General features: G+C 44.4%; 2 protein-coding genes and 1 long non-coding RNA gene across 4 annotated transcripts in view; 2 read left to right on the top strand and 1 right to left on the bottom strand.

Moving 5' to 3' along the window:
- Positions 1-40,970: 40,970 nt before the first annotated feature.
- On the bottom strand, positions 40,971-45,629 carry LOC130111798 (uncharacterized). The gene is made up of 4 exons (XR_008810172.1): positions 45,554-45,629; positions 42,066-42,180; positions 41,556-41,838; positions 40,971-41,398 (listed from the first exon to the last, which is right to left on the bottom strand). It is a non-coding gene; the product is annotated as an uncharacterized LOC130111798 (long non-coding RNA).
- On the top strand, positions 44,611-93,088 carry LOC130111786 (AP-2 complex subunit alpha-2). 2 transcript variants are annotated; one of them, XM_056279068.1, is made up of 22 exons: positions 44,611-44,958; positions 51,457-51,525; positions 54,830-54,972; positions 55,051-55,244; positions 56,104-56,233; positions 61,868-61,969; positions 62,104-62,212; positions 62,533-62,683; positions 62,972-63,140; positions 63,402-63,539; positions 63,747-63,929; positions 64,778-64,875; positions 65,280-65,511; positions 65,741-65,923; positions 70,465-70,598; positions 77,709-77,791; positions 84,095-84,185; positions 88,593-88,715; positions 88,823-88,939; positions 92,146-92,215; positions 92,703-92,837; positions 92,951-93,088. In XM_056279068.1, the coding sequence occupies exons 1-22, from the start codon at positions 44,892-44,894 to the stop codon at positions 93,026-93,028; spliced, it is 2,799 nt and encodes a 932-aa protein (XP_056135043.1). In that variant the 5' UTR covers positions 44,611-44,891; the 3' UTR covers positions 93,029-93,088. The 2 variants fall into 2 exon arrangements, 1 of the variants encoding a protein (XP_056135043.1); XR_008810171.1 differs by lacking the exons at positions 88,823-88,939; positions 92,146-92,215; positions 92,703-92,837; positions 92,951-93,088 and adding an exon at positions 80,459-80,623 and having other exon boundaries at positions 88,593-88,613.
- Positions 93,089-114,587: 21,499 nt separating this feature from the next.
- Positions 114,588-121,820, top strand: part of muc5f (mucin 5f) — a 97,830-nt gene continuing 90,597 nt past the window's right edge. The window contains exons 1-2 of the mRNA XM_056278749.1: positions 114,588-114,731; positions 115,058-116,120. Coding sequence (XP_056134724.1) covers positions 114,588-114,731; positions 115,058-116,120 — 1,207 coding nt within the window. The remainder of the gene's footprint in view (positions 114,732-115,057; positions 116,121-121,820) is intronic.

Genomic DNA, 121,820 nt, shown 5'->3' with positions numbered 1-121,820 from the left:
TCATTATCACTTCTACTGTCATTATCACTTCCACTGTCATCATCACCTCTACTGTCATTATCACCTCTACTGTCATCACTTCTACTGTCATTATCACTTCTACTGTCGTTATCACCTCCACTGTCATCACTTCTACTGTCATCATCACCTCTACTGTCATCATCACCTCTACTGTCATCATCAACTCTACTGTCATCACCTCTACTCTCATCATCAGCTCTACTGTCATCATCACTTCTACTGTCATCACTTCTACTGTCATCATCAACTCTACTGTCATCATCACCTCTACTGTCATCATCACCTCTACTGTCATCACTTCTGCTGTCATTATCACTTCTACTGTCATTATCACTTCCACTGTCATCATCACCTCCACTGTCCTCACTTCTACTGTCATCATCACCTCTACTGTCATCATCACCTCTACTGTCACTATCACTTTTACTGTCATTATCACTTCTACTGTCATTATCAATTCCACTGTCATCATCACCTCTACTGTCATCACGTCTGCTGTCATTATCACCTCTACTGTCATCACTTCTACTGTCATTATCACTTCTACTGTCATTATCACTTCCACTGTCATCATCACCTCTACTGTCATCATCACTTCTACTGTCATCATCACCTCTACTGTCATCACTTCTACTGTCATCACTTCTACTGTCACTATCACTTCTACTGTCATCACTTCTACTGTCATCATCACCTCTACTGTCATCACTTCTACTGTCATCATCACCTCTACTGTCATCATCACCTCTACTGTCATCATCACCTCCACTGTCATCAGTTCTACTGTCACAATCACTTCTACTGTCATTATCACTTCTACTGTCATTATTACTTCCACTGTCATCATCACCTCCACTGTCATCACTTCTACTGTCATCATCACCTCTACTGTCATTATCACTTCCACTGTCATCATCACCTCTACTGTCATCACTTCTACTGTCATTATCACTTCTACTGTCATTATCACTTCCACTGTCATCATCACCTCCACTGTCATCACTTCTACTGTCATCATCACCTCTACTGTCATCATCACCGCTACTGTCATCACTTCTACTGTCATTATCACTTCTACTGTCATTATCTCTTCCACTGTCATCATCACCTCTACTATCATCACTTCTGCTGTCATTATCACTTCCACTGTCATTATCACTTCTACTGTCGTCATTTCCACTGTCATTATCACTTCCGCTGTCATTATCACTTCTACTGTCATCATTTCTACTGTCACCCTCACTTCTACTGTCATTATCACTTCTACTGTCATTATCACTTCCACTGTCATCATCACCTCTACTGTCATTATCACCTCTACTGTCATCACTTCTACTGTCATTATCACTTCTACTGTCATTATCACTTCCACTGTCATCATCACCTCTACTGTCATCACCTCTGCTGTCATTATCACCTATACTGTCATCACTTCTACTGTCATTATCACTTCTACTGTCATTATCACTTCCATTGTCATCATCACCTCTACTGTCATCACTTCTGCTGTCATTATCACTTCCACTGTCATTATCACTTCTACTGTCATCACTTCTACTGTCATAATCACTTCTACTGTCATCACTTCTACTGTCGTCACCTCTACTGTCATCATCACCTCTACTGTCATCACTTCTACTGTCACTATCACTTCTACTGTCATCACTTCTACTGTCATCATCACCTCTACTGTCACGATCACTTCTACTGTCATCATCACCTCATCTGTCATCACTTCTACTGTCATCATCACTTCTACTGTCACGATCACTTCTACTGTCATCATCACCACCTCTACTGTCATCACCTCCACCGTCATCAACACCTCTACTGTCATCGCTTCTACTGTCATTATCACGTCTACTATCACTATCACGTCTAATGTAATCACTTCTACTGTCATCATCACCTCTACTGTCACCACTTCTGCTGTCATTATCACTTCCACTGTCATTATCACTTCTACTGTCATCACTTCTACTGTCATAATCACTTCTACTGTCATCACTTCTACTGTCATCACCTCTACTGTCATCATCACCTCTACTGTCATCACTTCTACTGTCACTATCACTTCTACTGTCATCACTTCTACTGTCATCATCACTTCTACTGTCACGATCACTTCTACTGTCATCATCACCTCATCTGTCATCACTTCTACTGTCATCATCACTTCTACTGTCACGATCACTTCTACTGTCATCATCACCACCTCTACTGTCATCACCTCCACCGTCATCAACACCTCTACTGTCATCACTTCTACTGTCATTATCACGTCTACTATCACTATCACGTCTAATGTAATCACTTCTACTGTCATCATCACCTCTACTGTCATCACTTCTACTATCATCATCACCTCTATTGTCATCACTTCTACTGTCGCGATCACTTCTATCATCACGATCACTTCTACTGTCATCACTTCTACTGTAACGATCACTTCTACTGTCAAAACTTCTACTGTCATCATCACCTCTACTGTCATCACTTCTACTGTCACTATCACTTCTACTGTCACGATCACTTCTACTGTCACGATCACTTCCACTGTCATCATCACCTCTACTGTCATCATCACCTCTACTGTCATCACTTCTACTGTCATTATCACTTCTACTGTCATCACTTCTACTGTCATCACTTCTACTGTCACGATCACTTCTACTGTCATCACTTCTACTGTCATTATCACCTCTACTGTCATCATCACCTCTACTGTCATCACTTCTACTGTCATCGTCACCTCTACTGTCATCACTTCTACTCTCATCATCCCTTCTACTGTCACCATCACCTCTACTGTCACTATCACGTCTACTGTCATTATCACTTCTGTTGTCATCATCACTTCTACTTTCACTATCATGCCTACTGTCACTATCACTTTTACTGTCATCACTTCTACTGTCATCACGTCTACTAACATTATCACTTCTACTGTTATCACCTCTACTGTCCTTATAACATTACTGTCATCATCACTTCTACTGTCATCACTTCTACTGTCATCATCACTTCTACTGTCCCTTTCCTTTCTACTGTCATCACGTCCACTGTCACTATCACTTCTACCGTCATTATCACTTCTCCTTCATCATCACCTCCACTACCACTATCACGTCTACTGTCACTATCGCTTTTACTGTCATCACTTCTACTGTCATTATCACTTTTACTGTCACTATCAATTCTACTGTCATCACTCCTACTGGCATTATCACTTCTACTGTCATCACTTCTGCTGTCACATCACTTCTACTGTCACATCACTTCTACTGTCACTATCACTTCTACTGTCATCACTTCTACTGTCACTATCACTTCTACTGTCCCTTTCCTTTCTACTGTCATCACGTCTACTGTCACTATCACTTCTACCGTCATTATCACTTCTACTGTCCCTTTCCTTTCTACTGTCATCACGTCTACTGTCACTATCACTTCTACCGTCATTATCACTTCTCCTTCATCATCACCTCCACTACCACTATCACGTCTACTGTCACTATCATTTTTACTGTCATCACTTCTACTGTCATTATCACTTTTACTGTCACTATCAGTTCTACTGTCATCACTCCTACTGGCATTATCACTTCTACTGCCATCACTTCTGCTGTCACATCACTTCTACTGTCATCATCACTTCTGCTGTCACATCACTTCTACTGTCATCATCACTTCTACTGTCACATCACTTCTACTGTCATCACTTGTATGTCACATCACCTCTACTGTCATCATCGCTTCTACTTTCACTATCACTTCTACCGTCATCATCACCTCTACTGTCATCATCACCTCTACTGTCATCATCACTTCTACTGTCATTATCACTTCTACTGTCATCACTTCTACTGTCATCACTTCTACTGTCATTATCACCTCTACTGTCATCATCACCTCTACTGTCATCACTTCTACTGTCATCATCACCTCTACTGTCATCACTTCTACTCTCATCATCCCTTCTACTGTCATCATCACCTCTACTGTCAGTATCACGTCTACTGTCACTATCACTACTAATGTAGTCTTCACTTCTACTGTCACTATCATGTCTATTGTCATCACCTCTACTGTCATCATCACTTCTACTGTCATTATCACTTCTGTTGTCATCATTACTTCTACTTTCACTATCATGCCTACTGTCACTATCGCTTTTACTGTCATCACTTCTACTGTAATCACGTCTACTAACATTATCACTTCTACTGTTATCACCTCTACTGTCCTTATAACATTACTGTCATCATCACTTCTACTGTCATCACTTCTACTGTCATTATCACTTCTACTGTCCGTTTCCTTTCTACTGTCATCACGTCCACTGTCACTATCACTTCTACCGTCATTATCACTTCTCCTTCATCATCACCTCCACTACCACTATCACGTCTACTGTCACTATCACTTTTACTGTCATCACTTCTACTGTTATTATCACTTTTACTGTCACTATCAATTCTACTGTCATCACTCCTACTGGCATTATCACTTCTACTGTCATCACTTCTGCTGTCACACCACTTCTACTGTCATCATCACTTCTACTGTCACATCACTTCTACTGTCACTATCACTTCTACTGTCATCACGTCTACTGTCACTATCACTTCTACTGTCCCTTTCCTTTCTACTGTCATCACGTCTACTGTCACTATCACTTCTACCGTCATCACTTCTGCTGTCACATCACTTCTACTGTCATCATCACTTCTGCTGTCACATCACTTCTACTGTCATCATCACTTCTACTGTCACATCACTTCTACTGTCATCACTTGTATGTCACATCACTTCTACTGTCATCGTCGCTTCTACTTTCACTATCACTTCTACCGTCATTATCACTTTTACTGTCACTATCAATTCTACTGTCATCACTCCTACTGGCATTATCACTTCTACTGTCATCACTTTTGCTGTCACATCAATTTTACTGTCATCATCACTTCTGCTGTCACATCACTTCTACTGTCATTATCACTTTTACTGTCATCATCATTCTACTGTCACTATCAATTCTACTGTCTCATCACTTCTACTGTCATCACTTTTACTGTCACGTCACTTCTACTGTCACTATCACTTCTACTGTCACGATCACTTCTACTGTCATCACTTCTACTGTCATTATCACCTCTACTGTCATCATCACCTCTACTGTCATCACTTCTACTGTCATCATCAATTCAACTGTTCATCACTTCTACTGTCACGATCACTTCTATCGTCACGATCACTTCTACTGTCATCACTTCTACTGTCACGATCACTTCTACTGTCATCACTTCTACTGTCATTATCACCTCTACTGTCATCATCACCTCTACTGTCATCACTTCTACTGTCACGATCACTTCTACTGCCATCATCACCTCTACTGTCATCACGTCTACTGTCATCATCACCTCTACTGTCATCACTTCTGCTCTCACTATCACTTCTACTGTCATTATCACCTCTACTGTCATCACTTCTACTGTCACTATCACTTCTACTGTCACGATCACTTCTACTGTCATCACCACCTCTACTGTCATCATCACCTCATCTGTCATCACATCTACTGTCATCATCACTTCTACTGTCACGATCACTTCTACTGTCATCATCACCACCTCTACTGTCATCACCTCCACCGTCATTATCACCTCTACTGTCATCACTGCTACTGTCATTATCACGTCTACTATCACTATCACGTCTAATGTAATCACTTCTACTGTCATCATCACCTCTACTGTCATCACTTCTACTGTCATCATCACCTCTACTGTCATCACTTCTACTGTCGCGATCACTTCTATCGTCACGATCACTTCTACTGTCATCACTTCTACTGTAACGATCACTTCTACTGTCAACACTTCTACTGTCATCATCACCTCTACTGTCATCACTTCTACTGTCACTATCACTTCTACTGTCATCACTTTTACTGTCACGATCACTTCTACTGTCACGATCACTTCCACTGTCATCATCACCTCTACTGTCATCACTTCTGCTGTCATAATCACTTCCACTGTCATTATCACTTCTACTGTCATCACTTCTACTGTCATCACTACTACTGTCACGATCACTTCTACTGTCATCACTTCTACTGTCATTATAACCTCTACTGTCATCATCACCTCTACTGTCATCACTTCTACTGTCATCGTCACCTCTACCGTCGTCACTTCTACGGTCGCGATTACTTCTATCGTCACGATCACTTCTACTGTCATCACTTCTACTGTAACGATCACTTCTACTGTCATCACTTCTACTGTCATTATCACCTCTACTGTCATCATCACCTCTACTGTCATCACTTCTACTGTCACTATCACTTCTACTGTCATCACTTCTACTGTCATCATCGCTTCTACTTTCACTATCACTTCTACCGTCATTATCACTTTTACTGTCACTATCACTTCTACTGTCATCACTTCTACTGTCATCACTTCTACTGTCATCACTTCTACTGTAACGATCACTTCTACTGTCATCACTTCTACTGTCATTATCACCTCTACTGTCATCATCACCTCTACTGTCATCACTTCTACTGTCACTATCACTTCTACTGTCATCACTTCTACTGTCACGATCACTTCTACTGTCACGATCACTTCCACTGTCATCATCACCTCTACTGTCATCACTTCTACTGTCATCATCACTTCTACTGTCATCATCACCTCTACTGTCATCACTTCTACTCTCATCATCCCTTCTACTGTCATCATCACCTCTACTGTCATCACTTCTACTGTCACTATCACTTCTACTGTCATCACTTTTACTGTCACGATCACTTCTACTGTCACGATCACTTCCACTGTCATCATCACCTCTACTGTCATCACTTCTGCTGTCATTATCACTTCCACTGTCATTATCACTTCTACTGTCATCACTTCTACTGTCATCACTACTACTGTCACGATCACTTCTACTGTCATCACTTCTATTGTCATTATAACCTCTACTGTCATCATCACCTCTACTGTCATCACTTCTACTGTCATCGTCACCTCTACCGTCGTCACTTCTACGGTCGCGATTACTTCTATCGTCACGATCACTTCTACTGTCATCACTTCTACTGTAACGATCACTTCTACTGTCATCACTTCTACTGTCATTATCACCTCTACTGTCATCATCACCTCTACTGTCATCACTTCTACTGTCACTATCACTTCTACTGTCATCACTTCTACTGTCATCATCGCTTCTACTTTCACTATCACTTCTACCGTCATTATCACTTTTACTGTCACTATCACTTCTACTGTCATCACTTCTACTGTCATCACTTCTACTGTCATCACTTCTACTGTAACGATCACTTCTACTGTCATCACTTCTACTGTCATTATCACCTCTACTGTCATCATCACCTCTACTGTCATCACTTCTACTGTCACTATCACTTCTACTGTCATCACTTCTACTGTCACGATCACTTCTACTGTCACGATCACTTCCACTGTCATCATCACCTCTACTGTCATCACTTCTACTGTCATTATCACTTCTATTGTCATTATCACCTCTATTGTCATCACTTCTACTGTCATCATCACTTCTACTGTCATCATCACCTCTACTGTCATCACTTCTACTCTCATCATCCCTTCTACTGTCATCATCACCTCTACTGTCACTATCACGTCTACTGTCACTATCACTACTACTGTCGTCATCACTTCTACTGTCACTATCATGTCTATTGTCATCACCTCTATTGTCATCATCACTTCTACTGTCATTATCACTTCTGTTGTCATCATCACTTCTACTTTCACTATCATGCCTACTGTCACTATCACTTTTACTGTCATCACTTCTACTGTCATCACGTCTACTAACATTATCACTTCTACTGTTATCACCTCTACTGTCCTTATAACATTACTGTCATCATCACTTCTACCGTCATCACTTCTACTGTCATTATCACTTCTACTGTCCCTTTCCTTTCTACTGTCATCACGTCTACTGTCATTATCACTTCTACCGTCATTATCACTTCTCCTTCATCATCACCTCCACTACCACTATCACGTCTACTGTCACTGTCACTTTTACTGTCATCACTTCTACTGTCATTATCACTTTTACTGTCACTATCAATTCTACTGTCATCACTCCTACTGGCATTATCACTTCTACTGTCATCACTTCTGCTGTCACATCACTTCTACTGTCATCATCACTTCTACTGTCACATCACTTCTACTGTCACTATCACTTCTACTGTCATCACTTCTACTGTCACTATCACTTCTACTGTCCCTTTCCTTTCTACTGTCATCACGTCTACTGTCACTGTCACTTCTACCGTCATTATCACTTCTACTGTCCCTTTCCTTTCTACTGTCATCACGTCTACTGTCACTGTCACTTCTACCGTCATTATCACTTCTCCTTCATCATCACCTCCACTACCACTATCACGTCTACTGTCACTATCACTTTTACTGTCATCACTTCTACTGTCATTATCACTTTTACTGTCACTATCAATTCTACTGTCATCACTCCTACTGGCATTATCACTTCTACTGTCATCACTTCTGCTGTCACATCACTTCTACTGTCATTATCACTTCTGCTGTCACATCACTTCTACTGTCATCATCACTTCTACTGTCATATCACTTCTACTGTCATCACTTGTATGTCACATCACTTCTACTGTCATCATCGCTTCTACTTTCACTATCACTTCTACCGTCATTATCACTTTTACTGTCACTATCAATTCTACTGTCATCACTCCTACTGGCATTATCACTTCTACTGTCCCTTTCCTTTCTACTGTCATCACGTCTACTGTCACTATCACTTCTACCGTCATTATCACTTCTCCTTCATCATCACCTCCACTACCACTATCACGTCTACTGTCACTGTCACTTTTACTGTCATCACTTCTACTGTCATTATCACTTTTACTGTCACTATCAATTCTACTGTCATCACTCCTACTGGCATTATCACTTCTACTGTCATCACTTCTGCTGTCACATCACTTCTACTGCCATCATCACTTCTACTGTCACATCGCTTCTACTGTCACTATCACTTCTACTGTCATCACTTCTACTGTCACTATCACTTCTACTGTCCCTTTCCTTTCTATTGTCATCACGTCTACTGTCACTATCACTTCTACCGTCATTATCACTTCTACTGTCCCTTTCCTTTCTACTGTCATCACGTCCACTGTCACTATCACTTCTACCGTCATTATCACTTCTCCTTCATCATCACCTCCACTACCACTATCACGTCTACTGTCACTATCGCTTTTACTGTCATCACTTCTACTGTCATTATCACTTTTACTGTCACTATCAATTCTACTGTCATCACTCCTACTGGCATTATCACTTCTACTGTCATCACTTCTGCTGTCACATCACTTCTACTGTCACATCACTTCTACTGTCACTATCACTTCTACTGTCATTACTTCTACTGTCACTATCACTTCTACTGTCCCTTTCCTTTCTACTGTCATCACGTCTACTGTCACTGTCACTTCTACCGTCATTATCACTTCTCCTTCATCATCACCTCCACTACCACTATCACGTCTACTGTCACTATCACTTTTACTGTCATCACTTCTACTGTCATTATCACTTTTACTGTCACTATCAATTCTACTGTCATCACTTCTACTGGCATTATCACTTCTACTGTCATCACTTCTGCTGTCACATCACTTCTACTGTCATCATCACTTCTGCTGTCACATCACTTCTACTGTCATCACTTCTACTGTCACATCACTTCTACTGTCATCACTTGTATGTCACATCACTTCTACTGTCATCATCGCTTCTACTTTCACTATCACTTCTACTGTCATTATCACTTTTACTGTCACTATCAATTCTACTGTCATCACTCCTACTGGCATTATCACTTCTACTGTCATCACTTCTGCTGTCACATCACTGCTACTGTCATCATCACTTCTGCTGTCACATCACTTCTACTGTCATTATCACTTTTACTGTCATCATCATTCTACTGTCACTATCAATTCTACTGTCTCATCACTTCTACTGTCATCACTTTTACTGTCACGTCACTTCTACTATCACTATCACTTCTACTGTCACGATCACTTCTACTGTCATCACTTCTACTGTCATTATCACCTCTACTGTCATCATCACCTCTACTGTCATCGCTTCTACTGTCATCATCACTTCTGCTGTCACATCACTTCTACTGTCATTATCACTTTTACTGTCATCATCATTCTACTGTCACTATCAATTCTACTGTCTCATCACTTCTACTGTCATCACTTTTACTGTCACGTCACTTCTACTGTCACTATCACTTCTACTGTCACATCACTTCTACCTTCATCATTTTTACTGTTATGTCATTACATTACATTACATTACATTCCAGTCATTTAGCCGATGCTTTTATCCTAAGCGACTTACAATAAGTGCATCATTTAACGTAGGAGATCAGGAGAAATACTAGTCATCAGGGGTCATAAGTGCATCTCAACAAGTATCTAAGAGCAAAACCAGTGCTAAAGTAAAATCGCAAGAAAGACGGTTTTTTTGAGTGAATACAATAAGTGCTAAGAACAAGTAACAGGGTAGTAGTTCCTGAAGAGGTGAATTTTCAACCTGCGCCGAAAGATGGGCCGCGACTCTGCTGTCCTGCCATCAGTAGGGAGTTCATTCCACCACGTCACTTCTACTGTAACTATCACTTCACCCCTGACACCAGTGGGGAGTTCATTCCACCACTTCAATTCTACTGTAACTATCACTTCTACTGTCATATCACTTCTACTGTCACATCACTTCTACTGTCACTATCAAGTCTACTGTCACATCACTTCTACTGTCACATCACTTCTACTGTCACATCACTTCTACTGTCACTATCATGTCTACTGTCACATCACTTCTACTGTCACATCACTTCTACTGTCATTATCACTTCTACAGTCATCATCACTTCTACTGTCACATCACATCTACTGTCATCATTACTTCTACTGTCACATCACTTCTACTGTCATTATCACTTCTTCTGTCATCACTTCTACTGTCACATCACTTCTGCTGTGATCACTTCTATGTCACATCACTTCTACTGTCATCATCACTTCTACATCATTATCACTTCTACTGTCATCACTTCTACATCATTATCACTTCTACTGTCATTATCACTTCTACATCATTATCCCTTCTACTGTCATTATCACTTCTATATTATTTTCACTTCTACTGTCATCAATTCTACTGTCATCATCACTTCTACATCATTATCACTTCTACTGTCATCACTTCTACTGTCATCACTTCTACTGTCATTATCACTTCTACTATCACTATCATGTCTACTGTCATTATCACTTCTACTGTCATCACTTCTACCGGTTTCATCACCTCTACTGTCACTATCACGTCTACTGTCATCACTTCTACCGTCATCACTTATACTGTCATTATCACTTCTACTGTCATTATCACTTCTACTGTCATCATCACTTCTGCTGTGATCACTTCTATGTCACATCACTTCTATTGTCACATCACTTCTACTGTCATTATCACTTCTTCTGTCATCATTTCTACTGTCATTATCACTTCTACTGTCATTATCACCTCTACTGTCATTATCACTTCTTCTGTAATCATTTCTACTGTCATTATCACTTCTACTGTCACTATCACTTCTACTGTCACATCATTTCTACTGTCATTATCACTTCTACTGTCACTATCACTTCTACTGTCATCATCACTTGATATAAGATCATGAGACTGTTCCTCACATCTAAACTGATCATTTAACTTTTGTTTCATTCATTTACACAACACAGATAGATAGATAGATAGATAGATAGATAGATAGACAGATAGATAGATAGATAGATAGATAGATAGATAGATAGATAGATAGATAGATAGATAGATAGATAGATAGATAGATAGATAGATAGATAGATAGATAGATAGATAGATAGATAGATAGATAGATAGATAGATAGATAGATAGATAGATAGATAGATAGATAGATAGATAGATAGATAGATAGATAGATAGATAGATAGATAGATAGATAGATAGATAGATAGATAGATAGATCGTGGTGCTGGGTGTCAGCTGTGAGCTTTCAGAAGTTATTGATGGACCTCTGTTTTCTCCCAAACAGCGCTACGCTTAATAAAATCATTTGATCAAAGGTGCAGATAATGATACATAATCCATGTTAACAGTATTTTTTGGTTATTTTACGTAGCTTACTGTAAAACACAAGCTACATGATGGGCGCTCGCTGGGCTTGAAGAGACGTAACTGCTTTTTCAAAGGGTTTAATGATGGCAAAAGATAGACTGAAAAAAACCATAAATGTACTAATGACCACAAGGTCCTATAATGATGTGGCAGTTATGAGCAAACATGTTTACAAGCTCTCACCACCAGTAATTACATTAATGATGGAAATAACGAGGTTTCCCCTCTTGGAAAAAAAGAGGAATCGGTGAATCAGATGTTCTCGTGGAGCCTTCAGAGGGTTTATGACTGTTTTGATATGGATAAATGGCAAATTCTAGAGAAATGCAGCACACTGACAAAGAAATGGGTCTTTACAGAGTACATAGAGCTGGTTTTATTCATGACGTCACTGTGATTTATTACAGAATAAGGAAAATAACAAGTAACAATAGCAGCACACTGACCGTGATGGACAGACACACGTGTGTTTAGACACCAGAACAAGACCAGGAAGCTCCAGCACTCATGAGACATGCTGGCTTTACATCACAACTCATTTCAGACCCTCGGGGAGACTCCATATGTATAATACAGTGACTATGCTGGTGGACACTTCCCAGTGGATGTCTGTAAGTAGACACTAATCCAACCACCCATTACCTGAACCTCTTATCCTGAAGTAGACACGAATGTAGTAGAAAGTACAGAACCACTCTCGTTGCTAGTTAGACATCATGAACTGTTCTTATGTTTTTGCCTACACCTGATTCTTCCGCAGATGTCAGCACTTCTTGTCTCTCTGCAGATGGGTGGGGTCGCTCGCAGATGGAATCGGTTAGGGAAGCTTAGACAAGACACACCCTTGTATCGCTACAAAACACTTTGTACTCCTCCTGTTCGAGTCTCTCTGTCAATTCAGTTCAATTCAATTCAGTTCAATTCAATATGTGCTTTATTGGCATGACATACGTTTGTGTACATATCGCCAAAGCATGTAAAACAACAACAACACAACACAACAAGGATGATAATAATAACAGCAAACAACAACAATGATTATGATATTAAAAAAAACAACAGTAGCAATAGATACCGTCACCCACTCTCTCTCAGGTTGTGGCAGGAAAAATATAACTCTTGCTGCAATGCTCGCCGCTGGCCCCCTCCCAGGACCCCCCGCAGCTTACCTGCGTCCTCCATTTCCTGCTACTCTGGAGTCCACATGTTCCAGCTCCTGCACCAAAGCCCGGCGCTGTTTTTCACATCTCTCTCTGTCTCTCTCTCCTCTCTCTCCTCTCTCTCTCTCTCTCTCTCTCTCTCTCTCTCTCTCTCTCTCCTCTCTCTCTCTCTCTCTCTCTCTCCTCTCCTCTCTCTCTCTCTCTCTCTCTCTCTCTCTCTCTCTCTGTCTCTCTCTCTCTCTCTCTCGCTCTCTCTCTCTCTCTCTCTCTCTCTCTCTCTCTCTGTCTGTCTCTCTCCTCTCCTCTCTCTCTCTCTCTCTCTCTCTCCTCTCTCTCTCTCTCTCTCTCTCTCTCTTCTCTCTCTCTCTCTCTCTCTCTCTCTCTCTCTCTCTCTCTCTCTCTCTCTGTCTGTCTGTCTCTCTCCTCTCTCTCTCTCTTCTTCTTCTTCTTCTTCTTCCCACCCTGTGTGGTGTGTGCCCATCTGCAAATGCTGAGTTAAACTTACTCAGAAAGACAAGACTAGAATAGAACAGAATAGAATCGAACTTTATTTGTCATTGCAAAAGTACAGCGAAATTTGACAGTGCAGTTCTTATCAGTGCAAAGATCAGTATATAAAGAATTAAAAACATAAAACACACACACATGTATTTCTACATTCTACTGGACACCAACATATTGCACAAAAAGTCAGGAATCAAGACTCGGCAGCATTTAGTGCAGTTATGGCTCGGGGACAGAAGCTGTTCTTTAGTCTGTTTGTCCGAGCTCTTATTGTCCTGTAACGTCCTGCCCAAGGGCAGCAGTTCAAACAGATGCTGTCCTGGGTGGGATGGGTCCTTGAGGATGCCATGGGCTTTTTTGAGGCTGTGGGAACTGTATACGTCTTCCAGGGAGGGGAGTGGGGCATCCCATGATCTTCTGGGCGGTGGTGATGACCCTGTGGAGCGCTTTCCTCTCTGCTATTGTGCAACTGGCAAACCAGACACAGATGCAGTAGATCAGTATGCTCTCTGTGGAGCAGCGGTAGAAGGACACAACCAGTGAGGTGGTAAGGTGGTTCTTCCTGAGAATCCCCAGGAAGTAGAGTCTCTGCTGGGCCCTTTTAACCAGTGCTGTGGTGTAACACTAAAGGTCAGGCCCTCATCTATGGAGCAGCGGTAGAAGGGACACAAGCAGTGAAGTGGTAAGGTGGTTCTTCCTGAGGATCCTCAGGTAGTAGAGTCTCTGCTGGGCCATCTTAACCAGCATTGTTGTGTAATGCTCCAGGTCAGGCCCTCTTCTATGGAGCAGCGGTAGAAGGACACAAGCAGTGATGTGGTGAGGTTTTTTCTTTCCTGAGGATCCTCAGGAGGTTGAGTCTCTGCTGAGCCATCTTAACCAGCGCTGTGGTGTAATGCTCCAAGTCAGCCCCTCCACTATGCAGCAGCGGTATAAGGACACAAGCAGTGATATGGTAAGGTTTTTCTTCCTGAGGATCCTCAGGAGGTTGAGTCCTCTGCTGGGCCATCTTAACCAGCATTGTTGTGTAATGCTCCAGGTCAGGCCCTCCTCTATGGAGCAGCGGTAGAAGGACACAAGCAGTGATGTGGTGAGGTGGTTCTTCCTGAGGATCCTCAGGAGGTTGAGTCTCTGCTGGGCCTTCTTAGCCAGCGCTGTGGTGTACCGCTCCAGGTCAGGCCCTCCTCTATGGAGCAGCGGTAGAAGGACACAAGCAGTGATGTGGTGAGGATGTTCTTCCTGAGGATCCTCAGGAAGTAGAGTCTCCGCATTACACCACAGCGCTGGTTAAGAAGGCCCAGCAGAGACTCTAATTTCCTGAGGATCCTCAGGAAGTAGAGTCTCTGCATTACACCACAGCACTGGTAAAGAAGGCCCAGCAGAAACTCTACCTCCTGAGGATCCTCAGGAAGTAGAGTCTCTGCATTACACCACAGCACTGGTTAAGAAGGCCCAGCAGAGACTCAGGAATTAGAGTCTCTGCATTACACCACAGCGCTGGTTAAGAAGGCCCAGCAGAGACTCTACTTCCTGAGGATCCTCAGGAATTAGAGTCTCCACATTACACCACAGCGCTGGTTAAGAAGGCCCAGCAGAGACTCTACTTCCTGAGGATCCTCAGGAATTAGAGTCTCTGCATTACACCACAGCGCTGGTTAAGAAGGCCCAGCAGAGACTCTACTTCCTGAGGATCCTCAGGAATTAGAGTCTCGGCATTACACCACAGCACTGGTTAAGAAGGCCCAGCAGAGACTCTAATTCCTGAGGATCCTCAGGAATTAGAGTCTCCGCATTACACCACAGCACTGGTTAAGAAGGCCCAGCAGAGACTCTACTTCCTGAGGATCCTCAGGAAGTAGAGTCTCTGCATTACACCACAGCGCTGGTTAAGAAGGCCCAGCAGAGACTCTAATTCCTGAGGATCCTCAGGAATTAGAGTCTCCGCATTACACCACAGCACTGGTTAAGAAGGCCCAGCAGAGACTCTACTTCCTGAGGATCCTCAGGAAGTAGAGTCTCTGCATTACACCACAGCGCTGGTTAAGAAGGCCCAGCAGAGACTCTACTTCCTGAGGATCCTCAAGAAGAACATCCTCACCACATCACTGCTTGTGTCCTTCTACCGCAACTCCATAGAAGAGGGCCTGACCTGGAGCATTAAACCAAAATGTTGGTTAAGATGGCCCCAGCAGACCTCTACTTCCTGAGGATCCTCAGGGAGCAGAGTCTCTGCTGGGCTTCACGAGGACATGTCCCTCGTGTAAGAGAAAAAGATGTCCTCGTGTAAATGAAAACGTCCTCATTTAAATGAGATGTCCTCGTGTGAATGAAGACATGTTCTTATGTAAAAGAGAAACATGTCCTCATGTAAATGAAAACGTCCTCATTTAAATGAAGCCATGCCCTCGTGCAAATGAAGACATGTCCTCATATAAAGGAAAAAGATATGCTCATGTAAATGAAAGCAGTTCCCATGTAAATGAAGACATGTCCTCGTGTGAGAAAAAAAACATGTCCTCGTGTAAATGAAGACATGTTCTCGTGTAAGAGAAAAAAGATGTCCCTCGTGTAAATGAAAACGTCCTCATTTAAAATGAAGACATGCCCTCGTGTAAATGGAAGACATGTCCTCATGTAAAAGAAAAACATATGCTCATGTAAATGAAAGCAGTTCCCATGTAAATGAAGACATGTCCTCGTGTAAGAGAAAAACATGTCCTCATGTAAATGAAAACGTCCTCATTTAAATGAAGACATGTCCTCGTGTAAATGAAGACATGTTCCCATGTAAATGAAGGACATGTCCCTCGTGTAAAAGAAAAAGATGTCCTCATGTAAATGAAAACATCCCCATGTAAATGAAGACATGTCCTCTTGTAAAAGAAAAAGATGTCCTCATGTAAATGAAAACGTCCCCATGTAAATGAAGACATGTCCTCTTGTAAAAGAAAAAGATGTCCTCATGTAAATGAAAACGTCCCCATGTAAATGAAGACATGTCCTCTTGTAAAAGAAAAAGATGTCCTCATGTAAATGAAAACGTCCCCATGTAAATGAAGACATGTCCTCTTGTAAAAGAAAAAGATGTCCTCATGTAAATGAAAACGTCCCCATGTAAATGAAGACATGTCCTCTTGTAAAAGAAAAAGATGTCCTCATGTAAATGAAAACGTCCCCATGTAAATGAAGACATATTCCTATGTAAATGAAGACATATCCTCATGTAAATGAAAACGTCCCCCATGTAAATGAAGACATGTCCTCTTGTAAAAGAAAAAGATGTCCTCATGTAAATGAAAACGTCCTCATTTAAATGAAGACATGTCCTCGTGTAAATGAAGAAATGTCCCCATGTAAATGAAGACCTGCCCTCGTGTAAAAGGATAAGATGTCCTCCTGCAAATGAAGACATATTCCTATGTAAATGAAGACATGTCCCCATGTAAATGAAGACATGTCCTCATGTAAATGAAAACACCCCATGTAAATGAAGACATGTCCTCTTGTAAAAGAAAAAGATGTCCTCATGTAAATGAAAACGTCCCCATGTAAATGAAGACATATTCCTATGTAAATGAACACATGTCCTCTTGTAAATGAAGACTTGTTCCCTTGTAAATGAAGACATGTCCTCGTGTAAATGAAGACTTGTTCCCTTGTAAATGAAGATATGTCCTCGTGTAAAAGAAAAACATGTCCTCATGTAAATGAAGACATGTTCTTATGTAAAAGAAAAGCATGTCCTCGTGTAAATGAAAACGTCCTCATATAAATGAAGACATGCCCTCATGTAAATGAAGACATGTCCTCATGTAAATGAAGACATGTTCCCATGTAAAAGAAAAGCATGTCCTCGTGTAAATGAAGACAAGTTCTCGTGTAAGTGAAGACATGCCCTCGTGTAAATGAAGACATGCCCTCGTGTAAATGAAGACAAGTCCTCATATAAATGAAGACATGTCCTCATGTAAATGAAGACATGTTCTTATGTAAAAGAAAAGCATGTCCTCGTGTAAATGAAGACAAGTCCTCATATAAATGAAGACATGCCCTCATGTAAATGAAGACAAGTCCTCATATAAATGAAGACAATGCCCTCATATAAATGAAGACATGTTCTTATGTAAAAGAAAAGCATGTCCTCGTGTAAATGAAAACGTCCTCATATAAATGAAGACATGCCCTCATGTAAATGAAGACATGTCCTCATGTAAATGAAGACATGTTCCCATGTAAAAGAAAAGCATGTCCTCGTGTAAATGAAGACATGCCCTCGTGTAAATGAAGACATGTCCTCGTGTAAATGAAGACATGTCCTCATGTAAAAGAAAAAATTATGCTCATGTAAATGAAGGCAGTTCCCATGTAAATGAAGACAAGTCCTCGTGTAAATGAAGACGTCCTCGTGTAAATGAAGACATGTCCTCATGTAAATGAAGACATGTCCTCATGTAAAAGAAGACAAGTCCTCATATAAAGGAAGACATGTCCTCATGTAAATGAAGACATGTTCTTATGTAAAAGAAAAGCATGTCCTCGTGTAAATGAAAACGTCCTCATATAAATGAAGACATGCCCTCGTGTAAATGAAGACATGTCCTCATGTAAATGAAGACATGTCCTCATGTAAAAGAAAAAATTATGCTCATGTAAATGAAGGCAGTTCCCATGTAAATGAAGACAAGTCCTCGTGTAAATGAAGACGTCCTCGTGTAAATGAAGACATGTCCTCATGTAAATGAAGACATGTCCTCATGTAAAAGAAAAAATTATGCTCATGTAAATGAAGGCAGTTCCCATGTAAAAGAGAAACATGTCCTCGTGTAAATGAAGACAAGTCCTCGTGTAAATGAAGACATGTCCTCATGTAAAAGAAAAAATTATGTTCATGTAAATGAAGGCAGTTCCCATGTAAATGAAGACAAGTCCTCGTGTAAATGAAGACAAGTCCTCGTGTAAATGAAGACGTCCTCGTGTAAATGAAGACATGTCCTCGTGTAAATGAAGACGTCCACGTGTAAATGAAGACAAGTCCTCGTGTAAATGAAGACGTCCTCGTGTAAATGAAGACATGTCCTCATGTAAAAGAAAAAATTATGCTCATGTAAATGAAGGCAGTTCCCATGTAAAAGAGAAACATGTCCTCGTGTAAATGAAGACATGTCCTCGTGTAAATGAAGACAAGTCCTCGTGTAAATGAAGACATGTCCTCATGTAAATGAAAAACTTGTCCTCATGTACATGAAGACATGTTCTTATGTAAAAGAGAAACATGTCCTCATGTAAATGAAAAACGTGGAGTCCTTAGTTATGGTACGTGGTGTCCTTAGTTGTGGTACATAGTGTCCTTTGTTATGGTATGTAGTGTCCTTAGTTGTGGTACGTGGTGTCCTTAGTTGTGGTACATAGTGTCCTTTGTTATGGTATGTAGTGTCCTTAGTTGTGGTACGTGGTGTCCTTAGTTGTGGTACATAGTGTCCTTTGTTATGGTATGTAGTGTCCTTAGTTATGGTATGTAGTGTCCTTGGTTGTGGTATGTAGTGTCCTTATTTATGGTACGTAGTGTTCTTAGTTGTGGTGTGTAGTGTCCTTAGTTATGGTACGTGGTGTCCTTAGTTATGGTATGTAGTGTCCTTGGTTGTGGTACATAGTGTTCTTAGTTGTGGTGTGTAGTGTCTTTAGTTATGGTACGTGGTGTCCTTAGTTATGGTATGTAGTGTCCTTGGTTGTGGTATGTAGTGTCCTTAGTTATGGTACGTAGTGTTCTTAGTTGTGGTGTGTAGTGTTCTTAGTTATGGTACGTGGTGTCCTTAGTTGTGGTACGTGTGTCCTTAGTTGTGGTACGTGGTGTCCTTAGTTATGGTATGTAGTGTCCTTAGTTACGGTATGTAGTGTCCTTAGTTGTGGTGTGTAGTGTCATTAGTTATGGTAAGACGTGTCCTTAGTTGTGGTACGTGGTGTCCTTAGTTACGGCAGGCATCGGTTTAAGTGGTTAGCTGTGAAGTAATGCTGTTGAGTTTAAGAAATAAGCCTAAAATCCACTACTACTACTTTCAGCTGCTCCCGTTAGGGGGCGCCACAGTGGATCATCCGTTTCCATCTCTTCCTGTCCTCTGCATCTTCCTCTGTCACACCAGCCACCTGCATGTCCTCCCTCACCACCTCCATAAACCTCCTCTTTGGCCTTCCTCTTCTCCTCTTCCCTGGCAGCTCCATATTCAGCATCCTTCTCCCAATATACCCAGCATCTCTCCTCCACACATGTCCACACCATCTCCATCTTGTCTCTCTTGCTTTGTCTCCAAACCGTCCAACCTGAGCTGTCCCTCTAATATACTCGTTCCTAATCCTGTCCTCCTTCATCACTCCCAATGAAAATCTTATCATCTTCATCCCTGCCACCTCCAGCTCCACCTCCTGTCTTTTCATCAGTACCACTGTCTCCAAACCATACAACATAGCTGGTCTCACTACCATCTTGTAAACCTTCCCTTTAACTCTTGCTGGTACCCTTCTGTCACACATCACTCCTGACACTCTTCTCCACCCACTCCACCCTGCCTGCATTCTCTTCTTCACCTCTCTTCTGCACTCCCCGTTACTTTGGAAAGTTGGCCCCAAGTATTTAAACTCATACACCTTCGTCACCTCCACTCCTTGCATCCTCACCTTTCCACTGTCCTCTCTCTCATTCACGCCTAAAATAATTTAGATATGTATTCCACCTTATTCCACTCATGTCAAAATAATGTTAGCCACCTGAAAAGGTCTGTCATCTTTAGCTAGCAGCAGCTGGGTGGACATCTGGTTATTTGTTGAAGAAACTGGCCGCAGGTGTGTCTCCTGCGCTTGTTTGTTGGCCTCATGCTAGCTTTGCATGACGACCTCTGGCTTCTTGTAGTGGTCTGTGTTTGTGGATAGTGCATTACTAGGAGCGCTACAGTAGAAGGTATTGTGCTGTTTCCACTGGCTGTTGCATATGTTGCATTTCATCTTTTGTTTGAATATGGATTGGTCCATGCTGCTGGTAATAGGTTTATGTAGAGCTGTGGAACCTGGAGAATCACTCTTGCATCCTGTCTTAAATAGCATCCTGTTTAAGGAGGCTGGAAATGAGAATTGGCGCAGTGAAACAGGGTTAACCCTCACCCTGCATCCATCAGCCCTCAGAGGAACACTGCTCTTCTAAGCGGTTCAGTATGACCTGAAAGGTGGAGCAGCCGTCCTGCTCGGAGATGCTGGAGAAGGTTAATTACACTTTGATCCATCTGTTCTCCTCTGATAGAATTACAAAGCCCAGTCCTTCACATCGCAGGCAGCAGTGAATGCCTTCTGTGTGTTTTAATGCTGATTCATCGCCTCTGTCCCGTCTGGTAGGCATGGCAGCCACACACACAAAGCTTTACTCTATGTTCTTACGCTGTGCTCTTCACAGCGCAGAGCAGGACATTATGAAACAATGCAGTCGGAGTGAACGACTGAAGAAATGATGAGGAGAGCTGACTCCTCCATGGCTCAGAGTCAAAACCATTGTGTTGGTGCTTTCAAATCCCAGGTTATTTTCATTTGTGTGTGCTGTTTGTAAGTCTCCCTTCCAATCTGCCTCATCACTCAGCCGCCCCTCTCTGGCCTGCTGCAGCTTACACCCGCCTGGCCTTGTGTGTAAGTGTTGCTGGGAGATTGGAAAGGTGGGATTAAGAGAGCATTTCACAGATTTACTTAATCTGTGCGTCTCCTCGTGGATAACCTGGTCTGATCCCGGCACACTTCCTCCTCTGCGACCTTCACACTCGGCCTCCACCTGCTGACTACCAACACCGTTTTCATCTCAGCCACATGGCTCCATGGTACTTTTATAAAGTGGAAAACCTCCTCATCAGACAGAAAAACAGCTTCTGACCACCAGTCCTTTACCACAGCCACAACTAATGTTAAAGGTCACATACATTAATGTCTGGCACGTTAATTAATGTATGTGACATTAATGTGCCGGTGGTCGCCCTCTGGTTGTATTCAAAACTTATTGAAAAGGTTTAACTGTTGATAGGGAATCTGAAAATGTTTACAGCCTTTCCATATGGGACACATAGCTGTGGGTGGGCCCATGAGGGCCGCGGCCCACCCACTTGACACTCGGGCCCACCCAATCAGAAGGCTTCCCTTTTTCCCGGATCATCCAGGTACTAGCAGTCAGGGAATACAATTCCAGTCATCTGACTACGTGGCCAATAAAAATAAAACCATTCTTGTTTCTTGATAGGTCAAATGTTTTGAGTGGCAGTGCACTTCGCAAATGCCAGATTGCAAGCACCCCCCCCCCAGTGTACAGCCCACCCACTGCAGAGCAACAGAGAACTACTGCTACTGCAGGTTAAAAACATGAAATGATATGACATGACATGATATTACAATCATTTAGCCGAGGCTTTTATCCAAAGCCACATACAATAGGTGCATCGTTTAATGTAGGAAATCAGGAGAACTACTTGTCATCAGAGGTCATAAGTGCATCTTCTCTCTAAACAAGCATTATGATAGTATGTAAGGGCACCTGTGGGTATCTGTCATTTCATATAACTAGACTGACAGGCAATTGTGGCAAGTAGCCCAAGGCCATATAACCAGGACAGAACATTAGTAGAAGATAAACTTGTTTATGACCAGAAGTAGGACAAGTGACATTCCATCATGTAAGGGCAACCATTATCATGCAGACAACAGTAGCAGCAGTAGTAGCAGCATGTCAAGACAACCATTAGACTGTCAAGGGGAAGGACTGAAGACATCCTAACGTCATCCTTGCGCTGATAGAGAGGCTCCTGCTCCGCCAACATGTCCTGATCAACAAGGTCCCTGATTAAAAGCAGGACATTGACTGACGCAAGTAGATTGTTCACCAGATTTGTAAATGGTATAAGGACAGGGAGGCTTTTGTCTGTTTCCGGTCAGTCTGCAGACCTGACTCAGACTTTGTTGATATGTCAATAAAAGTCTTATTTTGAAGGATCCTCGTCTCATTTACTTTTTTTGCAATTTCTCTGTATCACTGGCAACCACAGAGAAAAATTGGCGTCATGAACAGGATTGGATAAAGCAAGCTGCCTCGACGCAGGGCGGGCCCGGCTCTGGGCTCCTCACAGAAAAGTGGCCACTAAAAAGAAAGCAATATTTTGGTTTATTATAAATATTTCCGTGAGCAGATTGGTGCTGAGACATCCATTATCTGTGCCAGTAAGAGCTCCTTCTAAAAGCTTACCACATTTAATGAACAAATTAAAGAGACAAGGGTCCTTCTGCATGGGGGGTTAACACGGCTAGAGAGTGAAGCCTCTATCTTCTGCATGGGGGGTTAACACGGGTAGAGAGTGAAGCCTCTATCTTCTGCATGGGGGTTAACACGGGTAGAGAGTGAGGCCTCTATCTTCTGCATGGGGGTTAACACGGGTAGAGAGTGAAGCCTCTATCTTCTGCATGGGGGTTAACACGGGTAGAGAGTGAAGCCTCTATCTTCTGCATGGGGGTTAACATGGGTAGAGAGTGAAGCCTCTATCTTCTGCATGGGGGGTTAACATGGGTAGAGAGCGAAGCCTCTATCTTCTGCATGGGGGTTAACACGGGTAGAGAGTGAAGCCTCTATCTTCTGCATGGGGGGTTAACACGGGTAGAGAGCGAAGCCTCTATCTTCTGCATGGGGGTTAACACGGGTAGAGAGTGAAGCCTCTATCTTCTGCATGGGGGGTTAACACGGGTAGAGAGGGAAGCCTCTATCTTCTGCATGGGGGTTAACACGGGTAGAGAGTGAAGCCTCTATCTTCTGCATGGGGGGTTAACACGGGTAGAGAGGGAAGCCTCTATCTTCTGCATGGGGGGTTAACACGGGTAGAGAGGGAAGCCTCTATCTTCTGCATGGGGGTTAACACGGGTAGAGAGGGAAGCCTCTATCTTCTGCATGGGGGGTTAACACGGGTAGAGAGGGAAGCCTCTATCTTCTGCATGGGGGTTAACACGGGTAGAGAGTGAAGCCTCTATCTTCTGCATGGGGGTTAACACGGGTAGAGAGGGAAGCCTCTATCTTCTGCATGGGGGTTAACACGGGTAGAGAGTGAAGCCTCTATCTTCTGCATGGGGGGTTAACACGGGTAGAGAGTGAAGGCTCTATCTTCTGCATGGGGGGTTAACACGGGTAGAGAGTGAAGCCTCTATCTTCTGCATGGGGGTTAACACGGGTAGAGAGTGAAGCCTCTATCTTCTGCATGGGGGTTAACATGGGTAGAGAGTGAAGCCTCTATCTTCTGCATGGGGGTTAACACGGGTAGAGAGTGAAGCCTCTATCTTCTGCATGGGGGTTAACACGGGTAGAGAGGGAAGCCTCTATCTTCTGCATGGGGGTTAACACGGGTAGAGAGTGAAGCCTCTATCTTCTGCATGGGGGTTAACACGGGTAGAGAGTGAAGCCTCTATCTTCTGCATGGGGGTTAACATGGGTAGAGAGTGAAGCCTCTATCTTCTGCATGGGGGTTAACACGGGTAGAGAGTGAAGCCTCTATTTTCTGCATTGGGGTTAACACGGGTAGAGAGTGAAGCCTCTATCTTCTGCATGGGGGGTTAACACGGGTAGAGAGTGAAGCCTCTATCTTCTGCATGGGGGTTAACACGGATAGAGAGTGAAGCCTCTATCTTCTGCATGGGGGTTAACACGGGTAGAGAGGGAAGCCTCTATCTTCTGCATGGGGGTTAACACGGGTAGAGAGGGAAGCCTCTATCTTCTGCATGGGGGTTAACACGGCTAGAGAGTGAAGCCTCTATCTTCTGCATGGGGGGTTAACACGGGTAGAGAGGGAAGCCTCTATCTTCTGCATGGGGGTTAACACGGGTAGAGAGTGAAGCCTCTATCTTCTGCATGGGGGTTAACATGGGTAGAGAGTGAAGCCTCTATCTTCTGCATGGGGGTTAACACGGGTAGAGAGTGAAGCCTCTATCTTCTGCATGGGGGTTAACACGGGTAGAGAGGGAAGCCTCTATCTTCTGCATGGGGGTTAACACGGGTAGAGAGTGAAGCCTCTATCTTCTGCATGGGGGTTAACACGGGTAGAGAGTGAAGCCTCTATCTTCTGCATGGGGGTTAACATGGGTAGAGAGTGAAGCCTCTATCTTCTGCATGGGGGTTAACACGGGTAGAGAGTGAAGCCTCTATTTTCTGCATTGGGGTTAACACGGGTAGAGAGTGAAGCCTCTATCTTCTGCATGGGGGGTTAACACGGGTAGAGAGTGAAGCCTCTATCTTCTGCATGGGGGTTAACACGGATAGAGAGTGAAGCCTCTATCTTCTGCATGGGGGTTAACACGGGTAGAGAGGGAAGCCTCTATCTTCTGCATGGGGGTTAACACGGGTAGAGAGGGAAGCCTCTATCTTCTGCATGGGGGTTAACACGGCTAGAGAGTGAAGCCTCTATCTTCTGCATGGGGGGTTAACACGGGTAGAGAGGGAAGCCTCTATCTTCTGCATGGGGGTTAACACGGGTAGAGAGTGAAGCCTCTATCTTCTGCATGGGGGTTAACATGGGTAGAGAGTGAAGCCTCTATCTTCTGCATGGGGGTTAACACGGGTAGAGAGTGAAGCCTCTATTTTCTGCATTGGGGTTAACACGGGTAGAGAGTGAAGCCTCTATCTTCTGCATGGGGGGTTAACACGGGTAGAGAATGAAGCCTCTATCTTCTGCATGGGGGTTAACATGGGTAGAGAGTGAAGCCTCTATCTTCTGCATGGGGGGTTAACACGGGTAGAGAGTGAAGCCTCTATCTTCTGCATGGGGGGTTAACATGGGTAGAGAGGGAAGCCTCTATCTTCTGCATGGGGGGTTAACACGGCTAGAGAGTGAAGCCTCTATCTTCTGCATGGGGGTTAACACGGGTAGAGAGTGAAGCCTCTATCTTCTGCATGGGGGTTAACACGGGTAGAGAGTGAAGCCTCTATCTTCTGCATGGGGGTTAACACGGGTAGAGAGTGAAGCCTCTATCTTCTGCATGGGGGTTAACACGGGTAGAGAGTGAAGCCTCTATCTTCTGCATGGGGGTTAACACGGGTAGAGAGTGAAGCCTCTATCTTCTGCATGGGGGTTAACATGGGTAGAGAGTGAAGCCTCTATCTTCTGCATGGGGGTTAACACGGGTAGAGAGGGAAGCCTCTATCTTAGGGAACATAGGGACGAGGCATGGTACAGTATTGTGTTTAACAGTACATAGGGATATACGGTATCGTTTGCAAAATACAGTGTCTCAGGGCACGGTACAGTATCAACAAACGGTAAGAAACGTTTGATACCATGTCAACCAAGACCTAGCTCAGGTGAGTTAGGTGCATGTTTAGGGAAACAGGGACAGGTACTGTATAGTACCAGGGTGTAATAGTACATCCGGATGCAGTATCTGAATCCTCCAGCCTGAAGGAGAATAAGCTTGTAAATAAAAGCCTGGGCCTGGTTGAGCCCTAAACCGGTCAGGCGTCTTGTAAAACCAACGGAGGGGCCGGGTCGCACTCTAGGTAGACCCTTGCTGAGGGACATGTGACCCACAACACCTAATAGGGGAGAGCGTCTGTGGACGCCCCTTCTGAAGGCTGGAGAGAAACAGGGGAAAGGCGACAAGGTTATCCAAGCCAGCCCGATAAGCCTGTGTGATCCATAGAACCTCCGGGACGGAGCCGGCGCCTGACCTATAAAAGAAAAAAAAAAAGAAAAATTCCCTCCGCAAGACTGTAGGACCTATGACTCAGAGCCCTTATAGATAACACACTAGTATAAATGATAACACACTAGTGTACATGATAACACACTAGTATAAACAATAACAGGAGAGGAAGAAGCAAAAATAAACGAACAGACAAGATTAGGAGTAGAAACTCTTTGGAGTCTTTGTGATGTTGTTGTGTGTAATAATAGGGAGAAGAGTGCAAGTTAAGATGGAAGAGTAAAACAGACAAAAGGCATTACAGGAGAACAGATAGCCGAGGGATTAATTGAAGAAAATAATAGAAAAAAACTGTTGATAAAAACAAAAGGATTTAGAGACCATTTCTGGAAAGAGCAGTTTTATTCTGATGTGGGATCCTAAGTGATGAAAATAAGAGATCACTGTTACAGAATCTCAGTACATTAAGAGGAATAGCTCAGTTTGAACAAGAGTGGCCAAAATTCCTGTGGAGTGCATTATTAAATTATTTGTGGAAGCCCCATAAGGACAGGAGCTGTATTAGAGAAAATTATAACAACAGGGTGTGCATTGTTGACGGCAGATTTAACTGGAGAAGTCTTCTCCTTCCTAAAACAACCAGAAGTTGGCTATGAAGCACAAATAGGGGTGACTGGAGCATCATGGCTAAATCTAGTTGTGACAACTACAGTAGAAACACGAACAGTTAATTGACTAAGCTCTGAAGGCAGGATTTGCATATTAAGAAACAGTGCCTGCTGTAACAGTGAAATGAATAAGAGCTTTAGTCAAGATAGAAAACAGAGGAGACGATACAATGAGATGTGAGAGCCCCAAACAAGGGACGACGTCAACCTCTCCAACAGCAGAAAGCATGCTGATGACGCAACACGCGCTGCTGCAGGATGAGATTAAAGATGTAAACAAGAGATGGCATCAAATAGGCCGGGAGCCAGGACCGGCCCTCAGGATGTTTTCTGCTACCTTTTTTTCCACTATCATTTCTTGTTAGCCTATACCTTGGGCCATCACAAGTTGATAACGAGCACCCCCAACTCAGGAGTTGCCAACTTACTACAAGCGGAAACGGTCTGAACCAGCTAACTTGGAGTCATCCAATTCAAATAACACATCCACATACCACTCAAAATCATCAGATAGTGATATAATTTGGGTCATTGCTCGTAAAATCAACTGCGGCGATCAGCACATCCCTGGTCTGTCAGGTTGGGTGTCTGTTACTGGCCGTTCTCCAAAATGCCTCACCACAATTGGGTATTATCCCATGATCAATGCTCCCATAACCGACTTGACAACCATTCAAGAATGCCTTAGATGCAGCCAAGTCGCATCCTCTGAAGCTGGACAAGAGTACACCATCAGTACATTTGACCTAGGTGTTTGCATGAAAGCCTACCCTCTAATATGGAATGAACCTGAAAAATATAAAAAGCATATCATCCTCATTGGTACATTCCATTGCGGTGGAGCTTACTTGAAAGGTATAGGCCGAAGATACTGTCAAGGGAGTGGATGGGTCGAAGTGGCTTTGGAAGCAAAACTGATCACCACAGGCTCTGTGGCTGGGGTCACTGATGGAAAGAATTGGGACAGAGCTATGAACACACACAAGTCGATGCTAGAAGGTCTTGAAAGACTCCTCTATGACAAGTATCTGGAAACTCATGGAGCACTCTCAGCTGAAGGTACATTTTTTCTGGAAAAACATACCCCGAATGAATCTACTCTAACTGAAGTTCTATCATCGGCTGATATATCTCATCACATAACAGAATACAATTCATTTAGAGAAAGAGTGAGAAAGGGGGAGCTGGGAGAAACTGGCCGGTTTTGGATGGAATACATGGACTGCATCTGGCTTGTCCTGGCAATGAACAGCGCAATCAAAATGAATGACTATGATGGGTACAAAGCTGCCATAAACATCATGCCAGACCTCTTTTTCTGCTCAGATCAGAAGAATGATGCTAGATTCCTCACATACTTTGGATGCTTTCTTGAACACATTGAGGAAACACATCCAGGTTCAGGGAAACTTTTGCGCGCTGGAGCAATCAGTGTAGCCAGATCACATATCCCAGGCAACCGCTGCCACGTCGACAAAACAATAGAGGAGACAGCTATGAAATGGCTTAAGTCAAACTCGGGTTCTGGAACATACTCAGCTGGAATCTGTAGAATCACCAGCAATTATGAAGCCAGCCAACGTCACATCCTGACTGCCCATGCTAAAGGAGAGTTTGTAGAGGCCATGTGGAATATGATTAGCAGCTAAGGTGAGCATTCAGAGAAGCAGCAAAGAAATCTAAGACCACGTGAAATCAATCGGTCTGAGGAGCAAGTGCAGCAAACAATAGAAGCATTTCAGAGTTTCATCAACCCATTTCAGCTTGAGACTTCTCAACTCTTGACAAATTTGACTTCAGGCACTGCTATGCCAGAAGAGGTGCGCTCTGATGTGCTGAATGCTCTGAAAAATGGCCAAACTCAAAAGAAGAGTTCATACGTGATCGTCTTCTTACAAAGAAAGTCATTTTTTAAATCCTATCAAGAGAAACAAATTCAAGACAATGTCTTCCACAACACCTAAAAGGAAGCTTATGGCATCAAACCAGAGAGTAATCCAGTATAAGGCTACAAGTGGATTTATCTTTCAGATTTTCATCAAATCACAGCTACTAAGGTCACAAATCAGCATCTCTGACCTGATGTGCTATCCCCTGACTCTGACGCCATATCCCATGTCAACAATCGATGGCTTCTTTGCAAAAACCAACAAGGCACAAGGGATGAACTACATGATCAAAGATGCTGAGAATGCACAGCTCCCCTCTCCTAGCCAATGTGCTCTCATTCAAGATGGAAACTCCTCATTCTACATGAACGATGTGCCCCGGACAATGAAGACTATATCAGAGCGCACCTTCAAATATCTACCTGCTGCAGCTGAAACAGTATTCAGCACAGACACTTATGCAGACCGTCTTCATTCACCAAAATCAGCTGAGAGGGATCGTAGAGGTTGTGGGGAACGGTTCATAGTTAGTGGTCTGAATGTTCATCGACCTGCAGATTGGAAAGTTTTCCTCACAAATGATGAAAACAAGAAATCATTCATTCATTTACTTCTCGGGCACTGGAGCTCTGCAGATATGATGGAAGAGATCCTCAGAAGGCCTGTCATCTTCATAGAGGCTGATCAAGCTTTCAAAATAGAATGTCATGCTGGAGTAATATCAAAAGAACTTCTACCTGAGATTTGTTCAATCCATGAGGAAACTGATGTGAGGGTGATCCTCTACATAAATGATTTCCAAACCAAAATGCCTCACATCAAAACAGTCAGAGTCAGAGCAAAAGACTCTGACATTTTCTTCATTCTCCTCTACTACGCCAAATCATTCACAGTTGACATCATCTTTGGCATGGGAAATAAGCTGATCAATATCAACCAGCTGGCTGACAATTATTCACAAGAACATGTTTCAGCTCTGCTGGCCTTGCATGCCTTCACTGGTGCCGACTGCACTTCAGCATTCAAAGGCAAAGGAAAGGTGCGACCGATCAAGATTCTGAATCAGAATTCAAAGTTCATTCAGATCTTTGCTGCAGTGGGGAACTCTTGGGAGCTTGATGAGCTTGTCCTCAGTGGTGCCAAAGAGTTCACCTGTCGCCTCTATGGCTTTGGTCCTCGAGTTAAGCAGGTTGATGAGGCAAGAGAGGTCAAGGTCAAGAAAATATGTGGCTCAAGCCTCGAGCTGTGACAAGGTCTCTCTATTGACCTTTCCACCTTTCCACCGTGCAAGCGAGTCCTTTTGCAGCACATAAAGAGAGTGAACTACCAAGTAGGAATCTGGAAAAGGGCTCATGAAAACCACCCAGAAGTCCCATCCCCTTTGGACCATGGGTTTCATGTAAATGACGATGGCAAGCTAGAACCTCTGTGGTTTGAGGGTGACGTCATCCCCCAGGCCCTTGTTGATGTCTTGGAAGAAGAGGGGACAGATGAGGATGACCTTGAGGAAATACACACTAACATGGATGATGATGAAGAAGAGGAGGAATATGGGGACGATTAAGATATCAAATCCAATTTAGATTTTTTTTAGATTTTTTTCGGATTTCAGCTTTATTAGATAGTACAGTTGAAAGAGACATGAGTGGGGAAAGAGAGAAGGGAGGACTTGCAGCATATGGAAGTAGGCCGGATTCAAACCCATGCTGATGCGTTAGGGACTAGTGTTGTGGTACGCGCACTATCCCAGTGAACCACCAATTATGATTTATTTTATATTATTTGTATTTTTTAAGGTGAACCTTTGGCTTCCTCTGTTGTTGTTTCTCCCTTTGCCTATATTTTGTGTAGTTTTTTTGGGGACAGTGGGATGGGATGGGGTAAGAGGGTAGGAATTAATGTTTCATTGTTGTTAATAAAATGAAAGCCAGGTGTTTTCTAAAAAATATATTATAATAAAAATGTTCACTGTACTCTATTGGTGGTTGGCTTCTACTTGACTGCATTGCTTTGGACCTATAGGCCCATTGCTATAGGCCTATGAGACACCATTTAAAAGCATTTGTTTTCCTACAGGTTCTTTAGTATTCACTTTTCATGTTCACTTCAGATAGCAGTAGTAAGCAGTACATATGAACATATTGTTAAATGCAATAAGTTGCACTTACCCCCATTTGGAATGCTAGTGACTAAAAAATTAAATGTTCTCGGATTTGAGGTATAGAGAAGACTTTCGGCCACAGCAAGAGTAATATTTGAGATAGAAAGGTCATCTTGGGCTCAAATTGAAGCTTAAGAACTAGGGAAGTTGTCTATACACAAGCGAGGCATACATATTCACCATAAAGTGCTGAAGAATAATCATTTTAATGATAATTTGTCAGGCGGACAGTACTTTTTTTGTCTTTTTGGGGATGGTGTGGGTGATATCTTAAAATTGAGTTGCAACAAGCCCCAGAATCATATTTTCCTGCTTCCCCCTATGTATCAGGATACTCTCTGCCAAATTTCATTCTTGTATGACTATTTATGCCATTGTAGTACCTTAATATTTGCATGTACAAAATTTCGCCATGAACATGGCCCTAAAATTGGGTTTTTGGCCCCCTGTGGCCAAACGGGGCCGAGTTGGGGGTGCTCGTTATCAACTTGTGATGGCCCAAGGTATAGGCTAACAAGAAATGATAGTGGAAAAAAGGTAGCAGAAAACATCCTGAGGGCCGGTCCTGGCTCCCGGCCTATGGTAGTCTATGATCCCATACTGTGGTAGTCTAGTGCCCGTCTACATTTTATTATTCTCTACTGGGTACAGTTTGGTTGGGTGTACTGTTGGATTTTATGCTGATGTGTGTGTGTGTGTGTGTGTGTGTGTGTGTGTGTGTGTGTGTGCGTGTGCGTGTGCGTGTGCGTGTGTGTGTGTGTGCGTGTGTGTGTGTCCTCTGTGCTAGACTATGTGATGCTGTTGGTGTTGGTGTGTGTAACATGAGCTGTGGTGGTTTGTAAGTCTTGTGTGGTTAAACTGTGGGTTATTCAAGTGTAGTTGTAATGGTGTGTTTTGTGGGTCATTCAGGCAGGTGTAGTTGTAATGGTGTGTTTTGTGGGTCATTCAGGCAGGTGTAGTTGTAATGGTGTGTTTTGTGGGTCATTCAGGCAGGTGTAGTTGTAATGGTGTGTTTTGTGGGTCATTCAGGCAGGTGTAGTTGTAATGGTGTGTTTTGTGGGTCATTCAGGCAGGTGTAGTTGTAATGGTGTGTTTTGTGGGTCATTCAGGCAGGTGTAGTTGTAATGGTGTGTTTTGTGGGTCATTCAGGCAGGTGTAGTTGTAATGGTGTGTTTTGTGGGTCATTCAGGCAGGTGTAGTTGTAATGGTGTGTTTTGTGGGTCATTCAGGCAGGTGTAGTTGTAATGGTGTGTTTTGTGGGTCATTCAGGCAGGTGTAGTTAGGGTTTGTGGAAGACCCCAAGCGCACGACACCAGACAGAGATGGGGTTAGCCGAAAACTGGCGTACTTTATTCCTTATGCGTACCAATAGTCAAACATCGGAAGGCAATGAGCGACAAGGAAAAACGGAAAGTCCAAGGGGGGAAAACTCGCGGGTAATCCAAACGGGAACACGGCAGGATACTTCCACGGGGAAACCTTGCAAGGGAAAAACATGAACCAAGGGCTGGGGTGAGTTCGGAGAGAAAAGGACCGTGGGAGGAGAGTCGCCGCTACTGCAGGGAGGTTACAACACGAACTGACAACGGGCATGTGGGAGGCCACCAAACTTAAGCCCCGCCCTGATGACTAAGCCCGGCCCTGACGAGCCGATTGGCTGCCGGCGCGGGGTGGGCGGGCCACGGCGCGGGGTGGGCGAGCCGTAACAGGTGTGGTTGTAATGTTGTGTTTTGTGGGTCGTTCAGGCAAGTGTAGTTGTAACGGTGTGTTTTGGTGAACGTGTGTTTCAGAAGCTATGAAGTATGACTGGTGCTGGACGGGCTTGGCCCACCTGTGCCCACCTCTCTGTGAGATGCCTCCACCACACATCCATATCAAGTCTTTCTCTGTGAAATACACCTACATGTAAGCCATAAAGAATAAAACTGAGTTTGAGCTGTGGTGACAGAAGACAGGTTGTAGCATGCATCATACTTCATCACCTTAACCAATCAAAATCAGCTGCTGTTCTGGTTTGTTGTAAACTGCTTACATTCCTGAAGCCATTCTACACAGAAGGAACAGTATTACGGCCAAAATATATATATATATATTATGGCATTTTCGTCTTGGTCATGTGACCTAGTAAGATTGATTGTAATGTGACAGAGTGTTTGACATGTGACAGAGTGGCGCTGGGAGAAGGCTGATTGGACAGATAAGCCGCCATGAAAACTCCATTGATTTGACGGTCAAATGAGGGGACGAGGCAGGAAGTGGTATGACCGCAACGGCAAAGTCTAACTTGACATAGATACTATTACACCGTGGGCTGTTTTTACTCCGATCTCAGAAAAAAGCTTTAGTATGAAAACCAGAGAGGTGGAACCTGAAATAAACGTTGCTTTACAATCTTTACATGTTTCAGTGTACTAATAAATCTTCCCTTCATCTAGTTGATGTTAATTAGGGCAGCTGAGTGATGAATCCTACAGTGGACCTACAGTGAACATTAACCTACAGGGAATATGGACCTACAGGGAACATGGACCTACAGGGAATATGGACCTACAATGAATGTAGACCTACAGTGAATGTGGACCTGTCAGCTGCGTTCGACACAGTGAACCACCAGATCCTCCTCTCTACCCTCGAGGGGCTGGATGTCACAGGCTCTGCACTCTCAATGTTTGCAACCTACCTGACAGGTCGCTCCTACCAGGTGACTGACTGCAGGCGTTCCGCAGGGTTTGGTTCTGGCTCCTCTCCTTTTCTCCCTATACACGACATCCCTGGGTTCTGTTATTTACTCGCATGACTTCTCTTACCATTGTTATGCTGATGACACCCAGCTGATCCTGTCCTTTCCTCTCTCTGACACACAAGTAGAGACACGCATTGCTGCGTGCCTGACTGACATCTCGGAGTGGATGGCGACACACCACCTGGAGCTCAGTCTGGACAAGACAGAGCTGATGTTCTTTCCGAGGAAAGGTTGCCCACACCGAGACCTGGCCATCACCATTGACAACACCGTGGTGATGCCAACTCGGACTGTGAGGAATCTGGGTGTGATTCTGGATGACCAACTGTCGTTTGCTGCAAACGTTGCATCGGTTGCTCGCTCCTGCAGATTTCTCCTCTATAACATCAGGAGGATTCGCCCATTCCTCCCCGACGAGACGGCACAGGTGCTCATCCAGGCTCTGGTCATCTCCCGGCTGGACAACGGCAACTCCCTCCTTGCTGGCGCCCCGGCGTCGGCCATCAGACCTCTGGAGCTTGTTCAGAAAGCTGCAGCTCGTCTGGTGTTCAACCGCCCTAAGTTCTCCCACACACCTCCCCTGCTCATGTCCCTACACTGGCTCCCAGGAGCTGCTCACATCCAGCTTAAGACTCTGGTGCTGGCCTACAGGGCAGTGAAAGGAACAGCTCTTTCCTATCTCCAGGCCATGGTCAAGCCCTACACCCCCGCCCGACCACTTGGCTCTGCTGCCTCGGGACGCCTGGTTGCCCCATCGCTCAGAGTCTTTTGCTGCCGATCGACCCGGTCCCGGCTCTGTTCTGTCCTGGCCCCACAGTGGTGGAATGAACTCCCCACTGATGTCAGGACAGCGGAGTCGCTGCCCATCTTTCAACACAGGTTGAAAACTCACCTCTTCAAGAACTACTACCCTGTTACTTGTTCTTAGCACTTATTGTATTCACTCGTTTAAAAAAAATCTCTTTCTTGCACTTTTACTTTGGCACTGGTTTTGCTCTTAGATGCTTGTTTAGATGCACTTATGACCTCTGATGACTAGTAGTTCTCCTGATCTCCTACGTTAAATGATGCACTTATTGTAAGTCGCTTTGGTTAAAAGTGTCAGACTACATGACTGGAATGTGATGTCATGCAATGTAATGGACCTACCGTGAATATGGACCTACAGGGAATATGGACCTACAGTGAACATGAACCTACAGTTAACGTGGACCTACAGGGAATATGGACCTACAGTGAACATGAACCTACAGGGAATATGGACCTACGGTGAACATGGACCTACAGGGAATATGGACCCTCAGTGAATGTAGACCTACAGTGAATATGGACCTATGGTGAACACGGGCCTACAATTAAATGTGGTGCTGGGAACCCTGCCTGCTCTCTGCAAGACTGACTTTCCATCCTGAGAACATTTGAGACCACATGAAGGCTCTTCACTGAGACACCGGCTGACAAGATGAGTGGATAACAGCTCACCTGATTATTTCAGTGTCATATTACATATGATGTATTATTTCTTTCTAAGTGACTTTATTTCCATCCTTTAATAGTTTATTGTCTATCCCTGCACAGCCTGAGGAGCTGCTCTGTCATGTGTGCATCGTCAGTCAGACTACTAGCGCCGCTGTAATGCTCCTTTCTTCTAATGCTGTTTTGTTCCAGCCTGACTCTGTCTCATCCAGACCAGGACCTCCAAAACCTCATTTCTCTGGCCCCACAATATGTTAAGGTGCCATTTAAACAGCTCATTTCCGCTCGGTTGTGAGAGTAGCCACGTGAACAAAGCAGTAGTCCATAAACAGTAACACAAATGATAATACACTAAAATTGATTCTGATTCTAGACCCAGTGCCCCCCACTGAGATCCTGAAGGGTCTACGATTTAAAGATGAGTGACTAGTCACAATCTTTCTCAGGGTTTAAACGCAGCACATGTCAGACTTACCCTTCACAATATTGTTGCCATGTACAGACTGTTTTCCAGCAAACAGGCATAAAGCTAACTCTGCACTGCTCATGGCCAGCAGTCTGCCCCGGACCAGATGGATGTGGTCAGGTTTTGCACACACATTGTTAGAAGGGAAGTTGGCCGTGTGAGGATCTTCTCTGCCATGCTCATGTAAGACCATATCCATTCTAAGCACTGTACACAACACTCATTACTGTGTAGCTATAAATGACTGCAGTATTATTAATGCCCTTATTATGAATTTAGGGACCCCTCCTATGAAATCCATGGGACATTTGGGTAAACCGAATTAATCAGTTTCAGATCTGAAGTTGTAAATTCTCGATTACAGGAATTCCTGTCTTTGCTTTTTACAGAAACACACATACAGCGACTTCTAATAATAGCGACATTTATTAATGGCTAAATGTCTACCAACAATAGTGTGAATGAATAAATGAATAGATGGTAAATAAGAATCAAGTAGATGAAGGAAATTATCCCTTTCAACTGGCAAACTGGAGCTTATTACTTAGTTTGGCGATGGTGTGAAAGGGTAAGTCATTTTCAGATCTACCAATGAAGGCGAGATGCTATGAACTAATTCAAATCTTTCTTTGGCCTAACATTGAGATCTTAAATTACTATTTGCTTTCAACTCTGGTCAAAGACAGTAGATATGACTCAAGCCTACTTTAGGTGAAGCGTCGCTGTAGAGATGATTTAGTACGATAGAGGCCGCTGCAGTCGGAGATGCAGGCTTACTCCCGACGTCAGGGCAGAAATTAACCCACAAGTGAGTCGAAGTTGCCTGGCAACAATGTCGAGCATCGGCCGTTTCTTCATTGATGTTCCGCCACAGGTAGTGTGTTGTGTACCCTGGGCCACTGCCCGGGTCGCTTAGCAACAGTCAGATGCTGGTAGGCAAGTCTGGTAGAGTGTCCTTGGCAACAGTCTGCAGTTAGTAGGATTCAGACAACTTTATTTATCCCAGAAGGGCAATTCAGTTCGACAGACTACACAGACCATACACAATCTACCCACACCATACACAATCTACCCACACCATACACAATCTACCCACACCATACACAATCTACCCACACTATACACAAACTACCCAGACCATACACAATCTACCCAGACCATACACAATCTACCCAGACCATACACAATCTACCCACACTATACACAATCTACCCAGACCATACACAAACTACCCAGACCATACACAATCTACCCAGACCATACACAATCTACCCAGACCATACACAATCTACCCACACCATACACAATCTACCCAGACCATACACAATCTACCCACGCCATACACAATCTACCCACACCATACACAATCTACCCAGACCATACACAATCTACCCACACCATACACAATCTACCCACACCATACACAATCTACCCACACCATACACAATCTACCCACACCATACACAATCTACCCAGACCATACACAATCTACCCACACCATACACAATCTACCCACACCATACACAATCTACCCACACCATACACAATCTACCCACACCATACACAATCTACCCAGACCATACACAAACTACCCAGACCATACACAAACTACCCAGACCATACACAATCTACCCAGACCATACACAAACTACCCAGACCATACACAATCTACCCACACCATACACAATCTACCCACGCCATACACAATCTACCCACACCATACACAATCTACCCACACCATACACAATCTACCCACACCATACACAATCTACCCACACCATACACAATCTACCCACACCATACACAATCTACCCAGACCATACACAAACTACCCAGACCATACACAATCTACCCAGACCATACACAATCTACCCACGCCATACACAATCTACCCACACTATACACAAACTACCCACACCATACACAATCTACCCAGACCATACACAATCTACCCAGACCATACACAAACTACCCAGACCATACACAATCTACCCAGACCATACACAATATACCCACGCCATACACAATCTACCCACACTATACACAAACTACCCACACCATACACAATCTACCAAGGCCATACACAATGTACCCAGGCCATACAAAATGTACCCACACCATACACAATCTACCCAGACCATACACAATCTACCCACACCATACACAATCTACCCACACCATACACAAACTACCCACACCATACACAATCTACCAAGGCCATACACAATGTACCCAGGCCATACAAAATGTACCCACACCATACACAATCTACCCAGACCATACACAACCTACCCACACCATACACAATCTACCCACACCATACACAAACTACCCAGACCATACACAATCTACCCACACCATACACAATCTACCCAGGCCATACAAAATGTACCCACACCATACACAATCTACCCAGACCATACACAATCTACCCAGACCATACACAATCTACCCAGACCATACACAATCTACCAACACCATACACAATCTACCCACACCATACACAAACTACCCAGACCATACACAAACTACCCAGACCATACACAAACTACCCACACTATACACAAACTACCCAGACCATACACAATCTACCCAGACCATACACAACCTACCCACACCATACACAATCTACCCACACCATACACAAACTACCCAGACCATACACAATCTACCCACACCATACACAATCTACCCAGGCCATACACAATCTACCCAGACCATACACAATCTACCCAGACCATACACAATCTACCCAGACCATACACAATCTACCCAGACCATACACAATCTACCCACACCATACACAAACTACCCACACTATACACAAACTACCCAGACCATACACAATCTACCCAGACCATACACAAACTACCCACACTATACACAAACTACCCAGACCATACACAATCTACCCAGACCATACACAAACTACCCACACTATACACAAACTACCCACACTATACACAAACTACCCACACTATACACAAACTACCCACACTATACACAAACTACCCAGACCATACACAAACTACCCACACTATACACAAACTACCCAGACCATACACAAACTACCCACACTATACACAAACTACCCAGACCATACACAAACTACCCAGACCATACACAAACTACCCAGACCATACACAAACTACCCAGACCATACACAAACTACCCACACTATACACAAACTACCCAAACCATACACAAACTACACAGACCATACACAAACTACCCAGACCATACACAAACTACCCACACTATACACAAACTACCCACACTATACACAAACTACCCAGACCATACACAAACTACCCACACTATACACAAACTACCCAGACCATACACAAACTACCCACACTATACACAAACTACCCAGACCATACACAAACTACCCAGACCATACACAAACTACCCAGACCATACACAAACTACCCACACTATACACAAACTACACAGACCATACACAAACTACCCACACTATACACAAACTACCCAGACCATACACAAACTACCCAGACCATACACAAACTACCCAGACCATACACAAACTACCAACACTATACACAAACTACCCAGACCATACACAAACTACCCAGACCATACACAATCTACCCACACTTTACACAAACTACCCAGACCATACACAATCTACCCACACTTTACACAAACTACCCAGACCATACACAAACTACCCAGACCATACACAAACTACCAACACTATACACAAACTACCCGGACCATACACAAACTACCCAGACCATACACAATCTACCCACACTTTACACAAACTACCCAGACCATACACAAACTACCCAGACCATACAAAATGTACCCACACCATACACAAACTACCCAGACCATACAAAATGTACCCACACCATACACAATCTACCCACACCATACACAAACTACCCACACTATACACAAACTACCCAGACCATACACAATCTACCCAGACCATACACAAACTACCCACACTATACACAAACTACCCAGACCATACACAATCTACCCAGACCATACACAAACTACCCACACTATACACAAACTACCCACACTATACACAAACTACCCACACTATACACAAACTACCCACACTATACACAAACTACCCAGACCATACAAAATGTACCCACACCATACACAAACTACCCAGACCATACAAAATGTACCCACACCATACACAAACTACCCACACCGTACACACTCACAGACAAGTGGCAGTCATCAGCATGTCCGAGACAACAGACAGATCAGTACATGGGCAAGAGATGCACGCTGGAGCTCTCGTGTGGCCATGCATGCAGACTCACACGCAGACCAGGCGAAGGATAAAAGTTCACATAAATTAAAAGAATAGAATAAATAAATAAAGCATCCCAAGATGCATTGCACATTACATTCCACCGCTACATCCAGTGAACGTATGGCCCACAAGCCATTTGTAAAGCAGACAAAGGTATAAACCAACTATTGTGGTTTAAAACAATATAAAGCATTCATTTAAAATGACCACTCTCTGCATTTACAGTTTTTTTGGTTGCCAAGACACATTTCTTGAAATTATGCTCCATTTCCCAAAACTCTAAACACAAATGCGTAACTATAAACTGATCTTCACAAACTTCAGACTTCCATGTCAAAACCAAACTCTCCACTCAAAACCATGTAATCCCACATCTAGACCAAGTTTTGCCTTCAGACATCACACAAAAGCCATCAAATACACATACACTACAAAATAGCCATTAAACACTGGTGAGATCAATTCAAAACACCACCGTAAAAACTGGTTACTGCAATGAATAATGGCGCTTATGGTTTCTCCCCAGAACAACCGCTTTACATGATGAACACAATATCAAGACACAACACATGTATAAATCTTCAAAATGTGTAATTCTTCAATGTACAGTAGTAAAATAAACTGAAAAAGTAAATGTACAGTAAAAATATGCAACTGATAAAGAATGTAGACTACAGTAAAATAATGTCCATGTATTTACCAATATAACCCAATGGGGGAAAAAAAAACAGTTTGTACATAAAGAAGAAATGCCATGTATTCTGCCTCAGCATCCCGTCTCTGGTCTGGGTCAGGCCAAAGATTCTCAGACCATCGAGTAAAGCCAGCAGATGCGTGGTGTTGTGAGGACCAAGAGCGACATGGCGGTGGAGGACATTCGCCAGGGACATTCACAATGGCCCGGTGGCCAATTATGTTCCTCCCCCTTTATGTAAGATTACTAAATCCTGCTTCATCTACAAAGATGAGTTGATGAGAAGTGTCTCTGGCATCAATATCAAAGATTCTCTACAAAAGAGATGAAACACAGTACAGTAAATGACTACTCTGAAACATATTGCTATAGTACACAAAAGTAGGCCATCATATAGCCTGTACTACAGTATATACACTGCTCTAATACATAACTGTACTCAAATATTTGATACAGTATGAAAAACCATACTTGCACATATTCCGAGCGCTGGTCTTTGACTCTATTGGAGTTCCTTTGGAAAGGAACATGATAGGCCCGTTTCATCCTCAACCTGTCCCGTCAAAGAATGCGGCCAGTTGTTGAGATGGTGACTGCATCAATGCCTTGGAATATTCCCTGATCCTCAATAACTCTCTTTTGTATCTCATGGAAGCGAATGATATTGTCGGCGATGACCATATTGATGATTTCCATCTCTTGCTCTTCTGAAAATAGCTGTCTTCTGCCTCCATTAGGTGGTTGTCTCTCAGTTCTGCAAAAATAGATGTACTGATGGGATTACAGTAAACCATCCATTTTACCAAATAGGAGCCTACAGTAACTCCAATTTAACTGTGTGTGATATGGTACAGTAATACAATGCATTTCAGACGGCATACAGTACAACAGAGCAAACAGTTACAGTACATGTCTGTACTGTAACAGCGCTGAGTACAGCGCTCCAAAGTTACACTAGAAAGCAGTGTGTAAATGACCTACCTATTGTCCTCTCTGAAGGTCCAGATTATCGAGACTACTGTGAATTGGCTCAGATTTGGCTGCACTCTTTGCCCAGCTTCCCTCATTGACATCCCATGGACAAGGACATGGTCAACTAAAGTTGCACAAATCTCATCAGAAGCCATTTGTCTCCTTGCCCTTGCCCTTGCCCTTGCCCTTGCCCTTGCCCTTGCCCTTCCTCTTCCACCTCCTCTCCTGTGTCTTCTTCCTCTACCTTCAGCTCTTTGTGGATCCATTGTTCCAAAACAAGTGAACTGACCCATGGCCCTTTTATCTATCTATCCTGAGGTTCTGATTGGTGTGTGAACAATTTTGACTCTTTGTGTTTCCACCTGGGGAATTGTGTGTTAATTGGGTTCCAGCTGTGATGACCTCAGTTCATGATATTGAATGCCAGTGCTTTCTAAATGAGCCCATGGTGCAGCCAGCGATGTATGAAGGGATTTGTGTGTAGAGTTTTTCACAAAAATTTCAACAAATCTGAATCATGTGTGAAACAGGGGAGTAGTGCTTACAGTTTTGGGAAATGGGTCTGTCTTTTGAAAGGTGGCGTCATGGTTTGGGATGTTTAGTTAATAGGCCCAGTTATAGTGAGGAAGCGATCGAGAAAAACTGTAACAGCCTGACAGCGCCGGCCTGAGGGCATTACAGTGACGTCACTGGACAGGGCGTGACTAATAGGTGATGGGATTTTTGTTCCGTTGGCCCGTTTGAGCAGTAGTCAAATAGTAATCTACTACACTGACCTGGTCAGTAAAAAAATAATCAGGAAGTAGTTTTGTGGGCCGGACGATAAAGCTTACAAAATTATCACAAGTGAAACTTTCCTTGTGATTAAAAAGAAAAGATTATCGCACGTCGCTTACTCGGTTGAGGGGAGATACGGAACTGAGACCTGTTTCAAAAAGCTGTAAATAATAATTAAGTTCAGTTGAGCCTAAGTTTTTGAAATAAAGGAGAAAAAGCACAAAAATATTAAGTATAAAAAGAAGGGGAAAAATAGGAGAAAACCTGGAGGAAAAAAGACTTGCAAAAAAAAACTTAGAAAAAGAAGACTAAAAAGCGGACATGGCTAATTTATCCACCCTTGCTCTGGGCATTCCACAGGCGGGGTATATCCGTTTTTCAAGTCAAGTCAATTTTATTTGTATAGGCCATTATCACAAATTACAAATTTGCCTCAGTGGGCTTTACAGCTGATCCAACTTCCTGTGATTTCCTGACCTGGATAAGACCTGACCTGGAACCGCCGCAGCCGGGACGCGAACCCGTGTCTCCCGGACCACGGGAGACTACGTTAACCAGTCGACTAAAAGTTCAGATTTGTTAGCCAAGGGCTAGCGAGTCTATTTATCTTTGCACGTTACAATATTGTAGTGAATTCGGGGGGCAACCACAGGAACTGCCGCAGCCGGGACGCGAATCCGTATCTCCCGCGCCGCGGGAGACATCGCTAACCGCTCGACTCGACTGGTTAACGTTGTTGCTTGCGGTGTGGGAGACACGGGTTCGCGTCCCGGCTGTGGCGTTGGTCTCCCAGACTGCCCCCCCCCCTCGAATTCGCTACATTGTTGTCAGAAGTGGGATGGTGAGACCGTGAAGTCATCGGAAGCGCGTGCGCCCAGAGGCGTGAGGAAGCTGATATGCTGAAGCGCGAGGACGCGCTTCCCGAAGGAGGGGGTAGTGTAACGTGCGTGGATAAGTAGACACGTTGATCCTTAACTGCCGGGTCGGAGCCTTTAGTCGACTGGTTAACGTTGTCGCTTGCGAAGCAGTTGGCACGGGTTCGCGTCCCGGCTGCGGCGGTTCCCAGGTTGCCCACCTAATTCGCTACTATGTTCATCCTATACATTTTTTATTTACATTTTCTTCTTCTTCTATTCTTATATTGCTCATTCATGTGTTGTATTGCGGGCGGCACGGTGGCGCAGTGGTTAGCGCGGTCGCCTCACAGTAAGAAGGTCCGGGGTTCGAGCCCCAGGGTAGCTCCACCTTGGGGGTCGTCCTGTGTGGAGTTTGGGTTTCCTCCAAGCACTCGGTTTCCTCCCAAAGACATGTAGGTCAGGTGAACCAGCCGTACTAAAGTGTGTGTGTGTGTGTGTGTGTGTGTGTGTGTGTGTGTGTGTGTGTGTGTGTGTGTGTGTGTGTGTGTGTGTTGGCGTCGGCCCTGTGTGATAGTCTGCAATGACTGCTGGGACAGGCTCCAGCATCCCTGAGAGCAGGATAAGCGGTTTGGAAAATGGATGGCTGTATTGTATTTTCACGTATTGCTACTTCCGTGTGACGAGGACGTTCACATGCCTCTTATTGGCTAACGTTAACCCTAAACCCACCCGAACCTTAATCTTAACCAATCAGAGGCGGAGTTTCCGTCGGAGGTGTTGGAGGAAAAATATGTGGCGTTGTAGAAAAGACATCCTGCTCTGTTGCGCTTCCTGCAATTCCTCCCTTTTTCCGATAAGACTTGTCCTGTGGGGTCTTTCCTCGGGTGGATCTGAGCGGTAAGGATAGGGGGTGCCCGACATTGTGTGGAATTGTGATTTAGGGCGTTACAAATAAATCTGTTCTGATTTGACGAGGAGCGCCCGAACGGAGCATGAACGCCGTTCCCCAATAAGTGACGTCAGTAGGGATGACGTCAGTAGGGACCCCTGGTCACGGCGCCTCCCATCCTTCTGTCTGCCCAGCGCGTGCTAGCTTACGCTAGCGAAAGCCGTTCGTATTGTTGAACAAAGTCTAGTGCAAATATTTTTGCGTTTTTTAAAAATACAGCGATAAAAATATATTAGTTCGGGCCTGGACAAAATGCCTGCAGTCTCTAAAGGAGATGGGATGCGTGGCCTTGCCGTATTTATCTCCGATATCAGGAATTGTAAGTTTGTTTACTTGTTTTACAGACATGCTAACGGCGCAGTTAGCTTGTTAGCTGTGCGGCGGCCGGTTAGCTTGTTAGCTTGTTTAGCGAGCCGGGCGCGTAGCGCGTGCCGTGTAGCCAGCCGCCCCTCCTGGAAGACGGCGGGCAAACAGCAGCCTGCTACACTGTAGTGGGGAGGCTGTGCTCATTTACAGCCGCCTGGCCGGACCTTTCTTTCTTTCTTTCTTTCTTTCTTTCTTTCTTTCTTTCTTTCTTTCTTTCTTTCTTTAATCTCACATTTAAACGCCGGCTAATGCAGCTAGGGTTGATCAGCTGTGCGTCCTGGCTAGGTTACGAGCGTACTCGTTAGCCGCTAGAAGAAGCTAGCGCTCCGCCGCAGAGCTGGGGTCCCGTCTCGGCCCCCGGGTCCCGGGTCGGCCCCCGGGTCCCGTCTCGGCCCCCGGGTCGGCCCCCGGGGGCTACTGACCGCAGTCAGCGTGTGGAAATGTGTCCTCGTATGACAGGGTAATAATGTGTGTCACACCTGTTGTCCAGACATTATATCCACAAAGAGGGAAAGCGAGAGTTAAATATTTCTAAAAGTCAAACTTACTTTTGGCTAACTGGAAATCTGTGGTCATATCTTTATTTTCTTTCGCAGTGCTCTGCTCCACCCCGTTCACTCTGATAATCATCCTAACATGTGTAGTGTGACGTGCATGGATAAGTAGACGCGCTGGCCGCTGGCTGGCGGGTCTCAGCCTTTAGTCGAGCGGTTAGCGATGTCTCCTGCGGTGCGGGCAATACAGGTTCGCTTCCCGGCCGCGGCAGATCCCGTGGTTGCGTTGTCCCCCCAATTCGCTACAATACTTTGGTCTCAAACGTCCGACCTAAATTCATTTCATCTGAGTGTAAAGTTCCTAAAAATGTTTAAACCGAGAACACATGCTGAGCACCCTGCTACCTGTAGTCTTCTTCTGGATCACCACCTTGTCGTGGTGGAGAAGCTTGCATGTACTAATTATCTGAAACCTTTCTGTTGATTGCTGTTGTCGTCTACTTCAAGAAGGCTAAGTCTATTAGCCACCTATTGGCATGAATGAGTATGTCTACATGGGAACCAATACGCCAGGCAGTATGTTGATGGCAATGTTTATGGTTTGACATAACAGGACTTCTCTAAACTCAGATGTATATTATTAGTTGATCTTCTGCAGTCCACTTGCTAAGCTCCAAGCTCTCCTCCTCCACTGGGCTCTCAGGTACCCCTTCCCACCTCGCCATATCTGCTCTTACTACCTAGGTTTGAATGCTTCACTCACAATTTAGCTGTCTCTGCGAGATCATGCCATCACACTAGATATTAACCTGGTGGGTGACAAAACTTCTGTCATGTTTAGTTAAGCACTAGCTCTACTAGCTCAGCCCCACCCAGCTGTGCGGTAGTCAACCCAGCTGATGATAAGCAGTCAAACTATTTTCTGGGTTCCTGAAGTCGGCCAGTATAACCTGTCAGAGTATACTCTCTCACTTCCATCTTTGTGATGAATTCTCTCTCTCTCTCTCTCTCTCTTTCTCTCTCTCTCTCTCTCTCTCTCTCTCTCTCTCTCTCTCTCTCTGTATGAGTTAGAATGGTATGGAAAATTCAAATTTAAAAAAAGAAAGTAGTGATTTTGAAATTTACTTTGACTTGTAGTTCAATGCAGACAGTATGAACACAAGATATTTCATGTTTTGTTTGGTCAACATCATTTCATTTATAAATATACATCATTCCTGCCATTGAGGCCTGTAACACATTCCAAAAAAAGTTGGGAGGGAGGGGTAATTTAGGGCTAGTAATGAGGTCAAATAATTAGATAATGATGCGATTTGAAACAGGTGATATCAACAGCGGATTGTAATCATGCTTTGGGACATAAGCAGCATCCAGGAAAGGCCTAGTCCTTCAGGAGCAAAGATGGGGTGAGGTTCGCCGAGAAATGCATGAGGAAATTATTGAAATGTTTATAAACAATGTTTCTCAAAGAAGATAGGAAGGGATTTGGACATTTCACCCTCTACGGTGCACAACATAATTAAAAGATTCAAGAAATATGTAGGAATTGCAGTGTGTAAAGGGCAAGGGCACAAGCCTAAGCTGAATAACCATGCTCTTCAATCCTTCAGACGGCGCTGCGTCAAGAACCCTCATTCATCTGTAAGCCGTATAACCACATGGGCTCAGGATTACTTTGGCAAACCTTTGTAAGCACTGCAGTACGTAGTTACATCCACAAATGCCAGTTAAAACTTTTCCATGCCAAAAGAGGAAGCCTTACGTTAACCGTGTCCAGAAGCACCATTGACTTCTCCGGGCTCGGCGCCATCTGGGATGGACCATCACATAATGGAAATGTGTATTGCGGTCAGGTGAATGAGTATTTCAGGTCATTTTTGGAAGAAATGGATGCTGTGTGCTCCGGACCAAAGAAGAAAAGGACCCTCCCGACTGTTATCAGCAACAAGTCCCAAAGCCAGGGTCTGTCATGGTATGGGGTTGTGTCCGTGGCCTTGGCAAAGGTGATTTACACTTTTGTGATTGCACCATTAATGCTGAAAAGTACGGAGAGATTTTGGAGCAACAGGTGCTGTTTTCAAGATGACATGTTTTCCAGGGACGCCCATGCACATTTCAACAAGACAATGCAGAGCCCCATTCTGTACACATTACAAATGCCTGGCTGTGAAAGAAGAACGTGCGGGTGCTGGACTGGCCTGCCTGCAGTCACGTAAGCTGTGCTCAGAAGACTGATGTGGCAACATATCAAGACGTACTACTTGCTGATGCACGCATCAACGCAGACGCTACTGTGCAAATCCTTTGATGGCAGTTTTGAAAAAGTAACACCACCTATGGTGCAGTGCACAGTAAAGCCAATAGGTGACAGCAAAGGCCAATCCACATGATGCAAACAGTGTATGTCTCAATTCAAAACAAACATTTAAGCATGGATGGAAAACTTATCCGCTTCCAGAAAAAACTGAAGGCAAAGATATGGGAGCATTTTGGTTTTTTGCAAACACCAGGAAGTTGGGAGTTGGGCATGAGTCATGCAATATGCAAGCTACAAAAAAAAATTTCAAATACTACAGCAACACGACCAACCTCCTTACATGACAAGACACCATGCAGATCAGTCACTAGCAACAGGTACTACACAGGCCAACACGTGTTGTCTCAACCAACCCTAAGTGAGGCTTTCAACTCAGTTTCCCTCAACATCCCAATGGGCTCAGATCACAAAAGCACTTTTATGCTTTATATGTAAAGACTTGCTCCCATACAGCGTTGTTGATCATGAAGGCTTTGGACAACTGCTTAATGATTGTGAGCCACTCCCCACTCAATCCCCACTTGTCAGTTCCTTTACAGAAACTGCAGTTCCCCAGTTGTATGTAGATGTGAAGCAGAAAGTCAGCGAAGCAATCTCTTCTGCAAACAAGAGTTGCCATTACATGTGATGTTGAGAGCAGCCCTGTCGTATGTCATTGTCACATGCCACCATATGTTTGCAGAATGGGAAATGTTCTGCATGTCCTGCAGACCTGAGCTATATTTGATAGCCACACCGGGTCAAATATTGCAGATTTGTTACGGGACATGGTGGAGGAATGGGGGCCTGTTGACAAGGATCCTGCACTGAATGTGAAAGGCTTTGCACACAGTTTGAATTGGCTGCTCAATGTGCACTCAAGGCCCCCTCTGTTTCCCATCTACTGGGAAGAATTTGCAGCTTCATGGCTTTTTTTTAGGGAGAGCACAATTGCAAGCCATGCCCTGAATGAAAAGTAGGAGCTACTTAATCTTCCTGAGCCACAAGCTCATGACAGATGTCACTATGAGATGGAACAGCATCTGTGATATGTTGGAATGCTACGTAGAGGAGCAGCCCACAGTTTGTGCAGCATTACTCTCCACTGAGGTGCAGAAGAATGCCAAGGAGTTGTGGCCCTTAACTGAAGCGGACCTAGCCTGACCTGAAGATGTGGCTAAAGCTCTGAGGCCGCTAAAAGTTGCAACACATGTAATGTCAGAAGACCCCTATGCTGTCTGTTACAGCACCACTGCAGGCTCAGTTGTGCCATGGAGCTCATGTTCAGGCAACAGATGAGGTAAAATTAGCCTTACTGAGAAAGCTTATTTACATTTAGTTTACTATGAGTGTTTTCACCCATAACACAAAACTACCTTTTCTCTTGACCCCTGGTACAGCAGGTTTTGCAGTATAAAGTAATGATATAAAGATACAACTGTGACTCATCTTGTGTATTCATGAATGTTATGTGGGCTTGGCTATAAGTAGAGTTTTATGTTCTGATTTCAGAAGAACCAGAACTATGTACCAGAACAAGAAAAGGCTGAAACTGGTTCTTCCCCACCCTGCAAGAGAAGAAGAGAGAAGAGCCTGTACTGTTGCACACTTTGACTTGTTTGCAGGAAGAGTGGGACAAAATTACAGCTGAAACGCTTCCTCACTTGGTGTCTTCAGTCGTGTTGTGAAAGGGAATGTTAACATTACAAAGTAGTAAATACTTTACTGTCCCAACTGTTTTTTTAATATGTTGCAAGAATCAAACTGAAATGTGTGTAATTTGAAAAAACAATAGAATTCATGAGGTGAAACATGAAATAATGTGCCGTTGTATTGTTTTCAGTGTAATACAGGTCAAGGTAAATTAAATTATACTGTTTTAATTTTAATGTAACATACCCTCCCGTCTTTTTCTAATGAGGGGTTTTATAAAACAGGTAGGGACCAGTGGAGATGTTGGCTTGTGAAGAGCTCTCCTCATTAGCTAATGTGGAGTGGACACAGAGAAAATGTTCTGTCTCTGTTCACAGTGCCACGGGTGGCCACGGAGACTGGATAGCTGCAGGAAAGTGGGAAGAGTTTGAACAGATATCATGACAAGTGTTCGAAATTAAATGGCCACATTCATTTGGAAGCGCCCTCCACAACTCTGACTTTCACTTAATTTGGAGTGGAGCCGTATCACGCTTCTTCCTCTGTTTTGCGAGGTGCTGCTATTTGATACTGCACACTGATGTCATAATACAGCTATGGCTAATATATATATATATATATATATCAACACAGATACAGGAAAAAAGATTTTAATGCATAGCAGTTTCTCCTGTATCCATGTTGATATTCCGCTCCTCATTAGTCGAACACTCAACACCATTGACGGTTTCGGGAAAAAACGCTATATATATATATATATATATATATATATAATCCAGTGAGTCAAGTAAATTCTTTATGAGACAGTACAATCTTGTTTCATGCCATAAGCAATCTTCAGCTGCTGATGAGTGTTTATGGCATGAAACAAGCTTGTACTGCTATGTATTAAACGTTTTTTTTTTCCTACATCTATATTGATATTCCGCTCCTCATTTGTTGAGCACTTTTATCAATGTCATTGATGGTTTATATATGTATATACACACACGGATACAGGAAAAAAATACTCCGCTCCTCATTAGCCGAGGACTCAACACCATTGACAGTTTCAGAAAAAAACGCTATATATATAAATATATGAGAGGATTCTATTTGCTGTTTTTTCTGATTTGTCATTGGCTGACCATAACATAATTGTGTTGGCTGCAAAAGACAAACCATTCTGTGCAGGAATATCCTTCCCATTGCAGAGTATCAAGACGTGAGCGCTCCTCCTCGCTGTCGTGTCTGACAGTTAGGTATTACAAAGCTAATATGGTCGTGTATGTAGTGGACAATGCAAGGCAAGATGGAGATGGTTTGGACATGTGTGGAGGAGAGATGCTGGGTATATTGGGTGAAGGATGCTGAATATGGAGCTGCCAGGGAAGAGGAGAAGAGGAAGGCCAAAGAGGAGGTTTATGGATGTGGTGAGGGAGGACATGCAGGTGGCTGGTGTGACAGAGGAAGATGCAGAGGACAGGAAGAGATGGAAACGGATGATCCGCTGTGGCGCCCCCTAACGGGAGCAGCCGAAAGTTGTAGCAGTAGATGTAGTGGACAATGGCATACCATTGCATTAGCATTACAATAACTAGCGTCCAATGTGCCATGTCAGTGTCCGGTATTCGATTTGTATTTGCATTAAAGTACACACACCTAGTTGTCTGTTTCGTGTTCCTAGTCGCTGTGAAAACACAGCATTTCGGCTTGTTTGTATTGTGTAAACAACTTTATGTTCAAGTTCAAAATGCAAAGTATAGCCAATTTAACTTTATACATGTGCTAATAAATCAAATGAGCAAATATCTGTGTGCCTCACCTGTGTTATGCTTACTCAGATGTTGAGCTTATTCATATAAGGATAATCAGTTGAAACTTTATTTGGGACTGTTTTAAAGCCTTAATTGGTTTATGACCGGGTCTACATGCAAACATGTCCATTGTGAAATGCACAGCACCCTCTGACCTGCAACAGTCAACCTAGAGCATGCAAAGTTAATGTTGTGTGTTAATCTGTTTACAGGTAAAAGTAAAGAGGCAGAAATTAAGAGGATAAACAAGGAACTGGCCAACATCCGCTCCAAATTTAAAGGTAAATGGATTATAATCACTCATTATGTTGTAGTTTAGGTTGGTTTATTAGTTTATTTAACAGGGGCCAGCATTAGTTATATAGCTAATTTACATCTGCGGTCCCTGGGCAGGAAGATTTTAATAATAATACATTACAATATGAGCAATACAATACAAATAAAGGCAATACAATTGCAAAATTGACCGAGTACATGACATACAACATACACATTACATACTCTCCCCATGCAGGAGATCAACTGGTTCCCTACAAAGGTTTACATCAGTGATCACATGACTGGTTTGTCTTGAGCCATGTTTAGTGTTGTTTTAAAAATACTGTAGCTTGTTCATTCTCTGATACGGGTAGGAGTAGATTTCCTTTTATCTACTGCTCAGACTGAAAATGTGGATTGTCCGAAAGCGGTTTTCCCACATTTAGCCGAGCAGCCCCCTCTGGCTGGTGCCCTGATCTCCTAGCATTGTCCTTGCAGAATGACACACATTGTGTGAAGCGGTGGTGGCACAAGATCATGACTGTATATGTCTGCACATATCTTCAAAGCAAACGGTCAAAGGTCAAGCTATACTTTTGAATGATGGTACAATGATGGTAGCCCCTTCAAAAAAATCATTGTGTACTAGCTTGGTCTAGTCAGAAAGGCACGAACTGAGGAAGCCTCTTGGATGAGAGGCGAAACGTCTTCACGGATATATACCAAGTCCAGTTGCACTTGGATAACCATGACCTGGATGAATGAGAACATTCACAGACATGTACAGAAAGAGCTTAGCAGCAGCTAAAGGCTGATGTGCTTGAAGGGAAATGGCACTGGTTTTTATGTGGCTGTCTAATCAGTGTTGATGGCAAATGTAGTCAATTGAAGCAGTAAATTCCTCAGGGCATGCTATATTGACCAAGAAAACTGAGTCATGCCAACAGTGCTTACATGTACCAGGATGCATTGCGCGTGAGTTTCTGGCACCCAAATCCCAGATCCTTCCAAAGCCTGCCCAGCTCATGGAGGTTGGTGTTCTTGAGGCTCTGTGTACAAAGAACGGCGTCTTAAAATATTCACTCTTCCACCAGAAAACCGAACAACGACACAAACTGAATCGAATTAGTTTTATAGACAACAAATCATGTATCATGCCTGGATACAACAATTACAGAAAGAAGAAAGAGGTGGGAGTAAGCCTAAGCTACCACCAATTACCAACAGATGTTAAATGGTGCAAAGAATGGCTCCGAGCGATTAAAAACCCCCAAATGTGATGAGAACACACCAACACCAGTAATGGCAAATCTCTGAGTATGCTCTTTTTATTTTGCAGCAGATCACTACAAAAGGGACAGATATTTCAACTGTGCAATACTCTGTTGTTTATTTATTTATACTGCCTTAGTACTGCATTCACATTCTGCACACACACACACGTATAGAAAAAATATATATATCAACACGGATACAGGAAAAAAGATTTGAATGCATAGCAGTACAGGCCGCAGTACAGGCCTGTTTCGTGCATCTTGCACTCATCAGCTGCTATGTTTTTTTTCCACAAAGAATCATGCAGTATCATTCTTTGTGAAAAAAACATAGCAGCTGATGAGTGCGAGACGCACGAAACAGGCCTATACTGCTATGCATTAAAATCTTTTTTCCTGTATCCGTGTTCCGCTCCTCATTAGTCGAGCACTCAACACCATTGACGGTTTCGGAAAAAAACGCTATATAATATATATATATATATATATATATATATATATATATATATATATATATATATATATATATATATATAATCCACATTTTTACATATTTCTTGTTTTTCTTAAATTCACATATATTTTCATACATATATATATATTTCATATTTTCACATATATATTTTCTCTTCTCGAACCTGAGCAACTGTAACTTGAGCCAATTTTCCCTTGGGGATCAACAATTATTCAAAGATACATCCTAGGATGCACTGGGACACATGATCAGTGATGTTTCCTGAGGTCCTCGGGTCTTTCAACATCATACACCCTCACTCAGGCGACCCAGCCAGGGTTGATCAGGCCCTGGCTTGTGTCCCAGCAGCATTGGCCCACAGATCACTCCTTCTGATCCAAAGCCATCTGGAGGCCCTCTCTGAAGCCTCCATGGTAGACTTGATGGCTTTCCTTTTTGCAGCCCCAGTGTTGCCAAGTAGAGTGTAGACCAAGTAGAGTGTTGCCAAGTAGAGTGTAGACCAAGTAGAGTGTAGACCAAGTAGAGTGTTGCCAAGTAGAGTGTAGACCAAGTAGAATGTTGCCAAGTAGAGTGTTGCCAAGTAGAGTGTAGACCAAGTAGTGTTGCCAAGTAGAGTGTAGACCAAGTAGAGTGTAGACCAAATAGAATGTAGACCAAGTAGTGTTGCCAAGTAGAGTGTAGACCAAGTAGAGTGTTGCCAAGTAGAGTGTGGACCAAGTAGTGTTGCCAAGTAGAGTGTAGACCAAGTAGGGTGTTGCCAAGTAGAGTGTAGACCAAGTAGTGTTGCCAAGTAGAGTGTAGACCAAGTAGAGTATAGACCTTGCACAGTGAGTGGCCAGCAAAGCCTCTACAGCCTCAATGGGCTCACAACATGCCTTCCAGCCTCTCCTCTGGCACTGATCCATCAAAGCAGGCCTTTAAGCTCCTGGTTTGACTTGTTGGTCCATCTTCTCACAGTTTTAACCACAGGCTTTGCAGATTTTTGTTTCTGCCTGTAGGATGGGAGAAAATGAACCAGACAGTGATCAGAGTCCCAAGCCTGCAATGGGGACGGAGCAATATAATCAGAATCAAGTTTATTGGCCATGTATGTTTGCACATACATGGAATTTGACTCCGGTTTTGTGGCTCTCTAAATGTGCTTAACATAGAATAACAACACTACGACACAACAATCTTCAGATATATACACAAGGACTGACTTAAACAGGTGAAATAAGAGGTGATAAGATGCAGCGGTGAAGAGAATATATCGGAGATGCTGAAATACATGTTAGCAGGTTACTTACATACATGCCTGAGGTAGATGGACATGACAGAGTGTACCAGTATATGTACAATGTACAGTACAGTTTAAATACAAATTGGGTGGATTTATTTGACAATGTGTGAACCTGCATACACATGGAACTCCACTGCACATAATGTTACACCACTGATCTAAACTATTATTTTTTACGTTAAATACTTGAAGCGTGTATGGCACAACGTTGGGGTGGATTCGTTATGTTTAATATGCAATGACAATAAAGCATCTATCTATCTGTAAAGCTGCTTATTGTTACTGTCACCACACAGGTGACAAGGCTCTAGACGGCTACAGTAAGAAGAAGTATGTGTGCAAGCTGCTCTTCATCTTCCTTCTTGGCCATGATATTGACTTTGGACACATGGAGGCTGTCAACCTGCTGAGCTCCAACAAATACACAGAGAAACAGATTGTAAGCAGGCAGGCATACACATGCACATAATGACTGAACATGTACACAGTCTGCTTCACACCACCTCTTCTCTCACAGGGCTATCTGTTCATCTCAGTGCTGGTCAACTCCAACAGCGACCTGATCCGCCTCATCAACAATGGCATCAAGAATGACCTGGCCAGCCGCAATCCAACTTTCATGAACCTGGCACTGCACTGCATCGCCAATGTCGGCAGCAGAGAGATGGCTGAGGCTTTCGCTGCAGAAATCCCCCGCATTTTGGTTGCAGGGTATGTTGCTTTTGGGTTCTTTTTCCTGTTCATGTATGCTTTAAAATTTGCATGTTTAGGGTTAAGGAGATTCTAATTCAAAAAAGAAAAGCTACACAATTTAAGAGTTTTGGGGGTTTTTTTTAATGGGTATCGGTTGGAGTTGGTTGGTATATTAATATAATCTGAATGTGTGGATATGTGACCAGATGTCCTGTGGGATTGTGGTTCTGGTAATATGGTGATATAATTGAAATGTTGTCATTTCCTGGTATTTTATCTCATGAAAGCACCCCTAGTCATCCACAAAATATCACCATGTCAATATTGAGATATTCGGCCAAACATTGTGTCAGTGTTGCATTATCCAGATATCCAGATAATATCCTGCACTGGCAAAGGAGCAAGCAAGATAAGGTGTTAGAAAACTTTCTCTCCTCATTCTAATGTCTATCAGGACTAGTTAACAGCATACATAATATACAACGAAGTTTTCAGAACTTTTTTTTTCTAGTTTTGGAAAAATTAAGTGGTGATGTGTTTTGTGTCAGAAAATAATATTTAGATGTTTAGATCTTGACATGTACACATGTAGGTCAGGTGAATTGGCCATACTAATATTGTCCCTGGGTGTGTGTGTGTGTGTGTGTGTGCGTGCGTGTGTGTGCGTGCGTGTGTGTGTGTGCACGTGCCCTGTGATGGACTAGCGGCCTGTCCAGGGTGTTTCCCCACACCCAATGACTGCTGGGATAGGCTCCAGCAACCCTGTGTAGGATAAGCGGTTTGGATAATGGATGGAGTACATCTTGAGTATTTAGTTGTGTGACATATGTGATGGATTAAGTTGGAGCCCAGGTTAAAGTTGTTCTACATGTTCCAGGGACACCATGGACAGTGTTAAGCAAAGTGCAGCCCTGTGTCTGCTGCGTCTGAATAGGACATCTCCTGACCTGGTGCCCATTGGGGAATGGACATCCCGGGTGGTTCACCTGCTCAATGACCAGCACCTGGTAAGGCTCAAGGATCAGGATCATGTCACACCAGCTGTGGCTTGAATTCATTCTTTAATCAGGGTATTAACAGTGGTACTCAACCATGTGCCATGGAGGGCAAAAATATGCATGTTTTCATTCTCCCCAGACTCCACAAGCACTGATTTTAGTGTCAAGTCTTCCTTTTTGCTGGAGGTATGCTAGTCAGTGAAATCGACTGTTGTGGAGTCCGGTTGGAATAAAATCCTGCCTACTCTTGGCCCTCCATGTCACACAGTTGATAACCACTTGGTGTCGCCTCTCGGAGATGTCTCACACAAGCTAAGGATGCAGATAAAAGAGATTGACAAGATATTATGCAGCACCAAAAGTTCCCGCTTATCCAAACAAACCAAGGGCAATCTCCCTGCGGTCAGCATTACAGGGCATGCTGACTACTAGCACTGACTGGTCCTTACCCCCCCCCCACCTTCAGCTCATGTCCCCCTCTGCTTACTTGGTATGGACTGTCTGCTGTTGTTATTGCCCACCCCAGACAGCAAGGAGCAACCCCAAAGTCTGCAATTCATGTTTTTACCAGCTTCAGGAGAAACAAAGTTTATTCAAAGTGCACAGCTTCTTCATCTAATCTGACTCCAATTGTACGCCAGCAACCACAGCCTGTCACAATAAATTACGCAGATTGTCATTTCCCCTAGCCCACAGCAATGCAACACAAAGACAAAAACACATCCAAAAACTACAAGAACACATATATCAAAACGAACACATATATCCAAACTACTATCTGCCATCAGCCTCACGACATTCACCATTTGGGCTAACAGAAAGTTTAGCGAATTCTCTATCTTCGTGATTTCCTCTTCTGTAATTGAACCCTTCTTTGGTGGTGCCGTTTCTCTTGTTTGTGCAGATCTTCGTAATCTTGTTTAAGAAAGAAAAGAAAAAAAGCCAGATTATGAGTCTCACCGTGACTCAGGAACAAAGAGTGGGGCACACCCTTGTAGTAAATTGCTGAAAACATTCACTGATATCCAATGGTAAACCGATGTCTGTGTAAAAGTAGTGTCTTGATGCATGCTCAATAAGCGAGGAAAGAAAATCAAATAAGGTTGAATCAATGCATCTGGATACAACGTTTATTGACAGATACGTTTCATCACTCAACTAAGTGACATCTTCAGTCTCAGCTGACTGCAAGCATCCCCATCCCTTATAAGCAATACAGTGGCATAACGACCAAAACCAATGACCAGTTTCATTTGCAAATATGGTTGTGACCATTATCTAGAGTTTCAGTGGCCATGTGCACTATTCACAGAGGATTGGGGAATAGTTGCAATCACAGCATTGTAAGGTGGTGACAGATGTACTCTTAAAAAAAGGAAGCTAGGGGAAACTAAACAGACGCTGGCCAAGAGGATGGCACAACACAGGAGAGCTAACACGTCAGGCCAGGACTCCGCAGTCTACACCATCTACAGGCCAGTGGCCACTCTTTCAAGGATAAGGATATGCACATCCTTAATAGAGAGGAACGCTGGTTTGAATGGAGAGTCAAAGAGGCGATCTATGTTAAGAGGGAACAACCATCCCTGAATGGGGCGGCAGCGGCTAAGAGTACATCTGTCACCATCTTACAATGCTGTGATTGCAAACATTCCCAAATCCTCTGTGAATAGTATACATGGCCATTGAAACTCAAGTTAATGGTCACAACCATATTTGCAAATGAAACTGGTCATTCTCTCGCTCTCTCCCCCTATATATATATATATATATATATATATATTTGCCTTCTTTATAAGGGGTGGGGATATCTGCAGTCAATTTAGACTGAAGAGGTCACTTAGTTGAGTGATGAAACGTATCTGTCAATAAACCTTGTATCCAGATGAACTGATTCAACCTTATTTGAGTGTAAAAGTAGTCTTTCTTGATGTAAAGACTTTGTGCACGATGGCAACTGTGTATATTAAATGTTCAACTGCACGTTTTGAAGATTTTGAGATTTTTTTTAAAAAGAAACTGGTCCTGGACCTTGCAAAAAGATTGACTGCTCACCCTGCCATCTTGACCGAAAGAGATCAATCAGAAAATTCAATCGATCTATCAGTCTATCTAAATCAATTCAAATAGCATGTCATAATTTGATCCCATCAACCGTAAAAACTTCGGGGACATTATAGAACATTTGAAACCCTCCTCCTTCTGCCTTGATATTCTCCCAACCAGCTTTTTCAAAAATGTTTATAATTGCATGTCATTAGAGCTACAAACTGTCAACATGTCTCTTCTCTCAGGTCTCTTCTCACAGGGCCCTAAAAACTGCAGTCATCAAGCCACTCTTAAGAGGAATAATCTAGACACTTCTCTTCTCTCAGGTCTCTCCCCACAGGACCGTAAAAACTGCAGTCATCAAGCCATTCTTAAAAAGGAATAATCTAGACACTTCACTAATGAACAGTTATAGGCCCATATCAAGCCTCAAATTTTTAAGTAAAATAATTGAAAAATATGTTTTCCAGCAGCGCAACAATTTTTTGGCACTAAACAACAGTTTCAGTGTCTTCCACACCATACTGAGACTGCTCTTGTTAAGGTCTTTAATGACATCTGCTTAAACACAGACAGTGGCGGAATCTCAGTCCTGGTATTATTGGATCTCAGTGCTGCATTTAACACAGTTGACTACAAAATATTACTAGACAGACTGGAAAACTGGGTGGGACTTTCTGGCACAGCACTAAACTGGTTTGAATCCTACTTAAAGGACAGGGACTACTTTGTGTCTATAGGTAATTACAAATCTGTGTACAAAAATGACGTGGAGTTCCCCAAGGCTCCATTCTGGGACCATTTCTGTTTAACATCTATATGCTCCCACTAGTCCAGATTATGGAAAACAACAAAATATGTTACCATAATTATGCAGACGACACGCAGATTTACATAACCATATCACCAGCGGGCTATAATCCCATACAAGCACTGAGTAAGTGCATTGAACAAATCAGTGATTGGATGTGTAAGAATTTTCTTCAATGAAGCACAGATAAAACTGAACTAATTGTCTTTGGAGCCAAGGAAGAAAGATTAAAAGTCAGCACTCAGCTACAGTCGGTAATGTTAAAAACCACAAACCAAGCCAGAAATCTTGGTGTAGTCATGGAGACTCAGACCTAAATTTAGATAGTCGCATTAAGACAATTACAAAGTCAGCCTACTATCACCTGAAGAATATATCAAGAATTAAAGGATTCGTGTCTCAGCAAGATCAGGAAAAACTTGTCCATGCATTTAACTTGTCCATGCATTTATCTTCAGTCGACTTGACTGCTCTGACAGTGTCTTTAAATGTCTTTCTAAAAAACCGATTAAACAGCTGCAGCTAATTCAGAATGCTGCTGCTCGAGTCCTTACTAAGTGCAAAAGACTGGATCACATCACTCCAGTTCTGAGGTCGCTACATTGGCTCCCTGTCTGTCAAAGAATTGATTTTAAAGCTCTGCTGTTTGTTTATAAAGCCCTGAATGGTTTAGGGCCAAAATATATTTCTGATCTACTGCTACACTAAGAACCATCCAGACCACTCAGATCATCTGGGGCAGATCTGCTTTCTTTCCCCAAATTCAAAACTAAAAAAGGAGAGGCAGCTTTTAGTTTTTATCACCACATATCAGGAACAAACTCCCTGAAAACTGCAGGTCTGCTACAACTCTCAGTTCTTTTTAAATCTAGGCTGAAGACTTTCCTCTTTGCTGCTGTCTTTTATTAAATAAACTTGAAGCTTTTGATTTTCATCTTACACTGCACTGTAACTTTACTCTCTTTTTATTTGTTTTTAAATGTCTTTATTGCCTTATGTTGCTTCTCTTAATGCCTTTTGTTTTATGAAAAGCACTTTGAATTGCCTTGTTGCTGAAATGTGCTCTCTCTCTCGCTCTCTCTCCCCCTATATATATATATATATATAAATTTGTCCTGTCTTGCCTTGCAAAACCTTTCCTATAGGCCAAGTTTGAACTTCTATGATTTTTGAGAAGTTTGTGAGTTATTTGAGGGTAGAACGAGTAGCATTTTCTTAAAAATCAATGTATCGACATACAAAGAAAGATAACCCTCTCAGTCATCACTTATCACACACTAAACGTGTGTGGTGGTGTCTGTATCTACAGAGACCCTGCTTTCTGCTTGTATTTTCTATTTTTCTTATTTTGCTGTGTACGGTACGTTTCTGGGTGTTAACTTTTGGGCAGCGGGACTCTATAAAAACATAGTGACCATGTGCCAGATTGCGATCGCAAGCACACATCCAAGTGAAAGCTACAACAATGGCGGACATGGCGCTGAAAAGCCACAAACATAGCAAAGCAAAACGCTAAGTGGACAAAGCACATTCTAAAACAGGGGTGAATCTGGGGCTGGCTTTCACTTGCTGGCAAGCACTGAAGGAGAGGATGGGAATGAAGAATGCAGCGGGTTTGGCGTGTACTCTAGGATGTGTTCTGGAAACTGCAGTCAAGGGACATGCACTTCTGGTGTTGCTGAGCTGGGGGAAGAAGGGCCAACTTTGAATGTTGTGGTAACAAGCCGCAACTGACAAATCCTACTCGTTCTGCCTTTAAATGGGTTAAACCACCAGTACTCCAGTCATAGCCTAACTAGTTTACATTCCAAGTCATTGGACAAATGTGGCCATTGTTACCATGTGACTCACAATTGACCACTACATAATCACCATATAAAATGATTCTACCTCTGCATCAGGCAGTCTAACAGATTAAGATTTAAGATAACATTGCTCTCAAATTTTACTAGGTTTCTAAGTTTTCAGAGTGAATACTGTAGACTTAATATTACTATGAATACTGAGAGTATCTTGTTAGCAAATAACAATGGAATGAAATATTTGTCATATAAATGACTATGAAGCCTACCAGTATTACCATTTGAAGCAGGGGCGGATCTACAGGGTGGCAAGGGGTGGCAGCTGCCACCTCTGGGACACAGTCTTGCCACCCCTGTTGCCACCCCATTTATAAATCAGATAATATGTTTTTAAAGTATATTTTATGTACATGCATGGTGAAGGTCAATGAGACCCACACCAAACTCATCTTAAACAGAAGTCGCAGATTTAGAATCCCCCTCCCCCTCACAGGCGCGGATCTACAGGGTGGCAAGGGGTGGCAGCTGCCACCTCTGGGACACAGTCTTGCCACCCCTTTGCCACCCCAGGAAAAAATCTCTAGATCCACCACTGATTTGAAGTGACTGTACCATGCTAATATTTTGACAAACACTAATTTTCAGATTTAGTCAATTTATTTAATAGATTCAAAGATTACGGGATAAAATTGTATGTTGTATCGATTGTTAAGATGATAGGGTTACATTTAAATCCCTCAGGGGCACCGTTCAGGAAATGTTCGTGATTGCACAGTAGATAAATGGTATTGATTTTTTTTCTTCTTCTTCTTCTTTTTTTTTTGTGAAGAGTGGAATTCTAGAAGTTAAGGGTCAGATGGAAGAGTTTTCTCATCAGTGTATAAAGTTGCACAAAAGAGGTGTAGACTGTATACAAAAGCAGTTGTACATGTGTGTGTGGCCATGTGTGTTTGTGCATGCTGATGTGTGTTCCCCCCTCAGGGTGTGGTAACAGCAGCCACTAGCCTTATCACCACGCTGGCCCAGAAGAGTCCTGGTGACTTCAAAACGTCAGTGTCGCTGGCTGTGGCCAGGCTCAGCAGGGTAGGCCACAGCAGACTATGCTTCTCCCACCATTTTCACAATTGTAGCTTCACACAATTTCTTAGGCTCCAGACAGCTCACTTAAATGTTGTTACATGATATCTAAATGTGTATTTATTGTATGGCTTTCCTAGATTGTGACCTCTGCCTCCATAGACCTACAGGATTATACATACTACTTTGTTGCTGCACCATGGCTGTCTGTTAAATTGCTACGCCTGCTGCAATGCTACCCTCCACCTGGTATGGTATAGTTGTTTGTGAGAGACTGAAAGTGACAGGCTGACTGTTGATAGGTGGTCAATGATTGTTAACAACCAAAGTCCAAGAAGAATACAAGGATTTAGTCACAAATAAGTGGGTTAACTACCATTGTTCAGCTGTTCGCTTTATGTTTTCTCTCCAACCCTCCAACCCCCAAATGTAGGTTCATACTTTCATTCTGGTTTCCTATTGTTTCTTCTTCACCATGTGATAAATGTATGGAGTGGAGAGTTCTAATTTAAAGATGTCCAAAAAGCTTAACCTTTTCTTGATTAGTCTGCTCTTATTTATTTACACAGAGGATGCGGCATTGCGTGGTCGTCTGACAGAATGTCTGGAGACCATCCTCAACAAGGCCCAGGAGCCCCCCAAATCTAAGAAGGTTCAGCACTCCAATGCCAAGAATGCTGTGTTGTTTGAAGCCATCGCCCTCATCATCCACCATGACAGGTTGGTGAAACACACTGTTCATAGCTTTGATAAAAAAGTCAGAAATGAAATTAAGTGAAAATATAATCAGTTTTATGCAGTCATACTTGACAATAACCATACTGCAACGGATATACTGTGGGACCGGAATCTATCCCAGACATTTCACAGTGGGAAGTATGCACAATAGCTGTTAGCTTTTAATGAGAACTTTGTCCCTGCTAAATAAAATGAATAATATAAATGAATGAATGAAAAATAAATAAAAGCTGACCTGGCTGTCCTCTGTCTCTCTCTGCTGTGGTTCAGTGAGCCCACATTGTTGGTGCGTGCCTGTAACCAGCTGGGACAGTTCCTTCAGCACAGGGAGACCAACCTGCGATATCTTGCTCTGGAGAGCATGTGCACGCTGGCCAGCTCGGAATTTTCCCATGAGGCTGTCAAGACACACATAGAAACTGTGATCAATGCCCTCAAGGTGAGCTGCTCATCATTAACACATGGTTGTTGTGTTATCTCAGATATGTTTGCAAGCTAATGTTATTTTGAAAGGAATGTGTGCCGCTTGGATATGTGGTTCAAAAACCCGAAGGTTGCTCACCTCCAACTCTGTTGTGATCTGAATGTCTATTAGCCATGTGCAACTCATGCCCCAATTTGTGAAAAGTGTGCGAGTGTTTGTGTGTGCATTTTGTCTTTTAGTAGCTTCTTATCCATGTTGTTTGTGTTGTGTGGACAGACTGAAAGAGATGTGAGTGTGCGTCAGCGGGCAGTGGACCTGCTCTATGCCATGTGTGACCGGAGCAATGCCAAGCAGATCGTAGCAGAAATGCTCAGCTACCTGGAGAGTGCTGACTACTCCATCAGAGAGGAGATAGTGAGTCCCACACACCTAATCCTGCACCTTAATGCTGTTTTCCCACTGGTCAAAAAATCGGCCTATGTCCGCCTTTGGTCAATGTAAAGGCAGATGTTAGCGGGTTTTTTGGCCAGTGGGAAAAGGGTATAAGAGAGGACTACACATTAGCCATGTTGTCTCTGTTCCCTGTTTTCCACATGTCAATATGCTCCTCCTCTCTACCAGGTCCTCAAGGTGGCCATACTGGCAGAAAAGTATGCCGTGGACTATACATGGTACGTGGACACAATCCTCAACCTCATCCGAATTGCTGGTGACTATGTCAGCGAAGAAGTGTGGTACCGTGTCATCCAGATTGTCATCAACCGTGACGATGTTCAGGGTTACGCTGCAAAGACCGTCTTTGAGGTGGGTGTGGATACAGAGGTTATCACAGGTTCTGCACCACCACTTTTACTGTCAGCATGCATCACCAGAATCTTCTCCATGGAAATGAAAAAACGCAAGGCTATGATCACTGAGCAATGCGTTCAACTGTTAAGTCTTTTAGGGAGTTTCTCAGGGGTTTGTAATACAAACCTATGGCTGGTATTTGGTATGGTATAGTATATTGATCCCCATGGGGAAATTCCTCTGCATTTAACCCATCCTAGCTGTGTAGCTAGGAGCAGTGGACAGCCACCGTGCAGCACCCAGGGACCAACTCCAGTTGGTCTTGCCATGCCTCGGTCAGGGGCACAGACAGGAGTATTAACCCTAACACGCATGTCATTTTGATGGTGGGGGAAACCGGAGCACCTGGAAAAAACCCACTGCACACACGGGGAGAACATGCAAACTCCACGCAGAAGGGGACCTGAGATGACCCCCAAGGATGGACAACCCCGGGGTTCGAACCCAGGACCTTCATGCTGTGAGGCGACAGTGCTAACCACTGGGCCACCGTGCCACCAACAGCCAACGGCTGTGCTCACCAACATTTAGGTGTTAACAGCGTGAATGTGTTTTGTTGATAAATTTATGTTTTTTGTGGCGTTCACAGTGTTTCCACGGCGATATCATTATCTCTGCAAAGTGACGAATTTACAGTGAACGTGTTAGCAGTGCCAGTGGAGAGAACAGAACCTCACAATGACTGTTTCCAATGACAACTTCATTTTCAGAGTTATAGCTTTAAGCCTGGATGACACTTTCTGAATAGCCCATGTTTGTGATCGTGGAAATCCTGTATCTCAGCCCTACTTTATTCTTTGCAGGCACTGCAGGCTTCTGCCTGCCATGAGAACTTGGTGAAAGTGGGGGGTTACATCCTGGGGGAATTTGGCAATCTGATTGCTGGTGACTCACGTTCCAGGTACGAATAGCATACCGATAGTCCCAACCACCAGGTCTGTAATGAAAATGTTTTTTAGGTTCAACTTAATTTCTGTTCAGCCTAGTTTGCCTGTATAGAATTCTAATAGCGATACGCTGATAAATGTGCACAACATTTTAGATAAGAATAATAAATCGTTGAATTCTTATATTAATAGTTGTGACTTTTCCTTGAGCCTTATTATGAAAGGTATGAAGAGCAGATGTCTCTGTCATAAAGCTTTAGTAGTAATTGCTCTCTTCCCTGTCTTCATCTTCTTCATCTCAGCCCAACAGCCCTGGTTCTTGTTAGTCCGTTTACTGTGATGTAACTGGGTGCTGAACAGATCCTGTCATACTGAATAAACCAGTTTACTGTGCGTCCATACATCTTCTGTGTTTCAGTCCCCTGGTGCAGTTCAACCTTCTCCACTCCAAGTTCCACCTATGCTCTGTTCCTACACGGGCTCTGCTACTTTCCGCTTATATCAAATTCATCAACCTCTTCCCAGAAGTTAAGGCCACCATCCAGGAGGTACTGCGCTCTGACAGCCAGCTTCGCAACGCAGATGTGGAGCTGCAGCAAAGAGCTGTTGAGTATCTGAGGCTGAGCTGTATCGCCAGCACCGACATCTTGGTGAGTTACGTCACGTGTAGACTGTAAAACTTGATTCCTACCAGTCGGTGGTGCTGTAGCTCTCTGGATGGTACAAAAGGATCTGTCTGGTGTTCAGTGTTTTCATCTTCTTTCGCTCACTAAACATTTCTCTCTAACCCCCCTTCTCGCTCTCGCTTGCTCCTTTCTCGCTCTTTTCCATTTATTTATTCGTCGTTTTTCAATAGCTCTCTCCTCTGACCTTTACCAGGCAACTGTCCTAGAGGAGATGCCTCCTTTCCCAGAAAGGGAGTCTTCCATCCTTGCCAAACTGAAGAGGAAGAAGGGGCCAGGAAATGTTCCTGACATAGACGACACCAAGTGGGACAAAGAAAAGGAGCGCAATGTCAATGGTGGCCCCGAACACAGCAACAACATTGATTCCTCTAGCAAAGTACGTCTGAGATTTGAATGTTCTGTAGTAACTACTGCCCCAGCTTTAAGTTGACGTTCTGATTTGAAAAAATAGAAGACAAAATGTTTCTAATCAATTTTTCATGGCATGGATATTAAAAGAGCAAACAGGTGGTTAAATTTCATTAGTACTTGTCATGAGAAACATTTCTACAGAAGTAAAGAGACTTAAGAAAGATTTGAGTTGTTAGATTGCAAATACTAAGACAAGTGTGTGGCCTTGTCTGGCAGTACACACATTACTCGTCTTACTCAGCCATAGTGCTCATCTTTTCCACACTCCTGCTGTGATTGATATTGGGTTTTCAGCTTCTTTATTTTACTGTTTTGGTATTTCCCCAGCAATTTGTCGATCTTTACCGTCACTTTTCCCTTCCCTCTCTTAATTTCTCCATCTTTCCTTTTCTGTGTGTTTTCCTCCCTCCTGTTTTTATCAGTCACTTTCACTTTAAACGATTTTGTTCCCTCTCCCCCCTCAGTCTTCCCCCTCACTGGTGTCAAACCTGCTGGCTCCAGTATACCTTCCCACCAACAGGCCCCGTCCCATCTCCTCTCTGTCCCTCCTGCAGAGCTCCCTCGCTCCCTCCTCTGCTCCTCTCTTGCCCCCTGGCGGGACCATGGTACAGTGAAGCATGTGTGTGCACTTGGTCAGGCTCGAACAGGAGAGCCAGACCATTAAGAATAGTCAGGGGTGTAGCATGATGCAAGCCTGCTGGTGCTGTACAGCAGAAGCAGGCAGAGATTGTCTTGCTCAGCTAGACTCGCAGGTTTGGCTGCATGACGAATTGTCAACCCATGTTTGGGTTGGTCTTACTAACTTTAAGCCTTCCTCCCCTGGTATCCCCCTTTCATTATTATTCTACTTGACTGCCAAGCATTCTCTCAAGGTCTAACTCAGCATGCAGAGAAAAAACAATCCTGTGTTGAAGGACTTTTTTGGACCTTTTGCCTACAACATCCCTGGCCTGCGCTGTTTTCTCCTGTTGCTTCATGTTGTGTCCCTTTAATAACAGCAAAGTTTTATGGTCTCTCTTGTTTTGTTCTTTCAGAATCTAAACCGAATTCTTGTCTGGATAGATGGAGCCAGAACAGACAGCCCTTGTTAAATCTTATAATAATGCTAACAGTAATGATAGTGATAATAATAGGAATAATGATAATAGAGCTGTTATGTTGATCACAGAAAGTGACCAGGAAATTAACGGTCAGGATCGATTTGTCAGTCAAAGAAGCCCATTTGTTCTTGGTGCCTGCAGATTCTTGTGTAAGAGTTTTGGAGGTCAACTGATGTTGAAAACTCAAAATAAAGCAATGAAAAATAAGTGAGAGGATGGTACAGACTAAATAGGAAGGACAAAAAGGAGAAAGAGAGATTTGAAGTGTACTTCGTTAAGTTCCAGGGAAAACACGTTAGTGAGCGAGGTCCTTATTAATATCTTCCTCATGTCGTAGGTCAGTTAACAGTGCAGTGATTTTTGGAACAATGTTTAAATGATATTTTGGCATTATTGACACAAGGTTGTATAGTTTACCCACTAGTGGTGATATGAGTGCATGGACGTTATCTTGGTTGGTCAGTCAGAGATCTGGCTGCTAGTCTCACCAAACAAGCAAAAGAATGTAAAGTAGCAAATTGAGTTGGATAATAAATACATTTTTAAGTCATGATAAAACACACAAAACCACCTGGTTAGCCATCGGCAATACAAAATAACATCTTTGACACATGTTCAGTGCTTGAGTCTCCTCTCTGTACCTTGGAACTACTTTTTATTGTTGGAAAACACAGGGTATTGTTACACACTGGAGCCTGTTCACATTTCTCAGCTTATTGATTGAGGTGTGTTCCCTCTGAAACGGCTGATAAGCTGCATGGTATGCATTGTGAACAGGCTCCAGTGTATAGTAATACACTGATGTTCCTCAACTGCTACGTCCCTTGGTCTGGAGAGGGTGCAACAATTAATGTACTGGGTAACAGTGAGGTGAGGGTGCAACACAGTGAGACATACACGTTTAAATATAAATATTTACTAACACCATGACAGGACAAGGGAACCGAACGGTTGCCAAAACAACAAACTGCTAACAAAAAGTACCCCCCCCCCCCCCGACAGTGCTCAAAAGCACCAAGCCTAAAGACAGAGGGTGGCAACCACTCCTAACCTAGCGTGTCTAACAGAGGTAAGCTACGTAATGGGGTGTTTGCCCATGGGCATCTTACCTTGATCCCCTTGCTCAAAAGAACTAAACAAATTAAAGGCTAAACATAGCTCAAAATAGTCAAAATGCAAACTTAACCGAAAACAGGCCAGATGTTACAAACACAAAGTAGCTACAACACACAAACTGAACTAGCTGGCCGGCGAACTGAAGACATGTGGGGGTTTAAATGGGAGACTGCACAGCTGATGGAAATTTGATGATTTGTTGACCAGTTGATTAGGTGATGAGGAGCACCTGGCAGATACCTGAATTTAGAGTGAGAATTAAATACAAAAAGGCAACACAAAACAACTATATGGACACAGACACACCCGTGGCCGTAATAACAACAAAAAGTAGTTCCAAGATATAGCATGTCAAAGAAAGCTGAATCAGTTCATCTGGACACAATGTTTACTGAAAGAAATGTCTTGATGCTCAATAATCCAAGTAAGAAAATTAAAGAAAGTTGAGTCAGTTCATGTGGACACATTTACTGACAGAAACGTTTCATCATCATCCAAGTGACCTCTTCAGTGTCACCTGACTGCAGGTGTCCCCACCCTTATATACACTACAGTGACTGCAGGTGTCCCCGCCCTTATAAACAATACAGTAACTGCAGGTGTCCCCACCCTTATAAACACTACAGTGGCACAACGACCTAAACCAATAGGTTGGGCACATGGTGGATGAGGTAGGCAATGAGAGAAATTAGTAGAAAAGGGAATTACGAGTCAGTGTGCTTGCTCAGTGGACTCACACAGGTCTTTACCCAATTCCTGTCTTAACACAATGAGGGCTGACGCTACAGTGCAGCTGTGTGTTTAAATACCAGGAAGTACCACAGCTGAACCTGCCCCCGTCTGATTTTCACAACAAAGGAAGCAATAGAGGGTGTGACCCACGTCAGCTGACCCACCAATTGCAGCTCAGAGAGTGAAACCAGCAAGTGCCCCGCCCAACAAAGCCTGATAACAGCCTGAATCTGAATCAAAACTCAAAACAAGTTTCAAATCACTTACCACCCGACTGCAATCTCCTATGTTCAAGATCAGAGCATGTATGAAATATATACTTAGCACAGAAAGTAAGGAAATGTGTGTTTGGTAGATGATGTCTTTGTTGTGACAATGCTTCTTGGCAGTAAATCTTATACCGTTGGAAAGCCTGTTTATTTGCCTTTTAAATGGCGCCACATTTGTAAGGAACATGCATTTGTGGGATGAGCAGCAGAGCTGAGTATGTGGGTTGCGCCCATGAAAAATTTGCCAAATCTTCTCTGCCAATGCCAAACAGCTTATTTTGCTGTTGCTATTGACTCTTGTTTTGAGCTTCTGGTACCCCAGGTGCTGACCATCAGCTGCCTGATATAAGATTCATTGCCAAGAAGCATCGTTACAACAAAGACATCATCTACCAAACACACATTTCCTTACTTTTTGTGCTAAGTTTATATTCATTAAAAATAGGCGACAGGCATGGGCACAAGTCCATGAATACTGGGATGGCATCCAGGGCCTTACCTGTGCCCCCATCCACAGGGTTAGTGGTTGTGTCAGGAAGGGCATCTGATATAAATTTTTCAAGTCAGTATACAGATTGACAAGACTAAGACTATTCCGGATCAGTCGAGGCCCGGGTTAACAACAGCCGCCTTTGGTGCTGTGCCCTCACATAGTACTGATAGAAACTATGAAATCCGCTGTGGCGACCCCTGAAAAACAGGGAACAAGAAGATGTATTCATTGAAACACTTCTTTACACAGATTTAAGTATTTGATTTGGCAAAGGTTTAATGCCGGATGCTCTTCCTGATGCAACCCTCCCCATTTATCTGGGCTGTGGACCGGCACTAAGAATGCACTGGCTTGTGCATCCTCAGTGGCTGGGGTTTTTTTTTTTTTTTTTTTTTTACACCGATGTAAGTATTAAGGCTAAACTGAGTTTGGCTGGCTGATGTTGACTACATATTGTGATTACATGGATGTACAGCTTCACCTTAGAATGGATTTCAGTTAAGTGGTGTGTAGAACAGTTCAACATTTAGGTGACATAGTGTCCCAGTGGTTAGCGCTGTTGCCTCACATCAAGAAGGTCCTGGGTTCGAACCCCAGGCTGTCCCAGGGCCTTTTTGTGTGGAGTTTGCATGTTCTCCTCATGTCTGCGTGGGTTTCCTCTAGGTGCTCCGGTTTCCTCCCATTTCTCAGGTTTTTACATCGACTTCCAGCAGGTGTGTTGTAAATTGGTATTATTTTTTGATCATACGTAAATGCTCTTTCACTGCATCATCTTCCTGTCATGTCTCTCTATCAGGTTTCCGCCTATCCCTCCACCGACCTGCTGGGTCTAAATCCTGCCCCATCAGCAGGACCGAGTCTTCTAGTTGATGTTTTCTCTGACAGCCCCACCACATCACCTGCAGATGTGTCTGAGGAGAATTTTTCCAGGTTTGAGAGGAAGATATTGTGTTATCACTTTCACATGTCGCTTGTAAATGTCTGTCAAGTTGTACTCCTACACGTATATGGATATTTTAAAATGTCTAAATTAAAACTTAAAAAAAGACCCCCATTGTAGTCATATATCATCATCTGGAAATGGGCAAAAGAAATGTATAAATTCCATTTGACATGTAAATAGACATGTACAGATGCAACTTTCTATGTCACACTCGATTAAGGCATTTAACTTGACATTTTGCTCTCTGTCTACACTACGGTATATTTGACAGTGACTTGGAGTGTCTGTGTGATCAGTCATTTGGGATGACGTCAGGGGTTGATTTAAGAATTTCCAGCACTAGCTGGCTGGGCTAATGCTGTAAAAAATGTGAGTAACTCATACGTCAAAAGGTTGAGCGCCTCATAGTTACAGTTGAAGTCGGAAGTTTACATACACCTTATGCAAATACGTTTCAACTCGGCTTTTCACAATTCCTGACATTTGAGCCTAGTAATCATTCCCTGTCTTGGGTCAATTAGGATCACTACTTTATTATAAGAATGTGGAATGTCAGAACAATAGTAGAGAGAATGATTTGTTTCAGCTTTTATTTATTTCATTGCATGTCTGTGATTTCTGTGATTCAAGCTCTGATCTTGAACATAGGAGACTGCGGTCATTTGGTAAGTGATTTAAAACTTGTTTTGATTCGGATTTAGGTCATTATCAGGCTTTGTTGGGCTGAGCACTTGCTGGGTCAGCAGTCGCTATTGCTTCCTTTGTTGCAAAAATCAGATGGGGTAAGATTTTCACTAACAGCTTATACGAGAGATTGAACTAAACCCAGCAGAACAAGCGCTGATCTTGAACATAGGAGATTCCAGTCGTTTGATTTTATTTATTTATTTATTTATTTTGAGTTTGATATACTTTATTCATCCCCGTGGGGAAATTATGCTCTGCATTAAACCATCCTAGCTGTGTAGCTAGGAGCAGTGGGCAGCTGCTGTGCAGCACCCGGGACCAACTCCAGTTCCTCTTGCCATGTCTTGGACAAGGGCACAGACAGGAGTATTAACCCTAACATGCATATCTTTTTGATGGTGGGGGAAACCGGAGCACCCGGAGAAAACCCACCACAGACACGGGGCGAACATGCAAACTCCACACAGAGGACGACCGGGAATGACCCCCAAGGTTGGACAACCCTGGGGTTTGAACCCAGGACCTTCTTGCTGTGAGGCAACAGCGCTAACCACTGGGCCACTGTGCCGCCCAAGTAAGTTTGGTAAGTGATTTAAAACTTGTTTTGAGTTTGATTCGGATTTAGGCCGTTATCAGGATTTGTTGGGCTGAGCACTTGCTAGTTTCACTCCCTGAGCTTCAATAGCTGTGTCAGCAGTCACAGATCGCGCCCTCTATTGCTTCCTTTGTTGTGAAAATCAGACAGGGTAAGATTGTCACTAACAGCTTATAAGAGAGATTGAACTAAACCCGGCAGAACAAGGTCTGATTTTGAACATAGGAGATTTAAGTCATTGGTTAGCGATTGAAAACTTATTTTGAGTTTTGATTCAGATTTAGGTCTTTATCAGGATTTGTTGAGCTGAGTACTTGCTAGTTTCACTCTCTGAGCTTCAATAGCTGGGTCAGCAGATGCGGGACACGCCCTCTATTGCTTCCTTTGTTATGAAAATCAAACGGGGGCGGTATTTTCACTAACAGCTTATAAAAGAGATTGAACTGAGTGGTAGTTCTTGGTATTTAAACACACAGCTGCGCTGTGGCGTCAGCCCTTGTGTGTCACCCTCATTGTGTCAAGACCAAATTGGGTAAAGACCTGTGAGTCTACCTGTGCGAGTCCACCAAGCAAGGACACTGACTGGTAATTCCCTTTTCTACTATTTTCTCTTGTTGCCTGCCTCACCCACCATGTGCTACAAAGACATCCCTGTCATTCAAGATTATCCAAAAAAAAATCGCATCTGTCGCAGACAATGCAACCCTGAGAACCTCTGTTCACTCTGGAAAGCCTCCTCTACTCATTCCTTCTTCAGTTTTGGCTTATGGAATAGCCAATCGGCTGTAAATAAAACAGAATTTATCCAAGCACTTGGTAATCTGTCACTAGCACTGACCGAAACCTGGATACATCCAGAAAACACTGTCACACCGGCTGCACTGTCTGTTGACTCTGCTTTCTCACACACACACCCTGTTCTGTTGGGCGTGGAGGCGGTACGGGTGTCCTCATTTCCAAAGACTGGAAATTCTCTAAGCTTTCTCCGCTAAGCAACAACTCCTCTTTTGAATACCATGAAACCATGGTTAATGCTCCTATTAAGCTATTTGTGGTTGTCATATACCACCCACCAGGGTGTCAACTGGGGAACTTTGTAGTCCAACTAGACATGTTGCTCTCAGCCACTCCTGACAACGACAACGACTGACTGACAATGACTGATTGTCATGGGAGACATGAATATCCTTACTGAAAAACCCCAAGCCACTGACTTCCTGTCTCTTCTGTCCTCTTGACCTCAAACAGGTCCCCCACCCCTCCCAAATACAAAGCAGGCAATACTCTTGATCTGATTTTGACATGGAACTGCTCCACAGCAAATCTGACAGTCACCCCCCTACATCTGTCAGACCACTTCTTTATTCAATTTGCCGCCTCCTTACTGAAACATCCTCTCGTCCTCCACAAAAGGTCTCCTTCTGCCGAAACTTCCAGTCCCATACACCAACCCAGCTCTCCAATGAGGTCTTGGCTTCCATGCCTCCTCATAATGAATTCTCTTCACTCCCTGTCAACGAGGCTACAGACACACTCTGTTCCTCACTAGCCTCCTCTCTTAACAATCTCTGCCCTCTAGCATCCAAACCTGCTCGTAATGCCTCCCCAGTCGATGGCTCACTGAAGTCATCAGAGAGCAAATGGTGTGGCTCAGAGTGGCAGAGAAAAAATGGCGTAAAATTGGAGAGCCCACTGACCTCAGTGACTATCAGTGTCCGTGGCTAAGACTACTTACCATCAGAACAAGCTCTGTGGCGTCACTGATGCTTGAAAAATTTGTTTTGCTTTTAACTCACTCCTCAATCTGCCTCCTCCGACGACCTCCACTCTGCTCACTCCTGACATGTTCACCTCGTACATTACTGATAAGGTTTCTGCAATCAGTAACTAGTTCTATGAGCCTGACCAACTCTGTCTGCTGCTGCCAGCTAACAGTGCCTCTCTCATCTCATTCTCCCACCTGAATGAGGAGGAAGTCTCCAAGCTTCTGCTGGACCCGTTAACATCCAACCTCCTACAGACCATTTCCCCCACACTTAACCCCGCAGTCACACACATCATCAACTCCTCGCTTACGATGGGTGTGTTCCACACCGCATTTAAGCAAGCCCAGGTCACCTCACTGTTCAAAAAACCTACATTCAACCCAGCCCAGGTTGAAAACTATGGACCGGTTTCACCCTACCCTTCCTACCCTTTCTTTCAAAAATACTTGAGGGCACAGTCTCTAACTAAGTCTCTGAATTCCTCTCTGAGAACAATCTGTATGATCCAAATCAGTCTTGCTTTAAGCGGGGTTGCTCTACCGAGATTGCGCTCCTGTCGGTAATGGAATCACTGCGTTTGGCTAGAGCTTCTGGTCAGTCCTCAGCTTTATTGCTGCTAGATCTGTCAGCTGCCTTTGGCACGGTTAACCACCAAATCCTCCTCTCCACACTCACTGATTTTGGTATCTCAGGAACTGCCCTCCGCTGGTTCATGTCCTACCTCTCGGGGACATCTTTTAGATTATCTTGGAGGGGAGAAGTGTCCAAACTGCACAGCTTATCCATAGGGGTGCCTCAAGGGTCAGTGCTCGGTGCCCTCCTCTTATCAATATACACCACCTCACTTGGTACAATCATCCACTCCCATGGTTTCTCATACCATTGCTATGCTGATGATACCCAACTCCTCCTGTCATTCCTGCCAGATGACCTCACAGTCTCGGCACAGATATCGTCATGCCTTGCTGATATCTCTGCATGGATGAAAGAACGCCACCTTCAGCTTAACCTATCTAAGACTGAGCTCCTTGTCATCCCAGCCAGTCCATCCTGACAATAACAGTTCAATATCCAACTCGGATAAGCCCAACTCATGCCCACAAAGTCTGCCCGAAACCTGGGTGCCATGATTGATGACCAACTACCCTTTAAGGTTCATGTGGCCTCGATTGCTCGGTCATGCCGATTTACCCCATACAATATCAGGAAAATTAGACCCTACCTGTGTGAGCATGCAGCACAACTCCTGGTACAGGCTCTTGTAATATCACACATTGACTACTGCAACTCCTTACTGGCAGGTCTCCCTGCATGCACTTTCAAACCTCTGCAAATGATCCAGAATGCGACGGCACGTCTGGTCTTCAACCAACCCAAAACAGCACATGTCACCCCACTGTTTATACCCCTCCACTGGCTGCCAGTAGCTGCCCATATCAAATTCAAAACCTTAATGCTCGCTTACAAAACAGCAACTAAAACGGCTTCCTCCTGCCTACCTGAACTCCCTCATTCAGGTCTACACTCAGTCCCGCTCACTATGCTGTGCCAATGAAAAGCGTCTGGCACTTCTGCCTCAGTGGGGCCCTAAGTCACTAGCTAGACTCTTCTCTTCTGTAGTTCCCCGGTGGTGGAACGAGTTACCAAACTCCATTCGATCCACTGAGTCCCTCTCCATCTTTAAGAAGAAACTAAAGACCCAGCTCTTTCTACAAAAAAAAAACGCTTCTATGCATCCTATGCATTGCCTTTGTGCACTGCCTGTTGACATCTATATCCTATCGGACTTGAACCTAGTTTTTTTATGCTAACTTGTGTTGTTGCCTTCTGATTAGATCCTTGCTTGTGTTGTATTAACTCTCAGATATATGTCGCTTTGGATAAAATCATCTGCTAAATGAAATTGTAAATCTGTAAAAGTAGTTCTGCTTTAGGTTTTGACAAATCTAAGTCCCTGACCAGGTCATTTAATTCTGGCTGTGTTATCAGATGACAGTAACCAGACATAAAGGTTCAACATCTGGATCAGTGTCGTTTTCCACATCTGGTTCATGTGTTGTGGCATCTTCATCTGCCTCATCTAGGCTTCATGGCTTCGGTACTGGCAAACTGTCATCATGTGGCACTGGTCTCATGGCTGAAGGCAGGTTGGGGTATTCAATAGATTTCTTATTTTTAGTAGAGAAGCCAGATACATTGGTCAGACAGAAGTAACAGTCCGTCACGTGATCCTCCTCTTCTCGCCATATCATTGGGACTGCAAATGGCATTGACTTCCGAATACCTCTGAGCCAAGCTCTCAGGTTGACTGCACATGTTGCACAACAGAAGTGAGGAGCCCATGGTTTCTCTTGGTCACCAATGTTACATCTGAAGTGGAGCTCATAGGCTTTCTTAATAAGTGCAGTCATTGGGGGGGCTTTTAAGTCTTAAGTGTGTCCTCACCACAGATGTAACAGGATGTACTGCAGCTGCTGCATCACTGACGGGACATTTCTGCTGTATTAAATCTTCCTGAAGACAATAAATCCTGTTGTTAAGTATACTCACTATGCCACTGCCTGAAGAACATGTGCATCACATGCGTCCAAACAGGATGTGTACATGTGAGCAGCTTTTATAGCCTGTCTGCCAGCATCTAACCTGACTCAGCATGCCCAGGCTGCCTAAGACAACATCTGCATAGCACCTACACTGAGTGCTGCCCAGGCATGCTGGGACTGACCAACACAGCTTGCTTTGAGGGCAACATACTAGTAGACTTAAAATATGACTGGAAATCACAAAAATAGGTTATATCTCCAAAACGGTATGGAACATTTTAAGGTCATTTTTGTGATCAGCAGCCCAAAATGCATAAAATACACCCAAGTGGTCCCGAAGCAAAATCTTCATTGTCCAGCGAATCAGTTGCAGAATGTTTTCAGAAATATATTTAAATATATATACATACATACATACATACATACATACATACATACACACACATACATACATATATATATACACACATACATACATATATATATATACACATACATACATATATATACACATATATATATATATAATCTTTTTTTTTCTTTTTTTTTTGGCTTTTCCCCCATTTTTCTCTCCAACTGTATATGGCCAATTACCCCTCTCTTCCAAACCGTCGCTGTTCCACCCCCTCTGCCGATCTGGGAGGGCCTCCTCCAATATATGTGGAGTCGCCAGCCACTTCTTTTCACCTGACAGTGAGGCGTTTCACCAGGGGGACGTAGCACATGGGAGGATCACGCTATTCCCTTCAATTCCCCCTCCCCCCTGAACAGACGCTCCGACCAACCAGAGGAGGTGCTAGTGCAGCGACCAGGACACATACCCATATCCAGCTTCCCACCCGCAGACACGGCCAATTGGGTCCGTAGGGATGCCCCACCGAGCCGGAGGTAACACGGGGATCCTAACTGGCGATCCCCGTGTTGGTAGGCACAGAATAGACCACTACGCTACCCGTACACCCATCATCTTCAGATTTTTTTGTGCCGATCATAACAAGGAGTTTATCATGGAGAGTGGTAAACACTCAGGGTGGGCAGAACCTACGATCAGTCAACTGGCTTTTGAAAGAACATTAATTGGCTGATCACACAGATGTTTGACATCACTGTCAAATGTGCCTTAGTGTAGACAAGTGAAATGTAAAATGTTATGCATACTACATATCGAGTGCTATATATAAACTTTTGTGATTCACGGTGATTAACATTTTTGATGTACATTTACATTTGAGCGTGTCTTCAAGTACAAATCTTCTTGACATATTTCCAGATAATGTTATACAACTATGATTTCGCCCTAGGTTTTCCAGTCTTAGTTTACACATTTGCATATTTTATATTTAAGCTCAGATAACTAAATACAAACATAGCTCTTTAGACATTTTTGAACGACGTGAATGCACAAAAGTAAGAATACAAAGGCTTTGTTTTACAATCACTTTTACAAAATTCAAGAGTCATATGTGTATTTGTGTTTCTGTGCCTATGGACTGATACGGACCACAGATTCGTGTGTAAGAACAACGGAATTCTCTATGAGAACCACCTGCTGCAGATTGGACTCAAATCTGAATACAGGCAGAACCTGGGTAAGTAGAACCATTCCACATTTTGTTAACAATACTGTAGGACAGGAGTGTACTTAAAATGTACCATAAGTATGTTTATAATGTGTTATGACACTATATATGAGGCTCTGTAGAGATTGGTAAATAGTAATAAGCACCTCCATAAGGGCTTATAAATACAAAGTTCTATTGTACGGCCCACCTGTTAGAAAGTTCTACTCATAACTTATCTGAAATTTAAAGGTTATTATCACAATTAATGATTTGTGTGTTAGTTTGACACTTTAAGTGAAATACCTGATAATAGGATTTTATAAAGCTTAACAGCCTGTATTCTGTATTCCATAAATCACTATTCCTGTGTTTATGGATGCCTGAAGTGACGAGGTCCCTTCTACTACTACTACTACTTTCGGCTGCTCCCATTAGGGGGCGCCACAGCAGATCATCCGTTTCCATCTCTTCCTGTCCTCTGCATCTTCCTCTGTCACACCAGCCACCTGCATGTCCTCCCTCACCACATCCATAAACCTCCTCTTTGGCCTTCCTCTTCTCCTCTTCCCTGGCAGCTCCATATTCAGCATCCTTCTCCCAATATACCCAGCATCTCTCCTCCACACATGTCCAAACCATCTCAATCTTGCCTCTCTTGCTTTGTCTCCAAACCGTCCAACCTGAGCTGTCCCTCTAATATAATTGTTCCTAATCCTGTCCTTCTTCATCACTCCCAATGAAAAGCTTATCATCTTCAACTCTGCCACCTCCAGCTCCACCTCCTGTCTTTTCATCAGTGTCACTGTCTCCAAACCATACAACATAGCTGGTCTCACTACCATCTTGTAAATCTTCCCTTTAACTCTTGCTGGTACCCTTCTGTCACAAATCACTCCTGACACTCTTCACCACCCTCTCCACTCTGCCTGCTCTGTCTTCTTCACCTCTGTTCTGCACTCCCCTTTACTTTGGACAATTGACCCCAAGTATACTGCTCAAAAAAATAAAGGGAACACCTAAAAACACAATATAGACCTCGATGAATGAAATATTTCAGCTGAAAATCTTTATTTATTAGACAGAGGAATGTGTTTAGAGCAAAATAACCTAAGAATGATCAATGGAAATCAAAATCATTAGCCCATTAAGGTCTGGATTCAGAATCATACTCAAAATCAAAGTGGAAAATGAGAACATAGGCTGATCCAACTTCTGTGGAAATTCTTCAAGACGATTCAAAATGAGGCTCAGTAGTGTGTGTGGCCTCCACGTGCCTGTATGCACTCCCTACGACGTCTGGGCATGCTCCTGATGAGACGACGGATGGTCTCCTGAGGGATCTCCTCCCAGACCTGGATCGGGGCATCGGTCAACTCCTGGACAGTCTGTGGTGCGACATCGCGTTGGCGGATGGTACGAGACATGATGTCCCAGAGGTGCTCGATTGGATTCAGGTCTGGGGAACGTGCAGGCCAGTCCATAGCATCAATGCCCTCGACATACAGGAACTGCTGACACACTCTGGCCACATGAGGACGAGCATTGTCATGCATTAGCAGGAACCCAGGGCCCACTGCACCAGCAGATGGTCTGACAATGGGTCTGAGGATCTCATCCCGGTACCTAATGGCAGTCATGGTACCTCTGGCTAGCACGTAGAGGTCTGTGCGGCCCTCCAAGGATATGCCTCCCCAAACCATCACTGACCCACCGCCAAACCGGTCATGCTGGAGGATGTTGCAGGCAGCAGAATGTTCTCCACAGCGTCTCCAGACTCTCTCACGTCTGTCACATGTGTTCAGTGTGAACCTGCTCTCATCTGTGAAGAGCACAGGGCGCCAATGGCGAATCTGCCAACCAAGATGTTCTCTGGCAAAGGTCAATCGGGCTGCACGGTGTTGGGCTGTGAGCACAGGCCCCAATTGTGGACGTCGGGCCCTCATACCATCCTCATGCATTCTGTTTCTCACTGTTTGAGCAGAAACCTGCACATTAGTGGCCTGTTGAAGGTCGTTTTGTAGGGCTCCGGCAGTGCTCCTCCTGTTCCTCCTTGCACAAAGGACCAGATAGCGGTCCTGCTACGGGGTCGTTGTCCTCCTGCGGCCCCCTCCACATCTCCTGGTGTACTGGCCTGTCTCCTGGTACCTCCTCCATGCTCTGGACACTGTGCTGGGAGACACATCAAATCTTCTTGCCACAGCACGCATTGATGTGCCATCCTGGATGAGCTGCACTACCTGAGCAACTTCTGTAGGTTGCAGATACCGCCTCATGCCACCTCTAGTGGTGAGGGCACTAGCACAATGAAAAACTAACCAAAGATCGGCCAGAAAAGATGAGGACAGGCAAATGGTCTGTGGCCACCACCTGCAAATCCATTCCTTTTATAGGGGTTGTCTTGCAAATTGTCTAATTTCCACCTGGTGGAAATTAGACAATTTACCAAAAGGTGAAATTGATTCACAAATCAGTGTTGCTTCCTAACTGGACAGGTTGATATCTCAAAAGTGTGATTGACTTGGAGCTACATTGCATTGCTTATGTGTTCCCTTTATTTTTTTGAGCAGTGTATTTAAACTCATACGCCTTCGTCACCTCTACTCCTTGCATCCTCACCATTCCACTGTCCTCCCTCTCTTTCACACATATGTACTCTGTCTTGCTCCTACTGACTTTCATTCCTCTTCTCTCCAGTGCATACCTCCACCTCTCCAGGCTCTCCTCAACCTGCACCCTACTCTCACTACAGATCACAGTCATCTGCAAACGTCATAGTCCACGGAGACTCCTGCCTGATTTTGTCCGTCAACCTGTCCATCACCATTGCAAACAAGAAAGGGCTCAGAGCCGATCCTTGATGTAATCCCACCTCCACCTTGAACCCATCTGTCATTCCAACCACACACCTCACCACTGTCACACTGCCCTCATACATATCCTGTACCACTCCTACATACTTCTCTGCAACTCCTGACTTCCTCATACAATACCACACCTCCTCTCTCGGCACCCTGTCGTATGCTTTCTCTAAATTCATAAAGACACAATGTAACTCCTTCTGGCCTTCTCTATACTTCTCCATCAACATTCTCAAAGCAAACATCACATCTGTGGTGCTCTTTCATGGTGAAACCATATTGGTGCTGCTAATCGTCACCTCTCCTCTTAACCTAGCTTCTATTACTCTTTCCCATACCTTCATGCTGTGGCTGATCAACTTTATACCTCTGTGGTTGCTACAGTTCTACATATCGCCCTTGTTCTTGAAAATCGGTACCAGTATGCTTCTTCCCCACTCCTCAGGCATCCTCTCACTTTCCAACTACTACTACTACTACTTTCGGCTGCTCCCGTTACGGGTAGCCACAGCAGACCATCCTTTACCATTTCTTCCTGTCTTCTGCGTCTTCCTTTGTCACACCAGCCACCTGCATGTCTTCCCTCACCACATCCATAAACCTCCTCTTTGGCCTTCCTCTTTTCCTCTTTCCTGGCACCTCCATATTCAGTATCCTTCTCCCAATATACCCAGCATCTCTCCTCCACACATGTCCAAGCCATCCTCTCACTTTCCAAGATTGTGTTAAACAATCTATACTTAGCACAAAAAGTAAAGACATTTGTGTTTGGTAGATTATTTCTTTGTTGTAACAATGCTTCTTGGCAATAAATCTTATACCGATGGAAAGCCTGTTTATTTGCCTTTTATATGGGGCCACATTTGTAAGGAACATGCATTTGTGGGATGAGCAGCAGAGCTGAGTATGTGGGTTGCGCCCATGAAAATTTTGCCAAATCTTCTCTGCCAATGCCAAACAGCTTATTTTGCTATTGGCTCTTGTTTTGAGCTTCTGGTACCCCAGGTGCTGACAATCAGCTGCCTGATGTAAGATTTATTGCCAAGAAGCATCGTTACAACAAAGACATAATCTACCAAACACACATTTCCTTACTTTTTGTGCTAAGTTTAGTTAAAAACTCCACTGCCATCTCTCCTAAACATCTCCATGCCTCCACAGGTATGTCATCTGGACCAACTGCTTTTTCGCTCTTCATCCTCTTCATAGCTGCCCTCACTTCCTCCTTGCTAATCCACCACACTTCCTAATTCACTATCCCTACATCATCCAACCTTCTCTCTCTCTCTCTCTCTCTCTCTCTCTCTCTCTCTCTCTCTCTCTCTCTCTCTCTCTCTCTCTCTCTCTCATTTTCTTCATTCATCAGCCCCTCAAAGTACTCCTTCCACCTTCTCAACACACTCTCCTCGCTTGTCAGCACATCTCCCTCTCTATCCTTGATCGCCCTAACCTGTTGCACATCCTTCGCTGCTCGGTCCCTCTGTCCAGCCAATCAGTACAAGTCCTTTTCTCCTTCCTTAGTGTCTAATCTGTCATACAACTCACCATACACCTTTTCCTTTTCCTTTGCCACCTCTCTCTTCACTTTACGCTGCATCTCCTTGTACTCCTGTCTACTTTCTTCATCTCTCTGACTATCCCACTTCTTCTTTGTCAACCTCTTCCTCTGTATACTTTGCTCTACTTCCTCATTCCACCACCAAGTCTCCTTGTCTTCCTTCCTCTGACCTGATGACACAACGAGTACCTTCCTAGCTGTCTCCCTCACTATTTCTGCATGGTTGCCCAGCCATCCGGCAACTCTTCACTACCACCCAGCGCCTGTCTTACCTCCACCCTGAACTCCACACAACAGTCTTCCTTCTTCAATTTCCACCATTTGATCTTTAGCTCTGCCTTCACTCTGTTCCTCTTCTTGGTCTCCAAAGTCATCCTACAGACCACCATCCGATGCTGCCTAGCTACGTTCTCCCCTGTCACCACCTTGCAGTCTCCAATCCCTTTTAGATTGCACCTTCTACATAAGATATAGTCCACCTGTGTGCACTTTCCTCCACTCTTGTACATCACCCTGTGTTCCTCCCTCTTCTTGAAATATGTATTCACCACAGCCATTTCCATCCTTTTCACAAAATCCACCATCATCTGTCCTTCCACATTTCTCTCCTTGACTCCATACCTTCCCATCACCTCCTCATCACCCCTGTTCCCTTCACCAACATGTCCATTGAAGTCCGCTTCAATCACCACTCTTTCCTCCTTGGGTACACTCTACACCACGTCATCCAACTCACTCCAGAATTCTTCTTTCTCTTCCATCTCACATCCAACTTTCAGGGCATATGTGCTGATAACATTCATCATCACAGCTTCATACTCATCACTCTGTCTGACACTCTCTTTACCTCCAGCACACTCTTGACATACTCTTCCTTCAGAATTACCCCTACCCCATTTCTCCTCCCATTCGCACCATGGTAGAAGAGTTTGAACCCTCCTCCAATGCTCCTGGCCTTACTCCCCTTCCACCTGGTCTCTTGCACACACAGTATACCTACCTTTCTTCTCTCCATCATATCAGCCATCTCTGTCCCTTTACCAGTTATAGTGCCAACATTCGAGGTTCTGACTCTCACCTCCACACTCCTACCCTTCCTCCTCTCCTGCTGCCTCTGGACATGCCTTCCCCCTCTCCCTCTCCTTCTCCTTTGCCCAACAGTAGCATAGTTGCCTCCGGCACCCTGCTGGCCAGCAGTACCGGTGGTGGTTGTTGGTAACCCGGGCCTCGACCGATCCAGTATGGAAATCTGTTTTATGATCCACATATTTGATTTGGCTAAGAGTTTATGGCGGATGCCCTTCCTGATCCAACCCTCCCCATTTATCCGAGCATGAGACCAGCACTAAAAATGCACTGGCTTGTGCATCCTCAGTGACTGGGTTAAAAATTGCATTTTACTGTAATTTTCATATAATGATGCTTTAAGATTTTCTCAATATAACATGTTGATCAATATATCAGTATTTCATTTCACAGCTATACAAAAACATAAGATTTGCATTTGGAACCTTTCTACTTCATTTTGTTACTGAAGCACAAAAAGTCTTCACTATGGAAAAACAACCGCAAATAGTAGGTTACCTCCCTACAGCCTCATCTTGTTGTTTAAGACCAAAACCACTTCAACACACAGATGTCAAACTTAAACTTTCCAGACTCAAAAGCAGGAATCTCTGAGGACTTGTGAAACTGTGCTAAATGCTAAATAATTTTTATCAGTTCTGACTCAGATCTGATATCTTTGGAATGTAATATGATGTCACTGGTCTTTTTAGTGTTAATACCTGAAATTCTTGTGTTGTTTGATTGTTTGATTTTGATTGGATCTGAAATGTCCTGAATGAGTAGTTGAAGGAAAAAGATGACAAGTGTGAATGGAAAAGTGAAGATCTAAATTACTGTTTCCCCCAGGTCGTATGTATGCGTTTTTCGGCAACAAGACATCTACCCAGTTCCTGAGCTTCTCGTCCTCAGTGACCCTTCAGGACCCCCTAAAGACCCATATCCTCTCTACTGTTGTAAGCTCATGAAGCAGCACACATTTGTATGTTTTAAACAAGTGTCTTGATGTTTGCTCAATAATGCAGGTGTAGAATCCCAGGAAAGTTGAATCCGTTCATCTGGACACAAGATTTAGCGGGAGAAACGTTTCGTCACTCATCTAAGTGACTTCATCAGTCTCAGCTGACTGCGGGTATCCCCAACCTTACAAACAGTACCGTTGCATAATGACAGAAACTGACAATCTAATGCCGGTTTCATATGCAAATTACTGTGACAATTATAGTTACAATGGCCATGTGAACTATTCACAGAAGATTGGGGAATAGCTGCAACCACAACACTGTAAGGTGGTGACAGATATACTCTCTATGTTTCTGACCGCATGTGGTGATCCCTCTGGATGCAGTAATCGAGTCAGGATGTTTTAGGCAGGCTATTTTCAGGGCACCTTTTCTAGCCCCTTCTCCAGGTGGGGTGGGAAGAGCGGCTCCTAAAGAGGGCTGCTCAGTCGTGGGTACAGCTGCCAAAAGTCTCTTTCTACCTCGTTCCAAGGGCCCAGCAACTGAATCTAGAACCCACCGCCTGATGTGCCAGCTCGTGACTAGAGGCTTCCAGATTTCACAATCCTGCCCCTGTCGCCACTTGCCGATCACCATAGGACTTAATCCGGGATGTTAGGGTGGATTCCCTTTATGGAGGACGCCTGTGCGTGACTTTGTTTAATGTGTAGAAACTAGTGCACTGACAGCCACCACATGGTCCTTGACATATATGGGTCAGGATCCAGTGGCATGGAGTCAACTGGTGGCCCATTTCTGCTGCAGCCTTCATCCGCCTTCCCAGCTGTTGTGATGCTTCCCAAAAGTCAGCCATCATCTTCCGCCTGTTCCACTATTGAGGTGTTGGTTGGATTGCTCTTTGTCAGGGACCGCCCCCTTGACCTTACCACCATGGCTGGCCCTATCAGGAGCATAGCTACAGACAACATTGCTCTTGGGATCTTAGGACCATGCAAGCTTCTCCACCACGACAAGATGACAATCCACAGAGAAGTACTCTCAAAGAAAACACAGGAATGATCAGAGAGGGCAGCATCAGTCACCACAACCTTAGAAATGTTCAGACCCGGGTGGCATGGCAGTCTGTTCCGTTGCCTACCAACATGGGGATTGCCGGTTCCAGTCCCTATGTTACCTCCAACTTGGTCGGATGTCCCTACAAACAATTGGCCATGTCTGTGAGTGGGAAGCCAGATGTGGGTATGTGTCCTGGTTACTGCGCTAGCGCCTCCACTGGTCAGTCGGAGCACCTTTTCGGAGGGGACGGGGAACTGGGGGGGGGGGGGGGGGGCGTGATCCTACCATGCACTATGTCCCCCTGTCGAAACTTCTCACTATCAGGTGAAAGGAAGTGGCTGGCGACTCCACATGTATCCGAGGAGGCATGTGGTAGCCTGTAGCCCCCCTCAGATTGGCCACGGGGGTGGAGCAGAGACCGGGACGGCTTGGAACAGTAGGGTAATTGGCCAGATACAATTGGGGAGAAGAAGGGGGGGAAATCGACAAAAAAAAAAGAAATGTTCAGACCCTTGGAGATAGTTAAGTCCATTGTGTGCCCCTTGTTGTGTGTGGGCTCCATCACATGCCGAGTCAGTCCATAACTCAAGAACACAACACAGTTCTGTAGTTCCTCTGTTCTGGGGGTTGTCAGCATGTTTGTTTAAATCACCAGCAATAACTACACCGTCAAATTCAATACAGATTATAGACAGCAGTTCAGTTACGTCATCAAAAAAGTTTGCATTGTATTGAGGTGGCCTATAGATATTTAGAAATATAACTCGAGAAGAGGACTTCAACTGAAGAGCCACATATTCAGAAGAGGCAACATTTCCATAAGATATCTTCTTGCATTGGAGCAAATCATTTAACAAAATGGCAACTCCATCTCCTTTCCTATGCCATCTGGTTTCACTCACACAACTGAAGTTGGTTGGGATTGACTCAGTAAGAAGAACAGATGTGCTGTTGTCATGGTCTAACCAAGTTTCAGTTAACAACATAAAACTGAGATTGTGCTTGATGATTAAATCATTGGTTAAAAATGTTTTTCCTGCCAAAGACATGTTTAGTAACGCTAAATAAATGTGTTAAGAGTAATATCTGCCCAATTTTTAGTGACAGGCTGTGGCTGCTGGCGTACAACTGCAGTCAGATTAGATGAAGTAGCTGTGCACTTTGAGTACACGTTATTCCTCCTGAAGCTGGACGGAACAGGAACTGCAGACTATGGCTCCTTACTGTTTGGGGTGGGCTCTTTCAGCATCAGTAGGTCCATACTCAGTGAGCAGAGGGAGACATGAGCTGAAGGGGAGGGTGGGGTGAGGACCCAGTCGGCGCTAGTAGTCAGCATGCCCTGTAATGCTGACCGCAGGGAAATTGCCCTTGGTTTGTTTGGATAAGCGTGAACTTTTGGTGCCACATGGTATATCTCGTCAATCCCTTTTATCTGCATCCTGAGCTTGTGTGAGACATCTCTGAGAGATGGGGGGGGGGGGCTGTGAACGATCCATGGTGTTGTCCTTGTTTTCCTCAGTAGGAAAGATTGCTCTACTTTTCCCAGATTTTCCTGACCCTTTCCAAATATCAGCAGTGGGGTGCTGGAGGCCATAGGTGAAGTTAGCAGTAAGCATGTGGACCCCCAATGTGTTTGAATGAACCCCATCCATTCTGAAATGGTTTCGTTGCTCCCAGAACAGGTTGAAGTTGTGAATGAAGCTGTTTCTGAGCAGTGCCAGTGGAGGAAAGCCAGGTATTTAATGCCTGAAACGTTCACTTCCTTTCCCTAAAGTGGGGATTGGGCCTGACACAAATATCTGAGCTGGGACTTGTTGTAGAATGTCCATTAGGTGTATGAAGTCTAACAGATGTCAGCCATGTGTCATTCCAGGATGAGTGTCATTTTTCCAATATGCACAATAAGTGTGTCTGTGCCTGGGTGGTCAAATAAAACTTGTGGCAGTGTTTGGACCATGTCACTAACCGTAGTGTTGTGTGGACAAGAACATTTTCAAAACTTTGCTTTTTGACATCGCTTATTACATGGTCAGCTACCAGCAGTCTTTGGTTTGATGTCTTGTCTGGCTTGGTTAACTTCTTTTTCAGATGTCTGGTGCATGTTCTGCTGTGATGCTGTCTTTTTCATGATGTGACATTAGCTTTAGCGGCTACAGATCTGTTGTTTAGCTCAGGGTACCGCTGAGAGACGCTGCTCAAGGGCTTAGCTGTATCATGGGCCATGGCTACACAGGTCTCAGCGTTTTCTGAGCTAGCAGTGCTAATGCTAGCTATGGCATTACCCTTGTGTTCACTGACAGTAGCTGTAATCAGACGCCACACTCAGTGGCCCATAGATGCCTGCCACAACAAGACAGCGGGGAGCGGGGAATTATAGAAAATAAAGCAGATTTGAATAAGTAAATACTGTGAGAAATGTTACAAATTTTCACACCGCAATAAAGACTCATGGTTCACAAGTCTTTATTGGCAAGTCCGGGTCAAGTTTGAAGTCTTTGGAAGGCCAGTTGCAAGTTGAGTCTCAAGTCTATTTTTATGCGACTTGGGTGCCACTTGTGCCCAAGTTGCTAACTTGAATCCCTACCTCTGACTGCTAGATCTTCAATATGTAAAATACCTCACCTCCTCACCTAGGTCGTCTGTCAGGATGCCTCAATAGGGTTTGGGTTGCGCATGTTTGTTTAAAGCATGGGGCGCTACTCCACATGCAGTTCTGTGGTTCTCTGCTAACTAAAGATTTTGTGCCTTTCCATTGCCAAGATGCATTGATCATCTGCAAAGCCACGCTGTCCCCTGGTCCATAACATGTCTATCGATGAATGCACCTAGCAGTACTGCTACCCATAGGAGTAGCAGGATTTATTATCGAGGTTTACTCCTCTAGAGTCGCTGTGTTCTGCTCTGTTGTCTCCTGACAACGTGAACAGGATCACTGCGAGGAGGGTTTGGCTCTTCACCACACACGAATGGTCATTCATCATGGAGAGGCTATATGTTGCACTTCACATGGTGCTGGGGTGTATGGAGACCAGTCTAAGACACCACGAAAGGTCATCTAGCAAAGGTACTACTCCTGTACTTAACCCCTTAACTCCAGTGTATATAAAATAAGACCAGGAAAAAAAGATGAATAGAATCCCTAGTCATGTTTTTCAGCATGCAGTGTGACTCTACAACCTCACACAACAAAAGAGAATAGACACCTAAAAATAGTTGGGAATGAGAATTCTGGCGTCATAAGAGAACTAATGGGGGAGCTAATCCCAAGATAAAGGCATTTGAGTGTATGTGACTCTTCGTGTGTTGCATCTTTAACCACAAGCTCTACAGCTTAATGTTCAAGCTAAACCAGTAGATCCTACAGTAGATGGCGGGGCTCAAGTCCAACAGATCCTCAACATTGAATGCGTGTCTGATTTCACCGATGCACCAGTTCTCAACATCCAGTTCAGGTCAGTGGATGTACCCTTGTGCTTTAAAAAGTAAGTATGTGTTTAATACTTGCTTTTAAATGCTCATGTCAGATTACGTATGTCCCTATATGAATGCTTGCCAACAGGTACGGTGGAACCCTCCAGCACATGGCAGTGAGACTTCCTGTGATGCTAAACAAGTTTTTCCAGCCCACAGAGATGACATCCCTGGATTTCTTTCAGCGGTGGAAACAACTTGGAGCGTAAGCCACACTAGGCCTTAATGAATTTACATTAGAGTCTGCCTTTGTCAAACTTTTTAAATAGATATTGCCATGTTTTACATTTAATACATGAGTGGAGATGCCACAAGATAAAATCCACCCTTTAATGATCAAGTACAGTCAGTGGTTTTACCTGTTGGTGGTGGGTTCCATGTATAAAAGGATAAAAGTGCCAGTTTATTAGGTGCACCCTCCTCTTTCACACAAGTGGTACATTCCAACATGTCATGTTGTATGTCATGTGACTGCGGTGTGTGGTATAATTCAGTGAGATAAGCATTTATTGTTACGGGACACTCAGGAAGGACTCAGGCGCAGACACAAAACTTGCTTCCAACTGACTTCGGAGTTTATTACAACACACAGTGGAGGGAATTGGGCTGAGGAGACGGGACCGGGGGCAGAGAACGTGGGTGGTGGAGAGAGCTGGGCAGCGCAGCAATCTGGAGCAGGAGAAAATGTGGAGAACAGGGACTGGGGGCAGAGCAGGATGACTGCAGTGAAAAGGAGGATGTTAGTCAAACAGCGGATTCAAAAATACTGACAAAGACAGATTTAGCGAGCAAGGGCTGGATGCGGCACACTGATGGATCAGAGGCTACAATCTGGCAGGGTAGAAGTGGCAGTGCTGGTCTTTTATAGCAGGTTGGCTTGATTAGGGAATGGGTTGCAGCTGGTGAGGCTCTGCTCACCTGTCTCCACTCACACACAAACACAGAGAGAGAGAGAGAGACTGACACTCGGGAGTGGCTCAGGTTTAAGCAGCCTTTGAGGTGGAGGCTGTGGAAGGAGGGACAGATGTAACATTTATAGCACCAGTTAGTGTTCATTTGAGGGTTGGAATAAGCAAAACAAGTGACCTTATTGACTTTGAATGTGGCATCATAGTTGACGCTAAGCATGCTGGTTCTAGCACCTCCCAAACATCTGTCGGCTTGTCAAGTGTTTACAGAGAATGGTTCAAAAAGCAAAAAACTACCTGTGATTGGAGAATGTAGCAGAGTGCGTCTCAAGTGGGCATTGAAGCATCAAAATTGGACCATTGAGTGGAAAAAAATTCACAGGTTCCTTTTGCATCATGCTGATGGAAGGAGTAGAATTTGACACAAGCATCATGAGTCCAAAGATCCATTCTGTTTAGTGTCAACAGTATAGGCCAATGGTGGCAGTGTGATGGCGCTGTTAGGGCCCCTGATACCCACTGAAGAACATCTGAACAGCACAACTTATCTGAATTGTTGCTGACCAAGTACATCCCTTCATGGCTACAGTTTATCCACACATGGATGGACACGTCCAGCATGATAAAGTACCATGTCACAGTGCATGTATCATCACCGAATGGTTCCAGGAACATGACGACAAGTTTCCATCACTTCAGTGGCCTGCACTGTCCCTGGATGTAGACCCTATCCAACATCTTTGGGATGAGGTCAAAAGGACATTTTACAGCAAGCCTGTGCAGCCGTCCAATCTGCAGCAACTTTGCAACACAGTCATTTCCACATGGTACAACATTCCTGCATAGCGTATCCAGCATCTTGTAGAATCCATGTCCAGACCAATTCATGTCATTCTGAAGGCCACAGAAGGTGCAACACACTATTAGATAGATAGGTGTACTGTATAAACTGGCAGCTAATAATTTTGAATGTTGCAATGAGAAGGTCTGAGAAAAGTCTCACATTTCCAAAAGGGATTTTTTGTAATTATTGAAGTGTAACTTGTCACAATAAGAATATCTGAGTGAATATGAGACATGGCCTTTACCAGCCTAAAAGATGTAGTTGAATCCAGAATATGAGAACAAATAGAATTTTTGTGATTTACACTTGCTTGGTTCATTGAAGACAACATCTCTAGATCAGATCAGATGGAGGCTGCAGCCCTGACTCAAAGCAGCAACAACAAAATCTTCAAGTTGCTGCTTTGATTGGCTTTCATCCATCAGTTTATTTGAGGGCTTCTTTAGGTCTGGGTCTGGGTCATGAGCACTGAGCCCTTCCTTGTTTGCAATGGTGATGGACAGGTTGACGGACGAGATCAGGCAGGAGTCTCCATGGACTATGATGTTTGCGGATGACATTGTGATGTGTAGTGAGAGTAGGGTGCAGGTGGAGGAGAGCCTGGAGAGGTGGAGGTATGCACTGGAGAGGAGAGGAATGAAAGTCAGTAGGAGCAAGAAGGAATACCTATGTGTGAATGAGAGGGAGGATACTGGAATGATGAGGATGCAAGGAGTAGAGGTGATGAAGGTGTATGAGTTTAATACTTGGGGTCAACTGTACAAAGTAACGGGGAGTGCAGAAGAGAGGTGAAGAAGAGAGTGCAGGCAGGGTGGAGTGGGTGGAGAAGAGTGTCAGGAGTGATGTGTGACAGAAGGGTATCAGCAAGAGTTAAAGGGAAGGTTTACAAGATGGTAGTGAGACCAGCTATGTTATATGGTTTGGAGACAGTGGCACTGATGAAAAGACAGGAGGTGGAGGTGGAGCTGGCAGAGTTGAAGATGATAAGCTTTTGATTGGGAGTGATGAAGAAGGACAGGATTAGGAACAAGTATATTAGAGGGACAGCTCAGGTTGGACGGTTTGGAGACAAAGCAAGAGAGACGAGATGGAGATGGTTTGATAGTGGTAGTAGTAATAGTTGTAGTAGTGGTGGTGGTAGTAGTGGTAGCAGTAGTGGTAGTAGTAGTAGTAGTAGTAGTAGTAGTGGTACTAGAGGAAGTAATAGTAGTAGTGGTAGTAATAGTATTGGTAGTAGTAGTGGTAGTAGTAGTAGTGGTAATAGTGGTGGTAGTAGTAGTAGTGGTGGTGGTAGTGGTAGTAGTAGTGGTGGTAGTAGTGGTAGTAGTTGTGGTAATGGTTGTAGTGGTGGTAGTTGTGGTAATGGTTGTAGTGGTGGTAGTAGTAGTAGTAGTAGTAGTAGTAGTGGTGGTGGTAGTGGTGGTAGTAGTAGTAGTGGTAGTAGTAATAGTTTAGGTCTGGGTCATGGAGGAAATGGGTCCAGAGCAGTTACTGTAGCTGATGTTATAAAGGATAAATGTATTTAACTCTAGAGAGAAAAGTAGAAACTTTAGCAACCTCCTGGTTGTTTATTTATTTTTCATTATTTTTGCGTTGACTGTTCTGAGAAGCACCATGTAGAAGCAGTCATCCTCAGCTCCTGTCCTTTCTGTGCTGCAGTCCTCAGCAGGAGGTTCAGAAAATCTTCAAAGCCAAACACACCATGGACACGGAGGTCACCAAAGCAAAGGTAAGGTCTCAGGCTTTCTTGCGTTGGTTTCACACAGTACTTGTTGTCGTGTGATCGTGTCCATTCATCTCTGGCTGTGGAATGTAGCTTGTGCAGCTCAGCTCAGAGGCTCCTCCACCCAACCGCCATCTCTGAAAGACAACATGTAGAGATGTTGGACTGATGCCGCACAGTGTTATTTGTTTTAACTGAAGCCTTTTTTTATTTAGTTTCCTCCTCCTAGCCTGTCTCCTCTGTTTCCTCCTCCTAGCCTGCCTCCTATGTTTCCTCCTCCTAGCCTGTCTCCTCTCAGTTTCCTCCTCCTAGCCTGCCTCCTCTGTTTCCTCCTCCTAGCCTGTCTCCTCTCAGTTTCCTCCTCCTAGCCTGCCTCCTCTGTTTCCTCCTCCTAGCCTGTCTCCTCTCAGTTTCCTCCTCCTAGCCTGTCTCCTCTCAGTCCTTTTCATGTGTTCACATGAACCAAACGTTGGTCTGCATGTCTGTCTGGTAGATCATAGGTTTTGGTGCTGCTCTGCTGGATGGTGTGGACCCAAACCCCTCTAACTTTGTTGGTGCAGGAGTCATCCACACCAAGGTCACTCAGGTGGGCTGTCTTCTCCGGCTGGAGCCCAACACACAGGCACAGGTAAAACGCACACACACACACACACACACACACACACACACACACACACACACACACACTTTAACTTCCTTCTCTTGGTTGCTTCATGGTGTGTGTCTGTGTGATTTGTGTAGATGTACCGTCTGACGCTGCGTACCAGCAGAGACTCTGTGTCCCAGAGGCTGTGTGACCTTCTCTCTGAACAGTTTTAAACTGCTCCACAGTCACACGTATCTGCACCAAGCATATCTACACCAAGCAGCAACTCCTCCACTTAACCAGGATACTGTCCCCCTTTCAAATGATGCAATGTACAGTGTAAATTCATTTTTATATCTTGCTCATCATAAATGTTTATGGAATGTATTTTCCCCACATAGCTTTACTAATACTTCACTGCTTTAAACTATATTGAGATGTATATCTGTTTGCACTGACACTCTTCACAGCTGTGCCTCTAGAGAAGGTGCACGTGTCACAGAATCCAGTAGAGCCTTCAAACAAGGTTCACCAACACAAACTGCTCTAAAGTACTGCCACACATCGTTTGCCTTAATGTGTTTGTTCAAACAAGTGCTTCTTAACTGAGAGTTCACTTTCTACACATTTTCTATGTAATATTGAACTGTTTCTATTTAAAAGAAATGAAATGAGTGTTAGATTATGGCTTATTTGATGTTTCCATTTGGAATATACCTTCATGCAACTGTACACGTATCCTCCCTTTACTCCAGCTGTAGAATACATTACACAAAGGGCTGCCTGATGCTCATCTGCAGATGTTCTAAAGAAGTCCAAGCTTAACTGTATTCCACATATGTGTTACCTGTTACATCATATGTTACACTGTTACACTATATGTATAACCGGTTACACTGTATGTTACACTGTTACACTGTATGTATAACCTGTTATACTATATGTGTAACATGGTACACTATTACACTATATGTATAACCTGTTACACTATATGTATAACCTGTTACACTGTTACACTATATGTATAACACGTTACACTATGTTACATTGTTACACTATATGTATAACCTGTTACACTATATGTATAACCTGTTATACTATATGTATAACCTGTTACACTGTTACACTATATGTATAACACGTTACACTATATGTTACATTGTTACACTATATGTATAACCTGTTACACTATATGTATAACCTGTTACACTGTTACACTATATGTATAACACGTTACACTATATGTTACATTGTTACACTATATGTATAACCTGTTACACTATATGTATAGAATACGTTACACAAAGGGCTGCCTGATGGCTCATCTGCAGATGTTCTTAAGAAGTCCAAGCTGACCTGTATTCCACATATGTATAACCTGTTACACTGTATGTATAACCTGTTATACTATATGTTACATTGTTACACTATATGTATAACCTGTTACACTGTATGGATGAGATTTGTCAACATCAGCCAGATGTTTCTCACAAAAATGAACTGAAATGTCTGTCTTATAGGAATAAATGTGACGAGTGTTAAAAGACACAGCTGTTTCAGGAGTAATGCTAGGTTGACTTATCGAACCAGAACCTTGACACAGAGCATCACTGTAACATGAATTTTTGCTTGTGGGATATTTTCCTTTGGCCTTTCCACATGGTGAGGGTATTCCCTAACCAGGGATTCTTCCATGTGGTCTCTCTTTTCAGCTGAACAGGAGTTCCCACATCAGTAAAGGGCTTACCATTTCTACTTAACGCTAGCAGACGCTCTAGTGGCGTGTATTTAGGTAACATTTTATTTTCCAATCCGCTGCTGTAAAATTTGCCTGCCCCAGTCATCCTGTGCCGTCTTCCATCAGTTATCTATGGTCAAAAGAAAATGGAGCGACATGTCCCAGTAAAATTTTCTTTAGAGGGGAGGCAGACTGGGTAAAAATCTTTTCCCTCCCAAGAAATTGACCCTTGATTATAAGCCCTGAGATGTCTGTAGTAAGCAATAGCCACCAGCTAAACACTGAAACTCTCTCCCAACAAGTATTCAGTCACCAGTCGCTGTCCAGGTGAAGCGGTTTTTGGCCTACCTCCAGCAAAACATGAATATATCAGCACTGTCTGAGCCTCTTTGCACTGCCTTTACTTTTTGCTCATTATTCAGTTTTGTTCTAGGTTGTTATAGTTGCTTACTTTCATCCATGAGAAATGTGAAAACTCATGGAAACCACTACCTGGTCAATCATATAATGGCTGTTACCAAATATAGCAGATTGTCTAACTATAAATCCTGTGTCAATCTTGTCTGTTTGACTTGTGTTGCATGATTTGTGTATTACCATCTTTGCTTCTTTCCCTCTCACAAACACAAACACACAATATTAAATCAGATGACAATACACCGATCAGCCAAAACATTAAAACCACTGGCAGGTAAGTGAATGGCATTGATCATCTCGTTACAGTGGCACCTGTCAAGGGGTGGGACATATTAGTCAGCAGGTAAACAGTCAGTTCTTTAAGTTGATGTGTTGGAAGCAGGAAAAATGGACAAGCGTAAGGATCTGAGTGACTTTGACAAGGGCCAAACTGTGATGGCTAGACGACTGGATCAGAGCATCTCCAAAACGGCAGGTCATGTGGGGTGTTGCCAGTATGCAGTGGTCAGCGCCTACCAAAAGTGGTCCAAGGAAGGACAACGGTGAACCGGCGACAGGGTCATGGGCACCCAAGGCTTACTGATGTGTGTGGGGAGTGAAGGCTAGCCCATCTGGTCCGATCCCACAGGAGAGCTACTGTACTTCAAATTGCTGGAAAAAGTGAATGCTGGCTATGATAGACAGAGTGCATCACGGCTTGCTGTGTATGAGGTTGTGTAGCTGCAGACCGGTCAGTACCCAGGATGGCCTCTGTCCACCACCAAAAGCACCTACAATGGGCACGTGAGCGTCAGAACTGGAGCATGGAGCAGTGGAAGAAGGTGGCCTGGTCTGCTGAGTCACATTTTCTTTTAAATCACATGGATGGCCAGGTGCGTGTGCATCGTTTACCTGGCGAAGAGATGGCACCAGGATGCACTATGGGAAGAAGACAAGCCAGCGGAGGCAGTGTGATGCTCTGGCCAATGTTCTGCTGGGGAAACCTTGGGTCCTGGCATTCATGTGGATGGTACTTTGAGAAGTGCCACCTACCTAAACATCATTGCAGACCAGGTTACCCCCCCCATGGCAATAGTATTCGCTGGTGGCAGTGGCCTCTTTCAGCAGGATAATGCGCCCTGCCATGCTGCAAATACTGTTCAGGAATGGTTTGAGGAACATAAGAGTTCAAGATGTTGCCTTGGTCTCAAATTCCCCAGATCTCAATCCGGTCAAGCATCTGTGGGATGTGCTGGAGAAACAAGTCTGATCCATGGAGGCCCCACCTCACAACTTACAGGACTTAAAGGATCTGCTGCTAATGTCTTGGTGCCACATACAAGAGGATACCTTAGAGGTCTTGTGGAATCCATGCATCGACGGGTCACAAGCTGTTTTGGCAGCACAAGGGGGACCTACACAATATTAACCAGGTGGTTTGAGCCAAAACATGACCAGTCACAGGTGAACCGAATAACGTTGACCTTCTCCAAACAAGGCCATTTGTCAAGCTCAGGATAGGTTAGATGGAAAGTCCATTTTATTTGTATAGTCCAGTATCACAAATGTGCCTCAGGGGGCTTTACAGCAACACAACATCCTGTCCGTAGACCCTCACATCGGATAAGGAACAACTCCCTAAAAACCTTTGACAGGGAGAAAAAACAAGAAGAAACCTCAGGGAGAGCAGCAGAGGAGGATCTCTCTCCCAAGACGGACAACGTGACATGATGTTGTGTTTACACAATTTACACAACACAACATTGAAGGAGGATAACACAATCATAATGGAATTATAAGATATATGAAGAATATGATGAGGAGGATGCAAGCAATAAGTTCTTGTAGTCCATGTGTTGGATGTTGAAGAAATGGGCAGGAGTAAAGACCTGAGCTACTTTGACAAGGACCAACTTGTTATGGCCAGATGACTGGGTCACAGCATCTCTGAAACGGCAAGGCTTGTGGGGTGCTCTCGGTACTGTCGGTCAGCAGTGGTGACTGCCTACTGTTATGACCCCGCTCTTAGGTTACAACGAACAGGAGACACGCCGAGTTGAGGTTTTGACAAAAGATGCTTTATTAAATAAAATTAAACCAAATGAGATGCATTTAATGATTAGATGCATATTTAAAGCTTGGGGTGTGGATGTCAGTGGTGTGTGGTGTGAATGAGTGTAAGATATGTGTCATGCTCAGTAATCCAGGTAGGGAAGTCCCAGAAAGTTGAATCAGTTCATCTGGACACAGCATTTACTGTGAGAACCGTTTCTTCAGCATCTAAGTGACCACTTCAGTCTCAGCTAACTGCAGGTGTCCCCACCCTTATAAACAATACAGTGACTGCAGGTGTCCCCACCTTTATAAACAATACAGTGACTGCAGGTGTCCCCACCCTTATAAACAATACAGTGACTGCAGGTGTCCCCACCCTTATAAACAATACAGTGACTGCAGGTACCCCACCCTTATAAACAATACAGTGACTGCAGGTGTCCCCACCCTTATAAACAATACAGTGACTGCAGGTGTCCCCACCCTTATAAACAATACAGTGACTACAGGTGTCCCCACCCTTATAAACAATACAGTGACTACAGGTGTCCCACCCTTATAAACAATACAGTGACTGCAGGTACCCCACCCTTATAAACAATACAGTGACTGCAGGTGTCCCCGCCCTTATAAACAGTACAGTGACTGATCAGTGATCAGTTTCAAATGGGTGTGACTATTCTGTCCTCGCCATTGCGTCTGAGCAAGGCTAGACAGATAGTGAACAAAAAGAATCCTCAACAAACCCGTCTAAAACAGAGTGTCGCTTTACTGGTTTCAACATTGTAAAACTGAATATACAAACAAAGGGGCACAGATTACTAAACACATACAGCTTACATGAAATTGCTTTTTAGCATGAAATATAACATGTCACAATTAACAACAACATTCATGTCTTTAGAGTTATCCAGATATAGACAGCCAAACAAAAAAACTAGCATAGCAACTTAGCAAACATGAGAACGTATGTCAGTTAGCCAGATGCTAGCTAGGGAGCTGTCAGCTTGGATGAGCTTCTGAGTTAGCTAAAATGGGTTAGCTAGCAACATCAAGACAACAAGAAACGTCTTCTGGTCATATGTTGCTTAACTTACAAAATTACGTTTCGGGTCTAACATGTAAGTGCTGATACTCACAGACATATCTACTCCAAGGCTCAAACGAAGAAAAACAGAACACATTACACGCACAGCTTGCTGCTTCACAACGAGCCAAGCGGAAGATAAACAGAACGAACTCTTAGCTGGTGAAATAGCCAGTACCTAAAATAACCAATAGAGGGCAGCACTGTAGCACCTAACGTCATAACAAAGCATGGGCAGTTCTGTCGTCTTCAGTTCTCATGCAGTTATAGAGAGCAGGAAGGAATCTTGTTCTAAGTTGAGTTTTTTTGTGTGCATCTCTCACCTGGAACAGAATCCAGTTAATATACAGAAGAGCATGTATTCAGTACAGTGATGTAACACCTAGCTGGGGTCAGAACCCTCCCCACCTGGTATAATACTATTATACCACTATTTTCCCTTGGTCCTTCTGTACTTCACCAGGTAATAGCAAAACTAAGTCACTAATAGGCCAAAGGTATTTTTTCACAGTACCTTCATTAATGGTTTTCACCATGACCATATGAACCCTGTAGTCGGCGCTTGGTATGTATGGCTTGTACAATGAGTCCAACTGGCCCCTTGTTGCGTTTCACCTGATTGTCCTTCAGTAGGACCACATCTCTTTCCTTAAGATTGGGTCTCTCATCAGTCCACTTCCGCCTTGGTTGCAGCGTCACCACGTACTCTTGCCTCCATCTCTTCAAGAAGGAATCTGCTAGGCTCTGAACCTGTTGCCACTGGGTTTTGCAGAGGTGATCCATCTTGAAGTCTCCCAGAGGAGCTGATGTTACTCTGGCTTTTTGGATTAAAAGCATTGCAGGCGAGAGAATTTCAGGCATCTCTGCGTTGGTCGAGACTGGAACCAAGGGCCTGGCGTTCATAATAGCCATAACCTCGGCCATAAGAGTGGTCAAGACCTCATGTGTGAGGCATGTTGCGCTGTTCTTCAGCAGGAGTGAATCAAGGATGCGTCGAGCAATGCCGATCATTCTCTCCCACGCTCCTCCCATGTGGGATGAATGGGGTGCATTGAATGTCCATGTGCAGCCCAGATCTTGTAAGTAGCTCTTGATTTCTCAGCCCTCTGTGTTGATTTGTAGTTCCTTGCAAGCTCCAATGAAGTTTGTGCCTCTGTCAGACCGAAGGTGCTTGATTGGGCCTCAAATAGACAAGAAGCGTCTCAAGGCATTAACGAAACTTGAAGTTGACATGGACTCTATCACTTCCAGATGAACTGCTCTGGTGTTAGAGCAACTAAACATGACAGCCCATCGTTTGCTTTCAGTGCTGATTCCTCTTGTTCGGTGTGACACGACGTTCCATGGGCCGAATACATCAACACCTACATGGGTGAATGGTGGATCCATGGCAACTCAATCCACAGGTAGGTCTGCCATTTTCTGGTCCTCAAACCTCCCTCTCAACTTCCTGCATGTAGTACATTTGTAGATTGTGCTGGATGCTTTTCCTGGTCTGAGATGTCAGCTGAGCGGACACTACCGCCAACTCTCATCAACCCCTCCTTGTCAATGAAGGGGTCCAATTTCTTTAGAAGGCTTTGTCGTGAAACCTTCCCCTCCTGTGTCAGAGTCTTGAACTCTTCTGTATATGTCTCTTGCCATACAGCTTTTATGATATATGTCTTGGCTTGTGAAAGTTCTGTGGCACAAGGCTTTCTACAGCTGTGCCAGCCTTTGCAGTCATCTATGTGTGACCTTTTGGAGAATGACCTTGCTATGTGAGTAAGTGTTGTAATACCTCTCAAGAGAGACTTCCAGCTTGAGAAGGGCTGAAACCTGTGTGACCCGAGGGGCCGCTCTGTGGTCTTGGTTGCGAGTGTTGTCACCAGGGGTCGAATCTCGCCGTGTAGATCTGGTTCCACAAGCTCAAAGGGTTCCACTTCTTCTGGCTTTTTCTGGAGTGTGCGCTGTGCGGAGGTGAGTCTCTGAACTGCCTGATCCCTATTGTTTGAAAGTGGCCTGTGGGGTAAACGAAAGGGTAGGGGTGCTACCCAATAGTTTTCATTATCCATGTACACCTGTCTGTCCATGGGTTTAAGGAAGATGCTGTCCTCTATGGATGGGGCAAGTTTGTCATCATCTGCGGTCGTTTGGAAGATGTTTTCCCCCAGGTTGTCTGCATCCGGGCTGAAGACTCTTGAGCTCTCTGTATGACCGGGGATGGGAAGGTACTGTTGAGATGGAGCACTGGAGCGTTCTTTGATTTAAACACTGTTAGTGCATGGAGTAAGGTATGAAGCACAACCATTGGGAAGCAGACTGGTCTTGTACACATTAACATCAGATGGTTGGTGGACTCCATCGAGGCAAATCTCTCCTACAATAACCCAGCCTAAGTCTAGGCGCTGTGCGTATGGTGTGTTGTTAGGCCCATTGTACTGTTGACGTACCTTATGCACACTTAGAACATCCTTTGCAAGCAAGAGAAGGATCGGAGCACTGGGATCTGGAGGCAGAATCTTGTCCAGTCTTGACCAGTTCGGCAGATGAGGACTGGAGGTCCTCCTTGGGGGCCGTCCTGAGCCCAAGCATGACCCAAGGCAGTTTGTCGACCCAGCGGTCGTCCTTGACCGTAGCCCGCAATGCGGCCTTCATCGAGCGATGGAACCTCTTAACCAATCCATTCGCTTGAGGGTGATACGCTGTGGTGCGATGGAGCCTCACCCCTAAACCCGCAGCGATCTCCTCCCAGAGCGCTGACGTGAATTGCGGCCCTCTGTCCGAGGAGAGGTCAGATGGGGTGCCAAAGCGGGCGACCCAGGTTCCGATGAACGCTCAGGCAACCTCAGGCGCCGTCGTGGACGAAAGCGGGACGTCCTCTGGCCATCGCGTGGTCCTGTCGACCATGGTGAGCAGGTATGTGAAACCACAGGAGGGGGGTAGGGGGCCTCCCAGGTCCACATTCACGTGGTCGAACCTCCTCTCAGGTACCGTGAAAGGCATCAGGGGCGCTTTGACGTGCCGGAGCACCTTGGAGCGTTAGCATTCCACACAGGTGTCAGCCCAGTCCCTCACATCCTTTTTGAGTCCATGCCAGACAAACTTTGCCGCCACCAACCTCTGTGAAGGCTTTCTGCCAGGGTGAGACAGCCCATGGACCGCGTCGAAGACCCACCGCCTCCAAGCAGTCGGAACGACGGGGCGGGGCTGACCCGTAGAGACGTCGCACAGGAGCGTGGCGCCGGCGTCGTCGAAAGCCACATCCTCCAGCTGCAGCCCTGTGACGGCGGTCCTGCATGCCTGCACTCCTGGGTCGGCGGCCTGGTCAGCCGCCATCTGGCTGTAGTCGAGTCCCAAATGGGCGGCACCAGCGATGGCCCGGGAGAGACAGTCGGCGACCGGGTTGGACTTCCCAGCGACATGCCTCACGTCGGTGGTAAACTCAGAGATGTAGGCCAACTGTCGCTGCTGGCGGGCTGACCACGGCTCTGCCACCTTGGCCATCGTGAACACCAGCGGTTTGTGATCGACGAAAGCCGTGAACTGACGGCCCTCCAGGAGGAAACGAAAGTGCCTAACAGCGAGGAAAAGGCCACGCAGCTCACGATCAAAGCTGCTGTATTTGCGCTCTCTCAGGTTCAACTGCCGGCTGAAGAAGGCACGCGGCTGCCACGCGCCGCTCACCCACTGCTCGTAAACCGCGCCGACAGCGTAGTCCGAAGCATCCGTCGTGATGGCGATGGGCGCTCCAGACACAGGGTGTGCCAGCATCGCCGCGTCAGCCAGGGCGGCCTTCACATCCTTAAAGGCCGTGTCCCTCTCTGCAGACCAGTCCACGGCGTGTTTGGGGGCTGTGCCCTTCAGAGCCTCACATAGGGGGCGGAGGAGATCGGCAGCCCGGGGGATGAACCGGTGGTAGAAGGACACCATGCCAATGAACTTCCGGAGGGACTGGGCCGTGTGTGGGCGTGGAAAGTCTGCGACGGCCTCCACCTTAGATGGAAGGGGGGCCGCCCCGTCCTTGGTGACCCAGTGGCCCAGGAAGTCGATGGTGCTCAGACCAAACTGGCTTTTGGCCGGGTTAACTATCAACCCGTGTAGGCTGAGCCTCTCGAAAAGGGCTCTGAGGTGGGACAAGTGCTCGGACACGGAGGCGCTAGCGACCAGGATGTCATCCAGGTACACAAAGAGGAAAGGCAGGTCCCGCAACACTGAGTCCATGAGGCGTTGGAAGGACTGCGCGGCGTTCTTAAGCCCAAACGGCATGCGCAGGAACTCGAACAGTCCGAACGGAGTTGTCACAGCCGTTTTGGGGACATCAGCGGGATGGACGGGCACCTGGTGGTATCCACGGACGAGGTCCACCTTGGAAAAGATCACTTTCCCAGCCAGGTGGGCGGAGAAATCTTGGATGTGAGGGACCGGGTAGCGGTCCGGTGTTGTTGCGTCATTGAGCCGACGGTAGTCACCACATTGACACCACCCACCACCAAGCTTAGGCACTATGTGGAGGGGTGAAGCCCACGGGCTGCTGGAGCGACGGATGATGCCGAGGCGCTCCATGTTCTCAAAGTCCGCCTTGGCGACAGAGAGCTTGGTCGGGTCGAGGCGCCGAGCTCGGGGGTGCACCGGCGGGACAGTGGTGACAATGTGGTGCTCAACCCCATGTTTGGTCGTAGATGACGAGAATGTGGGCTGAGTGAGGTCAGGGAACTCAGAGAGAAGATGGAGAAACAGGTCCTCGTTGGAGAGCATGCTGGACAGCCTGACGGAGCCTGTATCGCTGAGTGTACACGCATGTGAAGCGAAGGTGACGGCGTCAATTAGGCGTCGATTCCTGACGTCCACCAGCAGCCCGTGAGCACAAAGGAAATCTGCACCGAGGAGGGGAAATGCCACGTCGGCGGTGACCAAATCCCAGCTGAACCGCTGTCCGTTAAAACACATGTCAGTGTGCCTCGTGCCGTACGTACGGATAGAGCTGCCGTTAGCAGCTTCCATGGGAGGGCCGTGAGCGCTCGACAGGGCGTCCACCCTCCATGCAGGTACGACACTCCTCTGCGCCCCAGTGTCGCATAGGAAACGCCGCCCCGAGATGGAGTCTCGCAGGAAAAGTAGCCTGTTGTCCTCCACGCCGACGCCCATGGCCACTAGTGAGCGCCGGCCTTGGCGTTTCCCGACGAGCTGAAATTGCACGGGGAGGTGCACTTTTTCGCCTTGGCCCCGAACTTTGCAGGGTAAAAGCACAGGCCGGGCTCCTGTCGCCGACCGGGGGTTGCCGCGGCGACCACCATGGAGTCACCAGGTGGTGGCGTGTGGGGGTGGGCAGGGGTGAGCGCGTACGCGCAGTGCTGCTGTTGGCTGGCCAGGAAGAACTTGTCAGCTTCTTCAGCTAGCTTGCAGCAATCGGTAATGCTGATGTTAGCCAAAGCGGTCCGCACCTGAGCAGGCAGGTGTCCCAGAAACAGTTGGACAAAGAGGAAATCAGGTGTGTGCTCCGGTCCCAGCAGATTCAGCATCTTGTCCATGAGCTCGGATGGCTTGCTGTCACCCAAGCCTTGCAGAGAAAAGAGACGGTGGGCCCTCTCGGCGTCGGACAGTTCAAAACTCTTCAAGAGGTGGTCTTTGAGCCCCTTGTATTTGTCTGCCGCCGGAGGATTTGTAAGGAGACTCACCACTCTAGTTGCAGTCCAACACCCGAGCGCCGACACCACGTAGTAGTATTTAGTAGCGTCATCCGTTATCTTGCGGATAGCAAACTGCGCTTCCGCCTGGGCGAACCACGTCGTTGCCGATGACTCCCAGAACTCTGGCAGTTTGAGAGAAACCGCGGTGATTTCGTCAACCATGTTCGTCTGAAAGATTGTCTCTGATAACTACCAAGAGACAAACGTCGGGGTCACCAGTGTAGAGGAGCTCAAGCAGGAGTCGTGACAACTTTCTCTTTCGGCTACTAGTGGAGCGGATAAAAGCAAAATTTGAGTGGAATTGTGCAAATTAAGATACAAGCAAGAAATTTTGTGTATTTCTTCTCCAGAGGCTTCTGGTCAAATCTGTCCGATTGGCCACTTGAAAATCCAAGATGGTAGCCATTTTTCAAGATGGCTGTCAAATTAGCCTCCAAAATTGCTTTTTTTTATATTAATGTGTGTAGTTTTTCGGTTTGATTGATCTTGGTATCGATTCCTATGTTTTCAAGCCTGTTGAGTTGGATTTTGTGATTTTTATGTAGCAACAAATTTTTTGTAACAAAGTAATCAGTCACATCGGTATCTAGGTATAAGATTTACACCGATATGAAAACTTTTCATTACAGAAAATAATTCAGAAAAAAATGCTTAAGATAATTTTGAAATGGTATCATCACATAGTTTGCCCAGCAGAGGGCACTCTGCAGCACATTTGGCTGAGTAGGCTACTCATCATAGCTGAGCAGACAGTGGTGTGGAGTCAAGCTGTCTTCATGGTAAGTAACTAACTAATAGTAATGCATTTCTGAAATTGATAAACAATGACCCTATAATTTCCCTTAACTCTAATATACCCCTGTCCCTGACAAACATCATGTCACTCATGATTATCCCATCTGTTTGCTATATTAGCTTCTTTAGCAAGGTAGTGGTCTGCAGCATATGTGACTGAGTAGACTACGCATCACAGCTGAGCAGACAGTGCTTCAAGCTGTGTCTTCATGGGTACTACAAGTAGCTAACTAGTAGTAATGCATAGCTGGTAAGTTAATAAACAATGACCCCATAATTATCCCTTAACTCATTTTATAACATATAACCTTGTCCCTGATAATCTTCATGTCATTCATGCTTACCCCATCTGTTTGCCATGTTAGCAAGGTAGCTAGTAGTAGCTTATATAAAGAATATTGGCAGATATATTGGTGTAAAAAACAATGATTTTTTTTTAACATTCGTATCCTTATCGGCCGCAAAAATTGAACAGACTCTATTTTTATAGACTATATTTTCTCAGTTGCAGGGTGGTAAAAGGATCAACCTTTGAAACTAATTGTCAGACCAGCCATGGATGTGAGCTCTACTAGTAAATCAAGGACCACTGACTGGACCAAGTGTTGCATATGTCAACTAGATAAGATAGTCCATGGGCCAGAGCCCAAAATTTCCTATTTCGGTACACTCAAGGTGGCAAAACTTACTTATAATTTTTGAAAGGATCCATGTCTGTAGATGATATTTTGGTATGATAACCATTACTGAGTGGCAGCTGTATCACAGTTGTCAGCTCATGAAGTTAACCACCCGCTAAACTAAATTGCATTTTAGACGCTGGTGCATATCCTGGTTTAGCCTCATGGTCAGGACATTTTTCAATGCTCTATAATATTGTCTTTGGTATCATTTTAAAGGGGACCTTCTTAGCTTTCATTCAAGCCCTGTTGTGGATATTTCTCATAAATATAGAGGTCACTTGAGCTCTTCAACCCGTCAATAACACACATCTCTCTGCAATGTTCGCCTAAACTATATACTTTCTTTTAGCCCTGTGGCATCTAGGAATATCAGGGACTCAAAACACAAAAACTGGAATACTCACAGGACTGTAAAGATTCAGGAAATGTATAATATACCCATACTATTTCATTGTGTGAGGTGATTGTGAACCTTAAATTAGAAGGGCATTATTACTAAGAAACTAACTAGACCAAAGCCAGTTAGTCCATGGGTCAGACCAGATATCGATATCACCCAAGGTGACACAACTTCACTGGTGCCATTTTATTTGGTACACTAACAGAAGTAAAATAATACATGATAACCTTTCCAAATGAGCAGCTATTTCATTTTTCTTTCAGGAAACCTGTTTCTGTGCCTCTCACGATTGTGTATTTGCCCAGATTTTTACAAATATAGCATTTCAACACCCCTGGTACTGATTAGCCTAGCTTAAACTCTGGGACAGTTCTTAGTTGGCCAACAACCAAGGATAACCAGTACTGTGTACTTCCATTCATTGTGCTAAGCTAGGCTAACGTGCAGCCAGATAGCTTTCTACTAAACACATATAGAGGAAACCGGTATCTATCTTCTTGTCTCACTCTGGAGAAGATTGTAAGCTAATTTCCCATAATGTTAGCATGTTCTTTTAATGTATATGTTAATATGATTAGTTAAAGTGGCTACGAGGAACTTTCATCTTGTGTTGATTTTAGCGGCCTCATGTGGACAAAATACAGCTGTTGCATTGCAACTAGGTAATGTATCTATTTGTGGCTATGTAAGATAAATAATGGTAATATGACGCTGGTGAAGCAAAGTAAACTTTGTTTTAGTAGTGTTCATACACCTAAGTTACATGTATTTGTTTGTATGTGGCAGGTGAAAACTGACTGAATATGGCCACTGGTGAACAAGCAAGTTTTTACCCAATACCAAAGCGCCCACGGGTGGAGTGCATTATCCACTGTTCTGATGATACAGATAAGCTGGTTTCACTACAAAGTGTCGACTCATGGAGAACTCTGCTCAGGGCAGCTCAGATACCAAATCATGCACCAGTTTTGAAACTGGCAAAAGACATTCCTGAGGGACAGATTCCAGCAATCTACTACCACAGAAAGTGTCGCAGTATCTTCACTATGAAGCAAATTCTTGATGGCCTCCTTGCAAAAGAAAAGAAAAGTTGTGTCTCTGCTGAAGCGAAACAATCTAAGAGAGTAGCTCGACATGCTCCAAGTACATCTAGGACTTATGATGCAGAGTGCATATTTTGTCAGAAAAACAGCAAATATTCCAAGAGACAGAATACGAGAGAAGTACTGGTGCAGTGTCGAGAACTGCGAGCTGATGCAAAGATCAGGAGTGCAGCCACAAAGAAAAGGGACAGCAGAATCCTTGCCATTGTGAGTAGAGACCTTGTAGCAGCTGAAGGGCACTACCACAGGTCATGCTATAGACTTTACACCAAAGAAGAGGTTTCCAAAGGAGAGGTTGCCAGCAATGAAGATGATGATGCTGCAGCCCAGTATGAAGCTGCTGTGAATAAGGCATACAATGAGCTGTTCCTCTTCATCAGGATGGAGCTTTTTGGCAATCCTCAAGTGATGATGACAATGACTGATCTCTCTTCTAGACTGGTAGCTTCAATGAACTCCCAAGGCATTGCCCAAGTCAAGGAATCAACCAAGAAGCACATAAGGCGAAACCTGGAGAGTGAGTTTGCTGGAGCCTTGCAGATATTCCCTGATGAGAAAGGAAAATTCCTCCTCTATCCCGATAACTTGTCCATGAGGGAACTTGCCAAAGAAAATCAGTCTCTCAAAAGGGAGCTGCAGACCCTGAAAAGTGTCAGTGCACAAGATGTTATAGCCAAAGCAGCCATCAAATTGAGAGCAGACATTAAAAGTCAAGATGTTCCTCAAACCTGGCCGCCTGAAGTCAAACCAGAAGCAGAATGTCCTACCATTCCAGAGTCGCTCATTATCTTCCTGTACTCTCTACTCACAGGCTCAAATGATCCTGATCATGCATCCCAGAGAGTGCAGTGCCTTCTGCAGTCATTTGGCCATGACATAGTATATGCAGTGACATGTGGAAATACCAAGCCTTCCAAGCACATTGTTCTGCCATTCAGTGTCAAATCGTTGACAGGAAATGTAGAGTTGATAAACATCCTCAACCGACTTGGTCACAGTGTGTCCTAATCACAGATGGAAGAGATCAACACTGCCCTGTGTCTCCAGAAACTCTCATCATCAGGGAGTGGCATTGCCCTTCCAGCTAACATCCATCCTGGCATATTCACAACTTTAGCCTGGGACAATATCGACCGTCTTGAAGAAACTGTCAGTGGTGAGGGAACATCTCACAGAGTCAATGGGATTGCTGTGCAAGCAAAGCCAGTCAACCCACTTCCTGTCCAACCCATGCCCACTGTTCCCAAAACAAAGAAGAGAAGCATTGATGGACCCCCACCAATGTTACCAACTTACAATGCTGGACAACGGGTAGGGCCACCACAAAGCAAAAAGTCAGATGCCGATACTGCAGCCAATACTAAGCTTGCCAGAGAGAAAAACCTTCTTTGGGTCCTAGCACGCATGTCACAACAAGAAGAACAGTCAGTCAGCAGCTGGACAGGCTTCAACATCCTGACTCGAGGAGAGATGACGGTCATCCCCGACAATATAGGCTATCTGCCTACCATCAATGCTCCAGCGACACAAATGTCTACTGTCAACGAGGTGCTTAACCAGTCACTGAGCATCATGCAGTGCTTAGGCCTGAGGAAGATTGTCTGTGTCTTTGACCAAGCCCTGTATGCGAAGGCTGTCGAGATCACATGGAAACACCATGACAAGTTCCATGATATCATCGTTAGGCTTGGGGTATTCCACACCATCTGCACACTGCTGGCAATAATACGAAAGCGTTTCCAAGATGCTGGACTCAAAGACCTCTGCATTGAGTCTGGCATGATTGCAGAAGGCTCAATTGCTGGTGTTATGGATGGCCGCAAGTACAACAGGGCAGTGCGACTACACAAGCTCCTGTATGAGGCTCTCATGCGACTGACCTTGAATGGTTTCCTGTCCTGGTTGGAAGAAACTCACAGGAATGACATGGTTCACCTGAATGAGACACTGAAGACCATTGACAGCCTTGGGAAAGAAGTCTCACAACATGCTTTGAAGGAGGTCCTCGAGAACAGCTCTTGTACACGCATCATGGATCTATTTGAAGTCTACCGTGAGTTCCTTAGAGGTGGAAACGGCAGCCTCTCGAACTTCTGGATGTCCTATTTGGACATGGTTGAAATCTTGTTGGGGCTCATCCGAGGCATCCAGAGAGGGAGACTGGATGCTACACTTGGCTAGCATTCGAGCAATGATCCCATGGTGCTTTGCTTATGACAGGATGAATTATGCACGCTACCTCCCCTACTACTACGCCCAGATGTCTGAGCTGCCCATCACACACCCAGATGTGTACACAGAATTCATGGAAGGAGGCTTCTCAGTCCAACTGGGCTCCACCAATCCCTTTGGTCGAATCCCTGTTGACCAAGCTATAGAAGAAACGGTGAACAAAGACACCCAAACAGCTGGAGGGACAAAGGGATTCAGCTTGAAGCCAGGAGCTGTGACCAAATATTATCTCACAGCTGAGTATAGAAGCATGTACCTCAGACAGCTGAGAGACCTGACAGGTCAAGGCAGGTGCAAATGGTCTCATCCAGATCTACAGAGTCCAAGGATCAAGAGAGATGAAGCAGATGTCCAGTCTCTCATGGACCTTATGGAGAATAACTGGCTCAATCCTATGTCCCCTGATGAGATTGATTTGGTTAGCCTCTCCACTGGCAACATGGCTCCACCTGATGTGACCATAGATCTCTTGAGAGCTCTTGAGAAAGGAGAAGAGGCCTACCAAGCATTCCAGCAAACAAGGTTAGATGCAGACCCACCACCTGTGAAATTCCACGACAAGATGACCAAGCAAAGTCTGAAAACATTCTCCAATGTCAGCACAAAACAAGCTCATGGAAAGAAAGCACAGGATGTGGTTCTGAAGGCAGATAGAAACCTTTTCAGTCACATGATCCTGGTGGCTGAAAGCAGGAAGGTGAATCTGAAGGATGTCCTTGCCTACCCATTGGGCCCACTACCATGGGCACTGGCAAATGCTGATGGGTCCTTACGAAAAACAAACAAGGCTGCACTTGCCAGAGAGCTTGAAAAGAATGTATCTCCTGCAGAAGACATCCCAATCCCATCTACTTCCATCATTGATGGGATGAGCCTGGTCCAAAAAATGAATGGTAACAACAAAACCTTTGCACAGGTGGCAGAGTCAGCCTTGACCCAGGTCCTCCATAAGGGAGCACAGAGTGGGAGGATTGATGTTGTTTTTGATGTCTATCACCAGACTTCGATCAAAGATGCTGAACGACTAAACCGGGGTGGAGACATCACTCTCCAGTACAAGAATCTTGCAGGGGGACACCACGTCCAGCAGTGGAGAAAATTTCTGTGCAGTTCCTCCAACAAGACCAGTCTCATCAAGTTTCTGGTGGAAGAGTGGAAACTCCCACGATACAGAGCTATGCTGCATGGCAAGGTGTTGTACATGACCTGTGAGGAAACCTGCTACAAGTTGACAGAAGATGGGTGTGAGGAAGCAGCAGAACTGCACTCCACACATGAAGAAGCTGACACCCGTCTGCTCCTGCATGCATTGCATGCAGCAAATGCGGGCTCAAAGTCAGTTATCATCACAGCTGAGGACACTGATGTCATGGTGCTTTGTCTTGGCTTCCAGAAGGACATCACCTGTCCCATCTACCAGAAGTGTGGGACTCAGAACCGCACACGGTTTGTTGACATCACCAAACTGGCAAGTTCACTTGGAGACAGCATCTGTGACAGCCTAATTGGCTTACATGCCTTCACAGGCTGCGACACTGTCAGTGCATTCGCTGGTCGAGGGAAGCTGAATGCCCTGAAGATAGTGAGAAAGCACACTTCCTGCCAAGAGACTTTTAGTCAACTGGGACAGACATGGAATGTGAGTGATGAGCTGTTCCAGAAAATTGAGCAGTTCACCTGTCGGATGTATGTTGCTAATAGCAGCACTGCTGAGGTGAACAAACTGCGTTACCAGCTCTTCTGCACCAAAAGGGGAGAGGTTGAGTCCAGCCAGCTGCCACCATGTAGAGACTGTCTCTTTATGCATGTTCAATGAGCCAACTATCAGGCAGCAATATGGAAGTGCTGTCTGCAGGCTAACCCTGTGGTGCCAAGCCCTACTGAGTATGGATGGACAGACGATGAAGGCAAGCTGGCCATTTACTGGATGCGCTCCCCACCTGCACCAGATGTGGTCTTGGAAATGCTAACATGCAAGTGTGTGCATTCATGCAAAATGTCAAGCTGCATGTGCCTGTCAAATGGACTTCCATGCACAGACATGTGCAGGTTACAGACCTGCAGTAACCCAAAACAGCAGGATGGTCCAGAACTGGACTTTGAACTTGTGGAGTCAGATGATGAGAGAAACGAGCAGTTTGATGAATGACAGTGTGATGATTCTGATGGTATTACTATGGTAGTAGTCTATTGATGCACAGGATGTTGATTCTGGACTTGGTTACCCAGAGCTTGATAACAATAATGTAACCATATTCACATATACCCATTACCCTACCCATTACCATTACATATACCCACTAATGATATGGAATTACATGTATCATTGACTAAGTATATGTAAATGTCAATGTTGTTTAGAATATTAAAATAGTTCATTACCTCACTATGGTATTCCTTTTTATCATGTATTGTGATTGTGTATTTAAACAAATGTATAGAGACCAGTTTGTGACCTAACTGGCTTTGGTGTAGTTCTCATTTAAGGCTCACAATCACCTCACACAATGAAATAGTATGGGTATATTATACATTTCCTGAATCTTTACAGTCCTGTGAGTATTCCAGTTTTTGTGTTTTGTGTCCCTGATATTCCTAGATGCCACAGGGCTAAAAGAAAGTATATAGTTTAGGCGAAAATTGCAGAAAGATGTGTGTTATTGACGGGTTGAGAGCTCAAGTGACCTCTATATTTGTTAGAAATATCCACAACAGGGCTTGAATGAAAGCTAAGAAGGTCCCCTTTAAAATGATACCAAAGACAATATTATAGAACATTGAAAAATGTCCTGACCATGAGGCTAAACCAGGATATGCACCAGCGTCTAAAATGCAATTTAGTTTAGCGGGTGGTTAACTTCATGAGCTGATAACTGTGATACAGCTGCCACTCAGGAATGGTTATCATACCAAAATATCATCTACAGACATGGATCCTTTCAAAAATTATAAGTAAGTTTTGCCACCTTGAGTGTACCGAAATATCCTCTGGCCCATGGACTAAGAAGGAAGATCTAAAGTCTCCCCAGACCAATCCTGTCAAAAAAGAGATGATGGGTATGTGACCTTGGCAAGAAATATTCCTCGGTTTCAATCACTTCATCAACTACCAATCAGTATAGACCCTGCAAGACTTGACGAAGGTGGAGGGATAGAGGAAACCTTGAGACAAAACAAGGCACACTATCATGAGAGTTGCAGGCTCCTGTTTAACAACAAAAATGTACAAAGAGCTGAAAAAAGATCAACCCCAGCAGCTACCAGCAAGCAAGATCACACGAAAGGCCCAAGAGAAAGGAGGTGAGCTAAGAGAAGCAATGACAATGAAAGTGAATATAAGAATAAATGAATGTGCAAGAACACTCAATGATGGAAAACTCCTTGCCAAACTGAGTGGCAGAGATGTCATAGCACAAGAACTGAAGTATCATCCTGCCTGCTTGGTGGCTCTGTATAACAAAGAACGAGACTACCTAAGGGTCCAAGAGCAAGAGAAAGCACAGGAGCACTGGAAGGAAGCATATCCAATTGCCTTCTCTGAACTGGTCACTCACATCAGTGAAATAAAAGCTGCCAGTGATGGTACAGATCCACCCATTTTCAGGCTTGCTGATCTGACCACGCTTTACAAGCAGAGGCTGGAGCAGCTGAGTGTTGAATTACCTCAGGTTCATGCTACTCGACTGAAGGACCAGCTGCTTTGTCACATCCCCGAGCTGCAAGCTCATCACCAAGGACGAAATGTCATGCTGGCTTTTGAGAACGATATGGGCTCAATGCTTGCACAAGCATCCAAGTATGGTGAAGCAATCCATCTGGCGAAAGCTGCTGGGATGATTAGACGAGACATGCTTAATCATAAGTCACATTCCAGCAGCATGTTTAACAATGCAGACCTAGAACAGGCTGTACCACCATCACCTTTGCAATTTGTATGCATGATCGAACATGGTGCAGACATCAAGTCCCAACTCCAACATGGAGCATCGAAGTCAGACCTTGCTATATCACACCTCTTGCAGTTCAACTGCTCTGCCAAGTACAAAGAAGGAACAGAAGTCCACAGGCATTCCAAGGACCGTGAGACACCTTTTGCTGTCTATGTTGGCATGTCTGTGTTTGCCAAAACCAGAAAGAGAAAACTCATTGATATGCTCCATGAGAATGGACTCAGCAAATCATATGACAGAGTCCTAGAAATCTCAGCTCAGCTGGAAGAAGCGCTTGTAGCCCAGTACGTGGAAGATGGAGTCGTCTGTCCACCAGTCTTGAGTAAGCAGTTGTTTACTACTGCAGCTGTGGACAACATCGACCATAATCCATCCGCCACCACAGCTCAAACATCCTTCCATGGTACAAGTGTGTCCATTTTTCAATATCCATGCCCTGAATATGCTGGTGAAGAACGTGAAGTACTCAAGCTGAATTCAGACGTGAAGATGAAGACAGTTCCAGAGCTTCCAGAAGCATACACCAATGTCCGCCCAGCATACATTACAAAGAATCCCAACCCTCCTCCAGTAGTATGCCATTCCTTCCCAGCACCTTAGTCAATTCAGTCACACTTGAAGGAAGAATATTCCTGGTTGGAAGAGGTGTTCCTCACTGAGGACGTGGCAGACGCAGTCTGCATCACATGGTCAGCCCACAATGCAACACAGAAGAGGAGCAAGCCATTTGAAGTGAGCATTTCAGCACTAATGCCCCTCATGCGAGACCAGGCTCACTCTGTTGCAACCATCAAGCATGTCCTGGAGAAGATTTGTGATACAGTGGCTTTCCTGAACCCAGGGTAGACCCCTGTTGTTGCTGCTGACCAACCCTTATATGCTCTAGCGAAGCAAATCCAGTGGACGTGGCCTGAATTTGGAGAGGACAAGTGTTTGATCATGTTTGGTGGACTTCATATAGAAATGGCTGCACTCAGATCACTAGGAACACTACTGCAGGACAGTGGTTGGACCAGTTCCATTGTGGAGGCAGGAGTGGCCTCATCTGGAACAGCAGAGTCTTTCCTGTCTGCCTCAAGTGTCACCAGGACAAGACAAGCCCATCAGATCACAGCATGCAGCCTGTACAAACTAATGAAGGAAGTATACCATGACTACTGCTCTGCTGAGTCTTGCCGATCAGATCTTACCTTTGAAGACTGGTGTCAACAACGGAAGCTAGAGAGTCCACAGTTCCAGTTCTGGAGTCTGGTGCTGGACATGGAGTTCACCATTTTCACCCTGATCCGCTCATTCAGAGGAGACCTCAACTTGTATCGTGAAGCACTCTAAGAACTGGCCCCTTACTTCTTTGCAAACAACAATGTCAATTATGCATGATGGATCCCAGTTCACCTCCGAGACATGATGTCCCTTGAGCAACAACATCCAGAATTGGCCAGGGAGTTTCACAAGGGCAAATTTGTAGTTCGCAAGTCGAGAAGAGAATTCTCAGGCCTGGCAAAATAAGCAAAATAATTCAGTCATCAAAGGGGATGGAGGAGCCATTGGATTGACAGAAGACCCGGTAGCACTTCGTAGGTGGATGGTAGCTGGACCTGAAGTGAGTCGTCTAGTAGCTGGATATTAGGGTGTGTCAGGTGTGAAAGATACAAACAATGATAGCAGACATCATGAGCAGACAATGGGTGCCCAGAGATCTTTCTTTGAGAAGGTCAAAGCACTCTCTGAAGTGTTGCAGGAGATGGGCAACCCATTCCAAGAAGAGTCAGCTGACCTACTAGTGCTAGACACAAAGAATGTTGCAGACCCAGCTCTTGCCGAAATGGTTGGTACACATTACCAGCGGGGCAAAGATCAGTTCCAGTCATTCATGAAGGGGCTAGAGAATAAAGATGAATGTTCATTCTATCATCCAATCAAGAAGAATACAGTTCCTTTCTTTAAACAAGTCTTAAAGCAACCTGGGGGCAGTTCTAAGTTAGTTGTTCTCACGACTCTTCATCTCATGCCAGAACAGGCAGTGTGACTTGCAGGAATTCTTCAAGCATGAGAACCAGTCATCTCCTGCATCTCTCAGTGACAGTGGCAAGCTTCATACATGTCAGAAGTCACAGATGGCTTAAATTCTTCAAGCACAAGTGAACATCCCAGACAGTGAACCAAGGGGACACAGTCATCATAGATGGCTCAGCACTAATCAATACCCTACCTCCACGCACCTCAAAGACATTTGATGACTACGCTAAAGAAGACATCATCCAGAAAGTGGAATCCTATGGTGCGAAGTACAAAAGGGTGGACATAGTGTTTGATGTGTACAAGACATCAAGTTTGAAATCTGAAACCAGGTCAAAAAGGGGGCAAGGAATGAGAAGAAGAGTGACAGGAACAAGTAAGACCCCAAATAATTGGAGAAGCTTTCTTCGAGATGACAGCAACAAGACTGAGCTGTTTCACTTCCTTGCAGACAAGATCCGTGAAGCACAGACAACAAGCACACTCATTCTAACAAAAGGAGAAGATGCCATTAGCAACACAAGGAAGCCCCTCGATGCTCTGTCTCCATGCTGTCATGAAGAAGCTGACACGCGAATATTTGTACATGGCAGGGATGCAACAGCAGATTGTATCAAGTCCCTCATCATCAAGGCTAATGACACAGACATCCTCATCATTGCAGTATCTGTACTGCCATCCTTACAGGAACTTGGTCTTGAGAACATGTGGATTGCTTTTGGCCAAGGAGCCAATGTTCAATGGATTCCAGTTCATGAGGTAGTTTCTGCAATAGGGCCTGAAAAAGCTAGTGGAATACCATACTTTCATGCATTCACTGGATGTGATGTTGTGTCTGCCTTCCGTGGTAAAGGGAAGAAGACTGCATGGCAGACTTGGAACATCTGTGATGAGGTTTCTGAAACCTTCACCAATCTCAGCCAGCATCCAACATCAGTTAGTGATTGTGATCTGCAACATCTGGAGAGATTTGTTGTCCTGATGTATGATAGATCAAGTGCAGCCACTGGTGTGGATGAAGCAAGACCGGATCTCTTTGCCCGCAAGCAGAGGCCGTACAACTCAATTCCACCAACACAGGCAGCACTAAGAGAGCATGCCAAGCATGATGCTTATCAGGCTAGGATTATCTGGGGCCAGGCTACCATCTTCAGGTCAGACACCAGCAGTCCTGCTGACTGGGGGTGGACACAGAAAGGCGAGACATGGCAGATAAGTTGGTCAACATTACCCCCAATTGCAGTCAGCTATCAGGAACTGACAAAGTGTTCCTGTAAGAAAGGTTGCAACCGGAGATGCGAGTCCTTCAACTCAGGGCTCCCGTGCACAGCAGTCTGCAGCTGCATATGTGACCAGTAGCAGCTAGAAGAACTTTCAAATATACACAGCTTTGAACACTCAGCAGTTTAAACTCACTGATAGTAGTTTTGTGTGAAGTTAAAACTGAAAAAAGGCAATCAGATCAGATCAATACAGTTATATTGGTGTTCTTTTTCGTTACTTTTCCAATAAAGTTATATATTAACAATCTTTTTTCCCCTTTTCCATTAATAATGTCATCTGTGTATCTATATACAAATACAATACAATGTATCTTTTAAAAAATTGACACTAATGTCATTCAAATTAGTCAACTACACACATTTCGGCTTAAAGATGGCAGCCATCTTGAAAAATGACTGCCATCTTGGATTTTCAAATGGCCAATTGGACAGATTTGATCAATAGGCCCTAGAGAACAACCAAGCCAAATTTCATGCTTGTATCATAATTTGCACAATTTTTCTGTTATCTGCTCCACTATACACAACAACAAAAACCCGCGCAGAGGAAGTGTGTCACTGTAAACACGAACCGAGAAAACAGCAGCTGTAAACAAACGTTCCTACTAGCTCAATAAGGGGAATTATGTATCCCTATAACCACTACAATAGATATAATTTCATATGACATTGTAGCTATGATGCTAATAAATGTAACGTGTGTAGTGGTTATGGGGCTACATAATTCCCCTTATTGAGCTGGTAGGAACGTTTGTTTACAGCTGCTGTTTTCTCGGTTCGGGTTTACAGTGGCACACTTCCGCTGCGCGGGTTTTTGTGTTGTTGTAATGGGGGAAGGAATAAATGGTGCACGTTGTGTAACCGAACGAGAAAGTTGTCACGACTCCTGCTTGAGCTCCTCTACACGTGCATGGATAAGTAGACACGTTGGTCCTTGACTAACGGGTCGGACCCTTTAGTCGACTGGTTGCCGTTGTCGCTTGCGGAGCGGGAGACACGGGTTCGCGTCCCGGCTGTGGCGACGGTCTGCCAGACTGCCTCCCCCCCCCCCCCCTACATTGGTGTCAGAAGTGGGATGGTGAGACCGTGAGGTCATCGGAAGCGCGTGCGCCCAAAGGCGTGAGGGAGCTGAGCGCTTCCCGAAGGAGGGGGTAACGTAACGTGCGTGGATAAGTAGACCGACCCGTTATAGTCCATGGGCCAGAGGATATTTCGGTACACTCAAGGTGGCAAAACTTACTTATAATTTTTGAAAGGATCCATGTCTGTAGATGATATTTTGGTATGATAACCATTCCTGAGTGGCAGCTGTATCACAGTTATCAGCTCATGAAGTTAACCACCCGCTAAACTAAATTGCATTTTAGACGCTGGTGCATATCCTGGTTTAGCCTCATGGTCAGGACATTTTTCAATGTTCTATAATATTGTCTTTGGTATCATTTTAAAGGGGACCTTCTTAGCTTTCATTCAAGCCCTGTTGTGGATATTTCTAACAAATATAGAGGTCACTTGAGCTCTCAACCCGTCAATAACACACATCTTTCTGCAATTTTCGCCTAAACTATATACTTTCTTTTAGCCCTGTGGCATCTAGGAATATCAGGGACACAAAACACAAAAACTGGAATACTCACAGGACTGTAAAGATTCAGGAAATGTATAATATACCCATACTATTTCATTGTGTGAGGTGATTGTGAGCCTTAAATGAGAACTACACCAAAGCCAGTTAGGTCACAAACTGGTCTCTATACATTTGTTTAAATACACAATCACAATACATGATAAAAAGGAATACCATAGTGAGGTAATGAACTATTTTAATATTCTAAACAACATTGACATTTACATATACTTAGTCAATGATACATGTAATTCCATATCATTAGTGGGTATATGTAATGGTAATGGGTAGGGTAATGGGTATATGTGAATATGGTTACATTATTGTTATCAAGCTCTGGGTAACCAAGTCCAGAATCAACATCCTGTGCATCAATAGACTACTACCATAGTAATACCATCAGAATCATCACACTGTCATTCATCAAACTGCTCGTTTCTCTCATCATCTGACTCCACAAGTTCAAAGTCCAGTTCTGGACCATCCTGCTGTTTTGGGTTACTGCAGGTCTGTAACCTGCACATGTCTGTGCATGGAAGTCCATTTGACAGGCACATGCAGCTTGACATTTTGCATGAATGCACACACTTGCATGTTAGCATTTCCAAGACCACATCTGGTGCAGGTGGGGAGCGCATCCAGTAAATGGCCAGCTTGCCTTCATCGTCTGTCCATCCATACTCAGTAGGGCTTGGCACCACAGGGTTAGCCTGCAGACAGCACTTCCATATTGCTGCCTGATAGTTGGCTCATTGAACATGCATAAAGAGACAGTCTCTACATGGTGGCAGCTGGCTGGACTCAACCTCTCCCCTTTTGGTGCAGAAGAGCTGGTAACGCAGTTTGTTCACCTCAGCAGTGCTGCTATTAGCAACATACATCCGACAGGTGAACTGCTCAATTTTCTGGAACAGCTCATCACTCACATTCCATGTCTGTCCCAGTTGACTAAAAGTCTCTTGGCAGGAAGTGTGCTTTCTCACTATCTTCAGGGCATTCAGCTTCCCTCGACCAGCGAATGCACTGACAGTGTCGCAGCCTGTGAAGGCATGTAAGCCAATTAGGCTGTCACAGATGCTGTCTCCTAGTGAACTTGCCAGTTTGGTGATGTCGACAAACCGTGTGCGGTTCTGAGTCCCACACTTCTGGTAGATGGGACAGGTGATGTCCTTCTGGAAGCCAAGACAAAGCACCATGACATCAGTGTCCTCAGCTGTGATGATAACTGACTTTGAGCCCGCATTTGCTGCATGCAATGCATGCAGGAGCAGACGGGTGTCAGCTTCTTCATGTGTGGAGTGCAGTTCTGCTGCTTCCTCACACCCATCTTCTGTCAACTTGTAGCAGGTTTCCTCACAGGTCATGTACAACACCTTGCCATGCAGCATAGCTCTGTATCGTGGGAGTTTCCACTCTTCCACCAGAAACTTGATGAGACTGGTCTTGTTGGAGGAACTGCACAGAAATTTTCTCCACTGCTGGACGTGGTGTCCCCCTGCAAGATTCTTGTACTGGAGAGTGATGTCTCCACCCCGGTTTAGTCGTTCAGCATCTTTGATCGAAGTCTGGTGATAGACATCAAAAACAACATCAATCCTCCCACTCTGTGCTCCCTTATGGAGGACCTGGGTCAAGGCTGACTCTGCCACCTGTGCAAAGGTTTTGTTGTTACCATTCATTTTTTGGACCAGGCTCATCCCATCAATGATGGAAGTAGATGGGATTGGGATGTCTTCTGCAGGAGATACATTCTTTTCAAGCTCTCTGGCAAGTGCAGCCTTGTTTGTTTTTCGTAAGGACCCATCAGCATTTGCCAGTGCCCATGGTAGTGGGCCCAATGGGTAGGCAAGGACATCCTTCAGATTCACCTTCCTGCTTTCAGCCACCAGGATCATGTGACTGAAAAGGTTTCTATCTGCCTTCAGAACCACATCCTGTGCTTTCTTTCCATGAGCTTGTTTTGTGCTGACATTGGAGAATGTTTTCAGACTTTGCTTGGTCATCTTGTCGTGGAATTTCACAGGTGGTGGGTCTGCATCTAACCTTGTTTGCTGGAATGCTTGGTAGGCCTCTTCTCCTTTCTCAAGAGCTCTCAAGAGATCTATGGTCACATCAGGTGGAGCCATGTTGCCAGTGGAGAGGCTAACCAAATCAATCTCATCAGGGGACATAGGATTGAGCCAGTTATTCTCCATAAGGTCCATGAGAGACTGGACATCTGCTTCATCTCTCTTGATCCTTGGACTCTGTAGATCTGGATGAGACCATTTGCACCTGCCTTGACCTGTCAGGTCTCTCAGCTGTCTGAGGTACATGCTTCTATACTCAGCTGTGAGATAATATTTGGTCACAGCTCCTGGCTTCAAGCTGAATCCCTTTGTCCCTCCAGCTGTTTGGGTGTCTTTGTTCACCGTTTCTTCTATAGCTTGGTCAACAGGGATTCGACCAAAGGGATTGGTGGAGCCCAGTTGGACTGAGAAGCCTCCTTCCATGAATTCTGTGTACACATCTGGGTGTGTGATGGGCAGCTCAGACATCTGGGCGTAGTAGTAGGGGAGGTAGCGTGCATAATTCATCCTGTCATAAGCAAAGCACCATGGGATCATTGCTCGAATGCTAGCCAAGTGTAGCATCCAGTCTCCCTCTCTGGATGCCTCGGATGAGCCCCAACAAGATTTCAACCATGTCCAAATAGGACATCCAGAAGTTCGAGAGGCTGCCGTTTCCACCTCTAAGGAACTCACGGTAGACTTCAAATAGATCCATGATGCGTGTACAAGAGCTGTTCTCGAGGACCTCCTTCAAAGCATGTTGTGAGACTTCTTTCCCAAGGCTGTCAATGGTCTTCAGTGTCTCATTCAGGTGAACCATGTCATTCCTGTGAGTTTCTTCCAACCAGGACAGGAAACCATTCAAGGTCAGTCGCATGAGAGCCTCATACAGGAGCTTGTGTAGTCGCACTGCCCTGTTGTACTTGCGGCCATCCATAACACCAGCAATTGAGCCTTCTGCAATCATGCCAGACTCAATGCAGAGGTCTTTGAGTCCAGCATCTTGGAAACGCTTTCGTATTATTGCCAGCAGTGTGCAGATGGTGTGGAATACCCCAAGCCTAACGATGATATCATGGAACTTGTCATGGTGTTTCCATGTGATCTCGACAGCCTTCGCATACAGGGCTTGGTCAAAGACACAGACAATCTTCCTCAGGCCTAAGCACTGCATGATGCTCAGTGACTGGTTAAGCACCTCGTTGACAGTAGACATTTGTGTCGCTGGAGCATTGATGGTAGGCAGATAGCCTATATTGTCGGGGATGACCGTCATCTCTCCTCGAGTCAGGATGTTGAAGCCTGTCCAGCTGCTGACTGACTGTTCTTCTTGTTGTGACATGCGTGCTAGGACCCAAAGAAGGTTTTTCTCTCTGGCAAGCTTAGTATTGGCTGCAGTATCGGCATCTGACTTTTTGCTTTGTGGTGGCCCTACCCGTTGTCCAGCATTGTAAGTTGGTAACATTGGTGGGGGTCCATCAATGCTTCTCTTCTTTGTTTTGGGAACAGTGGGCATGGGTTGGACAGGAAGTGGGTTGACTGGCTTTGCTTGCACAGCAATCCCATTGACTCTGTGAGATGTTCCCTCACCACTGACAGTTTCTTCAAGACGGTCGATATTGTCCCAGGCTAAAGTTGTGAATATGCCAGGATGGATGTTAGCTGGAAGGGCAATGCCACTCCCTGATGATGAGAGTTTCTGGAGACACAGGGCAGTGTTGATCTCTTCCATCTGTGATTAGGACAGACTGTGACCAAGTCGGTTGAGGATGTTTATCAACTCTACATTTCCTGTCAACGATTTGACACTGAATGGCAGAACAATGTGCTTGGAAGGCTTGGTATTTCCACATGTCACTGCATATACTATGTCATGGCCAAATGACTGCAGAAGGCACTGCACTCTCTGGGATGCATGATCAGGATCATTTGAGCCT

The sequence above is a fragment of the Lampris incognitus genome, chromosome 4, assembly GCF_029633865.1.
Source record: "Lampris incognitus isolate fLamInc1 chromosome 4, fLamInc1.hap2, whole genome shotgun sequence".
Taxonomy (NCBI): Eukaryota; Metazoa; Chordata; class Actinopteri; order Lampriformes; family Lampridae; genus Lampris; species Lampris incognitus.
This window is presented reverse-complemented; position numbering and strand designations above follow the sequence as displayed.

What these genes read in the sequence shown, in the direction of transcription:
- LOC130111786 (XM_056279068.1), top strand. Translation starts at nt 44,892, where the DNA reads ATGCCTGCAGTCTCTAAAGGAGATGGGATGCGTGGCCTTGCCGTATTT. An exon ending in CTCATCATCCACCATGACAG is followed by an intron (nt 62,684 to 62,971) that starts GTTGGTGAAACA and finishes GCTGTGGTTCAG; the next exon opens with TGAGCCCACATTGTTGGTGC. An exon ending in GCTGGTGACTCACGTTCCAG is followed by an intron (nt 64,876 to 65,279) that starts GTACGAATAGCA and finishes TCTGTGTTTCAG; the next exon opens with TCCCCTGGTGCAGTTCAACC.